We start from the raw sequence: 112726 nt of genomic DNA on the forward strand, positions 1-112726 counted from the left end.
ACGTTCCCGAGCTTCCCCGGCGTCCGTCGAGTCCTGTTTCCTGGCAGGCTTGTCCGACCGTGACCTATTGTTCTCACGGCGTCTTTCATCGGACCGTGACCCGTTGTGGTCACGGCGTCTTTCATCCGGGTTGTCCTCCCGGTGGCTCTTCTCTTCTGAGTGCTCGGCCTCGCTGGGGCCTACCCAGGTTTTGTGATAGTCTTCTACCTTGATTGCTTGGTCGGCCATCTTCCTGGCGGCATCCAAGCCCAGGCCTCCGCATTTGATGAGCTCATTTTTTAAGTCTCCCCTTGGGAGGCCCTTCATCAGCGCGAAGGCCGCCAGTTCGGGATTAATTTCTCGAATCTGCTGGACCTTTCCATCGAACCTCTTCACATAGCTCCGTAGAGACTCGCCCCCCTCCTGTTTGATAGTTAGGAGGTCTGATGTCTCCACGGCCCTTCTCTTGTTGCAAGAGTACTGGGTTAGAAAGGCGTCCCTTAGGTCGGCGTAATAGTATACCGAGCCGTCGGGAAGCCCCTTGTACCAACTTTGAGCCATCCCATGCAAAGTTGTTGGGAAAACTCGGCACCAGACCTCATCGGGCTGCTCCCATACCGACATGTAAGACTCGAAAGCCTCAGCGTGGTCGGCTGGATCACCTTCTCCTTTGTATGATATGGGTGGCAACTTGAGCTTAGTTGACACCTGGACCTCTAGGACGTAGGCGTTGAGGGGCTGTCTGACCACGTGCCGAACGACACGTGGCGATCAGCTCCTTACGTTCCTAATCCGGCTCCTCCCCTCGTAGCGGGAAGGACTCCTTCTTCGACTCGGACTTCTTCTCCAACTCTGCTGAGTCGGACTCCTCTGGCTCCTTTGGGGTAAGCCTCGTTCGTGCTGCGGCGACGCTGTCCTCCCACGAGTACGGGAAGGACTTAGGTCTACCACGCCCACTTTGGGCTCCCCCGGCGACTTGGCTGGGTCAGCTTCTCCTAGTGCTCCGTTCAAATTTCTCGGAGTCACATTTTGGGCCCTGGTTTCCTGGACGGTTTCTGCCGCTCTTGTCGGCGTGACAGTGTGAGCGGGCGTATTACTGATTAAGTCCAGGACCATTTTCAGTTTTGCTACGTCAACCACATGTCCCATGATGGTGACCTGGTTGGCTGGCAGCGGCGTGTCTGGTATTATTGGCATCCCGAACTCCGGTTGGATTACTCCGCCGGTGGAGGGCTGCACGACTCCAGAATTGTTGAAAGTATCATCGTGGTAGAATGCGGTTTCGTCGGTCACGACTGCGTCTTGTTGTTTCGACATTTTAGCTTTTTGGGTGGGTTTTTGTTGTTTTTTTTTTTGTTGTTTTGGGAATGAATTTGACTAGCTTCTAGTGTCTCTTCCCACAGACGGCGCCAATTGTTCCGGGCGTAGTTCCAGAGCAAGTATAGTTACCACCCGTGGCTAATTGAATGATGTCTTGAGTTGGATTCTTCTTTGGTCTTAATCGTTCCTCTCGGCCTCTCCTGCAACAGTGAACGAACTGAGGGCTTGGCTTTGTGCCAAGCGTACTCACTCCGACGCTCAAGTCAGTAAACTCAAAGGGTTAAGTTGTGTTACTTGGCTAAATGTATATTGTAGAGAGAGAGGGAAGATATTACCAGATGAATAGTGTATTTAGGTTTAGTTGTGGATTAGTTGGATCCTTTCCTCAATGAAGGTTGAGGAGTATTTATAGACCTTTCACCTTTTGTCACGTAGTGGCCAAGTGGCCAAGTGGCTAGCAGGTGGAAAGACTGATCTACCCCTCGGCTGAGGGACCTATGGCAGGCCGGCGGGCCCTGTTGACTCACCGCCGAGGGGTCTTGGATATGAGTACGCGGATATGTGCCCCGGCTGGCAGGTTGCCATGCCGAGACCCATGCTGATAGGCCGATGGGATGCATCGGCCAGGCTGCCTAAGTCGTTGACTTGCTGTGGATACCTTTGACCTTGCTCGGTGTGTTGACTTGGTCAGCGGTGCAGAATATGCCCCATCAATGACATATTGATGATGATAGATATTTTGGTTTTCTTTTTAATTATATTTATAAATTGTAGATATTAGTAGCTTTATAATCCAAATTATTAGATTTTTTATTTACTATATAAGACCTTTTAGCTACTATATTTATGGTTAAGGAGGAGTTAAATGAACAAATTAAATGATTTAAATGATGAGACTAAATTTTTAATTTATTTTTATAATTTAAATCATGATCTTATGGTTTCCACATAAAAAAAATATTACTAAACCTTATAATGAATTTTAATAAATTTATTAAAGTAGCCTTAATATTAACAATATAAATTAATAGAATTTAATTTTGATAATACTACATGGCAAAAAATTAAATGTATTAAGTTGCATTTTAACTATACAGTATAGATTATATAGATTTATAGATGTGGCATTCGTAATGCACGCGTGGCTTTTTTTTCGCCTATGTGGCTTTGTCTACGTGGCCTTTTAAGGTTACCCTTTTAATATAGTTTTATAGATGATATGAATGGGTGTGGACATGCGCCCCCAGCAGATACCGGATACCGGGTATCTACAATGGGTCGGGTTAGGTTTTGAGACGATTGAAGTGATTAAATTCTCACTTGTACTCCTCTGATATGAGCTAATCTCACTTGTACTCCTACTTTTTAGAAAACCCCATTTATACCATTAGTAGTGGCGTGTTTCAGGTCTAGAAATCTCGAGCCTACGTGGACACCATTTTGACAAATATTTTCAAAACCGACCCAAAACGACAAATATTTTATTTTTGACCATTATTTCAAAAATGGACTCGCCCTATGGTCATGAGTTAACAGTTAACAAACATCGCAAATGTTATTCAAACACGAGGCTATTGTAAGAAGACCCGTACTTGAGATTAAAATTGAAAAATGCCACAAATTTGTATTCATTTTGATCCAATTATTTTCTAAAAATAAGGGTATTTCAATAATATTAATGAAAAATCCACAGCCGATGAATGGCTCCACGCATCTGAGTACTGTATACGTAGAAATGTATAATTTACCAAGAAATAGGATGATGTTCAATATTTCAAACCCGAGCAACGATTACATACAGCTATCTGAAAGAAAGAGACTTAAGTTTTCAGAAAGCCACTCATAAGAGCAGCTTGCCCTTCTACTCCAAGCATTCAGAAACTAAAATAATTTGCAAAATCGAACGGGTTTTTTGTCAAAAACTACCTTATATTTAGGGGTATTTGTAAAAAAACTACCTTATATTATTTTTCTTGTTTTAGACTACCTTTGTTTTTTTCTCAATTTTTGGTCAAAAACTACCTACGCTGAAAATATGACGAGATTTGGTCAATTTAGTGACATTAACCTATCTCACATGACTTTCTTAACATCAAACAACAATGATCAACTGCGTCCAAACCAAAATTTAACTTCAGATAAGCAAAATTAATAAATTTCACATTTCAATAATAACTACAAACATCTACTAAAGTTTAGCGTAAGTACTTTATGACTTCCCAAAATCGAGCCTTAGTAAGATTAAAACATAAAAGAGTCATGTGAGATATGTTAAAGCCGGAAAATAGACCAAATATGTCTAGATTCTTAGCGTAAGTAGTTATTGACCAAAAATAAAGAAAACAAAGGTAGTTGAAAACAAAAAAAATAATATAAGGTAGTATTTTTACAAATACACCTAAATATAAGGTAGTTTTTGACAAAAAACCCAAATCGAACTGAAACAAAACATTGGAAGTCAATATAGCTAACAACAGAGACTTTATGGACGAACCGTTGTCTCACATGCTTATGGTGACTGAAGAAGATGAGATGAATGCAGTTTTACCCTTATGTTTGCGCTTTTTGTTGAAACACAAATGTTAAATGACCCATAATGAATACTACATCAAGATTTACATTGACCGATTACAATTACCACGTTACAATATCTGAAGCTCAACGAATGTAGTAAGTAGTCCAAAGAGCAGCATATCCTGAGAGCCAATGCTTCAAGAGACAAGAGGTTGCATACCCAAGTTGTTCATGAAGTAAAATTTTGGGAGTACTATTTATCAGACGTCTTGTTATCAAACTGGTTTTGATCAGCATCTCTGCAGATATACAAGACTGTATGATCATGCTTAAGTCGTAAAGTACACAACCATCTTCTAAAAGGGTTTAGAAAATTTCTTTGCCATCGACCTGGATGTAACTGAGATGTTCAACCTTGTGCCATTCAGGACCCCTGTCCTTGACATAGCTTTCCTTCAACAGTGGGCAGTTAGTAATCGTGAGGCAGCGTAGTCGGGTGAGACGCAGCATAGCCTCTTTTGAAGGAAAACGCCTCAAAGAGTGGCATATCAAGAAACTTAATGTTGCAAGAGAGGAGAGGTTGCATAGCCAATCTGGAATTTCTTCCAAGTCTTCAAATCCCGATATTCTCAGGGTTGTAATCCTAGTGAGTAGTCCAAGTTGTTCAGGAAGTGCCCTGATATTTGAACGACCATGCAATATTAGTTCTTTGAGGGATTGGAGACGGAGAAAAGGAGTCATATCGGAGAAGTACTCCTCTAGCTGCTGCTCGTCTTTGAACCCTTGAACTCCTATTACTTCGATATTTGGAAGTTGTTCAGTTGCCTCAAGCATGAACCTCAGAGACACTGCTGAATAACTGGGGATATTCAAAAACCAAAGCTCTCTGAACATGCTTAAATTTGCTGGTGGAACATTCTCTAACTCACATTCATAGATCCCTATCTTCTGCAAAAATGTAAGTTCCTTAAAACTTGATGGGAGTCTTCTCAAATTTTTACAACCAACAATGTAAAGAGTGTGCAGGGCAGAGAGCCCATGGAAAAAATCATCTGGAAGAGAAATCAGTGACTGACAGAAGATTCTCAAACTCTCAAGACATTCCATGGACTTCAGGCTGGGTAAATACATGAGCTGTTTTAAATCTCTTAATTCCAATTCTTGAAGGTTCCTACAATTTGCCAGCTCATCAGGCAGACGTGTCAGTAAAGACAATCTCCACATGTAGAGTAAGGTGAGTCTGGTGCAACCTTTAATGATATCCAAGGACTCGATGCTACTAAGTTCGTCAAGCTTCAGATGTGTCAATGATTCACAGTGTAAGGCTGGAATAGCTTTTAGCACAGGACAATCTTCAACTTCTAGGCATTCAAGGCAAGGAAACACGACCGTCACCTCTACGGTAGGCACCATCCATGTGGTTAGCCTTGGAAATCCAGAAATCACAAGTTTCCTCAGAGATCGAAATACTTGTCCTCCAGAATTTCCATAGAACTCACTTCCGATGAGTTCTACATCAAGCCCACTCATGATCAGAGTACTCAGGGAAGGCAAGTGGCCAAGTGTGGGAAGGGTCTGGCAATTTCTGCAGTTCAGTAACTTAAGTATTGTCAGATTGCTTAGTGGTCTGGGACGGCTTACGATATCTTCTGGAGTTACAACAGCCATATTCATTATCCATGAAGGGAACGCTTTGCCGTAGAAGTTCTCCAATTCAATGTAAGACATTGCGGGGTGAGGTTGAAAGCCGTCCAGAACATCTTCATCAGTATAACCTTCATTAGTTTCGTCTCTTTCTTTGGCCCAAGTCAAAGTCATTTTCAGGACCTTGTTGTTTCTATAAAGTGCAGCTTTGCCTGCCTCTTCCCCGTTTTTCACGTGCTCGAGTCCATGAATGCATATCGCACCCCTAAGTTGGTGTAAAGCTCCAAGCTCGTCACTTGTCCATCCTTGATCACTTTCCAAAACAAGATGAGGTAAGGTCTGCAGGTTCTTCAACTCTGCTAATCCCCTTGATGCATAGAGGGGAGTAGTTGTGAAGATGTGTCTTAAGTTGACAAGCCTATTTAATAACGAGGGTAGATTAATCAACCTTTTGCAGCCGCGAAGCCCGAGCGTTTGTAGGTGATAGAGTTTACAGATCGTGTTTGGCACCATTCTGATCGGATTATATGACAGGTCGAGAAATCTCAGGTGTTGCAGCAACCTAATGGCAGGTGGCACTTCCGTTAGCTCAACACTCCTGAGCACAAGTGTGCGCAGATACTGTGCATGAACCCACCAATTCTGTGAATAGACACCTTCAAATGAAATTGTTCGTAGCTTTCTTAGTGTGGTCTTTGGTTCAAAAAACTCCGATACCACCATTTCATCCTGTATAGATGTGAAAGCCAGATGCCTATAATCACCGTCTTTTTGTTGGTCCTCTGCCTCCCTCATCAACAGGAGATCCTTCGAAACATAGATTGCAAGATCGTGGACTAAATCATGCATTTTGTAGCTCAAAACCCCATCCTCGTTTGCCTCATCCTCCTGTAAGAACAAATTATTAAGCAGAATATTTAAAAATTCCCCACCAATGTCTTCCTCAGTCAACCTTCTTGTTTCAGATGATGGGATGTGAAGGAATCCTTGAGCCAACCAATGCGCGATTAATATGTCCTTCGCGATTGTCCTGCCTTTGGTAAAAATTGCATAGAACGCGAAGCACTGCTTTAAAGATGGAGACGGTAGATGGTTGAAACTCAACAATAGGGATGGGAGGATATCGTTTCTACCTTGCGGTAGTTCCCATAGCTCACTCGTTTCTATTGCTTCCCATTCGCCTTCGGAATTCTGTTTCGACATTAGTAAGCATCTGATAACATTTATGGCCAAGGGAACTCCCTTACACTTTTTAGCAATTCTTCTCCCAATTTCTTCTAGACAAGAATCATTATCTATAACAATATTAGGCTTAAGTAGTTCCCAACTATCGTCGTCAGATAATCCTTCAAGCACATGCTCGTAGGCAACTCTTGCAGCATTTGCAACTTTCTTGCTACGAGTTGTAATCAAGATCACACTTCCGGGAAGTCCCCCAATCTTCTTCAACGACTCTCGCAAAGAATCCCATAAAACTTGATCTTCCTTCCAAACATCATCTAGGACAAGTAAGAACTTTTTACCCGTTAGCTCTCCCTGAAGTTTTCGTATAAGTCCGTCTTCATTGGACAAGTCCAAATTGATTGATGTAAGTGCTTGAACCATTTCATTCAAAAGCCTTTTGGGGTCGAAATTCTGTGAGACGCATATCCGAATTTTATTATCTCCGAAAAGCGTATTGATATTCTGATGATCATATAAATGTCTTGCTAATGTTGTCTTCCCAAGACCTGTAGTGTGAAATATTAGAAATGCATGCAACTAACCTCAGACGGAAAATCTTCCTAGCAACTACTAAATGCAATATATTGGATAATGTTTTTAGAATATAGAGTACGGAATACAATTTAATTGTTATTAATACTCTCCCTTCGTATTAACAGATCCACAAATCTCATATTATGTGGTGCCTTATCATACTTTGTTTTATATTCCCTGTGATCCACAGATAACGCAGGGAAAAATGAAGTATTTAAGAAAAGGTGGAAAAAGTAAGGGTAAAGAGAAGAAAAAATAGGTGGGTTATGCAATTGTGGGTTTAATTGTAGGTAGGGTACGTAATGACATTTTATTTAAATATCAAATGGGTATAAGGAATGTTACCTTTGGTATGAATCGTCCGTTTACAGTAAGTGTTACCTTTGGTCTCGATCGGAAGGAGTAATATTTTGTAACTATCAACGGAAGATGGGTGAGATTTTATTGTATGTTTACGCAGTCTTATTGATTTACTTATTATTGTTACAATTGAATTTAAATGCGGGAGCGGGGATTCAATTAAGAACATAGTCTAATCATAAGTATACGCCTTTTCATGGGGAATGTTAGTTTGTATAATTGGGATGTATCTACGGTCTTAACACTTCTATGTGTCTACTTTACATGCGCGAGCGGGAATTACACATTTTTAGGAAGAATTACCGTTACTTGGAAGAGATCGTTAATATGCTAGAGGTGTAGTAATCTCACTTGAATAGCAATTAAGCAATCGTGTCATTATTATTAGCTTCTTTAGCGATGATATGAACTCTAGCCCTTTTATTATTATATTGATTTCGTCTTTTATAATTTTATAATTGTTTTAATAGTTTATTTAGTTTAGTTAGTTAATCACCACTTGATATTTGTTCCGCGTAGCTGACTCGTAATCTAAGACATACTGGTACTTAGTCGCTGAGCTCCCTGAGATCGACCCGTTAGTACTACAATTGACTTGTTCGCTTACGGTAATTTTTTACTGCACACACAAAAATCATGAATGAAATACTCCCTCCTATTCAACAAATGTTTTACGTTTTTATCTGATAAAATAGATTATAAATATAAGGATTTTTTGTGAAATACAACCTTTAAAAAAACCTTTTTGCGAAACACTACCTTTAAAAACAAAAATTGTAAAACACAACCTTTAAAAACCAAAAAGTTGCGAAACACTACTTTTTGGCCGGATTCCGTTAGCTTTATTCATTTCCGGTGTCATAATAGCTCGCACGTGCCATGTTTATTTGACTTTTTATGTTTTTTTTTTTCCCCAATTAATCCCCCTTTTTCTTAATTCCCCTCGTAAAAGCTCCCTCCCTTTTATCAGTGTCATCCACTTCACCCCTTTCCCTGCCTCAATTTTTCTAAATAGCCCCCTCTTTTTTTTTTCACAATGTTCAGTGACAGTTCAGAATCTTCGTCAACACCGCTTCTCAAATGTCGTTATGGCATCCCTGTCGCCTAAAAACTTTCACGACGGAAAAAAATCAAGGAAGAAGGTTTCTAACTTGTAAAAATTTGGGATTGTTTAAGGTGATTTCAGATTTAAAATTAAGTGAAATAAAATTGAACGAAGAGTTTGGACATCACACATTCACACGTGATAGAGTAATTAATTTTTTGGTGCACTTATAGCGTATTTAATGGCGAGTTATCACCGGATTTTTATTAATTTGGTCAAACTCCGGCCTAAAAGTAGTGTTTTGCAACTTTTTTGTTTTTAAAGGTTGTGTTTTACAATTTTTGGTTTTAAAGATAGTGTTTCGCAAAGAGTTTTTTTTAAAGGTTGTGTTTCACAAAAAATCCTAAATATAATGAACATGTCAAATAGGAGAGAGTCCAAATAAGTAGACACAAGAAGGTTGCTTAAATTATAGTCCCTCCAATTCGTTATAATGTTCCTTTTGTCTTTGGCACGATACTTAAGGAATACTATTAAAAATGAATAAAAGACATTGGTGGGGTTGATGTTAGGAGAGAGATGAATTATTAGGAGTTAAATAAGAAATTGCGGGGCCAAAACATTAAGAAAAGTAATAAAATAGGAGTAAAAGAGTTGATAGGGCATATTCTGCACCCGCTGACCGAGTCAACATATTGACCAAGGTCAAAGCCAAAAGACAACAAGTCAAAGGAAAAACAACCTAACAAGCGAAGCACAGCCGGCTGTCACTGGGTCTCGGCTCGGCAACTAGCCGACCGAGAGGCATATCCGTGTACTCACATCCAGTCCCCTCGGCATGGAGTCAACCAGGCCTGCCGGCCTGTCATGGGTCCCTCGGCCGAGGGTAAGACAGTCTTTCCACCTGCTACGCCACTTGGCCACTTGGCCACTACGTGACAAAAGGTGAAAGTCTATAAATACTCCACATCTCTCATTGAGAAATCCACTCTAACTTATCTGACAATCCAATAATCTGGTATAAACTCTCTTATCTCTCTACAATATACTTTGCCAAGTTAACATACAACTTATCTCTCTAAGTTTACTGACTTGAGCGTCGGAGTGAGTACGGTTGGCCCCAAGCCGAGTCCTCAGTTTGTTAATCTTTACAGAAAAGAGTGAAAGGAAGAGACGAGCAACGACATCATTCTACAAGCTCACGTGGTCACAATCCTGCTTCGTAATTACACCCGGAACAAGAGTTGTGTGGGATTTGGTGATAAGAGAGAGATGAATAAAATAGCATTAAAAGTTACCAAAAAAGGAAAGGGGAACATTACTTGAATAATCCGTTTCAAAAAAAAGAGAACATTATAGTGAATAAGAGGGAGTAATCATCCAAGTTTAAATTTCCCAGGCACTTTTGAGAGGTAACAATGTGATGTAGGAGTCTATATCTATTGCTATCAAAAGAAATTTTGCCACTTGGCACTTTTGAGTTTTATTACAAATTCTTATTTGTGACAGACATATCCGTCGTAAGTTTGTAACGACTCAAATAATATTCATATGAGTAGAAAAGACAAAAGAGTACTTATGGAGTAGCAGTTTGTTTTGTTTTATCTACCCATATAAATAGTATTTGACCCGTCGCAAGCTTGTGACGGATATACCCGTCACGAATAATACTTGCTAAGTTTGAGTTGTGATTTCTTAGCATTGCACCTTTCAATTCTTGAATTGTGGATGATTTTTCAAGAAATTATTTGCTCAAGATAAATAAAAGACTTTTTAATAACATAAGAGACTCCAATTTTTCAAAACTATCTAAAGATTTAAACTCGCGAAAGTAGTAAACGATCCCCTTAAAGTTAAATAATTAATATCTTTATACTAATTTATACCATAATTGTGGCATGTTATTTTAAGGAAAATCACCATATTATAGTGTTCTCTAAATTTATACTTCAACCAAAACTATATAATATTTACATTGAAGTCCCTTGGTCGGGTCCATCACACAGTACCATGATTAAAAACTATATAGTATAATTAATTTGTATAAATTTATTTAGTTACATTAAAGTCCATTGGTTTCTGGAATTAATATATAGTATTAATTCCTATTACGCCCCCTCATTCGAATGCCAGTTGGGCTTGAAAAGTGGTTAGTGCACAGGCTCAGCCAAATCACGTGCTCTGAAATTCCACTTCCTGAGTTATTGGGGTTAACAGGATTCGAACCCGTGACCTTACCCTGGCTCTGATACCATGATAGATGAACCATCTCAACCAAAACCTTAAGGTGATGGTTGAGGTCCAACTATTATAATCATTCCTACTAGGTTATGATTTCACATTTGAGCAAAGCTATGGAGATTGTTCAATCTAATGGAAACTTAAGGGAGTTAAACTCATATCAAAACAAACTCATGTCATGAAATGTATACTCTCCCCAAGAGCAAAATCTTGTGAAGCATTTTTGGCCTGGGTCAATGCCTAATACACTTCGAGTATGTCACCATCGGGTGACTTACCTGGTATACATGGTTTGCAGGTTATCACGTACACCTGAGGGTTTACCCAGTGCGCACCAAAGGTAGCGGCCGCGGGTTCCCTCGTCACCAAAAGAAAAAAAAAATGTATACTCATATAAAAACTATTTTATAAGGAATTTAATGGTGCAGTTTTATAATTTTTGGACTACTAAATTTTTGTAAAAATTGAAGTTAAAGGGACACTCCGAAAAACAAAAACGTCGTATTTACCAAAATGGAGGAAGTACAGATATAATAAAATGTATCGTTCTCAATTAATAATTATTTGATACGATGTGTACATCTTCAACAACAAATTTTAACAAAGAGTTTAGTATTTTAGAGTGTGTCAGGTAATATAGATAATATACATCTGTATATCTTATACAATAGTTTTAGAATTCCTCACCAATGTAAAAATTTACGGTAAAGGTTATTTTATGTATTGGAATTTCATTAGGCTCTGTTTGGTAAATGGCATATTGGCCAAATTTCAGCATATTGGAGAGATTTAGCATGTTTGACTAACGAATATGCTATTTAGAGCGTTTGTTTAATGGCATATTGAAATAGCATATTGAGGTCCAATATGCTATTTTGCAATATGCTGCTCCTACCAGCATATTGGGTTAGCAAATTAGAAAGAAAAAAAATTGTCTTATTTATCTCCTTAAAAAATACTAACCTTTCTTTTATATATTTAATAAATAATAATTCATATCCTTATTTGTCATTTTACAAAGGATCTAAACAATCTGCTAATCTAAAACTGTCAATTACCAAACACCTTTAAAACAATTCCGCTAAATAAATCTGCTAGTCAAACCCGCTAAAACATTATGCTAGTCAAATCTGCTTTCTAAATCTGCTTCTGTTAATATTAATCCGTTGTTTACCAAACAGTGCCTAAATAAAAGTGGTAAAACATACTCGTATTTAAATTAGGCTCCATTGCCAAGGCATTTCAGCTACCTGATTTGGTCAAAGTAGTTTATTTGACCAAAATTTCAGGTATCTTATTTTTTTTGTAAGCGTTTGGCAAGTAGCTCATTTAACCAAATAAGCTACTTGAAATGAAATGCTACCTAGAGTAGCATTTGAGATCTCAGGTACCTGATGTGGTTTGATTTTCTGTTTTTACTCTTTAAATCTATACTATTAAATAATTATCATATCCTTTTACGTCATTTCATCAAAATCAGTTATCTTTTCAGTTAGTTTGCCAAACATTTTTTTATATAATCAGCTACCTTATCAGTTCCTAATTTTCAGCTACGATGATAAATAATTTTAAAATCACTAAAATGATATTGTACGAAGTATTAAAATAAATTAATAATAATAATAATAATAATAATAATAGTACTAATAATAAACTAATAGTAGTATTCTCGACCCAAATTTAATAACGGGCTAATTTACCATTTTACGATGTCTATATGTCTTATTTGTGCAAGAAAGCCCAAATGAAACATTGTAATTTAAGCCAAGCTAATAACCTAATTAACTACTTATATTTGCATTACATTACCTAAAACCTATTTTTGGATCACCTTGCCGCTTCATATTCACCACCTCCCTCTACTAACAAACACCTATGTGGCCTCCCACCACAACCTCCTTCCATACAAAAATACACCACCACCTTTCTCATCACACTCAATAAAACACGACACCTTCATATTTTTCCGACTTATCAATATTCTTTAAATAAAAGCTTGCATGCCTCTTTTGATGGCTAAATAATGGTTAAAGTTTCAAGAAGAGCAGCTAAATGAAGAAAAGTTAATTGTTTTTCTCAAAGATCAATTTTTGTCCTTCAAGTATTGACAGTATGGTAGATCGTCTAGCATATATATTTTTGCATTTTTTATTTATTTTATAACAAACTTTTAAATTATTTACTTAATAAACTTCAATTTTTCTCATAATAAACTTTTAGTTTATTTTTTTATTGAAGTTGTGCTTTTTTTTTTTTGGGTGTTTTGCAATTCTGATTTTGTTTTAGTGTAGATTTCTTTTAGTTTTTGTATATGGAAAAAAGTAATATTTTATGATTATTTTTGCATAAATTATTGGAATATACTTATATTATTATGAGGATTTATACTTTTAAGATTTGAAAAAGAAAAAAGCTTTTTTGCTAAATTCTGCATTTTTCTTTAACATTATAAAATTATGAATTATAATTATATGATTCAGCTTTAATTCTAATTATGACTTGTATATTTTTTGTGTACATTATTTTGTTGTATAAGTATGATATTATAATGTTAAAAAATTACAATTTTATAATTTTTTGTATTAGAAACATTTGTTCATTTATTTATTCATTCAAACAAATGTATAAGGTTAACAAATTCAGATTTTGTAATTTTTTTACATTAGAAATATTTATTGCAACAAATGTATACATAATGTTTGGGAAATGTATAAGGTAAAACTGAAATCATACTTGATCATCTATTCATGTTTCATGTTCTATGAAATGCAAGTGCACAAGAAAGAAGAGTAATTAAATCATAGAACGTGGGGTCTCTAGACCCAAAAAAAAAAAAAATAACTCCTAAAAATAATGGACCAATTAAAAAGTTTTAAAAAACCTATCTTATCTTTTATACTAGGTAGATTAGAAGGCGTTTAAACAAAAGAGATGTATATATAGGTGATTACCTCCCATACCAACGATGGCGACAATGGGCAAAGAACTATCTTCCTTATAAGAGTCACATAGCTTTTTAAGCAACACTATTTCATCATTCTTCCTTCCAACAAACCTATTACATGACACGTGTTCTCGAGCTTGATTAAAGCTCTTCCCGCCGTTTTCTGCAAATACAATGCCAACCATTTTAATTAATAAATCTTTTGTTTCTTTTTTGGATATTCTTTGTATATTTGTATATCCTAAATAGTACCTTTTTTTTTAGCTAAATTTCTTTGCATAAATTCTTATTTGTGGCGGATATATCCGCCGTAAGCTTGTGCGGATATATCCGTCGTGAGCTTGCGACGGATCAAGTACTATTCATGTGGGTAGATAAGACAAAAGCAAAGTGCCTAGGGAGTAGCATTTTGTTTCGTCTTATCTACTCAAATGGGTAGTACTAGTACTTGACACGTTGCAAGCTTGTGATGGATATGCCCGTCACAAGAAAGAGTTGCTGAAATTTTTGACTGTCTATATTTCTTGGTTACAAAATCCCAAAACAACAAATCTTTTTTTCAAACTAAACATCTCGTAAAGACGATCAATTTGAAAAAAAAAAAAAACTCATAGCAATGAGAAAAATTCATAGCAATGAGATATAGTCACTTAAAATTTATTTGATTAAAATCGTTTTTTTCTAATCGAAAATCTCAAAAAGACGATAAATTTGAAAACAAAAGTCGTTGCGTTGCGAATTCATGACCATATTTATACACGGTCAAAGTTTCCCACATCATTTCGCCACAAGAAAGGCAAACCTCCCTATCTACCCATACAATCCACGGCCATACACTTGTACCTAGAGCTGGCAAAAGCTGACCCGACCCGAGGAACCCGACCCGACCCGCCCGAAACCCGACCCGATACAACCCGGAAATTGGGTGACCCGAAACCGAACCGACCCGACCCAACCCGACCCGATAACCGATAACATCCTTATTTTTTCCAACCCGAACCCGACCTGAACCGACCCGACCCGACCCGTGACCCGATATTGACTCAATCCGATAGATGACCCGATAATGAATTAGCTTAATAATGATGTAAATAATACCAAATTGACATTAATCTTAATTATTTTCACTTAAAATTACAATTAATATACCTACACGTTGTTTAAACATAAATTTACCCATCTAAAACTAAATACATAAGAGAAAATATATGCTTATAATCTGACCCGATACTGACCCGACCCGACTTGCCACCTGCTGATGACCCGACCCGAAGATGACCCGACATGAACCGTAACCGACCCGACCCGCCGCTAACCCGAACCCGATATGACCCGACCCGCTTTGACCCGACCCGTAACCGACCCGAGTGACCCGATTGCCACCTCTACTTGTACCCTTAAATATCTAGGTAAGAGCATGTTGTAAAACAGCACATTAATCTCAAGTATGTTATTACAATAGTTATTTACCCACTAAAATTAACTTATTTACTGGTCAAACAATGTTAAAAGTTCTGAATATACTAAAATTACCAACATATAATTTGCCAAATACCTCCTAACATTCCAAAAGAAGAAAGACATTATTAGTTACCATTGTAAATTCCATGTACGGCGTCTAGCGAGACCTGAACCTGACTCATCCAGTCACAAATCAAAGTCAGTGTATAATATAAATTGAAAATTACAGTCGGAATATGTGATGGAAGTATTGTTCTAAAAACAATTTTCTGTTGTCAACAAAAAAAACATTTTTCATACTCTAGTTCGTATTTTACACATAAAATATAAAGTGAACACAACTACACAAGTGATAAAATTAAGTGATTGTTTCGTTGCCCACTCAATTCATGAGAGTTTTAAAATCCCATGAATTGAGTTTTTTTAAACTTGTTTGATTGTCCTAAATATGGCAAAATGTAGGAATGTATAATTCCTGGGAGTTATAGTTATGGATGAGTTGACAAGGGATATTCAGGATGACATCCCTTGGTGTATGATATTTGTGGATGATATTGTTTTGATTGATGAGACGAAAGAGGTGGTTGAGAGAACGTTGGAATTGTGGAGGCATACTTTGGAGACTCGTGGGTTTAGGCTAAGTAGGAGCAAGACCGAGTATTTGAGGTGTCAGTTCGCGGGGTTGAGATCGACGGAGGTGGGGAGTATTATTTTCGATGGAAATGTTGTTGAGGGGTCAAATTCCTTTAGATATCTCGGATCTATTATTCAAAAAGATGGGGAGTTAGACGGAGATGTGGCTCACAGAATTAAAGCGAGATGGTTGAAATGGAAAAGTGTAACAGGGTTTTTGTGCGATAAAGATATGCCCCAAAGTTTAAAGAAAATTTTTTATCGCATGGCGATTAAGCATGCCTTACTTTACGGCTCCGAGTGTTAGAAGGTAAAAGTGGTGCCAATGGAGGACAAGATGATGGAAAACCGAATAAGATGGTTTGGTCATGTGAGAAGGAGACCTATGGACGCACTAGTTAAGAGGTTGGGGAAGAGAAAAGGTTGCTATGGGTAGAGGGAGACCAAAACAGACATGGATGAGGGTGATATGAGATTTCTCGGGCTTGGTGAGGGAATGGTGTCGGAGAGCGCACAATGGAGAGAAATGATGCATGTGGATTTTTAGTGTGTAATGTTATTTGAAATATTTAGTGTTTTTATTTAATTTATAAAAAAATTATTTTCTTTTCAGACTTATTACACCTTTAACAACTTTCTTATATACGGAGTATTATTAATATTACTTGGTTCACTTTTAAGGTATTCCGGACCCTTAGGTTTTACTTCGGTTTGCAAGTTCGTTTTAATCTTTATTCTCGATTTAAATTTTAAGTTTTTAGAAAAGAAATCCGAACTTCGATTATAAAACCTATACGTTTACCTTGACTTTTGTGTTATATATCACTCCTGACAGTTTCCAACTCCTACATGATGTAGGAGTTTAGTTACCTAGCCCCCTCTAGGTAATTGGAAACCCCTTCATCTTATCCAAATTTACCCATTTACCCTTAATAAAAATTAGATGTTAGTAATATTATTGAGGGAAATATTGGTATTTAGAAATTAAAATCGGGTGAATTACATAAATTAACCAAACAAACCACGGGAGTTTAATTCATGGGAAAAACAAACTCCTCCAAGGCAACCAAACACGTTTTTGCCATTTCATGTGAATTGCATATGGGAATTGGAATCCGGTGAGTTGTAAACTACCACAGGAGTTCAATTCCTATATGAGCCAAACGAGCACTTAAAAGGGAAAAGAGAGACTCATTCGGTTGGTGATATATTTACCTTTTTTTTTCACAATTAATGGATGCCATCAAATTTTTTATTATTTCCTAGACACTTTACTTTTTGTCTCAATAACCTATTTAACCCGTTTTTTATTTAAAACGGATATGGCCGCATTTAAATAATATTTTGTGTATAATTATTGTTTTTGGATAACAAGTTGACCAAAACAAAGGTAAATGTTCAAATTACACACCAAAAGTACTCCTAAAATAAAAAAAAGTAAATAAATGACTGAAATTTACAAAGTAAAATAGGTGAATAGACGATGTAGACTAATTGAGTACTAATGTACTATACTTACATTAAAAAGAGTAAAGTGGTATCCTAGTTTACCTAGAGTTGGCATAAAGGGCCGCGGGCCGGTGGGCGGCACGGCCAGGCACGGCCCACGGCACGACACGGTGAGAAAATCGAGGAAGCACGGGCACGACACGACTGGGCTTGAGACGGGCTCCGGCGCGATTTTCTTCAAAAATCCGTGCCCAGGCACGGCATGGCCCAGGCACGGTGGAGCCCGGCACGGACAAGGCACGACGGGCTTGGCACGGCCCGGCACGAAGAATGACCCGTTGAACATTATTTATTAAACAAAAAGTACATTAATATCTAATAAAATATATATTTAAACCATTAATTATCATTTATTAAACAAAAAGTACATTAATATTTAATAAAATATATATTTAAACCATTAATCATTATTTATTAAACAAAAAGTTTAAAAATATATCAATTATATAACGTTTTTTTTTAAATAAAAAAAATATTAAAGCACATGGGCCGGCCCACGGACAAGGCACGAAAAGCCCATGGGCCAGGCACGGCCCGAGCACGAAAATGGTCGTGCCTTGAGCGGGCCGCGGCGTAGGTTTGGATTAGTGGGCCTGGCACGGCACGGCCCGAGGAGCCCAATATCCGTGCCTGGGCCGGGCCAATTTTGGGGGAAGGCACGATGGGCCCGAGGAGCCCAATACTCGTATATTAGAATGGGCAGAAAGAAATATAATACCATAAGTTATAATTTCATAATTTCATGTATTTTGAATATACTCCCTCCTATTCACGGTTTTTTTTCCCTATTTCCTAAAACGGATTATTCACGTTTTCTTCCCTATTTCTGTTTTAGGAAATTTTTATTAATATTATATTTTCACCTCTTTCCAATCATCAAACCCCACCTATCTCCTTTATTAATATTTAATCTTAAATATTTCTACCTCTCTCCAATCACCAAACCTCACACATCTCCTTTATTAATATTTAATCCTAATTATTCTTAACTCTCTCCAATCACCAAACCCATTCATATCATTTATTAATATAATACTCTCACCCTTAATTCCCGTGCGCACATTAAAGGGGAAGAAAACCCCGAATAGGAGGGAGTATATTGTTTATAAATCCTACAATCGGTTGTCATTACATCGAAATTATATTTAGTTTATATATTTAGTTATGGTTTGGCCCGGTTAGGTGTTGGACCGGTGCAGAGCTTAGCTTATAGAAAAGGGAAGGAATGGGAGACATTGGAGGGAGGATATATTATTGAACGACAATTAATAACAGTAACAATGATTAAATTGGAAACAAAAAATGACGATTACAAAAGAAAAAGATTTTACCGACCATAACATTGTCTCCGATTTTGACGAATTTTTTAAATCGCTTATCTTGGTGAAACGAATGCAATTGCGAAAAAAATTTAGAAACCTGGGCCTTTCATATGGTTTACCAGAACTAGGCTGGGTTAGTTCATATGGAAAACAGGAACGAGCCAAGACCACATAAAATGGCCCACGTCATAGTCCACACGAATTGGCCAGTTCATGTGGAAAACACTAACTGACCTTGCCGGTTTCGTGTTTTCCCTAGGAATGGGCCCGGGTCAGTTCGTGTAAACCGCAAGAATGATCCAGGTCTTAAAAAAATCTCATATGAAGTTAACGTCTAAAACGAGAATTTGCGCATTTGAAAGAAACGACCAAATGCGGAGAATATAACGAAACAACTAAAAAAACTGAAATTATTTGTGTGGTAAATTTCATCGCTTGAGAGAGAGAGGGAACCTCGCTAAATCTCCGTCACTAACCTGATTAAGGCTAATAGTCTTAGCCTCGCCATCGAGCTCATCAAACAACGAAAGGATATGATTAACCTTGAGCGACATCCGAAACCGAAAGAACAAAGGGGTCTGCACAACTTTGTAACGAAACTTGGCAATACCGGAGCTCGAATACTTAAGCTTGAGTTTTCGGCTGATAATCACATAGGCATACTCGTCCATGAGATTATCCGTCAAATAAGCGACATCTTGGAAACGTTTGAGCCAAGTTTCCAGCAGTCTGCTCTGCTGGCCCCGGTAATTGGACCGGCTCAAGTCCTCCAAGAAAGCTTTGACGTACTTAAACCTACGTTCAAGCTTGTCTAGTTGGTCTGCGAAGCCCCAAGCCAGCTTTGCCTCCCCCGAGGCCCGGCTCATTATCAATTTGACGAGAGCCTTTGCCGCATCGACTGCCAGGCTTTTTCCTATATCTATTGCCACTGCTTCCACCATCGAAGGAGTCTGGCGTAAACCAAGAATACGACTTTGAGATTTAAGGAGAATTTATAATTTGTTGGTCTGGACTCAATCTTTTGCCAATTAGTACATGAGCTTCACGTCCTTATAGCTTAATCAAGAAGATAATTGACGGAGTTAACTTGTGTAGTTGTACAAAGACAAATTCAATAAAACAGAGACGACTTTCAGATTTAAGGAGAATTTATAATTTAGACTTAATCTTTTGCCGTTTGGACATGGGCTTCACGTCCTTATAGCTTGGACAAGTAGGAGTAGATAATTGACAAAATCAATAAATTAAAGATCGAGTGGTTATTTGGTTACCACTCTAAAAATGGGTAACTGGAACATCCCATGAATCGAGAAAATGGGAGCTTGTAAACTTTTTCATAATGGAGGAATTGGATTACCTAGCTCTAGACCTGGCAAACAGATCGGGTCGTGTCGGGTTCGTGTTCGTGTCACATGTAAACGGGTCACAAACTCTCCAACCCAAACCCGACCCAATTAAATCTCGTGTCGTGTTCGTGTCGACCCACTTACATAAATGGGTCGTCAAGCCTCAACCCTAACCCGTTAATTTCGTGTCGGGTTCGTGTCGTGTTTCCGTGTCATGTCTATATTTGGAAAGTTTAAGTATATTTATGTGATTGAGGATAAAAAAAAATTAAAATTAATCTAGTAAACAGGTCATTCGTGTCGGGTTCGTGTTTAGAGAGCTCAACCCAAACCCAACCCAATTAAATATCGTGTCGTGTTCGTGTCGACCCACTTACATAAATGGGTCAATAAACCTCAACCCAAACCCGTTAATTTCGTGTCGGGTTCGTGTCGTGTTTTCGTGTCGTGTCATTTATTGCCAGCTCTACCTAGCTCCCTAGCTAATTGGAAACTACAGCATGCATTTAATTCCCGTATGTCAACCAAACACATTTTAAGCAACTCACGAGTTTTTAAAATTCATGGGAGTTTAGCTCTCGAATGTCAACCAAACGATACAAAGAGCGTGGAAATGGTAAATATACCAAATCAACTTGACATTACGTGCTTTTACATATAAATATAGCAAATTGTCATGTAGGTTTCTCTTATTGGCTCACGAGTAAATCTCCTGAAAGAGACCTCGTAAATAAAGACTATTTAGTAAAATAAAAAAATGTAACTAAATGTGAATCGTATTTTTCGTTGAATATGTACTCCGTAAAGTATACTATTCTATAAAAGTTTTAGTAAATAAATCGTTATTTAAAGAGAAACGGTCAGTGTGATAAGACAAAAGAAATACAAGTAGCTGTGGTACTAGTGGGAGAAGAGGCAATGACAAACAATGTCATTGATATAGACGGAACAATTGGTCTCCCTTGTGACGGGTTACCATTTGTGACGGATATTTTGTGAGATAAAATGGTAACAAAATGGGTTAGTGGAGAAAGGGGACCACATGAATAGTGTTGCAGAGAGAGAAAAAGTGGGTACATTGTGAGATAAAATGGTATCCGTCTTCAGCTTGTGACGGATATGTCATGTCTTCAATGAGAATTTGTGTAGACGGAAAAGGTAAAGAGTGGTGGAATCACGTAGGAAAATGAATAAATAAAAGGGGTCGGAGATGGAATTATTGAAGTCGTAGGAAATGAGAAAGGACCAAAGCTCATCGTGTTTAGAGGTGGCAATCGGGTCAGTCGGGTCGGATTTGGGTCAGGTCAAGTCGGGTGTGGCCATATTGAGTTCGGGTCATATCCGGTTAATATATCCACTTGGGTCGGGGTCGGGTCGGTCAATCGGGTCATTACGGGTCAAATGATGTATAGAGTCGGGTTTGGGACTTTGGGCCGGATCACTATCGGGTCTAACAATTTTATCGTATCAAATCAATTTTCGACCATTATTTGGTTTAATTATTTCATTATTAAGTCAATGGTATCAAACTAGACACTAATCACTTTCAATTTGATCATTATTGAGTTTAATAATTGTCAGATCATTCATTAATCGGGTCAATAACGGGTCAGGTCAAGTCCGGGTTCGGGTAACTGATTATCAGATTGTGTCGGGTAACGAGCCGTCATCGGGTCGGAAAATTCCCGAATTCTATCCGATTCTAATCGTGCTTTGTTTCAAATCTAGGAACTTGTTTAACGCATATATTGCTTGGCGAGTTTATTAACTCGGGGTTTTGAGACATGTAGACTAAAAAAGAGAGAACCTTGAAAAAAGTGTTAGACGATAACGGAGGGGCTATTAAGACTAGGGATGGCAATTATATCCCGGACCAAATCGAAGGAAAAAATCCGATCCAAACTCAATATTTAAATACCCACACCCGATCCACTATTTGAATACCCATATCCATATCCACTATTGGAAAACCCGAATCCGATCCAATCAAATATTTTGAAAATTTAGGTTTTCTTAAACGTGAAATTTCAATTTATCATATAATATAGAATACTTTATATAGTCAAATCAAGTTTCAGGTGGGTTTTGGATTATATGGTGGATCAGATATGGATTTGGAAAAAGGTATATGGATCGGGTATGGATTTTAAAGTTTTGGATATGGATCGAGTTTGGATATGGATGGGGATCCAATAAGTAAGCGAATCGAGTTTGGATCTAGCAACCCGTCGATCCAACCCGATCCAATATCATCCCTAATTAAGACTCGCATAAGGCCGGGAATGGATAATAGAGATGGTGGAAAGGTTTGACTATTAGGCTAAAAGTTTTGGAGAAATCATGACGGAGGCGCTGTTAAAAACTCTTAGCTACAAGGTGCCTTGGTACTTTTGAATTGAATTACTGGGGTTGTATTTAATATGAAAGACCCACTTACCGAGCCGAGTGACAACACAACGTTGCGAAGGAGGAAGAGAAGAAGACGTTGGAGGAGTGTAGAGGCACTGTAGAGCTAGAAAGTCTAACCCGTCTCGAATCCGTAAATGGTGTTAACTGGATTCGACTTCCTGACTCGATGATGACCCGAAACCCAACAAAAACGATTTAGGTGGACCCGAAATCGAGCCCGATCCGGCTCAGAACCCGAGTCAACCCAATACAAGTTTTGACCTGCCTCGACCGCTCAAACCGAAATATGACCCAAAATTGACCGAAAGTTGACCTATTCGAAAGATAACCCGACATTGACTCGAAATATCGCTCCGACATTAACTAAAAGTCAAGGTTATAAAGACCAAAAAGGTAACATGCAGAAATTAACTTTATAACTCCGCTAGATAATGACGAGAACTAAACTTGGTAAATTATCGAAAAAAAAACTGACCCGATAATGAATTGATAAGCCAAACTACGCAAAATCTGACCCAAATCTGACCCTGACCCGTTGATGAACCTGATAATGTCCCGAACCGGCAATAGACTAAAACACGACAGAACGACTCGACCCGACAACGACTCCCCACCAGACCCGACCTGGCCCAGCTGAGAATTAACCCGACCTGTAAGCGACCGAACCAGACCAGACCAGACCTGATTGCCACCTTTACAGGAGAGTGAGGGTGGGCGAGGAGGGGCTATACAAGTGATACGAGGACTGTGCAAAGCAGAAGAGGCAGGGGGAGTGGGAGGCGGAGAGTGTGAAGAGGCCTTAAGGGAGATGAGAGGGATCCTGAGGGTGCACCAATTCGAGACGGAAGGAGATCAAAAGGTTGGGGGAAGGGATGTGCAATGGGAACTACAGGGAAATTCCGGCTCAATAAATTTGACATGACGGAAAGTGTAGGCCCTATTTGTTTGAGGATCTTAGCAATGATAAGCGCCTTGAGTTGATGAACAGCCAACACAAACGCAATGAGTAGGCACTAATTTATGAGGGCTGTAAGGAAGAAACCAAGAGTAAAATAAACATCGAAGACTCCGGCGTTTTTTGAAAGAGTTTGAAGTAGGGGAGTCCTTATGTAGAGTTCGTGTGGGCAATCGGTTAATTAAATAGGCAGCAGTTGTGAAGGCAAAAGGCAAAAAAAAAAATGGCGGAAGGTGACAGTGAGCTAAAAGGGCAGGTCCGTTTTCGATAATGTGGCGATGTCGCCTTTCGGCATAACCAAGACTAATAGAGTATGGAAAGATATCAACTTTCCCTAATACTGAACTAATACCCTATTTTAAAGCGTAGTGTCTGCCTTTATAGCAAAACAACCATGACTAGACAGTAACTATTGATTCCAAAATCAATTTTGAAGCAGATAATCCATACTTGATATTTACATGTGAATACTAGTGTGAAGGGACACAGAAACAGGAAAAAAGAAATCAACTTTACTGACCTGACTAACAGACCGGAGATCCAAACAGCCAACAACGTCCCCTCAATTAGCGCAAGCCAGTACACAATTATGTGCTCTTTCGTCGCAGGATCACTCTGTAATCAGTAATTTAACCCTTGTATTTTCCACCAAGTCCCCTAACTATATGAGTTTATTGACCATTTTGTCCAATTTATGAGAAGCCAGGAAACTTGCTTTTCTAAACTCTCATGCTGCCACATCAGCAGGAAGAGGGTTCTCTTTAATATATATAATGATGTGATACTAGTGTGAGGGGACACGGAAAAAGAAAAAAAGAAATCAACTTTACTGACCTGAACTAGTAGGATACAGGCAAGAGATGGAAGAATAGTTGAAAAGCTACCGGTCTTAAATCAACAGACCGGAGATCCAAACAGCCAACAGCGTCCCCTCAATTGGCGCAAGCTAGTACACAATCATGTGCTCTTTCGTCATGGGATCACCCCGAGCACATGAACATCCTGATACCTGCAGAGATCATTCTGTAATCAGTAATTATGATACAATATGTCTTTCAATAAAAAGTATTGAAAGAACGGGAGAAGCACATACAGAAGTAGGGTTTGTACATCCACCGGTTAAGTTAGAACCAATGATTTGAAGAAACAAAGACAGTCAGTCAGTCATAAATGTCAGAAATCCTTCACTCAATGCACTGTGATGGATGTCGACATTGAGCTGCGGTCATGGCTGATTTCAAGAAAAGTATGAATGAGGACTGAGGAGCCTAACTCCATAAATGACTCCAAGCACCTAAATATAGTATGCGTAGAAAAGTATGATCGGCCATGATACAAGATGACTTGCTTAATAAAATGTAATGCAGAGCAATGATAAACATACAACAATCTGAAAAGAATGAGAATCAAATTTTCAAAAAGCCACACAGAAAAGTAACTTGCCCTTCAACTCCAAACATTCAGACACTTAATTAAGGGGTAAAATAACGATAGCCAACAACACGAGACTTTAAGCATGAACCGTTGCCTCAAGATTAGACCCTTATGTTTGCACTTTGTGTTGAAACACAAAGATTAGACCTGCTTCGGGCGAATATTGTATCCAAGAATAACATTGACCAATTATAACTTCACAGCAGACGAAGCTCAAAGAATGCAGTAAGTAGACTACATATTTCAAGACAAAAAATACAAAACAATACAATTTTTTTTTTTAGTTTTTACCAAAAATTCAATTACTCAATCGAAAGGAAAATAAATCATAAGAAGGATACAAGACTTTATAATGTTAAAACACACTTTAAAAGGGAAATGATCGAGAACAGGGCCTTCAAGATCTACAGAGAAGCCCTGTATCCTTTAGAGATCATTCAATATTCAGTTGGTCTTATATGAGACGGTCTTACGTATAAAACCAACTCAAATACTAAGGTAATCCTCATTTAATTATATACTCCCTCTTAGTCACTCATTTCTTCCCTATTTCCCTTTTCATGATAGTCGGATTTTCTTCCCTCTTTTCTTTTTTGGAAAGGATTATGTGGTCCAAATTCATTTGTATGTGGGGTAGAGTGGTTTGTGTGGTCCAAAATCATATTCTTATTTCTTGTGCAAAATGGAAGGGGGAAGAAATGAGCGACTAGGAGGGAGTATGTGATTAGTTGATCACTCGAATCCTTCAGTGATCAACATTTATGCAATGAAATGGCTTCAACGGCAATAATTGGAATGGTAGAGGCACATACAAGTATACAACCACACCATTGAATCAAAAACTACTAGCTGTTTAAAGATAAACAAACGATCCTTCAACTAAAATTAATGTCGCAAAGAATTTAAAAAGTCAAAAAATGATCAACAAAAAGGAAGTACCATTGACATTACTTTATCTTATTATTGGATAACACACAAAAGAAAAGAGTAATATATTCTATTCTATTGGCCAAACTACCAAATTGGTAAAAAAAACTAATGGAATGTGACAAATTGGCCAAAAAAGTTTCACTTTAACAAATACTCCATCATTGCAATTAGATTTGACAAACTACCCTTATTGAATTAGTAAACTAAAAAAACATTATCCGAGACTCGTCATTAGCAACTATGACTCGAAACTTAAAATTAAAACACTTGACCCAAATTTGATCTAACGTTGTTAAACATGTTTTTTCTCTTGAATAATTCGACCAAAAAAATGATATAAATTTACAATGATTCATATCCATAAATATTTGGATAAAAATTACTCGTAAACATTAATTTTTAATATTTCACCTCATATAGATATATAAATTAATGAAATATTAAATAAGAAAAATAATCCAATTTTCATTTTCGAGCCAATGGTCTTCGGATCGCATGCGGATTTTCTTAGGATGATAAGACGCCCAAACCCTGAAAAAAGTCGAGTTTGTTCGGGTTTACCTTGTAAGTAGACCTGGAAAAATCGACCTGGCCCGATTAACTCGACTCGAAAAGGCCGGCCCGAGATCCAAAATTTACCAGAACTACAACTCCCAAATTTAACCCGAAACCCGACTGACCTGACACGACCCGAACTTTGTTGACTAGGATCTAACCCGACCCGACCCGAAATGACCAAATCCGAAACCCCGACCCGAAAATGACGCGAAAAATGTAACTCTAATTGAACAAATAAATGACTAATTTAAAAACATAATTAATATAATTTACGTTAAAATAAATAATTAATTATCAAAATTAAACTAAAAATAGGTAATAGTATTAAACGTACTTTTTTTTCTCTTAACCATTGACCCGAATATGAACCGGGCCCGAAATAACCCGACCAACATACCCGAAAAATATCCAAAACAACTCGACGACTCGACCCGAACTAACCCGGTAATATGACAACCCGAAATGACCCGACCCAAACCCGACTCAATTGATCCGTTTGTCAGGTCTAGTTGTAAACTTCATCTGGGTCATCTATTCTTATTTCTTTGGTTTTCGGGTTTTAAGAGTTGGGTGACTTGGGTAAAGGATATTTTAGTCAAATTTAGTTCTAGGAATAACAAATTAAATAAAGCAATTAGTTTTTTGGCCAATTTGTCACATTCCCTTAAGTTTTTTTACCAATTTGTCACAAGTGAATTTTTTTTTACCAATTTGGCAACTATCCTCCACTTTTTTTACCAATTTGGTTATTTGGCCCTATTCTATTCTATTGATTGATTGATTTGCTCCATAATGTGTGTTAAATTGGAAACATTATAATGATAAATTTTTATCATTGTAATTTGACAGAATTGAATTGAATTAAACTAAATAAAATAAAATTAAATCCAAAAGAATAGGACCTTATTACCATTGTAATTTCCGCGTATAGCATCCTGCACAATCCCGAACTAACCAAGTCAGCCAGAAATTGAAGTTAGTTTAAAACCATGAACCCGAGTCATAATTACCAACTCAGGAGACTTTACCAGATCGAACTAGTTGACATTTGCAGAATTATTGATATTATTAACGGTATTTTTCTTTGCATACATAACATCAAACCACTAACCTGGTTGAGACCAATAACCTTGGCCTCGGCATCTAGCTCATCGAACAGCAAAAGGATATGCTTAACCTTAAACGACATCCGAAGTCGAAAGAACAAAGGGGTCTTCATAAAACAGTACCTAAACTTGGCTGTACGCTCCAGTTTTCTGCGTATAACCTCATAGGCATACTCGTCCATGAGGTTATCAGACCGATACGCGACATCCTGAAAATGTTTGAGCCAAGTATTCAGCAAACTGATCTGTTGGGCCTGGTGATTGTGGCCTAAGTCCTCTAAAAAAGCTTCGACGTATTCAAACTTACGTCGAAGCTTTTCGAGGTTATCCTGGTAGCCCAATGCTAGCTGTAGTTCCTCCGTGGCTCGACCCATTAACAATTTAGCTAGTGCTTTTGTCCCCTCAATTGCTAGGCCTTTCCCTACCTCTATTATTAGTGTTTCAGCCATTAAAGGGTACAATTTTTGTGTGTTATGTCCTCAAGTTTGAAGTGTAAATTCAACATGTAAAGGGTGGTATTTATTTTTTTTGGTGCAAAAAAGGGTGGTATTTATGGAGTAAGGATCCAATGTATTTACACAGATAAATAAAATAATGTCCTTAACCCCTAAGACGACCTCGGACTATAGAAAATACTTTTCTCACATTTTGTATTTGTGAAAAGTAAGACTAGTTTTAACTTTTAAGCAGTGATTGTGGACTTGTGGGTATAGCTTTGATTAGTCAGTGTTTAGATAAGTGGCCTTGCTATGATAATACATACGCATGCATCATTTCTTACCTAACAGGACACGTAGCTTAATCGTCTCACTGTTTAGGCCTAAAAGGGTGTTCAAAAACGGTTCGGTGATTAAAATCGTTAATTAAAATCAGTTCGAACGCATTTTCGGTTTGGCCAAACTCCTAACCTAAAACGCATAAGCAGTTCGGTTAACTGTTAACCGATTTGGCCAAACTCCTATACTTTGTTTCTTTCAAATTTTCAATTTTAATTTATTTTTTTAAGGGATTTAATTAAATTTTTGTTATTTATAATACCTAACCGTAAAATTAAGTAGATATACTTTGGTATTTAACCAATTTAGGAGTTTTGAGTTTGAATGCATTAAGAAATGAAACGAAAGAACAATTTTTCTGTATGTTATTTTCTTTTTTTTTGCTTAGTTTCTAGTAAAAACTTCGGTTAACCGGTTTTCTAAAATTGGGAATCGGAACCGAACCGTTTCCATGTCAAATTTAAGGTTCGGTTTACCGAACGCTTTGTCAAAACGAACTTAAAAAAATGCACGTTTTTTCAGATTTCCGGTTCGGTTTATTTTGAACACCTCTAACATTTGTCCCTCATACAAATATCTTTTTGATATTGTACAGGCATCAAAAAGTGCACCGAGAGTTTATGTGGTCAACCACTCTACGGAATAGATATCAATTCACAGAGACGGAGGGAGTAACATTTACCTATACCTGTACTGGCTGTACATGCATCAAAAGGCGATTTTGGTGAAAGAAAATGTATCATTTTATCCAAGGCTTTGCGTCTGCCTTCTCTTTAGATTTCTGGAACAATAAACCAGAGATCCAAACAGACAACAACGTCCCCTCAATTGGCGCAAGCTACACAATTATGTGCTCTTTCGTTATGTGATCACCCCGTGTATATGCTCATCCTGTTACCTGCAAAGAATTCTCTAATCAATAATTACGATACATTATGTCTTAAATAGGAAGTATTCAGAGGACAGGAGAAGCGCATACAGAAGCAGAGTTCATGCATCCACCGGTAAAGCCGGAATCATTAATTTGAAGGGTGAGTTTGGAAAGGTTAGAAATCCATGTTTCCTCACGAAACTCTCCAGAATGGTTCTCATTAGTGACAGAGAAATAAAGAGTGTCATAAATGTTGAAAGTCCTTCAGTCAGTGCACTGTGACGGATGTCGACATTGAGCTTTGGTTTGTGGCTGATTTCAGGAGAAGCAGAATGAGGAGCCTAACCCCATAAATGGTTCCAAGCACCTGTAGAATGTATGCACGGAAAAGTATGATTTACCATGAAAGAATGAGACTCAAATTTTCAAAAAGCCACTCAGAAAAGCAGTTTGCCCTACAACTCCAATTCACCAAACATTCAGAAAGTTTAATAAGTGGAATAATCCGCTGAAATTATACATGGAATAAGCAACATGTCAGGAAGTAAGATAGCCAAAAACAAGAGACTTGAGCATGAACCACTGTATCCTTTAGAGATCATTCAATATTCAGTTAGTCTTTTTACTCTTATACGAGACGGTCTTATATATTAAACCAACTCAAACACTCAGGTTATTCTCAATTAATTATATACTCCGTAGGTAATTAGTTGATCTTTTTACTCTTAATGTCAAGGTTCCTCAGGGTTAGACAAATTTTCAAAACAGTGACAGATAGCAAAGTAACTCACAGAGTCACAGCATTTTTGCAAGAGAACAATGCTTCAGAGGCAAAGCAGCATTCTCAGAACAGCATTCACATCAAGTCTCCTCCCAGTTTATGCATCAGATATAGTGTAGATAAATTTGAAAACCTTTTTGTAAAATGTCATAAACTACCACCTGCAAATAATAAACATAATTAAGTATCCATAATCATTAAATTCAACAACTCAAAAGCACCAAACTTCACCATTAATGGCAAACAAACAGCCGCCACCCGCTAGAAATTGCAGTAGCCAAAACAGTAAGACGATCATAAGCAGTAAGTACTGCCTAGTGCCTACCACTAAGCACATGCATAATATGTTATCTTTCTGGTAGAAGTTTCACCTGAAACTACTGCATACAACACTAATTTGGAAAAATAACCCTCAAAAATATCACCTCATCAAAATCAAATAGCGTAACAAAGCCTAATTAATCAAAACAAACTCCAATCACCAAATTTCTAAGATTAGACAGCAACAAAGCAGGCAACAAATACAAAACCCAGTGCCTCAAAATTTCCAGATCCCGCCTATGGTGGGATAAGGGGATCAAATGTATGAGGCATAAATACATAATCCCAGTATGAAAATACACAGAGAATGTTTCCGGATTAGCCATAATGAAATTGGGTTTTGAGAACTTCATTAAAAAGCCTTTATTGAAATAAAGAGTGGTCTTTACCATAAAAAGGGTTTAGAAAAGTCCTCGCCATTGACCTCAATGTATTTAAGATGTTTACCCTTGTGCCATTCAGTACCCTAGTCCTTCACATAGCTCTTCTAAACCCTTTATCAGATGGCGAAAAACTTTTAAACCCATTTCTGGTAAATACCCTTTTAACTATTTCACTATTGCCAGGATAGATTAAGGAAGAGGAGAGAGATAATTAAGAAGAAAATTATATCAGATTTGTGAATGAATCCATGAGATTGCAAACACGACTTTTATAGAAGAGCAATAGCGGCAAGTGGAGGGATCGAATTTACCTCTCCTCCAAATCCCTTCACCTCCATTTTGTTAACCAAACAAGGGGAATGCTCTCCCTCTAAATCTGTTCCCTCCCGTTCCTTCAAATCTCTTAAATCCAAACAAAGGGTAAATTTCAAGCATGAACTACATCCTACGACTGAGCATATATGCATAGCATTTCATTTGCCTGGTAGGAAAAATTTTACCCTGAAACTCTAATTTGGAAAAATAACCCTCAAAATATCACCTCATCAAAATCAAATACGCCAAAAAACGCTGATTATGTACTCCCTCCGTCTCAATCATTTGTTTACTTTTGATTAAAATACTCTGCACAATGAATAAAAAGGTAAACAAATGACTGGGACAAAGATAGAAATAAACTCAAAGCACCAACTTTTAAGATTAGACAACAATAAACCCATCAAAACTTAGTGCCTCAAAGTCTCCTCAAGTCCGACTTATGGTGGGATAAGGGGATCAAATGTACACAGCAATATTGCTGACAATACACAAAAAGAAAGTTTTCAGGTTATCCATAATGAATTTGGGATTTGGGAACTGCATTTTAACAAGCCTTTATTTGAATTGATTAGTGAAATAAAGAGTGTGTGTTTACCATAAAACGGTTTAGAAAACTTCTCTGTCATCGATCTCAATGTAGTTGAGATGTTTAACCTTGAGCCATTCAGGGCTATTGTCCTTGAAGATGCATTCCTTCAACAACGGGCAATCTTTAATCACGAGCTTGCGTAGTCGGGTGAGACGCAGTAACGCCTCTTTTGAAGGTAAACACTTCAAGGACATGCATGACCTGAACTCCAATAATTCAAGAGACGAGAGGTTGCATAGCCACTCTGGAATCTCTTCCAAGTCTTCGAACAACACTATACGCAGGCCTGTAATCGTGGTGAGCAATCCAAGTTGTACAGGAAGTGACCTCATCTCTGGATAACCCATCAATAGTAGTTCTTTGAGGGATTTGAGACGGAGAAAGGGAGTCATGTCAGAGAAGTACTCTGCTAGCTGCTGCTCATCTTGAAACCCATGAATTCCTAGAAATTCCAAATTCGGAAGTTGTTCAAGTTCCTCAAGCATGGACCTCAGGAATTCTGCTGAATGATAGAAGATGCACAAATCAGTAAGCCCTCTAAACGCTCTAAATTTTGCTGGTAGAACATCTTCTAACTCACTCTTTAAGATGTATAAGGTCACCAAAGATGTGAGTTCTTCAAAGCTTGATGGGATTCTTATCAAACCTGTACAACCATAGATGTAAAGTTTGCGCAGGGCATAAAGCCCATGGAAAAAATCATCTGGCTGAGAAATCAGTGCCTGAGAACTGATTGTCAAAGACTGAAGACATCCCATGGATTTCAGGCTGGGAATCGTCACGAGTTGATCAGAAAACTTTATGTCCAATATCTGAAGGTTCCTACAGTTTGCCAGTTCCTCAGGCAGGTGTCTCAGTAAAGACATCCCATACATTTGGAGTGAGGTGAGTCCGGTGCAAACCTTGATGATATCCAGTGACTCAATGCTACTAAGTTTGTGAAGCTTCAAATGTGTCAATGATTCACAGTGTAGGGCCGGAATAGTTTTTAGCACAGGACAATCTTCAACTTGTAGATGTTCAAGTCTAGGAAACACGACTGTCACCTCTATGGCTGGCACCATCCATGTGGTCAGCCTAGGAAAGCTAGAAATCACAAGTTTCCTCAGAGATTGAAATACTTTCCCTGCCAAATTTCCATAGAACTCATTTCCGATGTATTCCACATCGAGCCCACTCAGAAACAGGGTCTTCAGGAAAGGTAAGTGCCCAAGTGTGGGAAGGTTCTGGCAATTGTTGCAGTTGAGTAATTTAAGCCTCGTCAGGTTGCTTAGTGGTCTCAGACGACCTCCGATAACTTCCTGAGTTACAACGGCCATATTCATTATCCATGAAGGGAGCGATTTCCCGTAGAAGTTATTAAATTCCAGCGAAGAAATTTCAGGGTAAGGTTGAAGGCCGTCCAGAACATCTTCATCACTATAACCTTCACTTGGTTCTTGTCTATCTCTGGCCCATGTCAAAGTCAATTTCGTGATCTTGTCGTTTTTGTTCAGCGCAGCTTTGACAGCCTGATCTCTGGTATCCACATGCTCGAGTCCATGAACACATATCTCACCTCTAAGATCGGGTAAAGCTCCAAGCTCATCAATTGTCCATCCTTGATCATTTTTCAAAGCAAGATGAGGTAAGGTCTGCAGGTGATTTAACGCTGCCAAGCCTTTTGATGCATCCAAGGGAATAGTTGTTAAGATGTGTCTTAAGTTGATAAGCCTGTTTAATAATGAGGGTAATTTAGTCAACCTCCTGCAATCAAGGAGCTCGAGCGTTTGTAGGTGGTAGAGTTTACAGATCATGTCTGGCAGTATTCTGATCGGATTATACGACAGGTCGAGAAATCTCAGGTGTTGCAGCAACCCAATAGCAGGTGGCACCTCCGATAGCTGAGTACTCCTGAGCACTAGTGTGCGCAAGTACCGTGCATGAACCCACCAACTCTGTGAATAGACAGATTGGACGCCTTCAAATGAAATCGTTCGTAGCTTTCTTAGTGTCTCCATTTTCGAGAACTCAGATACCATTTGATCCCTTTTTGATGTGAATACCAGATGCCTATAACCACTGGCTTGTTGTTGGTCTTCTGCTTCCCTGATCAACAGGAGATCCTTAGAAACATAGATTGCAAGATCATGGACTAGATCATGCATTCTGTACCTCAAAACCTCATCATTTTTTGTTTCATCTTCCTGTAAGAATAAATTATTTAGCAGAACACTACAAAATTCCCCGCCAATGTCTTCCTCGGTCAACCTTCTTATTTCAGATAACGGGGTGTGGAGGAATCCCTGAGCCAACCAAAGTGCAATCAATACATCCTTCTCTATCGCGCGGCCTTTGGGAAAAATTGCACAAAACGCAAAGCATTGCTTTAAAGATGGAGACGGTAGATGGTTGAAACTCAACAATAGGGAAGGGAGGATATCGTTTCTGCCTTGTGGTAGTTCCCATAGGTCACTCGTTTCTATTGCTTCCCAATCACGTCGGGAATTTTTTTTCGACATTAGTAAGCATCCGATAACATTTATGGCCAAGGGAACTCCCTTACACTTGTTAGCGATTCTTCTACCAATCTCTTCTAAACAAGAATCATCGTGTATACCAACATTTTGCTTAAGTAGACCCCAGCTATCATCTTCAGATAATCCTTCAAGCTCGTGCTTGTAAATAGCTCTTGCAGCGTCTGCAACTTTCTTCTTACGAGTTGTCATCAAAACCACACTCCCCGGAAGTCCTCCAATCCACTTCAGTGACTCTCGCAAAGAATCCCATAACACTTGATCTTCCTTCCAAACATCATCTAGAACAAGCAAGAACTTTTTGCCCTTCAACTTCTCTTCTAGTTTTCGTACAATTCCGTCTTTGTTGGACAAGTCCCCTTTGTTTGACGTGACTGCTTCAACCATTTCATTCAGGATCCTTATGATGCTGAAATTCTCAGAGACACATATCCAAACTTTATTATCCCCGAAATGTGTATTGACAGTTTGATGATCGTATGCACGTCTTGCTAATGTTGTCTTCCCAAGACCTGTAGTGGAAAGATTAGGAAAAGCAAGGAGCAAGCAACAGCATATACTCATACATATAGCATCACTAATTCTACATAATGCCATCCATATCGCACCCTCCGTCCCTGCAACTACGTCCCCAGCACTCCCCCTCCCTACCACCACCCTACTTGAACAAAAAAAAAATTTTAAAAAAAATCCCTAATTAGAAAAATAAAACACAATTAATTCAATCGAAAACACCAATTAATGTAACTTATTTACTAAGAGTATTATAAGACAGAACATTTACTTGTTTAATATTCAAATTCAGACCCATAATTGAATTTTTTTTTTTTACGCAATATGGTTAGCTTTTGAAATGGAGAGAATAGGAACAATTTTCTTTTTCTTTTTTATGGGCGAGGACAACAAATAGACAATGAAGTAAGCTTCATATGTGAAAAAACAATTTCGATGAAAGAATGTGACAGAGATGAGTATGCTACCGTGAATTTGTGGTTTCAAGTTACACTTATATAGGATAAGATGATAGAGAATCGGTAAATATAGGTGAAAGGTGAAAGGTGAAAAGTGAAAAGGTGAGTACCTCCCATCCCGACGATGCTGACAATGGGCAAAGAACTATCTTCGTTGAAAGAATCACACAGCATTTCAAGCAGCTTTCGTTCATCATCCTTCCTTCCTACAAACCCACCTGAGACGTGTTCCCGAGCTTGATTCCAGCTCCTACAATTTCCATACCGAACGTTTCCTGCAGATATAATGCCAAATCATCGTCATTTACCTCTCACGTGTTAATTTAAACTCCCTCTAAATCTCCAAATGCTTCCATCTTTTTTAATACATACGAGGAGTATTTTAATAAATGTGAAAGCTTTTAAATATAAATTGGTTACTTAAAGTTAGATTTGAAACAACAATAATAGATTATTCTTTAAAACTGAAATTACTTTACCTACACCGATGGGCAACATGAACAAAACTAAGCTGAACCCGGATTGAGTGAATAAAAAAAAAATCAATGTATACGACATTATTACCATTGTAAGTTTCTCGTACGGCATCTCGAGCAATCTCGACCTAACCGAGCCAGTAAGAAATCAAGGTTAGTGCACAATATCAAAACAACTCACAAGTAGTTAAAAATATGACTAACAATAAACCTCGTTAGCCCCCTTATTCTGCTACTGACCTGATTAAGACCAATACTCTTGGCCTCGGCATCTAGCTCATCAAACAACGAGAGGATATTCCTAACCTTCAATGACATCCGAAAACGGAAAAACACAGGGGTACACACAAAACAGTGACGGAACAAGTTAATATTACGCGAGCGGAAACAGACTTTTTGTCGGATAACCTGATATGCATACTCGTCCATGAGGTCATCCGTCAAATAAGCGACATCTTGGAAACGCTTGAGCCAAGTGTCCAGCAACTTAATCTGTTGAGCCTGGTGGTTGGACCGGCTTAAGTCCACCAAGAAAGCTTCAACGTACTCAAACTTACGCCGAAGCTTATCGAGTTGATCTCTGTAGCCCAATGCTAGCTGCACCTCCTCTGAGGCTCGACCCGTTATCAAATGAGCTAGCGCCTTCGCCCCATCGATTGCCAGGCCTTTTCCTACCTCTATTACCAGTGCTTCCGCCATTAAAAGGGATGATTAGTTAATTAGTAATGTCACTTAAATTTTGGAAAAACAGCTTCAAGATGTAAGGGCAGTAACTAGTTTATCAATTGGCGACAATTAGGCCTTGTTCTTTTGGACTGAAATTTATAGGATCCAATGTTGTTAGGATCGGGATTCTACTTTGGATCGATGAGGAGGGTAGGATCGAATCGGTAGAATCGGATCGTAGAATCGCAAGATTCTACAAACTCACTAAATATAATTTTTTATTTGGTAAAAACATATAATTGAAAATCAAAACACTTATTTATTAATATTTATTCATAAAATTTCCTAATTAATGATTTTAGTATCATTGTATGAACAACTTACACGAAATTTGAGTTTTACGGTGTCATTATATAAAAATATATATTAATTTTTTTATATTATGGAATCGGATCGTAAAATCGTAGGATCGTATTATGATCCCATCTCTAGAAATTTTCATATTAATAGGATCGTAAGATTCTACAACTATGATAGAATCGTAGGATCCAGGATCGGTCAAACATTTTTGGATCGTAAAATCGTAGAATCGTTGGATCGAATCGCGATTCTGACAACAATGATAGGATCTGAACTGAACTGAACTTATAAGATCTGAACTGAACTGAACTTTTAGGATCTGAACTTAACTGAACTTATAGGATCTGAACTTAACTTATAGGATCTGAACTGAACTGAACTTAACTTATAGGATCTGAACTGAACTTAAATTAAGTGACGTATAGGGATCTGAACTGAACTAAAATTATAGGATCTGAACTGAACTGAACTTATAAGATCTGAACTGAACTTATAGGATCTGAACTGAACTGAACTTATAGGATCTGAAGTTAACTTAAATTAAGTGACTTTAAGTCCAAAAGAACAGGGTCTTAGTTTCAAACGAGCGTCTAAACGATAAATAATTCCGTAAATCAAGATTCAAGATCATGCTCTTGTTTTTGCCAATTGGCACATGGGGGGTTCGTTTTTCTAGTAAGAATGGTCGGTCTTTTAGTACGGAAAGCTGATCAGTAACCACTACTTTGGACTTTTGGAGTATATGAATTCAAAATGCTTCCAAATTTTATTAGTTAAAATAATGTTCTTGAGCAATGAGCCGGGTTACATGTTTTCTTTACAATCTCGGGGTATTGACGGTAAACAAATAATTGAGACGGAAAGAGTATCAATGTTTCATAATCCCAAATCTCCCGATTTTTTGTTTATCTTTACTTTTAGCACAAAGACGGCCAAATAGGCGAAGGGATATCAAATTGCAGTGGAACATCAAATTACCAATCCAAAACACTCAAAATTAAAGTAAACAAATGAATGAACCACCGAAAAATAAAATAGATAGATAAACAAATAATCGGAACGGAGTGAGCATAATTATATAAAATTCCATAAATAATCCAAATTTGAATTAACTTATTCCGATTAAAACTGTGGACAACTACTAATGATCCTATTAATTAAGCAAAATTCTAATGCTTGACACTTTTATAAGATAAGATTCTTACCTCATTGATTTCACGATTAAATAGGGAATCTGGAGATGTTGAAGCTTCATTTGCATGTATGGAGGAATTGAATTGAGAAATGAATTTTAGGAGGAAAAATCAGATATATAATTCTTCACTTTAGGATTTAGATCTTGTGAATGGGTCAATCAGTCGGGTTTAGTCAATTCGGGTTTGTTCAGGTAAGAATTCAAGTCGGGTCGGGTTGAATAAGTTCGGGTTAATTTAGGTTTTTGTGCAGTCGGGTCAATTTTATCAGGTTTAGTTTAGATTAATGCGCCTAAGATTGACTGGGCTATGGACATATGAATATATGATGGTATGAATGGGCGTGGACATGCACCCCCAGCACATACCGGATACCGGGAATCTACAATGGGTCGGGTTAGGTTTTGAGACGATTGAAGTGATTTTTTTTTTGTCTAACAAAGCGGGCATTTAATCGCACTACGATACAAGGGAGGAGGGATTCAAACATGGAGCTATTGTCCACAATACCTCCGTTTTAATCACTAACTAAGACATCTTTGGTACGGTTGAAGGTTGAAGTGTTTGTGTAGTGTGGTCAGGTTTAAGTTGGGAGAATACGATCCATTTAAAGTTATCACCGGCAGTAACGGCTCAATCTGTTCGTAAGGCCTATGGTCATGAGTTTTTTTTTTTTTTTTTTTGGCAGCTGTAAATAAAAATCTTACCAACCATTTCAGCTCTAGCTAGGTTATGGGCTACCTTATTAAGACGACGCGGTAAAAAACTAAAACAAATACAATGAAACGACGTAAGATAGAACTCAATATCTTGCAATAAGCCCCTAGTCATATGGTGCGACGTCTCCACCCGAGCCAGCTGAAGAAGAAATTGAAGACAATCAGATGAGACATCAAAATGAAGGATATTACGATCCAAAGCCCATCTTATAAGCTTTCTTATTCCAAACGCTTCAGCTTGAATAGCGGGTTCAGCATTGAAACTTCTAGCAAGGTACAAACACACTCCCCTCCAGGCGAGTAAACTACCCACCCAACAACAGCATGAAAAGAGTCCACCCAACTAGCATCAACTTTAGCTCGAAAGGGTGTACATGTACCTTTTTCTCCCACCAAAAAGAACGGAAAATGGTTACGAATATCACTCCTTAAGGTGTCCATTGGATCATAAATTTTCAGCCCCATGATAGAAGCTTTAGAGGAAGCTAAAGATTCAGCCTTCATAACCACATTAGCTGAACTAGCTTGACATTAAAGAAGTAATCAACCGAGAACGACTTATCCAAAAGATCACTTCATTCCGAAGACGCCATAAGCTCCAAATAAAAGAAATGAAAAGGATAATGAAATTATTGAATCATCTTTTGAGTGAAAGTAGTTGATCCAATTAACAACCCAATCCCTAAGACGAACAGACGTAGAGTACTCCGTTGAAATACCAGCTGTGAACAAGCCCACAATCGCTTCACCAAAAAACAGTCACGGAAAAGATGTTCAAGAGTCTCAATAGATCCGGACTCACCACACCAAGGACACAAATGATCCAAACTAATATTGCGTTTTGCGAACTCAACACCTACCGAAAAATAATGTAATAATTCGTCAAATAAGGATTTTCCATACTTGAGGACCAGGAAGTTGCCATAACTTTCTTTTACAGAAAGTCTTGATAGTTTGAGTAATTCGACTTACATCTTTTAAGGAACTATGCTTACTAAGATGAGAAGAGAGGCACAAAGCATACCCACTTTGACCGAATAAATCCCTGAAGGCGTATGCTTCCAATAAATACAATCATTAGAAATGGTCGCACAGACAGGCATAGCACAATTTTTATTAGCCCACTCGAATTCAAACAGAACATTAATGAGGTCATGGTTCCAACGCAAAGAGGGAGTCAGGAAATCCTTAACCGTCATATTCATCATTGAACCAGGCGGAGGGAATCCTAGACTAGTAACTTTAGCCGGAGTGGAGCCACAAACCCAATTAGTATTCCAAATATTAAGACTCGAACAAGTACCAACTTTCCAACCTAAATCTCGGAAAATCAACTCCATACCAAAAGATAAACTTTTACAACCCCATGAGTTAACAGTTAACAAACATCACAAATGTTATTCAAACATGAGGCTATTGTAAGAAGACCCGTACTTGAGATTAAAACTGAAAAATGCCACAAATTTGTATTCATTTTGATCCATTTTTTCTAAAAATAAGGGTATTTAATATTAATGAAAATTTTGACTAGAATGTTAATGAAAGTTCTATTTCCGAATATCCATTCACTCGAAAATAGGAAAGTGAGATTTTCCGTGTATTACCCTGAGATATGTATGAGTCATATAATATTTGCGAGATCAGTCGCAGCACGCAGACGACAATTTCCGAGACAAGAATGCTGCAAGTATAAGCATAGCAGCACCTTCATGACAGCAGTACCATATATTCACTCAGTAAGTCAATACAGTATCAGACTATCAGTGCATCAAATATAGATAAGGTTTCAATTTCTACTTTAAAATCACAGATTCTCATTCAAGATGTGTACCATCTTAAACTTAAAACGGGTCAAGTCCTATGAATAAAACAAAACGGGTCAATTCTGTAAAGCTAAAATCATGATAGCCATTCACCTATCGGGAAGGTTATGATTTCCGCAGAGAGACACAGCGGAAAAACTGAGATAAAGCTGTAACAACCGATTCCAACCGACTCGCCAATGATTTGAAGGGTGAGTTTGGAAATGAATAAGAATCTGTAAATAAGAATAGAAGACAAACTCACAGCATTTTGCAAAAGAATAATGCTGTCACCAAATAATTATAATTCATAGATCATGCTTTCATTAGGTCACCTTCAATGGCAAGGTTCCTCAGGTTCGACAATTTTTCAAAATAGTAATAGTTGGCAAACTAACTCCCAACAATTTGAAAAAGAATAACACAAAATCTCTAGTTATAGATAAAGCAGCATTCTCAGAACAACATTAGCATAAGTCTCCCAGTACAAGTATATATAGACAATTTCCACTTTTTTTTTTTTAAAAAAAAAAATTAACATGGTAATCTATTCACATAATAACCATTCAATAGATTTTTTTTACCATTATTAATGACAACAAAGAATGAAAACCGGCTATAAATGGTACAAACTGCGGCAGCCAAAATAGAATGGCGATTATAAGTACTTCCCTGAGGAAGACTACCCCAATATGGCCAGTAAAAAGACCGGTTCACATTGATACTGGTAACATCAATAAGGCCTGTGATCGAAAATTCAAGCATGGACAGCATCCTACTGCACGCAAAAAGAATGTTCCAACATGCCCAAAGGATTGGTTGTGAAACAAAGAGCGAGTGTTCACCAAGAAAAGGGTTTAGAAAATTTCTTCTCCATCTATCTCAATGTAGTTGAGATGTGCAACCTTGTTCCATTCAGGGCCCTTGTTTCAAACGTAGCATAGCCTCTTTTGAAGGTAGCCCACCAATAGTAGTTCTAGGAGGGATTGGAGATGGAGAAACTGAGTCATGTCGGAGAAGTACTCTCCTAGCTGCTGCTCGTCTTGAAACCCCTCAATTCCTACAAGTTTGAGCTGTGTTTGGTCTATTTCTTTGTTTTTTTCTTTTTCTAAATCAATATTTTTATTTTATGTCTAATTTTTTTATTTAATAGATTACTATATAGTAGGACCCATTTAAGAACCAGAAAGAACGTTTATCATTGTTTAGATTTTTCTTAAAAGACGAGTTTGTTATTTAGTGAATTGGTGGTGAATATTTTTGGTTTGACGATTGTTGTTGCTCTAATGACAAGTTCCAAAATCGATACTCAAGCATATACTCCGTATTTAGTAGTTAATACCGTAGTCATAACTCATAAGTAAATACCTGGCAAAGCTGACCTGATCCGTACTGACCCGATCAAACTCGGAGCTGCAAGAAACATACAAAAGTTATATTCTAAACTCACAGAAAAGACTAGACCCGAAATAAATTGTTTCGAAATAACTTGAAACAACTAATTTGAAACAAAATCCTTTATAATTATGTGTCGTACTACTCAAAACGACCCGATTGAACCGTGGATTCAATTTCACGACACCTGTACATCTGTACATGCATCAAAACGAGATTTTTGGAAAGAAACGTATCATTCTATCTTACGTTTTGTGTCTGCCTTCCCTTCATTTTTCTGAAACAGCAGACCGGAGATCCAAAGCCAGCAGCTTGCCAATAGACAATTATGTGCTCTTTTGTTATGTGATCACCTCGAGCAATTGCCCACCCTGTTACCTGCAGAGAAAATTCTGTAATCAATAAGTACGATACATAGTGTCTTGAACAGGAAGTATTCAAAGGACAGGAAAAGCGCATACATAACCAGGGTTCATGCATCCACCAGATAAGTCAGAAGTCAGAACCAATGATTTGAGGGGTGAGTTTGGAAAGGCTAGAAATCCATGTCTTTGTCACGAAACTCTCCGGAATGGTTCTCGTTTGTGACAGAGATATAACAACAGTCATAAATGTTAAAAGTCCTTCAGTCAGTGCAGCGTGATGGATGCCGACATTGGGCTTAGGTCCCTGGCTGATTTCAGGGAAAGTATGAATGAGGAGCCTAACGGCATAAATTGCTCCAAACCCAAGTAATGATTAACATACAATGATCTGAAAGAATGAGAATCAAACATTCAGAAAAAAAAAAAAAAAACACACTCAGAAAAGAAAATTGCCATTCTAATCCGACAATCAGAAACTTAAATAAGTGGCAAAATCCGCAGAAACCATACATGAAATAAGCAACAGGACAGGAAGTGGCGATAGCCAACAACAAGAGACTTGTACATGGAACCATTGCCTTAAGAGTTAAGACCTCCTAGGATAGCGTAAGATGGTTGGATGGATGCTGAAACCCCTGTATCCTTTAGAGGGCCAGTCAATAATCAGTTAATCTTAGATGAGACGGTCTTACATATAAAACCAACTCAAACACCCAGGTAATCTAATTTAATCCTTATATAAGAAATTAGTTGATCTCATATAGACTGATGTGAAGTAATGATACCTATTCAGTGATCAACAATTATGAAATGAAATGGCTTCAATAAAAATAATCGGTATGGTACAGACACATACAAGTATACAACCACACCAATGATTGAAAAACTACTACTTTTGAAGTATAATAATACATAGAAAGGTACTTAAATTACAAGGAAACAGAAATTACATCACGTTTCACCAGTTCACCTTCAATGTCGAGGTTCCTCAGGGTTAGACAAATTTTCGAAACAGTGATAGATGGCAAAGAAACTCAAAGCATTTTGCAAGAGAATAATGCTTCAGTTACAGGCAAAGCAGCATTCTCAGAAAAGCATTTGCATCAAATCTCCCAGAATAAAATTTGCAACCTTTTTTTTTATAAACTATCATAACCTACCATCTGCAAATTTTAAACATGGTTTAAAGTATCCAGATAATAATCAATAAATTAAAAAACTCAAAAGCACCCAACTTTCACCAGTTATGGCAAACAAACATCGGCTAAAACCCGCTAGAAATTTTGAAGTAGCCAAAACAGTAGGACAATCATAAGTAATGCCATAAGCAAATCTACCCAAAATGGCTAATAAGAAGAGGTTTAAAAGAAAGAAACTTCGATTAACATTGTAACTTGTAATATCTTGGTCATGTGATCGACAATTCGATGTCAATTTTCAAGCATGAACAACACCCTACCTCTAAGCATATACAGTACAACAATAATTTGGTAAAAAATAGACTTCAAAATCATCAAATTCAAATCCAACAAACCCCAAATAATTAGAACAAACTCAAATAATCACTTTTCTAAGATTAGACAGCAACAAAGCACACAGAAAATACAAACCCCAGTGCCTCAAAATCTCTGGGAGAAGGGGGTCAAATGTAGGAGACGTTATGGCGGTTATGCTAGTATGAAAGAAACAGAAAGAGAATGTTTCCGGGTTACCCATAATGAAATTGGGTTTTGAGAATGCATTAAGAAGCCTCTATCCGAAAGGACTAGTAGTTTACCTTGAAAAGGGTTTAGAAAATTTCTTCGCCATCGACCTCAATGTAGTTGAGATGTTCAACCTTGTGCCATTCAGGGCCCTTGTCCTTGACATAGCTTTCCTCCAACAGTGGGCACTCAGAAATCAGGAGGCGGCGTAGTTGGGTAAGCCGCAACAAAGACTCTTTTGAAGGTAAACACCTCAAAGAATAGCAACTCCGGATCTCCAATGATTCAAGAGATGAGAGGTTGCATAGCCACTCTGAAATCTCTTCCAAGTCATCAAACAGCCATATACTCAGACTTGTAATCCTAGTGAGTAGTCCAAGTTGTTCAGGAAGTGCCCTGATATTTGAACAACCCACCAATACTAGTTCTTTGAGGGATTGGAGACGGAGAAAGGGAGTCATGTCGGACAAGTACTCTTCTAGCTGCTGCTCGTCTTTGAACCCGTCAATACCAAGAAGTTTGAGATGAGGAAGTTGTTCAACTGCATCAAGCATGGACTTCATGCAAGCTGCTGAATAATTTGAGATGACCAGATTGGAAAGCCTTCTAAATACGCTTAATTTTAATGCTAGAACATCCTCTAACTCACACCTAAAGATCAATATTTTCTCCAAAGAAGTGAGTTCTACCAGGCTTGTAGGGATATTTGTCAAATCTACACAACCGTAGATATTAAGATTGCGCAAGGCAGATAGCCCATGGAAAAAATCATCTGGAAGAGAAATCAGTGCCCGAGAATTAATTGCTAAAGACTTGAGACATTCCATAGATTTCAGGCTAGGTACAGACATGAGCTGTTCAAAATCCTCAATTTCCAATTTTTGAAGGTTCCTACAATTTGCCAGCTCATCAGGAAGACGTGTCAGTAAAGACATCCCACACATGTGGAGTGAGGTGAGTCCGGTGCAAACTTTGATGATATCCAATGACTCGATGCTACTAAGTTTGTGAAGCTTCAGATGTGTCAATGATTCACAGTGTAGGGCCGGAATAGTGCTCAGCTCAGGACAATCTTTAACTTGTAGACGTTCAAGGCAAGGAAACACAACTGTCACTTCCATGGTAGGCAACATCCATGTGGTCAGCTGAGGAAAGCTAGAAATCACAAGTTTCCTCAGAGATTGAAATACTTTCCCTGCAGAACTTCCGTAGAACTCGCTTCCGATGACTTCTACATCGAGCCCACTCATGAACAGAGTCCTTAGGAAAGGCAAGTGCCCAAGTGTAGGAAGGGTCTGGCAATTGCTGCAGTTCAGTAATTTCAGCATTGTCAGATTGCTTAGTAGTCTAAGACGATCTCCGATAACCTCTTGAGTTACAACAGCCATTTTCATTATCCATGAAGGGAATGATTTCCCGTAGAAGTTCTTTATTTCCAACGAAGATATTCCGGGGTGAGATTGAAGGCCATCCAAAACATCTTCGTCACTATAACCTTCAACGGTTTCTTCTCTGTATTTAGTCCAGGTCAAAGTCAATTTCGTGACCTTGTCATTTTTGTTCAAAGCAGCTTTGCCAGCCTGATCTCTGGTTTTCACGTGCTCGAGTCCATGAATGCATATCTCACCCCCAAGTTTGGATAAAGCTCCAAGCTCTTCAATTGTCCATCCTTGATCACTATTCAAAGCAAGGTGAGGTAAGGTCTGCAGGTTCTGTAATTCTGCTAATCCTTTTGACGCATACAAGGGAGTAGTCGTTAGGATGTGTCTTAAGTTGACAAGCCTATTTAACATCAAGGGCAGATTAGTCAACTTTTTGCAGTCGAGGAGCCCGAGCGTTTGTAGATGGTAGAGTTTGCAGATCATGTCTGGCAGCATTTTGATCGGATTATACGACAGGTCCAGAAATCTAAGGTGTTGCAGGGACCCAATGGCAGGTGGCAGCTCTGATAGCTCAGAATTCCTGAGTACTAATGTGCGCAGATACTGTGCATGAACCCACCAACTTCGTGAATGTGCACCTTCAAATGAAATTGTCCGTAGCTTTCTCAGTATCTTTGATTCAGAAAACTCAGATACCATTTCATCCTGTTTAGATGTGAATACAAGATGCCTATAATCACCGCCTTTTTGTTGGTCCTCTGCCTCCCTGATCAACAGGAGATCCTTAGACACATAGATTGCAAGATCATGGACTAAATCATGCATTTTGTACCTCAAAACCTCGTCCTTTTTTGCCTCGTCTTCCTGTAAGAATAAATTATTTAGCAGAACACTACAAAATTCCCCGCCAATGTCTTCCTCGGTCAACCTTCTTGTTTCAGATGACGAGGTGTGGAGGAATCCCTGAGCCAACCAAAGTGCAATCAATACATCCTTCTCTATCGTGCGGCCTTTGGGAAAAATTGCACAAAACGCAAAGCATTGCTTTAAAGATGGAGACGGTAGATGGTTGAAACTCAACAATAGAGATGGAAGAATATGGTTTCTGCCTTGCGGTAGTTCCCATAGGTCACTCGTTTCTATCGCTTCCCATTCGCGTAGGGAATTTTGCTTCGACATTAGTAAGCATCCGATAACAATTATGGCCAAGGGAACCCCCTGACACTTGTTAGCGATTCTTCTCCCAATCTCTTCTAGACAAGAATCGTCGTGTATAGCAAGATTTTGCTTAAGAAGATCCCAGCTATCGTCTTCAGATAATCCTTCAAGCGTGTGCATGTAAACAGCTCTTGCAGCGTCTATGACTTTCTTCTTACGAGTTGTGATCAAGATCACACTCCCCGGAAGTCCCCCAATCCCCTTCAGTGACTCTCGCAAAGAATCCCATAACACTTGATCGTCCTTCCAAACATCATCTAAGACAAGCAAGAACTTTTTGTCCTTCAACTTCTCCTCTAGTTTTCGTACAATTCCGTCTTTATTGGACAAGTCCCCTTTGTTTGACGTGACTGCTTCAACCATTTCATTCAGGATCCTTATGATGTTGAAATTCTCGGAGACGCATATCCAAATTTTACTATCCCCGAAATGTGTATTGATAATCTGATGATCATATACTCGTCTTGCTAATGTTGTCTTCCCAAGACCTGTAGTGTGAAGAGGATCAGGGAATGCAAAAGAGCAAGCAACAGCATATAGTGTCACAAAATATTTGTTCTTTCATACACAGGAATTTATCAGTATACTGTATACCATACACACAATTTTCGGATTTACCCCTTTCATTTTTTTTTCAGAGGACAACCTCCCTCCGTTGCCGGCCCCCACCTGCAATCCTCAATGCTCTATGCCCTACACCGTCACCTGCCTCCCCTGCACCATGACACCCTTCATGCCCTCTGGCCTCTGCCCTACACCATCGCGCCACCCCTGCCCTCAGGGGCCAGGCCACTATTAGGCTTTGGTGTAGCCGCCGCTACACCAAAGGCGAAAAATTCGGTTAGAATTTCGTGATTTGCTACACCAATTTTTACTGCTTTCACATTAATTATCTATACACTTTACCTTGAATATATATTTTGCTACACCGAAATCGAAATCCTAGCCTCACCTCTGCCTGCCCTCAACCCTTCATGACTTAGACTACCTCCCTGCAACCATCCATACCCTTCAACCGCTTCCCCCCACCACGCCCCCACCCTAACTGAACCAAAAAACCTAATTGATAAATAAAATCCCTAATTAGATAGAAAAACACAATTAATTCAATCAGAAACACAAATTAATCTAACTCAAAATAAATATTTTATAAAATTTAAATAGCGTGTCCCGGGACACGCTATTTAAATTAAACAGTTACTGTTTAATATTCAAATTAAGACCAATTTTTTTCTTTTTTTAGAGGAAAGACGGTAAAATGCGGACGATGAAGTAAACTTTCGCATATGAAAATAAAAACAATTTCGATGAAAGAATGTGACGGAGATGAGTATGCGACCGTGAATTTGTAATCTTATTTAAAAGAAGGCTTATATAAGATGAGATGATAGAGAATCGGTTAATACAGGTGAAAGATGAAAAGGAGAGTACCTCCCATTCCGACGATGCTGACAATGGGCAAAGAACTATCTTCGTTGAAAGAATCACACAGCATTTCAAGCAGCTTTCGTTCATCATCCTTCCTTCCTACAAACCCACCTGAGACGTGTTCCCGAGCTTGATTCCAGCTCCTACAATTTCCATACCGAACGTTTCCTGCAGATATAATGCCAAATCATCATCATTTACCTCTACGTGTTAATTTAAACTCCCTCTAAGGGGTGTTTGGTTCACGCGTAGGTATGGGTTTGGAATCGGGAATCATACCTGGGTGGTATCGGGTTGGAACTTGATACCTCATACCTTGTGTTTGGTTCAATTTTGGGGGTATGGGGTTAGAAATCAATCAAAGCTAAAAAAATCTTCAAAATACAATTTTTTAATAATAATTTTTATACTATTAAATCATGTAGATAAAATTTAATTAAATAAAAATATAAAAAGATTTTTTACAATTTTTTTATCACTTTTTAATATTTCTAGTTTGATACCATAGGTATCAATCTCATACCCACCCCCCTCCATGGGTATGAGAAACCCATACCTCATGGGTTTGAGGTATGGGTATGAAACCTTCATTTCCTTCAAACAAACACATGGTATGGGTTTGGTTCATTCCAAACCCATACCTCATACCTATATTGGGTGAACCAAACACCCCAATCTCCGAAAGCTTCCATCTTTTTTAATACATACGAGGAGTATTTTAATAAATGTGAAAGCTTTTAAACATGAATTGAACCCGGACTGAGTGAATCAAAAAAAAAAATCAATGTATACGACATTATTACCATTGTAAGTTTCTCGTACGGCATCTCGAGCAATCTCGACCTAACCCAGCCAGAAAGAAATCAAGGTTAGTGCACAATATCAAAACAACTCAAAAGTAGTGAAAATATTGCTGGTTTAGCCCTCTTAGTCTGCCACTAACCTGATTAAGACCAATACCCTTGGCCTCAGCATCTAGCTCCTCAAACAACGAGAGGATGTTCCTAACCTTCAAAGACATCCGAAAACGGAAAAACAAAGGGGTACACACAAAACAGTGACGGAACATGTTAGTATTACGCGAGCGGAAACAGACTTTTTGTCGGATAACCTCATATGCATACTCGTCCATGAGGTCATCCGTCAAATAAGCGACATCTTGGAAACGCTTGAGCCAAGTGTCCAGCAACCTGATCTGCTGGGCCTGGTGGTTTGACCGGCTTAAGTCCTCCAAGAAAGCTTCGACGTACTCAAACTTACGTCGAAGCTTATCGAGTTGATCTCGGTAGCCCAATGCTAGCTGCACCTCCTCCGAGGCTCGACCTGTTATCAAATGAACTAGCGCCTTTGCCCCATCGATTGCCAGGCCTTTTCCTACCTCTATTACCAGTGCTTCCGCCATTAAAAGGGATGATTATTTAGTGGTAATGTCACTCAGATTTTGGACAAACAGTTTCAAGATGTAAGGGTAGTAACTAGAAAGTAACCTTAAAAGCAACAAAAAAAGCCTTGTACCAATTGGCGACAATTAGTTTCAAACGAGCGTCAAAACGATAATCAAATCGAGATAATGCTCTTGTTTTGCCAATTGGCACATGGGGGGTTCATTTTTCTAGTAAAAATGGTCAGTGTTTTAGTATGGAAAGCATCAGTACACAGAGTATAAAATTGTTTCACTTACAAAGCTGATCAGTGACCACTACTTTGGACTTTGGAGTATATGAATTCAAAATGCTTCCCAAATTTTATCAGTTAAAATAATGTTCTAGTGCAATGAGCCGAGTCACATGTTCTTCCCATTCGCCTTTACGCGATCTCTGATACATTAATGTTTCGTAATCTTCTAAATAAATTTAATCTTTGTGCATCCATTTCACTTTTACTGTTCTGTTTTCCCTCTAAAACTTAAATTTTTTTTAAACCCCCAATATTTACCTCTACATAACTAACCACTATTATCTCCGGTCTTCACCGCCAATAACATTGCCTACCGTCTTCTTTAGTTAAAATGGGCGTAATTGGTAGTTTACAATTATTTCTTATATTATCATAAAATAGAAAGAGGACAATAAAAATGAAATGGACGGAATATAGAGAAAAAGGATTACGCATCTGAGGTAGTACCTCAGACCTTGTAGTTTTTGAGCATATACACATTTTTTCTGAGCATATTACCATTTATAAATATAGTTTTTGAGCAATATTATAGTTTTTTAGTGTAATGTTTTAGTAAATGTGCTCAAAAACTTTATACTAAAGCAGAACTCAAAAACATTAAAATAAAACTCAGAAAATAAACAATAAGAGGTACTACCTCAGATGTATAGTCTATGGACTGCGGAATATACTGTCTCAACTCTCATTCATTTGTTTACATTTTTTATTCTTTGTCATAGGTATTTTAATCAAAGCTAAACAGATGATTAAGACCCGTCAAACGGGAAGAACAAAACATCAAGGGGGAAGTATGATCTACAGTGTAATTTTAGTCTCAAATTCCGGTAAACAGGTGAGGGAATATCGAATTGCAGGTGCATGATCAAATCACCTATCAAAAAACACTCAAAATGAAAATGTAAACAAATGAATCAAACACCTAAAAATAGAATTTCACAAAATAATCCAAATTGAATAACTAATTCCAATGAATCAGTGGACAAAATATCATCGCACTATGTTTCAACAAAAAAGAAAAAAATCATGATCAACATTTGCAAGTAGTGAAAATAATTACTATTAATCATCCTACTAATTTTGCAAAATTCTAAATCTAAGATAAGATTAGATTCTTACTTCATTGATTTCACGGTTAAATAGGGAATGTGGAGATGTTGAAGCTTCATTTGAACGTATGCTGGAATTGAAACGAGAAACGAGAAACGAGAAACGAGATTATACAATGGCTCATACGGAGTATAAATTAGCACTGTCTTGCTTGTGACCGTCATATGCGTGTGACCTCTCATAATCCCTCTCAGTTGCTCCTTGTCACAAGCTTGTGACGAAACAAATGAGAATTTGTGATAAATTAGTAGATTTAGCAAATGGGTCATATAATGCCTCATGGCAAGGGCCACGTGTCGGCTCAACCTCGGCTCTTACCCGACTCGAGTAAGCCTTTTTCTTTTTCTTTTGTTTTTGGTGAGTCGGGCCTCATATTGGTGACTAGTCTCGTTTTTTAATTGAGACGGGTTGTATCGGGCTTTTGGGCGGACCTCTGAAATGTTGGCCGTTTGCACGAGCGGGTCAGGCCGGTTGGTCCATGATGTTGGTCAACTCTTATTGGGTCGAGCTTGGGCTAGGGCAGTTCGGGTTTGAGGTCAGATTGGGTCAATTTGCAGCAATAAACATTCAGGTCGGCTCATATTATTTCGAATCAATTCGGGTTACATGTCAAGCTCAAGTCGTCAGTTCGAGTGCGATCGGTACATGTCTGGGTTATTTAGGTCGGATCAATCAAACTTTATCCGCTTTACAAATTACTTAGGTTAACGGATTGATGGACTAAAAATGACTTGCTTAAAAATAATCGGTGTTAAACAAGACTGACTAGGCTATGGAACACGTGAATGGGAGATGAAGTGTTTTGTAGTTTTGTCTTGTTTAGGTTGAGAAAAAAAATGACCCATTTAAAAATAACACGGGCATAAACCCGACATGACCCGTCTTTTTTTAAGGTCTACGGCCATGAGTTAACACTTAACTAACATCTCTCATTTGGGGTCTAAACGTGACCAAGTTATTCAGACATAAGGCTATTATTATAAGAAGACTCATACTGCGGATTAAAATTGTAAAATGATGCAAAATTGTGTATTCTCGTGCATAATTTCTAACTACAAACTCATTTTTCTCATTTTTAACCACTGATGAATGACGAATTTACGGAGTAAACACAGTCGCAAACTTCAGACAACTACGACCAAGAACTAGGAATTCCTCTGAGTTATGTATGAGGCATGTAATATTTGCAAGTTCAATCACAGCACACAGACGACAATTTCCGAGACAAGAATGCTGTCAGTACAAACACAGCAGCACCTTCATGACAGCAACGCCATAAAATTCCCCCAGTATAGTATCAGTCTATCAAACATAGGTAAATTTTCAACCTTTACTGTAAAATATAATAACCTACCATCTGCAGAGCTAAAATCATGATAGACATCACCTATCAGGAAGGTTATGATTTCGCGCTGAGAGAGACAGTGGAAAACCGAGATAAAACTGTAATAACGGATTCAAATCGATTCTGAACTGGATACCCAGTACTTTGCACCATTGTCAGAAGAGATACTTGTGTCAGGGATACCGAAATTCAAAAGGAACATTAACTTCAAAGCGTCTCATTATAGACGGGAGATATCCGTCTATAGCTATAGACGGGCCAAATATCCACCCACTTTAAGCAAAATGGGCCAAATGTCACCACCTTAAAGCCAAATGTCATCAGTACCATTTCCATGTGATAAACTACCTGTTGTAGCTTAGAAAATGACACTGGTGACATTTGGCGTTAAGGTGGTGACATTTGACCCGTTTTGCTTAAAGTGGGTGGATATTTGGCCCGTCTATAGCTATAGACGGATATGCGCCGTCTATAATGAAAATTTGTGCATTAACTTTTACAGGTCTTGAATTAATAACACCACACTGCTTCTTACAGTGGAAGAAGATGCAACAGGGAGAATATTTCCCACCTAATAACTATCAATAACCTGAAGTATCCTATGCTGCTCCGACACTTCACATTGGTTGCGTATAGCGTGTCCGACACTTGAAGTATCCGACAAGACACGGTACTTAGACCAAAAAGTTGAAAACATTGTGGAAAATAACCATATCTGACACCGTATAATGTCCGATACTTAGGGTGTGTTTGGATTGATTGAATTGGAGGGAAAAGAAAGGGAGGGGGAATAGGGATTTAAAATCCCTTGTTTGGATAGCAAATAAGGGTGGAGGGAAATGGAAGGGGAGAGATTTGGAGGAATCCATTTTCCCTCCTCCAAGACAAATCAAAATCTCACCACAATAGGCAAGATTTGGAAGGAAATTGTATCCAAACACCCACTCCCCATTTGCCCTCCCCTTACTTCCCTTTCTCTTCCCTCCTTCCCCCTCCCCTCCCTTTCCCTCCACTTTCGCTAAATGGAGGGAGAGGGAAGGGGAAAGGAGAGAAGGGAAGGGGAGGGAGAATGGGGTGTACGTGTTTGGAGACAATTTCCCTCCAAATCTTGCCTATTGTGGAGAGATTTTGATTAGGCTTGGAGGAGGGAAATTGGATCCCTCCAAATCTCTCCCCCTCCATTTCCCTCCACCCTCATTTCCTATCCAAACAAGGGATTTTAAATCCCCTACTCTCCCTCCCTTTCTTTTCCCTCCAAATCTCTCAATCCAAACACACCCTTAGAGTCGAGTAACAGGAACATAGAGGGCTATGACACATACTAGAGATGATGAAAGAACGGTAAAAAAATTACATGTCTTGCATTAACAAGGACGAGAATAACCTCACAGCTTGTTACAGTGGAAGAAGATACAACAGGGAATTGTTTCCCTCCTAATAACTATCAATAACCATGGATGCAATTTCACATTTAGCTATACACCTGTGCAAGCATCAAAAGGCGATTTTCAGAAAGAAAATGTATCATTCTATCTTACTTTTCGTGTCTTCCTTCTCTTTCAGTTTCTGGAACAACAGACCAGAGATCCAAACAGCCAACAAAGTCCCCTCGATTGGAGCAAGCCAGTAGACAATTATGTGTTCCTTCGTTATGTGATTACCCCGAGCATGTGCCCATCCTGTTACCTGCAGAGATCATTCTAAATTTAATAATTACGATACATCATGTCTTCAGTAGGAAGTATGAAAATAACAGGAAATGGCGCATACAGAAGCAGGGTTCATGATTCCACCGGTTAAGTCAGAACCAATTATTTGAAGGGTGAGTTTGGAAAGACTAGAAATCCATGTCTTCCTCACAAAACTGTCGGGAATGGTTCTCGATAATGTCATGGAAATAAAGACAGTTATAAATGTTAAAAGTCCTTCAGTCAATGCACCGTGATGGATGTCTACATTAAGCTTTGGTCCATGGCCTATTGCAGGAAAAGTTTGAATGAGGAGACGGATTCCATAAATGGCTCCAAGCACCTGAAAACAGAATGCATAGAAGCATTGACAATAGCCAAAACAAAGACTTCGCGGATGAATCATTGACTCGAGACCTCCTAGGGTCACGTAACTGCATCAAGAATTGCACTGAATAATTAAAACTCACACTTTTGTTTAGGGTTTGTGTTGACACACAAAGTGTATATGATTAATAGTGAAAACCGCATCAAGAATTGCACTGACTAATTACAACATTACAATGTATGAAGCTCAAACGATGAATAAATTATGTATTTCAAACGTCAAACTACTAAGGCCGCGATTAAAGAACGTGGAAATCCCATGAGATATGACTACATGAGGACATGAGGTATGTAATATTTGAGCGTTCAATCGCAGCTCACAGACAGCAAATTACAATACAAGAATGCTGCCATTACAAGTATAGCAGCCTCCTCATGACAGCATTAGCATAAATTTGCTCAATACAGTATCAGATATAATTAGATTTTCGATCTTTTTTTTCCATAAAATCAAGAAATTGAACCAAACAAAACTCCAATTAATCAAAAACAAGCTCAAAAGCACCAAACTTTCTCAAATCAAACACCAGAAAAACCCATCAAATTATCAAACCCAATAATTATGCAATCAAATTGAACAACAAAATTCGAGAAATTAAACCAAACAAAACTCCAATTAATCAAAAAGAAACCCATTACATTATCAAACCCAATAATTATTCAATCAAATTAAACAAAAATAATCAAGAAATTGAACCAAAGCCCAAACAAAAGTCCAATTAATCAAAAACAAACAAAAAAAAACACCAAACTTTCTCAAATTTAACACCAGAAAACCATTTAAATCATCAAACCCAATAATAGTTCAACCAATTTAAACAAAAAGAACCAACAAATTTTACCTGAGCAGGAATTCTGGCACCAACAATGAACAAAAAATTGCTAAATCCCCCAGAAATTGCAGCAGCCAATATAGTTAAAGGATTGTAATTACCACCTTTGGAAAATCTAATTAATACAGCAAATAAAAATAGATTAATAAGAGAAAAACACAATTTGACAATTTCACCAGTAACATCATGATGAAATCCAAGAATGTGGAACACAAATATTTTCACCAAAACACCTGACCATACCCACATTAATGATAGGGTAAAATCTGAGATTAACAACCCAATTTCTCCCATTTTTAATTAAAATTTGTATCAAAATTTTCTGTTTTTACATTATCGATTTTTGTTATTTTTTTTTTTTGGTGATTTTATTGTTTTTTATTAATGAAACATAGAATAGAAGTTTCCATAGTTGTTCACTTGTTTGTTTGTGTATAAATTGTACGGAGTATGTCGTTATGTTTTAGCCGGATTCTATCAAGTATCCACGATCAAATGGTGTTATTTGGCTCCTTTTAATTTTAAAATTTATCAAGTATTCCGCGTAATAAATGCACGGCTTTTAAGGAGTTTTTATTTTTTTGGGATATTCTACGGTGTATTTTTGTGGTTTTCGGTTTTCTAGGTTGTACCCTTTTTTTTTATATATATTTAATGGTGTACCCTTAAACTCTATACATTAGTAGTCTATATCATGACCTTATTTATTGTATTTGCTAACTTAATTTCTTAAATGACCTATTAAATCGTCTATTTATCATTCAAATTACTCGTTAACGTACTCATTTACTTATTAGTTCGCCGAATTACTCATTAGCCCAAGAAATTGTATATGAAACTAACTAAAAATCTTCATTATCATGTCATGAATCATAACAGATGTTTTTAATAGTAGTCGATGCTTATTAAAAGTGATTTGTGATGTTTCTCATATAGAATGGTGATACAACATTAATAAGTCAGAATAAAGGTCAAAGTACAGTCGTTTGATAGTGATAAAGTTAATGAAGAGTTAAACGAGTTTATGATGGAGAAATAAGTAAGAAGTTTAGGGGTAAAATGTAGAATTAAAAAAAAAGGTATAACATAGAAAACCGAAAAACTCAGGGGTACACCGTAGAATATCCTTTTTTTAATACTTAATCATGCTAAATTAACACTTCATTATTTTTTCATATTTCACGCCATTATATTTTGATATGAGAAAAAAAAAAAATTGAATTGTTAAATTATTCAAGAAAACTGAGTAAAATTGAACTGTAAAATAATAGTGGTATGTCATTAATTATTCATTTTTCTCGTTATTGTATTTTGTTTTGAGCAAAAAAAAAATATTACTCCGTATAACTGAAAATTAATCCAAGAGAATTGAGTAATGCGCTGAAATGTATATTTTTTTAAAAAAATATTTTTTACACCACAAAGTTAATGATTCCTATTTATAAATTCTCTCAATTTTTTTTGGTTATGAAAGTAATCAAAACGACTGATTTATAGTTTTGTTTATACATAGTATCAGTCAAGTCATTCTCCAATAATAGCTAGGGGTGTTCATTGGTCCGGGACCGGACCGGACCAAACTCTTTGGACCGAAGACCAAATAAGGGTTAAAAGGTGGACCGAGGACCGGACCATATTAATATTGGTCCGGTCCGGTTTGGACCACCAAAACGCGTGGACCGGACCGGACCGGACCGAATGGACCAAAGTGGACCAAATATGATTGTCATGTACATGCCTAGTGTGACGATCCGCACACTTTAACCCTTAGATTTATTTATACTTATGTAATTTCATTTTCCTTGTACATTTGTAGTAAGTATTTTCTTAGTAGTTTTAGAATAGGTTTCCATAAATAGGTATATCGCTATTCTGAACTAAACTTGTAAATTCAATGTTTCCTGCTACCAGGACCAAACTATCAAATTTGCCTCTATGAGAGGTGCTAGTCAATGAAAAACCGCTTCTCATCCAAAAGCTTGTTGTTGTTTGTTGCTTGCTTTCAATAATCGTATTGCTTACTTTTATTGCTTTCGTGTGCCGGACTTGATAATCGTGACTAGGATTCCCGACACACACCGACCCGAGACCCGTGTATCGTGCTAGTGGGCGATCCCTCACTAGTACGAAGACCCTTGTCGCTTGCATCTTGCCTTGAGACGGGCAAGGGTGCGCGCCACGGTCCGGCAAAAGTAGCGGACCGTGACACCTAGCATATAAAATTAGAATCTGAAAAGTTCGTAACGATCAAAATAAGCTAACATTTTATTTTTACTAGATTTAAGTACATAATTACACATCTTATAATACATGTAAACAAAGTTGGAAAATAAAATCAATAAAATTCCAATTTTAAAGATTCTTTTCTTATATAAGTTCGGTCCATGGTCCGGTCCGCGGTCCATTCGGTTTGGTCCAGGACCGGACCGAAGACCAAAGTAGAGTAAATAAGTGGACCGTGGACCGGACCAAATAAAATTTGGTCCGGTCTGGTCCGGACCAAATGGTCCGGTCCGGTCTGGTCTTTGGTCCGGACCACTGAGTGAACAACCCTAATAATAGCATCAATAAAAGATTTAAAAGTTTATAGTTTTATACTATTTATACTTTAATTAAAATATTATAGTTTAGTGTTTAGTGAAAATTATATAATTTGATGAAAAGATTAATTTTAATGAAAAGAATTATATAATGAAATACATAATAATTATTAATTTCCTTATTAAGTGAATACAATTAAATTATCAATATATTCCTTATTTACAAAGATGCTTTTTGGAGAGAAAATTTTTGGGTTCACCTATTCTTTTAGGGTGAGATTATCAGTCAGACTCACCAAAGTCCTAAGACTCTGCCAAATCGGCTTTCCACTAACTTTTATTATTTTTATATTGCAGACTCATCTTAAACTCACCCCAGACTCTATACATTATCAGTCAGACTCACCTCAAACTCTACTTTTCCATTTCAGTTTTTCTTTTTACAAACTAAAAAAAAAATGACACATGAGATCCACTCATTGGATAATTTCCTTTGGAAATGGGGGTCAAGACTCACCCAAAGACTCACCCAAAGTCTTAAATTGCTTACGACTTTGTTAAGACTTAGGTAGATTATTGGTAGTCTTGAGTTAGTCTTGTCTTAAGACTTACCAAAGCCTTGTCTCAAGACTACCAATAATCTTACCCTTAGTAGATAGGGGATGCTACTTTACTTGAATTGATGAGACGTTCTTCTATTATTTTTTTTTATTTTTTTTGCTTTCTATTTTTCTTTTTTCTGTCATTTATCTTATTTGAGGATATGGTCGTTTAAAAAAAAATTATCTTACTTTGGTCAAACCTATGACTTTATAACTCACCATCATATTTTTTTTTGTCAAACTTCGGCCAAAATATCGTGTTTCACAAGAAGAAAAATTTAAAGGTTATATTTCACAAACTTTTAATTAAGGTGGTATCTCGTAAAGCATTTTTATTAAAGATTATATTTGACAAAAAATCCTCAAATTTAACTGGCAAATTGTGTTCACTTGAGTAGAATGTCAAATGGTGGTATACTTGGGAGTAGAGGAGACATACCTTTTACTAATCTTTAGACTTTCTATTTTTTTTTTTCCTCGGTTATTTTATTTGAGAAAGGGTCGTTTTAGAAAAAACAGTCCGTCTCATTGAAGACGGTCACTATCCGTCACAAGCTGAAGACGGATAGTGGCCCTCTCACAAAATGCAAGTGGGAGGGCAAGTGGGGTATCCATTTCACCCCTACTTGCACTATCTATTTGCATTTTGTGAGAGAGACATTATCCGTCTTCAGCTTGTGACGGATAGTTTTCGTCTTCAATTAGAACTTGTGTTGAAAAAAAATGATGTTACTTAGGTTTTACTTGAGACTCCAAAGAAAAGACACAAAGTCCTTTACTTTCAGCAACTTTCATATAGAACCGTCTTATCGTATAAGACTGGCTCAAAAAGAGAAAAGCCAAAGTTAACATATAATTACATTCATATTTCAGTTTTATTTTGATTACCCGACCGATATCTTATAATGAATACCGACATATTTAAATATGCAAGTTATTAAAATAAAATATTATGTTACCAAAATAAACAATTTTTTTACACATTTATCAACTTATTTAGTTGAAAATGAGTTGGCGTCACCGGGTGATACCTAATCTCGGTGTCACCCTCTCACATGAAATAAGTGGGGACCCCTTTAATAAAGGATGCATGTGAGAGGGTGACACCCAATCTCGGCGCTACCCGATGACGCCATATCATTATCCTTTGCTAAAAATGGGCCTATAGAACAATTTGTGAATTATATTTCTTACATAGTACATTTAACAGTAGTAAATTATTTTAATCTCTCCCTCGTCATAAGTTGCAATAAAAGGTGGCAATTGGGTTAGTCGGGTCGGGTGATATCGGGTTCGGATTTGTTCCGGGTGTGATTACGGAGCAGTGTTGTTACCACGTGAGCTTACTGAATGATGACTTTGCTTGACTCTTCCTTTCGGCCTCTCCTGAAACAATGAACAAACTGAGGGCTCGCCTTGGCACCGAGCGTACTCACTCCGACGCTCAAGTCAGTAAACTTAAAGGGATTAAGTTGTGTGTACTTGGCTAAATATGTTGTAGAGAGATAAGGGAGTTTATACTAGATTATGAGTGGTTTAGGTTCTATATTTCGATCCTTTCCTCAATGAGGGTTGAAGAGTATTTATAGACTTTCACCTTTTGTCACGTAGTGGCCAAGTGGTCAAGTGGCTAGCAGGTGGAAAGACCGTTCTACCCTCGGCCGATGGACCCATGGCAGGCCGGCCGAGGGGTCTTGGATATGAGTACGCGGATATGTATCCCGGCTGGCTAGTTGTCCTAGCGGGGACCCAAGTGACAGGCCGATAGGTTGCATCGGCTAGGCTGTCTGATGCGTTGACTTGCTGTCTTTTATCTTTGACCTTGCTCAAGATGTTGACTCGGTCAGCGGGTGCAGAATATGCCCCATCAATTTGCTCCCAGCGTAGTCTATGCCGTGGTATGGGCTCTGATATGTGTTGAGCGTATATTCTGCGCAAGAAAAATTTCTTCGCCGGCTTCTTCTTCCTCGGCTTGATCATGTTCAGGCCGTACCATATATATATCCCCCCTCCACATGGTTGTGTAATGGACATCCAATGTGGAAAAGAAAATAGGCGCTGGCCGAGACCAAGGTTGGGAGGGCCGGTTCTTCTGATTGCCCCCAGGCCGGTGCTGTCACGCTTGGTTGATCGGCTGGCTGCTGGCAAGTGGATACCAAGGGGCGTGCTGAAGACGATTGGTAACTGTTGCGTTGATTGACATTCAACTGTTGTGTCGATTGACATTCCGTGGCTGCATGTCTGACATGTGTCGTGGCGCTGATTGGCTGACGCTTCATGGGCTTTGCTCTGATTGGTCCTTCTTCGTGGGCTTTGCTCTATAAATAGAGCAGTATGCCCCTTAATTTTCCGCACAAATTTCATCTTCTCAAAAATTTTTCTTCTTTCTAGATTTCCAAGGGTTTCCTTCTCTTCTAATCTTCAGAATCGTTACTTCGGCGTAGCACTTTTCTTCAAGGTAAACAAACAAATTCTTCTCAATCTTTCATTCGTTAAGTAATTGTTGCTACCATGTCTTCTGCTGATGCCGGACCTAGTACTTCTGCGCCGGGGGGGTTCCCCGTCGCGTTTTGATGAAGAGGAGGCACTGGCCGCCATCCCGATAAGGTCCGGGGGACTTAGGTCTCCTTCTCCTGAGGTGGATGAGAAATATCTCGAGGATTTCTATGATGGGGACGATGACGAGGAGGAGAGGACTCATCCTGGTGAGGGGAGGCCGCGTGTCATGGATCACGGCGATGCCTGCTCGATCAGTCCTAATTGTGCTTGGATAAACAAGTTCGTCAATTGTTCCGGGGCTGATCTTTTTGAAGACCATTACTCCTTCGGCATGGAGTATAAAATTGTTATCCCTGGGGAAGGTCAGGCGGTCTGTTGTCCTCCGAAGGGTCATATTGGCGTATATATCAGACACCTGGAGTATGGGCTCCGGTTTCCTCTGAATACATACGTTGCCGCCATCATCGAGGCTATGAACGTCGCCGTGGCCCAACTGCATCCGTTGGCCATCCGGACGATTGTGAGCTTTGTATGGGTTTGTTTGTTTAAAAGGGAGGCCCCAACGGTTAACCTGTTCCGCCGGCTTCATCACCTTCGGCCGTCTCCCCAATGTGGCACGGGGTGGTACAGCGTGCAGACGGAGCCGGGTTATATCACCGCCTCCAAGCTTACTTCTTGCAAGGACTGGAAGGCGCGGTGGGTATACGTTGAGGTTCCTGAGGATTATCCGCTGCCCCGGTCCTTTCAGCACCGTGTCAACTTGCGGTGTGAGAATAAGGGAGAGCGTGAACAGTATGTCTCCCGGAGTAAGCTTAAGATGGACGCCAGCAGAGTCTATCTTAATGCGGATGAGGAGCGGACAATGCAGCTGTTTGATGCTGAGAAGGGGTGGATGCCCCCGACGCAGATTATTCTTCGGGACGAGCTGCTCTGCCGCGTCGACCTCATACCGGCCCTCAACCAGGGTGAGTAGGGTCGGTGTGAGGCCCATCTTTGCTTGTTATTTTACTTCTTTTGTTTTACTTCTTTTGTTTAACTCTTGTCTGGTTTCTTGCAGACCGGTTTGGCCAGGATCTGTCTGTGGAGATCCTGAAGAAGTTAGGGCTTGATAAGGACGGGAAGGTTGTTCAGCGGCATCCTAAGGCTGATTCGCGCGATCGTAGACCGGCCCCCAACGATTTAATGGAGGAGGCGTTGAAAAAACTGGACGTGACGGCGGCTCAAGCACGGGTAACTGGTAACGTGCCGGGCCGCAGAAGAAAGACAACGTCCACGACGGCGACAACGTCAACTCCGGCTCCATCTTCAATCCCTGTGGTCCAAAAGCAGCAGGTGGTCATCGATGTTGAGGATGAGGAGGTCATCGTTGCGAAGGGTCCTCCTCCTTCGAAGAAGAGAAAGGAACCAATGCCTGCTACCACCGTCACCGAGGCAGGGGAGAAGGACTCAGTCGACCCTTTATTTAAGAAGGTCCAGACTGGTACAGATCTAACCCATGGCTCGGATTTAGGTGGTTCTTTAGGCATTCCCGATGATAGGCTATCTGACATGTCAATGACTGTTGACATGGATGCTTTGTCTGAGTTTTTTGTAGATCAACCGTTGTCGACCGTCGCTCTTACTGAACAGCAAGTGGGGAAGAAGCCTGTGCAGGCTGGTGATCAAAATGTCATTGTTGACTCTTCATCCCAGAAGGCTTCCCCTGCCCAGCTTGTGGCGGAAGGCACAAGGTTGATCAAGAGGCTGGCGAAGTGGAATGAGCTGGCCGGTGCTCATATTATAGAGCAGGAGAAGGCCGTGGCTCAATCCGTTCCTGAGCTTGAACGGCTTAGGCTTGAGCTTACCGCCACTAAGAAGGTGGCCGGGAAGGCGAAGCTGGATTTCCTCGATGAGCGGAGGCTTATGGAGGATGCTGAGAAGGCGCTCTTGGCTGAGAGAGCTAAGGCCGAGTCCGATGCCGCTAAGCTGCTGGAGGAGAAAGCCAAACTTCAGGGTGCTTTCGACGCTGCGGTTCTTAAGAGGGAAGAATGGAAGTCTCTGCATTCAACTGAGGTAAAGGCGCACAAGGGCACAAAGGCTGTCCTCGCCCAGAGGGAGGAGGACATTGAGATGCTCCAAACCGAGGTCATCCCTAAAATGTGTGCCGAGTACCGGGACCAAGCTGAAGAGGCTACCAGGGAGGCAATCAAGAAGCTCGTTCCTGAAGGCTCCTTCCCGTGGCAAGAATTTGACCAGCTTCTGGATGAGATGGCCGATGCTGCGGAAAAAGCGGCTGCGGAGAAAGCGGAGGCGGCGAAGGCTGCTCAGGTAGCTGACGCCAAGGCGGCCTATGATGCAAAGGTGAAGGAGGCCAGAGAGGAGGCTGAAAGGGCAAGGACACGTGAAGCTGCCAAGCCTTCTCCCGAGCCGGCCACCAAAGATGATGCTGCTGCCGCTGATGGAGGGCAGCAACAAGCATAGGGAGACGGACGGTCGTCACCAGGTTCACCCGGCATCTCGGATAGCTTCAGCTGTTCGGGGGCCAATTATTAAGCCTATCCTCCCTGCCATCTTTTGGCACTTCATGTCTTATGTCTGTACCCTTTTGCTGTTCCTTCTTTGTTTTGTAAACTTTATGGTAGGTTGTCTTTAGGCTATCCCTTGTGGGGACGGCCGTCGTCTTCTTTCTTGTACTACTGTAAACATTTCAATAAGAGTTTGTTTATTTTGCCTCTGGCTTGGCCGAGGTCTTTTTCTCATCTTTGTCTGAGTTGTCTTCGTACGTTAATAGTTGAGCGCTCTTTTCTTTTCGCTTTTACCCTCGGCTCGGCCGAGGCGGCTAGAATGCGTATCTCAACTCTGCTTAACGTTTTTTTTTTTAAACATGTTGGCATGTTGGTCGCTTCCTCTTATGCGCACGGTCTTAGCCGAGGCGGTCAGATTTGCTATCCCAACCACCGTTGTGAACATGTTACGTATCAGCCGTTGTGTCCCCGCCATTCTTCGGGGTAACGGCTGAGGTGTTCGTATCTGTAGACTTATTGATCGCTTCCTCTTTCACTCTCGGTCTGGCCGAGGCGTCGGATTTGCGTTTCATCAGTGCTTATACGTTCCTAAGCAAGCTGGTCGTTGTGGCGAGTAACAACTTGCTGTTGGCAAGTCGTGTTTCCTAATAAGGATGGACTGCGCGGTTTTGTGCATGTTGGCATGTTGGTCGCTTCCTCTTACGCGCACGGTCTTAGCCGAGGCGGTCAGATTTGCTATCCCAACCACCGTTGTGAACATGTCTGTAGTGACTGCCCGGCTTAATTTGCGGCGTCTACTCTGGTATGACTATGGAGGGGACCAGTATTTTGATGAAAAACTTGGATCACTTTTTACAAGGCATTATCGTGCGTCGGGGTGTCCACAACGGTCTCGGACACCTCCGGCGCCATACGAAGTATTTCCTTTTCTTGTCTGTGTCCCAATGGCTCATCAGAGGGACACCCTCCATGCCGGTCAGCCGGTGCGTTTTCAGCATTCTTGATGTTTGAACCGGTGAGTCTTGAGAGGGCGTCGGCTCGGTTGTTCCTGGGGATGCATTGGATCTGGAAAGATTTCAATTTCGCGGTGTCAGCTTTTACCTTTTCCAGGTATCTTACCATCCCGTCGTCCCGAGCCTCATACTCTCCTCTGATTTGGTTAGTCACCAATAGTGAATATGTTTTCACCATGACATGCTCCGCCCCGGCAGCCCTAGCTAACTCGACTCCAGTTATCACCGCCTCGTATTCGGTTTCGTTGTTTGAGGCCGAGAAGGTAAACTTCAAGGCGTGTTCAAACACGTCCCCGTTTGGGCTGATGATAAGGATGCCGGCTCCTGAGCTGTTCGCCGTGGAGGATCCGTCAGTATACACTTCCCACACGCCGGGATGCGATTCTTCTTGATCGGTCGGGGTTCCTTCAACCATGCCGACGTTGGTATTCATCGGGTCGCCCTCCTGCTGTAAGGATGGGCTCTTCCCTTTCTCTGATTTCCTCGCCACTCTGAGGGACTGCATGTTGCACCCTCTGGCAGATACTTGGATGTTGACGATTGCATCTCTCTCGTCCTCTGGGACGAGCTTTTGTGCTTCCCCCTGGTCCGAGACGTACATCAGTGTCAGGGCGTTTCTTCGGGGTGGCCTCGCTGGTGCCGCGGCGACGCTGTCCTCCCGCGAGTGTGGGAAGGACTCAGGTCTGCCACTGGCACTCTGGGCTCCGTCGGCGTCTTTGCTTGCCCGGCGTCTTGTATTACTCCGGACAAGTTCTTCGGGGCCACTTTCTGGGCCCTGTTTACCTGTGGGCTTGCTGCTGTAACCGTCGTTACGACGGGGGTTAGCGGCGTACTACCCATCAGGTCTAGGAATAGCTTCAGCTTTGCTGCGTCGACCACATGTCCCATGGCATTGACTTGGTCGGCGGGCAGCGGCGTTTCTATCTCTTGCGGCATCCCGAACCTCGGTTCAGTGAACCGGCCGGTGGGGAATTGCCCCATCCCAAAATTAGGGATGGTGTCATCCTGGTAGAATGCGGTTTCGTCACTCACAATTACTTCTGGCTGTTTTGACATCTTGGTAGCTTTTTGGGTGGGTTTTGTTTTGTGTTTTTAAGGGATTTGACTAACTTTTAGTATCTTTCCCCACAGACGGCGCCAATTGTTCCGGGTGTGATTACGGAGCAGTGTTGTTACCACGTGAGCTTACTGAATGATGACTTTGCTTGACTCTTTCTTTCGGCCTCTCTTGAAACAATGAACAAACTGAGGGCTCGACTTGGCACCGAGCGTACTCACTCCGACGCTCAAGTCAGTAAACTTAAAGGGATTAAGTTGTGTGTACTTGGCTAAGTATGTTGTAGAGAGATAAGAGAGTTTATACTAGATTATGAGTGGTTTAGGTTCTATATTTCGATCATTTCCTCAATGAGGGTTGAGGAGTATTTATAGACTTTCACCTTTTGTCACGTAGTGGCCAAGTGGCCAAGTGGCTAGCAGGTGGAAAGACCGTTCTACCCTCGGCCGATGGACCCATGACAGGCCGACCGAGGGGTCTTGGATATGAGTACGCGGATATGTATCCCGGCTGGCTAGTTGTCCTAGCCGGGACCCAAGTGACAGGCCGATAGGTTGCATCGGCTAGGCTGTCTGATGCGTTGACTTGCTGTCTTTTATCTTTGACCTTGCTCAAGATGTTGACTCGGTCAGCGGGTGCAGAATATGCCCATCAGGATTATATATCGAGTTATTCTAACGTTTCGGGTCGAGTCAGGTTCAAGTCGGGTTGTTATCGGGTCTGGTCATTTCAGATCAAATGATGTATCTAGTCAGGTCTTATCAGATCCGATTACTTTATCGCAATAATTCAATAATTTTACCATTAAATGTACTCCCTCAGTCCCGGTCATTTGTTGTTCTTTTCCATTTTTGGGTGTCTTAGTCAATTGTTGTCCTTTCTATTTTAGGATTGCATTTGATGAACAATTTGGTCATTCATACTCAATTTCATCCACGTGTCATTTAATAATTGGCCCTCTCCTCTTTTCTTGGTCTTTGTGCCAAAACCAAAGGACAACAAATGTCCGGGATGGAGGGAGTATATTTTAAGGAAAATGAGATAGCGACACCGGGTGTTACTCAATTTGAGCGATACCCGGGGTATTATTGTAATTTACTTATATATTTTGCTTCATTCCCATCAAATTTTAAATTTCAAAGTAATTAGTGTGAAAGGGTAGTTTAGGAATTTAACAGTAATCAATTAATTGAATAATAATAATAATTTTTTTTAAAAAAAAAATGAAAGATTGTGTGCGATTGTGTGCTATATTTGTGGAACCATACCTTGATACCGGTACATTAGAGATCTTTCCTTTAACCATGATTCATCTTTTATAACTTAATAACTAATGATTCAAAGAGTAGCATATGATCACCTTGCTATTGTGGCATTTGAGCCTTACGCGAGGTAGTGGTTAGTCGGAGGTTCCAAACTTGTTGAGACACACATTTTGTTTACATTTTTTTTAATTATTTTAGTTAAAAGCTTGATATTAAACCTGGGTTTTTACGTTTTTAAGTAATGAAACAAATATTTCTTATTAAAGTGTCTCATTTGTTTACGTATTACTTTTTTTTTTTTTTTTTTTGGTGTTGACCAGGAGTATCCCCTACCGACAGCTGGGGCAATCTCCTTCGGGGTACTGAACGCAATTTAATGGGTTGACCCCTCCCAATTTTGGTTTTTTCATTCGCAAGAGTCAGGAATCGAACCTCTGACCACTTGTTTAAGAGATGAGAGCCCTTACCACTCACACCAGCCAACTTTGGTATTTGTTTACGTATTACTCCTTTCCATCTGTATTCACTTTCGAGCTCCAATTCTCCAACATCAATGGTTCCCCAGCTTTCCTCCCCAAACATTCATTTCTAGTAATGGTTATCATCATTATTAGCATTACCACTATCAACAAAAGTACGATGTTGGTATTAGGATTATACCTAAAAGTAACAACAACATTATTATTAATTAACACCAACATTTCGATTACCACTAGAGAATTAAATGGCTATTTATTCTTCCATGTGAATTAAAACACAGTAAATTTAATGAACAAATTATATTTCATCTTTCGTTCGTACAATTGAATGTATCTTAACAACTATCAATCCAGTGGAGGAAATCTCCGTAAGGCGTAAGGTATTTGTCATGATGATTTAACTTTAACAATAGAATTCTCTCTTTTTTTTTTTTTTGATGGTAAACATATGATTTCAGGAAGATCAATAATGTGTTTGTTATGATATGTATGATTGTATAACATTAGATATAGTTTAGTTTTAATTAGTGTCTTGTATATTTTATTTTATTAATATAATAGATTGTAAATTACAGTCTTATCCTTACGATGTTGGCGTAAAAAAGAAAAATACTTTTTAATTTTTTGATTTTTTTATATTTTTTTATTAGGGTGTTACCGAACTCGGTAACACCCGGTGTCGCCTTAGCACTTTCCATATTTTAACCATTATTTGGTTTAGTTACTTCATATTTAAGTCAAACTTATCAATTGAACACTAAATCACTTTCATTTTAATCAATATTAAGTTGTATAATTATCGGGTCATCAATTTAATCGGGTTAATATCGAATCATATCGGATCTAGTTCGGGTTCAGGTCACTAATCATCGAGCCATGTCGGTTTAGAAGTCGTCATCGAATTGAGTCTCGCCGGTTTCGAGTTGCAATACTTTTCGAGTCCTGTCGAGCTGGATTTCGTTTGGATCACTCGGATCGGATTAGACTTGCGAGCTCTATAAATTACTCCTAGAAAGAATAACAAAATAGACATGGACATCTCATATCTTAAATAATTTGTCCAAAACCATAGACGACCTTTAGTTATACAACAATTCATAAATAGGATAAATTCATTATCATACTGTTTTTTGGCATTTCTAGCTTGGTCTCCCTAACTTAATTTGCCAAATAACATAATAGAAAAAACAACCAAATTAAAGTAACATTTTATTTATTAAAAAACACGAGAAAAATTAAAAGAGCTTGCTACCATAGAAATCACGTCCCTAGCAAACTTGGACGTAAAGATATCGTCGTACAAGTGAGGAACGTGAAATTTGGTAGGTTTGCATGCATGCATGGATGCCATCCAGAGTTACGGAATACGGCGTAAAATGGGGGTTATTACGTTAACGACACTATTAAGAATGTTAACGACTTGGACCGGGCCTTGAAGGGTTCCGGTGGTGTTAGCGAAAATGGAACATCCGGCTATGGGAAGATTAATTCTGGCCCTTAGACCCAAAAGATCTGAAATGGTGGATAAGAGTGACCCATTATTGACAATCATTAAGGAGGTTCCACTCATGTCTGTGGTAGCGTTCGCAATCAGTATGTTGTCGAGCACAAGACCCACACTAACATTGGTCAATGGGGGCGCATTGCCAGAAATTAAACTCGCGGGGTTAATTTGGCAATGCAGCCCTGTGTTCACTACCATTGTGGTCACGTTCACGCCTGCAACCACGAGACCATGGGCTTGTGATGTGGCTAGGACGAGGAGGATTGCTAGGGTTAGCAATGTTTTTGGGGAGAAGGCCATTTTTGATATTTTTGAAGTATTTTTTGTGAATAATCAATGTTTTTTTTTTTGTTATGGAAGTGGTGATGGTAAAGGATGGAATGTGAAGGTATTTTATAGGGGTGGAAAATTGTTTTTATTTTTATTTTTGTTTTTATATTTTTAATCAAGTTGTTATTGTGTGTATATGCATTATGCAAATTGTTGAAATTAAAGTTAACTAGGGAGGTCCATGGTACTATGTTATTATGAGATATCCAACTTGCTCTTGAGTGGCTTCATAATGGATGCTGAGAATAAGTAGGGAGTGCATTATAAAAAGGAAAATGAAATGGCGTCACCCGGTGACACCCAATTTGGGTGCCACCCTCTCACATGGGGTGAGTGGGGACCCCTTTAATTAAAAATGGTTGTGAGAGGGTGGCACCCAATTTGGACGTCACCCGGTGGCGGCGCTCTATCACTATCTTATAAAAAATACTCCATCCGTGTCGGTTAATTATTATCTATATCTATTTTGGGTGGTTGGTAAATTTTACATAAGTGGGCGAAAAGCCTAACCTAATGAGGGGTCGGGGGTAGAAGTGGTAGGGGGAGAAAACAAGCTAGTTTGGGACGAGGTCCAACCGTAAGCTTGGTGGGTGGCGTGGTCAAGCTACAGGTGCGTGCTGGGGCAAATGGGGCATTCACTGTAGAGGCGTTCATTATGGTTCTCAAATTTTGATACTATGAAATAATTTATTGTCTGTAATTTGTCATAAACTTAAAAATGCTTCAAGTAGTATAGATGAGATAAAAGCTGATTTTATAGATAAAGTTGTGCATTGAGCCTTGTTGAGTGCCAACGGCCCAAACACGACACTAAATGAGGACCGGGCTTGGCCGGGCCAGTTTTGTCTAGCACGAGTCCGGCCAATGAGTAGCGGGCCGGTGTCGGTCCAGACTGGGCCTTCATATATTTTTTCAATTAGTGTTTGGACCGGGTCGGGCAAAGGAAATTGCAGCACTAGTCCGGCCCGAGGAGGACATTAGGCTAACACTCGGTTTAAATCTTAAGGTAAGATTATCAGTCAGACTCATCAAAGTCTTAAGACTCAGGCACATCAGCTTTTCACTAACTTTTATTATTTTTATATTGCTGGGACTCATCTCAGACTCACTTCAGATTTCATACATTATGAGTGAGACTCTACTTTTCTATTTCACATTTTTTTATTACAAACTTAAAAAAAAGAACAAAATAAAATGACATATGAGATCCACTCATTGGATAATTTCTTTTAAAAGTGTGGTCAAGACTCACCCAAATTTAAGTTGAGTCTTGAATTTCCAAGACTCAACTTTAAACTTTGTTAAAACTTTGGTAGATTATTGGTAGTCTTGTCTTAAGACTACTAATAATCTTACCTTAAGACGATATTATGGTCGTAGGTCAGATCAAATGAAGAGTGATAAATACCGAGTGTTAATAAAGTGTTTGCTTGGCTTCTATATTCTTCGCAGGTATCGAATGTCAGAACTCAGAAGGTCAATATATACGGATTATGTATGGGATGGTACTTTGTAGTATATACTGTATATGCAGAGGGTTACGTACTTAGGTTTTTACATGAAAATTAAATATACTCCAACTTGCTAAGGTACTCATTTTTTCCGTACAACACAATCTATAGCACGAACCCCCCTACTTGCTAAAGGCCGATTTGTGGGACTACAACGCCTTTTTTGGATGATGGAGAGACCTCGGAGAAAATGCAAAAGAAGAAAGGAATATTTTTAGGTTCTTATCCGGGTATTCAATACTAATATTTCATCCTTATATATTTAAATTTGAGAAAAAAAAATTATTATTTCAAAATTAGTTAAAAAAAGAATTGAATAGTGTTATAAAATTTATATTTTATTGAAAATATTTGTAAGACATTAAATAAAAGTGTATTGACATTAAATAATAAGTAATAACGTACTCATAAACTTTAACTTATATTTTTGAGACATTAAATAAAAGTGTATTGACATTATAATTTTCCTAAATATACTCCAATGGTTATTATAAATGGTTTGGTGACTACTAGTCCAATATCATCAATATAAAATTCTATCAATGGTATTCCCCTCTCAAATTCAATCAATATGAAACATAATTATTAGGTAACTGGAACATTTTTACAAATTATTGTTCAATCCCACCTTAAATAAAAATAAATTAACTCCGCGAAAATACAATACTTTGTATAATGTCTCTGTATTCAAAGAATACGAATGTAGATTTCTTTAAGTTCTGCAAGAAGCTCTAAAGTAATGCAGAGATTGAATAATTTCCGGAAATATGAGTTGCTTACAATTATTGAATAGTACAATGGTGTGATAGTGTCATCGAGCTCTAGCTAGTTGCCAAAGGTCGATTTATGGGACTACGCCTCTTATTGACGGAGAGACAAGGGCGAATATGGAGTAGTATATTATGCTTATATTTTAGTTTGAGAAAAAGAAATATAACTACAAAAATAATTAAAAAGAGAATGAATAATGTCATGAAATTTACATTTTATTAAAATTATTTTTTACCATGAAATTAATGATATAAGTTTATAAGTTTTTACTTGTAACATATTTTTTACCCACAAGTCCACAATATATAATTAAAAATTAATGAATTTTCGGTCATTAAAAGACTGAATGAAGACAAATTTTCTATACGACAAAGAAATCTTCGTATATTGTAAACATTTTAATTTTATAAATATTGCAATTTGAAATATAAGAGTCATTTGTAACCCAATATACCTAAAAATTAAATTACAAAAGTGAAGCTAGCTACCGGTGTGCCCTTTCCCCCACATGATTAGCTCAAAGTCAATGTTGATGTGGCCTTCTCCTCTTCTTCTTTCTTCGCTAGTGTGGTGTTTCTAGAAATAGTGTTGGGTTTCGGGTTAGGAGATGGTCCTTGCGATTGGTTGCCCCAGAGTCGTTCATTTGTGAGGTGCGTGCTTGACATTAGAGAAGGGTTACATTTTGCTAGTCAACTTATGAATATATCGTGATAGCTTCGAACTGTATTAATGTTGTGAATGCTATTTTAAGGAGGGAACAATTGGAGGACTTACCTCATTAAAAGATTTACAAAATCTACTCTATATAGTTGATAGGGAATTTTGCATAAAAATCAAAGAATGAGGAAGTCAATTATAGTTCTAGACAAGAAACGAATCAAGATTAACAAGTAAATGATCAATTTGTTTACAAATAAATTTCAGAGGAGCTAAATTTATGACATGCAAGATAATTATTCATTAGCATTGTTATGATGGCAAATACAATACAAAACTCTATACTATATAAAAATATGGGTATATTCCTCCTAATCGTTATTTTGTTCCCTATTTCCTTTTTCATACTAGTTGGATTTTTTTTCTTCTTTTATTATTTTGAAACCTTAATTCTTGTGACCAAAAGAAAAGGGAACAAAACAACAACTAGCAGGGAGTAGTAAAGCTTCTAACTAGACCTGCTAAACGGGTCATTTGGTTCAGTTTCGGATCGGGTTAATTCGCGGTTCAATTTATAAATTAGAGTTGAACTTAATTTCGATTTCAGCTCGATTTCGATCGGGTTCATTTTAGTTAGCAACTTTAATCGATTTGTGCTATTTTGAGCCCGGTATGATCCAGGCCGGGTTTATTTCAGTTCGGTTGAGTTTCGGGTCATAGTTTTCTTGAACTGAGAGTAAAAATATAGCTTAAATGGACCTTATACTTTTCAATTTGAATGTAATAATTTATAATATTATTAATAAATAATTAATCAATGAAAAAACACCTAAACTTGAGTGTATTTGTGAAAAAATAAATATTTTTCATTCAGGTCAATCGATTCAGTTCTTTCGGTTAAGATATATTCAAGCTCGGGTTTAATTTCATCGGTTTATTATAGAGTTCGATTCAGTTTCGGTTCGATTCGAATTGAGTAAGGTTTCGGGTATTATTTAATTTATTCATATCGGGGTCTTTGATCGGCTATCAATTCAGATGTTTTCGATCGATTTTTGGATTAGATTTTATTTTACCAAGTCTACTTCTAACCTAAATCTTAACTATATATACATTCGTGATATTGATATCAAATTATTAACAAGGGCAACAAGTTGGTTTACAGTGCATGGACAAGTCACACAACCATGCACAGGAAGTACGGAGTGTACGCTCGTGTAATTATTTATGGGATTGCGGAATAGTTTTCGTTCGAATAACTATATATACATCCTATTGTTAAAGGATTGAAGCACACAATAATTATGTCCCGAGGTGTGTGCTTAGACTTGCATGTTGAAAGGTTGAAGTTTATCTTCTTAATTGATCTTTTGAAAAAGTGTGTTTGCAGGGACACGATGAAAAGAATCAACCTATATGAACTTGAAGTTCAGCCGCTTCAAAGGAGATTGGGTTTGGCTCCTCAAATGTTCATGAATAGATAAGGGACACTAGGCTTGTAATTAAGTGTCGGTTTATGTAATTTTTAGAAATAAATTAGTTTATGTGTGAGTTATCTTCATGTATTCAAAATGGGTAGCAAGGGTTCAATGCTTAGTCACACCCCGATACTCGAATATTTGGAATGTGTAATTTCACTAAGTGAAAATTCAATCATCGTGACATTTTCATTTATGCATAAATTGGTATGTTTGTTAGCTAATTTAAAACCTTGAATTACGCTTAAATGGGGGAGGAATGTTGGTGATTTAAGAGTAATTACCGGTTCATTTGACGTAATTAAGGTCGGTTCATTGATGGGTAATTTCTAAATAATATAATGCGAGTTCGGGAAGTACGGAGTGTACGCTCGTGTAATTATTTATGAGATTGCATCTGAATTTCTGAAGAGTTGCAACCCTTCAAAAATACATCACCTGTTTCCCTTTTTCCCCAAATCCTTCCTATATATATAGTTGAAGGATGAGAAGAAAATTGATACAGAAAAATAATAATCTTCTACTGCATCAAAAGAACGTTTAACAATCTACACAAAATATTTCTAAATTACGTCTCTGTTTTTTGTGCCAAAAATCAGAGGGCACCGTCTTATCTCAGTAGAAAATTCGATTATACCCAGGCACTGTTAAGGGTCGAATTATTCTATTAGGAAAGCGGAGTCGATTCGGTGCAGTTTTATTGTCAATTCCTTTTTCGTGCATACTCAAATTCTAACAGAAAATTTACCACTATCACATTATAGAACAATGGTGTCATAGTGTCATCTAGCTCTACCTAGTTGCATGCTAAAGGTCGATTTATGGGACTACAACTAGGCCTGAGAAATAGCGAGGAGCTCGCAGAGGAACGGGTTGTTTTGAGTGGGACTGCGTTCCCCATTTTCTATTTGAACTTTGTAATTCTGATCTCCTTTTGGCTTTTACGCCGCTTTCCCCCGACCCGCCCCCGTGATGTACTGAACTTTGTCTTTCTATTTATTTAATGCTCTCCTTTTTCCAAAAAAAAAAAAAACTAGGCCTGAGAAATCAATATTCGGATCGGATAATCGTATCCCAAACCCTAAACGTTTGTCATAGATAATTGTCTTCCATTGTGTACCGAGATGGCGATATGTGTGCCGCAAAAGCGAAGAGCGGCAAATGTCAATCCCGAACGCCATAAACGTCTGAATATATTTCATGTTAATTTTGTTATTTAAGCAAATTATCCTTCCATTTTTACCCTTTTAAAAGAATCAGCAGGTTATGAAACAACAAAAGATAAAATTATTGTACGATTTTGCCGAAATATCCTGGTGGTAATCAGTGGCGGATTTAGGGGGCTAGCAGTCTAGCACTCTCGCCGCCGCTAGTCAAGGAAAAATTCAAAAAATATTACTCCCTCCATCCCGGTTAATTGCATTGTTGTCAGGATCGGGATTCTACTTTGGATCGATGGGGAGGGTAGGATCGAATCACTAGAATCGGATCGTAGAATCGCAAGATTCTACGAATTCACTAAATATAATTTTTTATTTGGTAAAAACATATAATTGAAAATCAAAACACTTATTTATTAGTATTTATTCATAAAATATTGGTAATTAATGATTTTAGTATCATTGTATGAACAACTTACACGAAATTTGGGTTTTACGGTGTCATTATATAAAAATATATATTAATTTTTTATTATGGAATCAGATCATAGGATCGTAAAATCGTAGGATCGTATTATGATCCCATCTCTAGAAATTTTCAAATTAATAGGATCGTAAGATTCTACAACTAGGATAGAATCGTAGGATCCAGGATCGGTCAAGCATTTTTGGATCGTAAAATCGTTGGATCGAATCGCGATTCTGACAACAATGGTTAATTGTCGTCCTTTGATTTGACACAAAGACCAAGGAAAGAGAAATGAGCCAATTACTAAATGACAAGTGGAACAAATTGAGGGTCAATGATCAAATTGTTCATCAAGTTCATTCTTAAAATAGAAAGGACATCAAATGACTGAGACACCAAATATGAAGAAGGACAACAAATGAGCGGGACAGAGGGAGTAGTTATAATTCTCGATTTTTTTTCAAGTTTACATTATGCCTATGCCATTATTTATTTGCCCCAGCTGATATATATTTTTTACCTTCTACTGTAAAGCCTAACTCCGCCACTGGTGGTACCGAATTGGGTACCACTAGGTGACGCTATCTCATTTTCCGTTTGTTTACCCCTCATTCTGACCAAAATAAAATAAAATAAAAACACATACGCAGTACTTGCTGGTACATTGAAGAATCCATGGATGATTTGGTTTTGTGCTTCAATTTTATTGAGATAGACAACAATTAAGGTATCATATCACACACTTTAGTCCGTAAATGACTCCACCAGAGTTAGGGTAGGAATGGTTCAGTAACATAATAAATTGATAATGTGATACTCGCTCCATTTCTAATTGCCTAAAATAATCTGATACTCCATATTTGTTTTTGGAGCTTTCAAAAAACTTAATTATGTTTTCTTGAGCTAGAGAAAATACTTCGTCTTCTTAATTTTCAAACTGCGTCGAGAGATTTTTTTTTTTTTTTTTTTTTTTACTTTTTAAATACAATAACTATTGTGTAAAACCGTCTTATACAATGTTATTCAATATAAAAACACATTATTTATAGTATTAAATGAGCGATAATTGACCAATAATATAAAAAGACTATGGCATACTATAATACTGTTTTATTCTATAATTTGTGTTTGAAATTGTATTTGGAAAAATTTATCGAGGCTAATTAAAGAAGTTAGTGAATGAATAATGGATGAACTGGTAGAAATAACAAAACATGGGCTACATGGCCATGCATGGACATTTCACATTAAAATTTCTCCAACCATAGAACTTCATTATACAATAATGTATAAATCTACAACTACCATTAGAAAAAAAAACAACCAAATTAAAGTGCCAAATAACATAATAGAAAAAACAACCAAATTAACATTTTGGGATATTCTACATGGTACCCCTCAATTTTTCGACTTTCTACATGGTACCCCTACACTTTTTAAAACATACATGGTACCCCTAATTGTTGTCATTATCCCTAAGTGTACCCCCTAAACTTTATTTTCCATCAATTAAACTCAGTTTTAGGCATTAGGTAATGACTTGAACGCGTAACCAAACTTGTCATTTATTATCCCATGGTATAAGGACTCTATTGGGCTCAATATCCATCTCGATCCTAATATTTATTGATATATATGGGGTAAAAAGTTTTTGACGGAAAATTTATTGATTCCTTGCCAAATGATCACGTCCAAAGATTGATATTTAGCTTAATAGAGTCCTTATGTCATGGGATGATAAATGCTAAGCTTGGTTACGCGTCCAACAGGGGCGGATGCAGGAATTTTGTGTAAGGGGGGCACCGTAAAAAAAAATTATTACATTATTTTTATCGTAAAAACATTTTAATACTTAGAAAAAAATTTCTCCTAATGTCGTAGAAATTAAACAAAAAAGGGTGAATTAGTTGGTTCGATTATGTTAATATTGATTTTTTTTCTCCAAAATGCTATAGATTTCATTAAATTTACATTGTATTAATTGACGATAACATCACTAATTATAGGATATATTATATTCTACTCCTTAAATAAACAAGAAGTACAAGTGGTTCAATGGTTAAGTTGTTGGTATATTTGCTAGAACTCTGGAGTTCAAATCCTCTTTCTAATAGTTTTTGGATGGATTAAATAGCTATGAAGAACATGGGCTAAGCCCAAATAACAAAAAATCACTAATTATAGGATATATTATATTCTACCCCTTAAATAAACAAGAAGTACAAGTGGTTCAATGGTCAAGTTGTAGCTATATTAGCTAGAGGTCTAGAGTTCAAATCCTCTTTCTAGATCGAGCTTGCTACCATAAAAATCACGTCCCTAGCAAACTTGGACGTATAGATGTCGTCGTACAAGTGAGGAACGTGAAATATGGTAGGTTTGCATGCACGCATGCATGCCATGCAGAGTTACGCAGCACCGATTGTTAAAGCAGGGACGTTTGCGTTATGGACGTTATTAACGACAGTGCCAATGATTTGGACTGCACCTTGGAGGATTCCGGTGGTGTTAGCAAAAAGGGGACATGCGGGAATGGGAAGATTAATTCTGACATTTAGATTAGAAAGAGTCGGAATGAGGGCTAAGAGTGACCCAGAATTGACCTTGAGAATAGCGTTTCCATTCACGTCCGTGGTAGCGCAACATTGTAACGGGACAAGGCCATTTTTGATGACAAGGCCATTTTTGAGAATAGCGTTTCCATTCACGTTTGCTAGGGTTAAGCAAGATTTTTGATGACAAGGCCATTTTTGATAATTTTGAGTATTTTTAAGGAACAAATGTTTTTTTTTTTTGTTATGGAAGTGATGATGGTAAAGGAGGGAAGGATAAAGGGTTTTTATAGGGGTGTAAAATTGATTTTTTTTTTTTTTTTTTTTTTTTTTTTTATATATTTAATCAAGTTGTTATTGTGTGTATATGCATTATGCAAATTGTTCAAATTAAAGTTAACTAGGGAGGTCCATGGTAGTATGTAAGTTATTATGAGATATCCAACTTGCTCTTGAAGTGGCTTCATAATGGATGCTAAAAAGAATAAGTACGAGGTATATTAATCAAGTATACTCCGTATTATTTTTGAGTCATAATACTTGTTATAATATTTTACTTATTAGAATGACATATAGAAAAAAAATGCTGAAGAGATCGAACTTTATAATTGGAAGTTACTTCATTTGTTCCGGTTACTTGTTTAGTTTTTCATTTTTTTTGAGTGTCTCAAATGTATATGTCTTACATTACGGTTTAAAATATCTAAAAATTATTTTTCCTTTCATCTCTACAGCTTTGGCATCGTAATTTGGGACATCCGTGGAAAAAGTAGCATTGTTTTTTTTCGGAGTGAAATGTATATACACATGTTAAATAAAATAATTGAGATTATTAAGATGTTCAGGTCGATATTCTTCTTCAAATGTAACAAGTTGTGAGGTTGTTCTCGACCTCGTTATTGCAAGACTTGTAATTTTTTAACTGTTCTTTCATCTTATTCTCTAGTTTGTATGCGACTGATTCAAGTCAGTAAAAGTCTTTTGTGACTGCTACTATTAAGTATGGAGTTTCTGATTCATAATCGATTCTGGAGTCAGTGTTACTATCTGGTAGACTGGTACCCTTTTTCTTGTTTTTCTGTAATGCCTATCAATGTGGCCAATACCGCTGTAAAATGTGATAATGGTAAACTTCGGATTCTTAATAAGTCGTCTCTCTATGGTACTGGACACACACGCGTTAAGTGTATCATGTCTATCAATTGTCTTGGAGCATCAATCAAGGGCTCTTTGGTTCAAGACTTCCAAGGCAAAGAACATTTTCAAACTGAAAATGTTTACATACGAAGAAAATTGTTCATACGAAGGTTGTGTACCTTACGACTTTACTTAAATTATTGGTAGCTATCTTGACTTCCAATTTATAGTTTCAGTCCGATTTTGCCAATTATTTTAGTTTCTGAATGTTTGGAGTAGAAGGGCAAGCTGCTCTTATGAGTGGCTTTCTGTAAAAACCTGAGTCTCTTTCTTTCTGATAGCTGTATGTAATCGTTGCTCGGGTTTGAAATATTGAACATCGTCCTAGTTCTTGGTAAAGTATACTTGTCTAAGCATACAGTATTCAGGTGCATGGAGCCATTGATCGGCTGTGGACCAAAGCTCAATGGTTGACATCCATCACCAGTGCACTGACTGAAGGGCTTCTGACATTTGTGACCGTCTTTATCACTTTGTCACTAAAGAAAACCATTCCCTAGAGTTTCTTGGGTAGACATGAATTTCTAGCTTTTCCAAACTCACCCTTCAAATTGTTGGTGAGTCGGTTGGAATCTGTTGCTACAGTTTTATCACAGTTTTTCCGCTGTCTCTCTGTGCGGAAATCATAACCTTCCAGATAGATGAATGGCTATCATGAATTTAACTTTATCTTCTATTTGATAGACTGATACTATACTGAGTGAATTTATGGTACTGCTGTCATGAAGCTGCTGCTATGCTTGTACTGGCTGCATTTTTGTCTCGGAAATTGTTGTCTGCGTGCTGCGATTGAACTCGCAAATATTACATGCCTCATACATACTCCATCTCACAGGAATTCCTAGTTCTTTAAATGTGGCTGTAGTTGTCTGACACTTGCAACTTTGTAACACAAAATTCATCATTCATCAGTGGTGAAAAAAGAGTTTATAGTTAGAAGTTAGAACTTGGAAATCCTGCATGACGAATAAACACCATTTTTCAATTTTAATTTTAAGTGAGTCTCCTTATAATAGCCTAACTTTGGTAAAGTTTAGACCCCAAATGAGCGATGTTTAGTTATGTTAACTAACGACCTAGACTTACAAACAAACGAGTCGTGTCGGGTTTATGCCCATGGTTTTTTTTTTAATGGGCCACTTAACCTAAATCCGACCAAACTACAAAACACTTCTTCGACCATCTCCCATTAATATGGTCGTGTCAGTTTTGTTTAACTCGATTATTTTGAAGCAAATCATTTTCAGCCCATCAACTCGCTAACCTACCTAATTTGTAAACCTGACAAAGTTGACCAACCTAAATAACCTTACCCGTACCGACCTCACACTTGAACTAAGGCTCTAAGCTTGATATGTAACCCGAATTGATTCGAAACAATATGACCTAACCTGAATATTTATTGTTGCAAACTGATCCAATCTAACTTGAATTCTTACAAACTTGAACTGACTCGAACCGAATTGACTTAACCCATACTCGACCAATTAGAACTCGCCAACATCATGGGCCAGTCCTAGTTGCTAGATGGGCCAGTCCCCAATATGAGGCCCGACCCGCCAAAAGCAAAAGAAAATGGAAGAAACCTACTTGGATTTGGATTAGGGCCAAGGCTAAGCCGACCCGTGCCATGAGACAGTTCGGTTCAAGGTATGTGTTTCTGAGCCCGACTCGCCTCAGGTTGGGACTTTGGAGGCATGTTGCTAGAGCTGACAAATCTGACCCGACTCGAACTCGAGCAAAACTGACCCGATAGGACCCGAAAATATTGCGACCCGAAACCGACTCGACTCCACCCGATGACGACCCGTAACCCGGCACGACCCGATTATCAGTGACCCGAACCCAACCCAGATCCGACCCGATATTGAGCCGACTCGATATTAACCCGATTAAATTGATGACCCGACAATTATTAAGCTTAATTTTGATCAAAATGAAAGTGATTTTGTGTATAGATTGATACGTCTGACTTAATAATGACAATTGGTCTCCCTTGTGACGGGTTACCATTTGTGGCGGATATTTTGTGAGTTAAAATGGTAACAAAATGGGTTAGTGGAGAAAGGGGACCACATGAATAGTGTTGCAGAGAGAGAAAAAGTGGGTACTTTGTGAGGTAAAATGGTATCCGTCACTCAAGAGTGACGGATATGTGCCGTCACAAATGAGATTTTGTGTAATAATGAAGTAATTAAACCAAATAATAGGTTAAAAACTAAATTTAATGGTCAAAATTATAGTAATGCGATTAAATAACCGGACCCGACCCAAACCCGATACATCATTGACCCGAAATAACCCGACCCGATAACGACCCGAACCCAACCCGACTCGACCCAAAAGGATAAGCTGACCTGATATGACCCGAACCCGTCATAACCTGACCCGACTTGACCCGACCCAAACCCGACCCAACTAACCCGATTGCCACCTCTAAGGCCCTGTTCTATACCCGATTGACCCGCCCCATTATATATCTGATTTTTCCCTCTAAAACCCGTTTCTCATTTCAATTCCTCCATACGTGCAAATGAAGCTTCAACATCTCCAGATTCCCTATTTAATCGTGAAATCAATAAGTAAGAATCTCTCTTATAATGCTTTACTAATCAGATGATTTTTAGTAATTATGAAATGTTGCTTATATGATTTGTCCATAGTTTAATCGGAATAAGTTATTCAATTTGGATTATTTTGGGTAATTTTATATAATTAATGCTCACTCCGTTCCGATTATTTGTTTATCTATCTATTCTATATTGAGTTGTTTCATTCATTTGTTTACGTTTTCATTTTAGTGTTTTTGATAGTTGATTTGATTATGCGCCTTCAATTGATAGTCCCTCCCCCATTTCCCGTCTTTGTGCTAAAAGTAAAGATAAACAAATTATATTATAACTTGTAAAGTCAATTGGCTAAAGGAATGCAAGGAGATTGTAAAGTCAAACGGGAAGAACATGTAACTCGGCTCCGTGTGTCTCGGTGAATAGTTTACGTTTACTTAATTTTGTGAGGAGAAACTAAAGCAAATGTAAACTATTGACTGGGACGGAGGGAGTACTCCAAAAGTAGTGGTCACTGATCAGCTCTGAAAGTGAAACAATTTTGTACTGATGCTTTCCGTACTAAAAACGACCACTCTTAGTAGAAAAACGAACCTTCATGTGCCATTTGGCAAAAGAAGTGCATTATTTCTGTGTACTGATGATTTCCCTTCACTGTGATTCATTGACACATTTGAAGCGTCACAAACTTAGTAGCTTCGAGTCACTGGATATCATTATGGTTTGCACCGGACTCACCTCATTTGAAATGTATGGGATGTCCTTTACTGACACGTCTGCCTGAGGAGCTGGCAAATTGTAGTCAGCTTCTAAAACTTGAAATTGAGGATTTCGAACAGCTCATGTCTTTACCTAGCCTGAAATCCATGGGATGTCTTTAGCAATTAATTCTTGGGCACTGATTTCTCTTCCAGATGATTTTTTTCCATGGGCTCTCTACGTTGCGCAATCTTAATATCTATGGTTGTGTAGATTTGGCAATTATCCCTACAAGCCTGGTAGAACTGACTTTTTTGGAGAAAATATGGATGGATTTTTAGGTGTGAGTTAGAGGATGTTCTAGCATTACAATAAGCGTGTTTAGAAGGCTTTTCCAATCTGGTCATTTCCAATTATTCAGCAGCTTGTATGAACTATGAAGTCCATGCTTGAGGCAGTTGAACAACTTCCTCATCTCAAACTTCTTGGTATTGACGGGTTCAAAGGCGAGCACCAGCTAGAAGAGTACTTCTTCGAGATGACTCCCTTTCTCCGTCTCCAATCCCTCAAAGAACTAGTATTGGTGGGTTGTCCAGAGATCAGGTCACTTCGTGAACAACTTGGACTACTCACTAGGATTACAAGTCTGAGTATATGGCTGTTTAACGACTTGGAAGAGATTTCAGAGTGGCTATGCAACCTTTCGTCTCTTGAATCATTGCAGTTCTGGTGTTGCTATTCTTTGAGTTGTTTACCTTCAAAAGAGTCTTTGCTGCGGCTTACCCAACTACGCCGCCTCCTGATTTCTGAGTGCCCATTGTTGGAGGAAAGCTATGTCAAGGTCTCAAGGACAAGGGCCCTGAATGGCACAAGGTTGAACATCTCAACTACATTGAAGTCGCTGGTGAAGAAATTTTCTAAACCCTTTTCAAGGTAATGCATTCTCAAAACCCAATTTCATTCTGGGTAACCCGGAAACATTCTCTTTCTGTTTTTTTCATACTAGGATAACGTCTCATGCATTTCACGCCCTTATCCCAGAGATTTCGAGGCACTGTGGTTTGTATTTTCTGTGTGCTTTGTTGCTGTCTAATCTTAGTACTTGATGATTTGAGTTTGTTCTAATTAATTGGGATTTGTTGGATTTGAATTTGATGAGGTGATATTTTGAAGACTATTTTTACCAAATTAGTGTTGTATATGCTTAGAGGTAGGATGTTGTTCATGCTTGAAAATTGATATTGTATGTTACAAGTAACAATGTTAATCTAGGTTTCTCTCTTTTAAACGTCTTCTTATTGGCCATTTTGGGTAGATTTGCCTATAGCATTACTTATGATTGTCTTACTGTTTTGGCTTCTGCAATTTCTTGTGGGTTTTAGCCGCTGTTTGTTTGCCATTACTGGTGAAAGTTGGGTGCTTTTGAGTTTTTGAATTTAGTGAGTATTATGTGGTTTACTTTAAACCATGTTTAATATTTACAGATGGTAGATTATGAGAATTTATAAAAAGGTTGCAAATTTATCTATATCTGATGCTTATACTGGGAGACTTGATGCGAATGCTGTTCTGAGAATGCTGCTTTGCCTGTAACTGAAGCATTATTCTCTTGCAAAATGGTGTGAGTTTCTTTGCCATCTATTACTGTTCGAAAAAATTTCTAGCCTGAGGAACCTTGACATCGAAAAGGCGAACTGGTGAAGCATGATGTCATTTCTAGCTTTCCTAGGCTGACCACATGGATGCTGCCATCCGTAGAGGTGGCAGTCGTGTTTCCTTGCCTTGGACATCTACAAGTTGAAGATTGTCCTGTGCTAAAAACTATTCCGGCCCTACACTGTGAATCATCAAGGTTTGCACCAGACTCACCTCACTCCAAATGTATGACATGTCTTTACTGAGACGCCTGCCTGATGAACTGGCAAACTGTAGTAAACTTCGGATATTGGAAATAAAGGATTCTGATCAGCTCGTGTCTGTACCCAGCCTGACATCCATGGGATGTCTTCAGTCTTTGACAATCAATTCTCAGGCACTGATTTCTCATCCAGATGATTTTTTCCATGGGCTCTAAACCCTGCGCATTCTTTACATCTATGGTTGTACAGGTTTGATAAGAATCCCATCAAGCTTTGAAGAACTCACATCTTTGGCAGCCTTATGTATCATTCAGTAGTATTCAGTGAGTTAGAAGATGTTTTGCCAGAAAAATTAAGAGCGTTTAGAGGGCTTTGCTGTTTGTGCATCTCCTATCATTCAGTAGTATTCTTGAGGTCCATGCTTGAGGAGCTTGAACAACTTCCGAATTTGGAATATCTAGAATTGACGGGTTTAAAGATGAGCAGCAGCTAGAAGAGTACTTCTCCGACATGACTCCCTTTCTCCGTCTCCAATCCCTCAAAGAACTACTGTTGGTGGGTTGTCCAGAGATAAGATCACTTCCTGAACAACTTGGATTACTCACTAGGATTACACGCCTGCGTATAGGGTTGTTTGAAGACTTGGAAGAGATTCCAGAGTGGCTATGCAACCTCTCATCTCTTGAATTATTGGACTTCAGGTCATGCATGTCTTTGAAGTGTTTACCTTCAAAAGAGTCGTTACTGCGTCTCACCCGACTACGCAAGCTTGTGATTTTTGATTGCCCACTGTTGAAGGAATGCATCTTAAAGGGCAATTGCCCTGAATGGCTCAAGGTTAAACATCTCCACTACATTGAGATCGATGACAGTGAAGTTTTCTAAACCGTTTTATGGTAAACACACACTCTTTATTTCATAATAATCATTTCAAATAAAGGCTTGTTAAAATGCAGTTCCCAAAACCCAATTTCATTACGGATAACCTGAAAACATTCTTTTTGTGTATTGTCAACAATAGGATAATGTTGCATACATTTGACCCCCTTATCCCACCACAAGTCGGACTTGAGGGGACTTTGAGGCACTAAGTTTTGATGGGTTTATTGTTGTCTAATCTAAAAAAAATTGGTGCTTTGAGTTTATTACATAATTAGGGTTTGTTGGGTTATTTGATTTTGATGAGGTGATATTTTAAGGGTTATTTTTCCAAGTTACAGATGAGGCGATGAGCTGCTATGCATATGCCCTGTCATAACTCGTAGGATGTTGTGCATGCTTGAAATTTACCATTTGTTTGGATTGAGGGATTTGGAGGGAAAGAAAGAGGAGGTATTTAGAGGGAGACAATTCCGCTTGTTTGGTTAGCAAAATGGAGATGGAGGGATTTGGAGAAAAGTAAAATTCGATTCCTCCATTTGCCTGTGTTACAGGATAGAAGAGAAGTTAGTTATAAGTTATAACAGAATAGGGGAAAGTTAGTTGTGGATAGTTTGTTGGGCCTTGTTTGGATAGGAAAAATGGTTGGAAAGGGAGGGGAGGGGGAAGGAGGGAAGGGAAGGGAAAGGAAGGGGAGGGGAGGGAGAATGGAGGGATCCATTTTCCCTCCCCTCCAAATCCTTCTACCTTCATTTTGCTAACCAAACAATGGATTTCTCATCCTTCCAATTCCCTCCCCTCCCTTTCCCTCCAAATCCCTCAATCCAAACACACCCATAGGCAAGATTTGTAGGGAAAATTACCTCATCCATTCTCTCCCCCCCTCCTTTTCTTTTCCCTCCTTCCCCTTTCCCTCCTTTTTTCTTATCCAAACTAGGCCTTAGAGTTCATTAGTCCGAGTACTCTTGTATAAAAGTCTTTGTTTGCAATCTCATGGATTCATTCACAAATCTGATAAAGTTTTCTTCTTGATTATCTCTCTCCTCTTCTTTACTCTATCCGGCCGATAGTGAAATAATTAAAAGGGTATTTACCAGAAATGGTTTAAAAGTTTTTCGCCATCTGATAAAGGGTTTAGAAGAGCTTTGTGAAGGACTAGGGTACTGAATGGCACAAGGCTAAACATCTCGAATACATTGAGGTCAATGGCAAAGAAATTTTCTAAAACTTTTTCTGGTAAAGACCGCTCTTTATTTCAATAAATGCTTTTTAATGAAGTTCTCAAACCCAATTTCATTATGGCTAATTCGGAAACACTCTCTTTGTATTTTTCATACTGAGATTATGTATTTATGCTTCATTCATTTGATCCCCTTATCCCACCATAGGCGGGATCTGGAAATTTGAGGCACTGGGTTTTGTATTTGTTGCGTGCTTTTGCTGCCTAATCTTAGAAATTTGGTGATTGGAGTTTGTTTAGATTAGTTAGGCTTTGTTACGCTATTTGATTTTGATGAGGTGATATTTTTTAGGGTTATATTTCCAAATTAGTGTTGTATGCAGTAGTTTCAGGTGAAACTTGTACTAGAAAGATAACATATTATGCATATGCTTAGTAGTAGGCAGTACTTACTACTTATGATCGCTTAATGTTTTGGCTACTGCAATTTCTAGCGGTTTTAGCCGCTTTTTCTTTGCCATTACTGGTGGAAGTTTGGTGCTTTTGAGTTGTTAAATTGGATACTTAATCATGTTTATTATTTGCAGATTGTAGTTTATGACATTTTACAAAAAGGTTGCAAATTTATCTATAATATATCTGATGCTTATACTGGGAGACTTGATGCGCTGTTCTGAGAATGCTGCTTTGCCTGTAACTGAAGCATTATTCTCTTGCAAAAATGCTGTGAGTTACTTTGCCATCTATAAGACTATAACTGTTTCGAAAAATTGTCTAACCCTGAGGAACCTTGACATTGAAGGTGAACTGGTGAAGCATGATGTAGTTTCTGTTCACTTGTAATTTAAATACCTTTCTATGAATTACAATTACTTTAGTATGTGCCTCTACCATTCTGATTATTGCTATTGAAACATTTCATTGCATAATTGTTGATCACTGAATAGGTATCATTACTTCATATCAGTCTATATGAGATCAACTAATTACCTTTTACCTACGGAGTATATAATTAATTTAGAATTACCCGAGTGTTTGAGTGGGTTTTGTAAATAAAACCGTCTCATATAAGATAACTGAATATTGAATGATCTCTAAAGGATAAAGGGGTTCATGCTATCCAACCCTCTAACAACATACTAGTTAGGAGCCTTTGAGGCAATGGTTCATGCACAAGTCTCTTGTTGTTGGCTATTGTTAGGAATCATAAAGCGGTGGATGCATGAACACAATAATAATAATATCTTCCTAACATTGGTAATAAAATAACGTATTCAATAATCCTATATTATTCTGATTATGTACGGTATATTACAATATACTGTAATCTTCTCTAACAGCTATCCTTACTTCCTGACATGTTGCTTATTCCATGTATAATTTCAGCGGATTTTGCCACTTATTTAATTTTTCTGAATGTTTGGATGTGAAGGGCAAGCTGCTTTTCTGAGTGGCCTTTTGCAAATTTGAGTCTCATTCTTTCAGATCGTTGTATGTCGTTCTCGGGTTTGATATATAGAACATCTTCCTATTTCATGGTCAATCATACTTTTTCATGTATACATTATTCAGGTGCTTGGAGCCATTTATGGAGTTAGGCTCCCCATTCATACTTTACTTGAAATTGGCCATGGACCAAAGCTCAATGTCAACATCCATCACGGTGCACTGACTGAAGGACTTCTAACATTATGATTCTCTTTATTACTCTGTCACTAACGAGAACCATTCCAGAGTCTCTTGAGGAAGACCTGAATTTCTAGCCTTTCCAAACTTACTCTTCAAATCATTGGCTCTGACTTAAGCGGTGGATGCATGAACCCTGCTTCTTTATGCACTTCTCCCGTCCTTTCAATACATAATTACTGATTACAGAAGGATCTCTGCAGGTAACAGGATGGTCATGTGCTCGGGGTGATCACATAATTGTGTACTGGCTTGCGCCAATTGAGGGGATGATGTTGGCTGTTTGGACCTCCGGTCTGTTGTTTCAGAAATCTAAAGGGAAGGCAGACACAAAAGGTAAGATAGAATGATAACGTTTCTTTCCAAAAATCGCCTTAGCTTTGCAACTGTCGAAACCAGACCTGCCCTATTAACTCACTGTCACCTCTCTACCATTCATTTGCCTTTTGCCTTCACAACTGCTACCTATTTACTTACCCGAACGCCCACACCAAACTCTACATAATGATTCCCCTTGCCTCAAACTGCAAAATTCCGAGGTTTTGAATGTTTTTTCTACCCTTGGCTTCGTCCTTACAGGGCCTTCGTAATTTCAGTTCAATTCAGCTGAAAGAGCAAGGCCTTGCACATTTAGACAATGAGAGGAACTTACCTAACAATTTGCTATATTTCGTGTCGGGTTTGTGTTTAGAGAGCTCAACCCAAACTCAACTCAATTAAATATCGTGTCGTGTTCGTGCTGACCCACTTACTTAAATGGGTTATTAAGCTTAACCCAAATCCGTTAATTTCGTATCGTGTCAATGTTTGCCGGCTCTAGGTGAATCCCTTTAACTTGGATCAATCGCCAAAGAAGAATCCAAAGACCAAAGTATTGTGACAAAATATCGCAAGTATTGAAAAATTTGTACCCAATTTACACAAATTAAACTATGGCCATTAGTCCATTACGCCTTAAATATCAGAAGTATTGAAAAATTTGTACCCAATTTACACAAATTAAACTATGGCCATTAGACCATTACGCATTAAAGGCCTCAAATCCTCAACCAATAATTGAGGTCCTTCGCAAAAATTTGGAAGAGAGAGTATCTTATTAAGTTGTCGAGAATCTCATTTTTCTCATCTCTTTTGTGTTTTTGTGATGGTAACTGAAAGTGACTATTCAACTTCATACTTGTGTATCTTTAACCGTGATTTCTACATGTTTTATTATCCGTGAGGAGTATCATTTTTACTACATTGTAAAATGGTCCCACGATAACTTTATCGTAAAACCGTCCCTCAGGAAAGGAATGGCGAAAGAGGAGACGAAATTTGTACTATCCATCTCAATCAATTATTGAGATTAATTATAAAAGTAATTAATAGATAGATTAAAACAAAAAGATAAAACAATAATATGTCGAAGTGAAGCAATATTATACTCCTTTCGTCCCGATCATTTGTTCGTTTACTTTTATTTAGTTTTAACACAAATATCAAACAGAATAAAGGGGACCATTTATACTTTTATATAGATACTATTAAGTCACAAATGGATAAAAAAAAGTCTTGAAGGATCAAATTAACCGTGAAAACAAATTTCCGAAATCCCCCATCCTCCATATACTAAATTCTAAAAGATTAACAAGTCTCTAATTTTCCCGCCTATGTTTTCCCGCCTAAGTGAACATACTAGTATACTACGGAGTACTATGCAATATCTTCCTCTTAATTTATTGATCATATACTATTTATATTTACATGTACTATATTTATTAATGAACAATATTTGCCTCCTAATTAAATTTATACCATAAATATTTATTGTAAGTATTGAGATACAATCTTTCCATAAATTATTGTTAGCCACATTTCAAAATAGAGTTAAAAACCAGGTTGATAGTCAAAGTCTCTAATATTTTTATTTAAAAAGAATGCGCTATAACGTGGATCTAAACTAGTGACCCCAGGTCAATAGATAAGTGGATAAGTGACCCCAGGTCTCCTCCACACATGTTTCCTAGAAAACACAAGAACATATCTCAAAAACACTAGATACTAAAAAAAATCAAGTAAAAGAGATAATCCCCGTAATTAATCTCAAGGCTAAGCTCTCTAATGGCGGAAGCACTGATAGTTGATGTAGGAAAAGGTCTAGCTATTGAAGGCGCGAAAGCTCTAGCTAAACTGATAATGTCACGTGCTTCAGAGGAAGCACGCTTAGCAATGGGCTTCCGAGACCAACTCGAGAAGCTTCGACGTAAGTTTGAGTACGTCGAAGCCTTCTTGGAGGACTTGGGTCGGTCTAACCGCCAGGTCCAACAGATAAGACTGCTGGACACGTGGCTTAAGCGTTTCCAAGATGTTTCTTATCTGACGGATAATCTCATGGACGAGTATGCCTACGAGATTATCCGTCGTAAACTTGAGCTTAAGTATCCTGAGTCTGGTGTTGCTAAGTTTCGTAACTGTTTTACGTGTACTCCTTTGTTTTTTCGGTTTCGGATGTCGTTTAAGGTTAGGAGCATCCTTAAGCTCTTTGAAGAGCTTGATGCTGAGGCTAAGGCTATCGGTCTTAATCAGGTTAGTGGCGGAATGTCTCAAATCTCAATCATTTGTTTACTTTCGATTAAAATACGTTTTATAAAGAATATAAAATGGTGATTACGTTATGATTTATGTCGGCAGACCTCAAATTATTTTGGGACTTAAGTAGGGCCGGGCAAATTTAGGTCCGCACCGGGAAAATGGTGAACGGACTAGACCTTTTGGTTTGTACCGAACCCAAACCAGATTTATTTAGGTCCGGTTCTCGATCCACACTTTTTAAAATTTCGGTCCGGTCTGGTCCAAGACCGATTATTTTCGGTCTGGACAAAATAAACCAAGATTTAAGTGTTTTGTGACTACTTTTCGCAAGTTTATGAAAACGATATTTATAAACTATTCCGAGTCTTACGACTAAGATTCTGCCAGATCAGCTTTCCATTTAACTTTTTTTATTTTTTTTATTTTTCAGACTCGCCTTAAGTCGTCCTTAGACTTATCTCATACTCTACTTTTCTACTTATTAACTTATTAGACTCACCTAAATTATTGGAAGTCTTGAGTGAATCTTTTTTTAACACTTGCAAAAATCTTGTCTGAAGACTAACAATAATCTTAATATAATATTGTGGTTATTTGTATTTTTGTACTAAAGATTTTTAATTAAAGTAGTTTATTTGATCTAATGATCACTTAAAAATCAAAAAAATTATAAATTTCATTCCAAGATAGGACGGGGTTGAATAATACGGGTTCAAATCGGTCCAAGAACAAGTTTTATAGGTTTGGTCTTTGTTTCACCTAATTATTTTTTCGTCATTGATTCGGTCCGGTTCATTTTGAACCGATACTCACCCTAGATTTAAAGCTGTCGTATATTTTGCATTAACTTGGATTTTTGGTTGGCCTGGTTAGGTCGACATTGCGCGAGATGCCGTACGAGAAACTTACAATGGTATAAGATCCTATTCTTATGGATTTAATATCAGTTCGTTTTAAATCAGTTTAGTTTAATTCTCTTTTTTTCTAACGGAAATAAAAATGACTTGGCATTATATTTGCAGGAAACATTTTATATGGAAATTGTAGGAGTTTGAATCAAACTCGGGAACACGTGTCGGGTGGGGGTGAATCTCATGGGTTTGTTGGAAGGAAGGAAGATGAAAGAAAGTTGCTTGAAAGGTTGTGTGATTCTTGTAATGAAGATAGTTCTTTGCCCACTGTTGCCATCGTTGGTATGGGAGGTAATTATCCAACCGATTCTCTATCATCTTATTAATATAAGTTTCACCCAAAAACAATTTCTCTAAACTCACATTTATTTTTCATAATTGCTCAATGCATAAGTTTTTTAAGAGATGATTTCTCAATAAATTTATCGTGAGGCTATCTTACAATTTTAAGAAAAACTAGTTTTGAAACCCGTGAAAAATCACGGGTCCTATACAAATTTCCAATTTTTGTTAATACTATTTTTATAAAATAAAATTTGATTTGAAAACATTGCAGACGATAAAATAAGATGGAAATTATGTGATTGAACATAATAACACAGTAATACAAACAATAATAATAATAATAATAATAATATGAGATTAGTGGGGAATAGCGACATTGTATTTGTCGTTAAAATATGGGTCTTTGTAAGAGATACAAAAAAAAAATCTAATCATGTACTTCTTCTCCTTTATTTACAACCTACCCTTTCAATAGGTAAAAGAAAAATAGCCTAACAAAGTGAATGCAGTGCGTCTTGCTTCAGACGGGGCCTTTTTGGTCTGAAATAATAAGACGAGATTTTGTAATCATTTTACAGTTAAATGTCACCACTATTGAAAAACCAGTTACCATAAGCTGTAACACTGTCTATACCATTGTGGTTACATTTAACTATAAAATAGTCACATACTCACATATGCCCGTCTGACAAATAAGACGAAAATTGTCCGTCTCAAACAAGAATTTGTGAAGTGAATGAAGTTATCATTGCCCGTCTGAAAAATTGTCCGTCTGAAAAATTGAATACGTGTCTCTTTATTTAAATTTAGTTATCATTTGATGTTTTTTTTTTTCTCTTGTAAGAATTATCCGTCAATATTGTGTCAATACTATCATTACAACTAAAAGGCCAAAAATAACTAATAGGCTAAAAACCTTAGCATCATTTGCTACTCAACTTCCCAACATATTATTCACCAACAGGTGGATTTTTGGGTTTCAATTTACAATCATGGCAAATCAAAATTCCAAGTAGCCTATAATTAACTAAGATCTCTTGAAATTTCGTCCATTCAGACGGTTTATCAACAAACCCAAACTTCACATAATCAACACTTAAAACAAATAACAATAACCTTGTTATTGAACGATTCATAAACACCTACATCCACTTAATTGAAGAAAAATACAGATTAAGAACCAATTATTTGTCATATACAATAAAATACACAAACAATAATTCAATTTGCTTTTATTTCAATAAACAACCCCAAATTAATTAGGTAACATAGAACTAAAGAAAAAAAAAACATACTCATCCGTGATGAAGAAGACGAGTCCAATGATGGCTAGGAGCCTAGGAGTCCTATGCCAATATCGTAAGGCAAATAATCCTTATTAAGAGTAATGGTGAAAGATAATCAAGGAATAGAAAAAAATAAAATAAAATAGAGGGGAATGATAGATGAGAATAATCAGGCTGTGGACTTGTGTTTAGATTGTTCTATTTTGTTTGTTTCTTTTTTTTTTCTTTTTTATTATTATTATTAGGGTTTTTTTGTGAAAAACTACCTTATATTTAGGGGTATTTGTAAAAATACTACCTTATGTTATTTTTCTTGCTTTAGACTACCACTGTTTTCTCTTTTTTTGGTCTAAAACTACCTGTGCTGAAACTGTGACGAGACTTGATCGATTTAGCGACATTAACCTATCCCACATGATTTCGATAACATCAAACAACAATGACCAACTGAGCCCAACCCACAATTTAACTTTACATAAGCAAAATTTATGTTTTCACATTTCAGTAATAACTACGAACATCTACTGAAGTTAACCGTAAGTACATCACGACTTCCCAAAATCGTACCTAAGCAAGATAAAACATAAAAGAGTTAAGGGAGATAGGTTTAAGCCGGAAAACTGACCAAATTTGTCTAGATTCTTAGCGTATGTAGTTATTGACCAAGAATAAAGAAAACAAAGGTAGTAGAAAACAAAAAAAATAATGTAAGGTAGTCTTTTTACAAATACCCCTAAATATAAGGTAGTTTTTGACAAAAAATCATCATTATTATTATTATTATTATTATTATTATTTTAATCATCATTTTTTTTAATTAACACAAAACTACGGGTTATTACACATACAGCATACTCACTACCATAATAATATAATATCATAGTATCATACCAATAAATATACCTCAACCGTGCATTCTTGCACGCCATAAAACTAGTGGAGCAATGAAAGAACTTGACTATTTCGTCAAAAAGTTGCTTTTTGATCCAACTGTCTCCTTGCTGATAGTGATCTTCCATATTTGTAAGGAAAATGATACCTTAAGATCCATATATAGTTCATAGCTATTGTTACTCCATTTACAGTTCATAGATGACCCGACCCAAACTGACACGATCCGAGTAAACCGTTTGTTAGGTCTAAGCCAGACTGACCCTCTCCTCATCAGTTGCATGTGACAATTCTCTGCCAGTGAAAGACCATTAGACCAATATCCATGAGGTTTGCGTTGCTCTGGCTCTACTGCTAAGTGTCGGGTGCTACTCTATAGTACTCCGTTGCTTGCATTTCCTAATATTTTACAATTCACACTACAGGTCTTGGGAAGACAACATTAGCAAGACGCATTTATGATCATCAGAATATCAACACACTTTTCGGGGATACTAAAATTTGGATCTGCGTCTCTCAAAACTTCAACATCATAAGGCTTTTGAATGAAATGGTTGAAGCTGTCACATCAAACAAAGCGGACATGTCCAACAAAGACGGAATCATACGAAAACTTGAGGAGAAGTTGAAGGGCAAAAGGTTCTTGCTTGTCTTAGATGATGTTTGGAAGGAAGATCAAGTTTTATGGGATTCTTTGCGAGAATCCCTGAAGAGGATTGGGGGACTTCCGGGAAGTGTGATCTTGATCACAACTCGTAGCAAGAATGTTGCAGACGCTGCAAGAGCTGTATACAGGCACGAACTTAAAGAATTATCTAAAGACGATAGCTGGGAACTACTTAAGCAAAATGTTGATATAGATGACGGTTCTTGTCTTGAAGAGATTGGGAGAAGAATAGTTAACAAGTGTAAGGGTGTTCCCTTGGCCATAAATGTTATCGGATGCCTACTAGAGTCAAAGAAGAATTCCCTACGTGATTGGGAAGTAATAGAAACAAGTGAGCTGTGGGAACTACCACAAGGTAAAAACGATATCCTCCCATCCCTATTGTTGAGTTTCAACCATCTACCGTCTCCATCTTTAAAGCAGTGCTTCGCGTGTTGTGCAATTTTTCCCAAAGGCCGGGCAATGGCCAAGGATGTATTAATCACACATTGGTTGGCTCAGGGATTCCTTCACATCCCGTCATCTGAAGCAAGAAGGTTGACTGAGGAAGACATTGGTGCGGATTTTTGTGGTGTTCTGCTTAATAATTTATTCTTACAGGAAGCCGAGGCAAGAGAGGATGGGATGTTGTTGTACAAAATGCATGATTTAGTTCATGATCTTGCAGTCTATATTTCAAAGGATATCCACGTGGTCAGGGAGACAGATGACCAACCAAAAGACGGTAATTATAGGCATCTGCTATTCACATCCATACAGGATCAAATGGTGGTTGAGTTTTCTGAACCAGAGACACAAAAAAAGCTGCGAACGATTTCATTTGAGGGTATCTATTGTCAGAATTGTTGGGTTCATGCACGGTATCTGCACACACTAATGCTCAACAATGCTGATCTTTCGGAGCTGCCACCTGCCATCGGGTTGCTCAAACACCTGAGATTTCTCGACCTTTCGTATAATCCGATCAGAATGCTGCCGGAGACGATCTGTAAACTCTACCACCTACAAACGCTCACGCTTCGCGGCTGCAAAAGGTTGACTAAGCTACCCTCATTATTAAATAGGCTTGTCAACTTAAGACACATCTTCACAACTACTCCCTTGTATGCATCGAGAGGATTAGCAGAGTTGAAGAACCTGCAGAACTTACCTCATCTTGCTTTGAAAAGTGATCAAGGATGGACAGTTGACGAGCTTGGAGCTTTACCCCAACTTACGGGTGAGATATGCATTCATGGACTCGAGCACGTGAAAAACGGGGAACAGGCAGGCAAAGCTGCACTTTATAGACACGGCAAGGTCATGAAAATGACTCTGACTTGGGCCAAAGATAGAGATGAAACCAGTGAAGGTTATACTGATGAAGATGTTCTGGACAACTTTCACCCTCACCCTGCAATGTCTTCCATTGAATTGAAGAACTTCTACGGGAAAGCGTTCCCTTCATGGATAATGAAAATGGCTGTTGTAACTCAGGAAGATATCGCAGGCCGTCTCAGACCACTAAGCAATCTGATAATACTTAAATTACTGAACTGCCGCAATTGCCAAACCCTTCCCATACTTGGCCACTTGCCATCCCTGAGTACTCTGATCATGAGTGGGCTTGATGTAGAATTCATCGGAAGTGAGTTCTATGGAAACTGTGGAGGGCAATTATTTGGATCTCTGAGGAAACTTGTGATTTCTAGCTTTCCAAGGCTAACCACATGGATGGTGCCTACCGTAGAGGCTACGGTTGTTTTTCCTCGCCTCGAAAGTCTACAAGTTGAAGATTGTCCCATGCTAAAAGCTATTCCGGCCCTGCACTGTGAATTACTGACACATCTGAAGCTTGACGAACTTAGTAGCATTGAGTCGTTGGATATCATTAAAGGTTGCACTGGACTCACCTCACTGGAAATGTGCGGAATGTCTTCACTGACACGTTTGCCTGATGAGCTGGCAAATTGTAGGAACCTTCAAGAACTGGAAATTCAGAATTTCGTACAGCTCACGTCTTTACCCAGCCTGAAATCCATGGAATGTCTTAAGAGTTTGAGAATCTTCTGTCAGTCACTGATTTCTCTTCCAGATGATTTTTTCCATGGGCTTTCTGCCCTGCACACTCTTTTCATTTTTGGCTGTATAAATTTGAGAAGACTCCCATCAAGTTTTAAGGAACTTACGTCTTTGCAGAAGATAGGGATCTATGAATGTGAGTTAGAGAATGTTGGACTAGCAAATTTAAGCGTGCTCAGAGAGCTTTGGTATTTGGATATCCCCAGTTATTCAGCAGTGTCTCTGAGGTCCATGCTTGAGGCAACTGAACAACTTCCGAATATCAAAGTAATAGGAGTTCAAGGGTTCAAAGACGAGCAGCAGCTAGAGGAGTACTTCTCCGATATGACTCCTTTTCTCCGTCTCCAATCCGTCAAAGCACTAATATTGTCGGGTTGTTCAAATATCAGGTCACTTCCTGAACAACTTGGACTACTCACTAGGATTACAACCCTGGATATAACGGGATTTGATGACTTAGAAGAAATTCCAGATTGGCTATGCAACCTCTCCTCTCTTGAAACATTAAAGTTCATGGTATGCCACTCTTTGAGGTGTTTGCCTTCAAAAGAGGCTATGCTACGTCTCACCCGACTACGCTGCCTTGAGATTACTAACTGCCCATTGTTGACGGAAAGCTATGTCAATAACAGGGGACCTGAATGGCACAAAATTGAACATCTCAGTTACATTGAGGTTGATGAAGAAGAAATTTTCTAAACCCTTTTATGGTAAACAGTCCCTCTTTATTTCACTACCAATCTCTGGGGGTTCGTGTTACACATAGCATGTTGGAGTTCTCGATCTGTTTGTCCTACAATCACTGGGTGCGATCTCTAAGGTGTAGGAGATTTATCTCCGTCGAAGGCAAACTTCGTCCTGCTTTTCATCTTTTCTTTCTACGCTCTTTTCGCAAGAGCGTAAGTACATCTTGCTATTGTCACTCTTTCGTTTGTATGATTCGACGGCATTTGGAGGTCCTCCGTGTTAATGAAGATGATATCAACGTTCGTGGCCAAGCCGTCTTCTTTTGCCATTTCACCATAGTTAATCTTGCTTATCATGTTGTAACTTTACTTTTAAATAAAGGTTATGTAATCTCTTTGTATGGCTTTGTAGTGCTAGATCTAGTTGTCGAGTGTCGAGTGTCTGGTGCTACCTAGTCGAGTAGCTTATTTTGTAATGGTTACAATTCTACGTATATGGTTAGATGGACATAACTAGGCCTACCTTGGTACACGTATTCGAAAATCAAATTGAAAGCAACAACGCCTTGTCAACGCATATCGAATGTCAGAATGTCAATATATTTGTGTATGGGATTGCAGTGTATAGAAGCTTACGTTATACATGCATGATCATTTCCATTACCATCTTAACCTTAACACGAATATTGTTGTCTTAAATAAGAGTTTGTGTATCATCCAATTTATTACTTAAAATAAGGGAAATGATAAATATCACTACACTTTTTTGTTAATGTTACAATAATACAAGCCTAACTCTAAGGCATGTTATTATATATTCACCGCCTTACAAACACGAGTGATATTAGTAATTTCGGAGTGGGATACTCTGTATTAATAACACCTTGGAATTTTTGTGGTCTTCAAAGCTTTCTAATAAAATTATTTACTCCTTATCATTTTATAGTTCATTTTACAATATTATTCTAAAATGGGTTCATGTAAGCTCGTTTTTTTTTTTTCATGTTCGGAGATAGAGTCTTTACTTGCCATAAATCGAGTGAGGGAAGTCATAAGAAGAAGAAAGCCGAGTCAGGGAAGGAGGGCATTTAAGTATGGAGGATTAGAGGTCACTTACCTGTTTGTTACTTGGGGGAGGAATGACAAAGTGACCATGTTGAATTGAACAAAGGTTTTGAGAGATCGAGTGAGATAAAAAGCTAAGGGCCGTAACTCGTAAGGGGTGTGAGAGAAAAGCGGTAAAGTGGTGACATATTTGATCGGTCTATATCTTTAAACGGATATACCCATCTGAGACTAATTATTTTCATACTTCGCTAAGAGGGCCTTCGGGAGTTGGTGATTCTGATGTTGTGGTGACTGATTTCGCTTATATATAAACGGTCGTTTTAAATATCGTCGACACTTTTACTAATTATCGTCCACTATTAACATATCGTTTCAATATTGTCCCTCATTAACACACAACCACCCCCCACCCCCAAAATCTTTCTAAAACAAAAAAAAACGGTTTTCCGAAAAAAATCGTAATTTAATTTACGAAATTTTCGATTAAACGGTTTTAATCATATCGACTAATGACGGTAACTAGGGATGTCAGTGGGGCGGGTTTTGGCGGGTCTCGCCCCACATCCGCCCCACTTAGGGCGGGTGCGGGTAATGATTTGATGGGTCGTGGGGCGGGGATGGGTTTCAAAAGTGTCATTCGTCGCGGGTCGTGGGGCGGGCGTGGGTATCACGTGAGACCCGTCCCATACCCACCCCGCCCCACACCGCCCCGCCCACCCCGCCTCGCATGTCCCCGGTCCGCTTATACCCGCCTTACTCATAAACCTAGACAAATTTGTACTATATAAAAATAAAATTTATAACTTAGATAAAAAGTTTAAACCATTTTTTTTCATAAAACTAGACAAATTCAATCTACTTTTTAGTTCTTACCTACCCAAATACCGAACAACCTAAACCCCAAAAAAAAAGAAACGTTAATCCTCAAACTATTTCGTGGTTTAAAAAACTTGTGTACTAGTTAATTAAATGTTAGACCATTTTGCGAAAACTTATTTGTATAATATGTACAAGAGTACGAGACTAGTATATTTTAGATTCAAGATTTATATTTTTAAAAATTGTTTTGTGAGGAGATAGGTAATTTGGCGGGTCTACGGGTCCCCGCGGGGCGGGGACGAGTTTGAAAAGTTCAACCCGCTACGGGTCGTGGGGCGGGCGTGGGTACGCATTATAGTTCGCGGATGCGGGCGTGGGTTACCCCTCCTCCGCACCCACCCCGCCCCATTGACATCCCTAACGGTAACAACGATCAAGTTAGTAACGATGTTCAAGTGATATGTTTACGTTTTAATTAGATTTCAAGTTTATGATTTGACAAACGGATTAGCGATTATTGATCCCCGCGCCCAAAACTAATCTAAGACGGAAATTATTAATTTTTTTAAAAAAAATATGTCGAAAGAGGGCCGGGAGAAAAAAAAATCCAGGACGAATTTTTTTTTCGTTTGGACGAAAAAAAATTTCGTCCGAAAAAACACTTTTAAAAAAAAAAAAAATCATGTTTCGACTTAGATTAATTTTGAGCGCGGTAATCGATAATCGCTAATCCGTTCTAACAATAACGATTATATTCTAAATCTAATTTTTAAAAAATTAAAGTAGTTTTGATTATTTGCGTCGTCGATTCCTTGAATTTGGTGGCGGAATTGAAGCGGTGGTAACGAAAATGTCGTACTTGAAGAAAAGAGGTTAATATATGGGGGGTTTAGAGTGAGGGGTAGATTAGGAAAGTTATTACAAATTGTCGACGATATTTAGTAATTTGTCGACACGTTTAGCAGGTTGGTATATAAACAGTGTAAAGGTAAGGGGTAGGAATGTATGCAGTTTGCATCTGGAGACGTCTTAGTTATCGTGTTGTTAAGGCTATGTGTATGATAGGCCTTACCTGGAGACGTCTTAGTTATTGTAAACACACATCGAGGAGAATTCCAAGGCAGGAGCGCGAGCTCAGAAGCACCAAATTACGGGAGACGTGAAATTATGAAGATAAAAAGACGAGTCAGCCCAGAAAGGGAAGGTATTTCATTGAATTTGCCCTTTAATTTGTGCGATTATAAATTTATCAATGCTGAACAAGTATCAATTTCGGGTTCAGTAAACAAGAAGATGTTGAACAAAGAATCGTTACACCTCTAGTTGCCGGGAGAAGAAAAGATGATTTTTCTTTTCTGCATTTTGGACTATCCATGGATGCTCCATAAGCTTGTGCAAAGGAAGATGTTGTGCCGAGTCTTTAACGAGCATCTGATAAGGTCGTTTGCAGCTGAAGAGACCAAGGGTTTCGGGGGAAACTTTAAATCTACTTGCACAGTTGCAGAAATTAGGAATCCTTATCTGCAAGCAGCTGAGTAACGTGCTTGAGGTTTTCCTCGTCCTTGGGCAACAGAAAGGATGGAAGAAAAAAAGGCACGAGACAGCCCACCACAATGCATGCTACACCGAAGGCCACTACCAGCCAAGCTTCACGGGGAATGCCCATTACAAGTTCATCACACACTGTCATTTGCAAAACCAAAGGATGAATCACGCGTGCACATACATTCTTGGTATTAAATCTGGAACACTATATTATATCACAACCTATTTGTCAAGGGTTAAGAAACGCGAGCAAATTTTGAGGCGGTATCAACTATCAACGCGTTTATGTTATATAGAATGAAAACTTTACTTTGAATAAGGAATAACGATTTTAGCATACCAATATTGAACAAAATATTTTCTGTGTCTCGAACACCACGTAGTGCTACAACGCCATCAGGTTCCACAGTTATCAAAATGTACGATCCACCCTGCACAATTCCCACAACGCCCCAATCAAAAGCTTATACACAATGAGACACAACTTCAATAATGAGCAACAGAGCAAAGCACAAACCTGATGGCTGATCTCGTCAAGATTTTCTGCCTTGAAAATTAATTTCTCAGTATTGAGTAATTTCCGTAGTCTTCTCACCCCAACTACCGAAATGTCTTTCTTCAACTCTAGCGAAAAAACAGCAGGTATCTGTCATCCAACAAAACATTCTATGAACAATTATTCATCAACATACCAGGAATGAAGGCAAAATGCGAAAATAATGTAAAGTAACATACAGAAGCTGGGTAAGATATCTTCACTTCATACCAAGTGCTATATTTTAGTCCTTGAAGCTGATAATACCGGGATCCCATGCGCAATGGCAGAGTTTCCTCAAACAGCTCGTCCCCAACGTTCAAGACCTTGACATCAACACTGCATAATTTTTATTATGAATGAGATGTTCAACAGATCACTTAAATGAACCAAACATACATTAGAGCTGTACATTTTCATTTATCATGGATACGATCCACCACGCCAAAGCTAAATAACTAAGAGATTGCAGCAAAGAAAAGGTCGACAAAATTAAAGAAGGGACGCGAATCAAAAGGATTTAGGAAAAGAAAACTAACCAATATCCGTAACTGAAATTTACCCAAAACAGTATGAGCCAAAAAACTTTGACTGTCATTTGATTAATTCCTATCTAATTTGTAAATTCCGCTAATGTAAAACCCTGCCAAAACAATGTTCAAGTAATGTCACTAACATTGTTTTGTTGCGTGCGATTCCATCATATTTGCTTCTTACAGTAAATCACTTAATCAACTACTCCGCAAATTAATACTCACTCTGCCCAGGTCATTTGTTGTCTTATTCCATTTTAGGGTGTCTCAGTCAATTGTTGTCATTTCTATTTTAAGAATGAACTTGATAAGCAATTTGATCATTCACACTCAATTTGATCCACTTGTCATTTAGTAATTGGCCCCCTCCTCTTTCCTTGGTCTTTGTGCCAAAACCAAAGCACAACAATTGACTGAGACGAAAGGAGTATCGTACCACCCTCTTAACTTTACCGGCTAAGCTAGCTAACATCAACAAATTAATGCACATTAAAGATGGAAAGATACACCTAAAATGTCATCAAAGATTGAAGAATTAACACTGCCCATTGATTATTAGATCGTTGATATATAATCCCTCCGTCCCAATCATTTATTTACTACGGAGTATAATTATCAAATTCACTATAATTGTAACACTATAATCTGAATTTTATAGAAAATTCAGATTTCAGTTCATTTATCTTATAATTTACTGATGTTGATGCATCTATCTTTTATTAATTGAAAGTTGAGACAAAATTAATTTCGAAGAAAATAAGGAGATTGGTAATTAAAAAAAAAAGAGAGGGATTTAACCTATGTGAAGCCGTCGTCGTCCTCGCTGAGTCGCAGGTCACCGTCGCCCTCGGTGTTGGTCTTTGCCGTCGCCGTCGTACACTCGTACAAATAAAAAGAGCCGGATCGTGTCTGTGTCTTCTTAGTTTAAGTTTTAAGTTTTTTTTTTTAAATTATACGGGTCTATGGCTCGGGTCCCATCAATCAGGCCCGGACCTGGACTCGAAATATTTTATTAAGACTCATATCTGACCCATATTCATTCGGGTCTCAAAAATTCAGACCCGTATTAGGGTTTGACCCGAAGGGTCTGGGGCGGGTACCTGACCCATTGTCATCCTTAGTCATGCGGTTTATGATCGGGGGAATTTTAAGCTCTGGTCTACATCCTAAAGTTATATCAATCTGATCGACTTCAGGAAGTCTTAGATTTTAGAGGTTAGAGTCCGAACCAGATTTGCCAGCTCTTTGAATCGCCAATATCACAAATTTTTTCACCTGAAAATTGTGTTAGATGCAAAATTTGACCTAAGCAAATAATATGGGTATAATTTAAAAAGAAAATTGACATGCGAGTAAGTGAAAAAAGTGGAATGTTGGCGGGAGTAATCGGTAATTAACTCTATCTAATGTATTGACTTTAGATAACACAATGTTTATACTCCCTCGCATCCAAATGAAAGGTAACACTTGCTTTTTGGCACTATTTATGGTCGTAGAGAATCTTTGATATTATTCTTAATCTATAAGACAAAATATAGTCATATGAGAACTTGTTTGCAAAACGTGCCTCGGCAAGTATGATAAAGCAATCGTTACCTTCGGTTTGGATGAGAGAGAGTATTTGTTTAAGCATAGTTTTACCACATCATCTCACTACTCAAAGAATGAGCATATATAAATCTATTTAACGCTTATATACGTTTAACAATGTGATCAATACTAGGTATATATGGTAAAAGACGGATATTGAATAAACCAGTAGCTGGCACCAAACTACAAGGGCAAATTCACACGAGAAAAAGTATATGAGAATACATATGAATCTGCACTTGGTTTAATTTTAAATTAACACTTATGTAAAACAGTCTTATATAAAAATTATTGGAGTTTGGGTAGAGATTGTGGGTTAAAGACTATAAAATGGGCTTTGACCGTGTCTACCACCTTACCTACTCTTGGGTTTCTGCCCAACCTTCCCCATCCCCTTTAGCCCCCCTCCCCCCCTCCCCCAATTCCTGCTTAAAAATTAACGTTGATGCGTCCTTTTGCTCTACCTCTCTCTCTTGTGGTATAGGGGGGGTGGTTAGAGATAAGAATGGGAGTTGGATTTTTGGGTGGGCGCGTCGTTGTCTTGCTCCTAACCCCTTAGCGTGTGAACTCTATGCTATTAGAGAGGGAATTAAGTACGCAAGTATGTCCGAGGGTACTTTTATCATCAGTTCGGATTGTAAAATTGTTGTAACACTTATTGACTCCATTATATATAACCCCTTTGTGTCCTCTTGCTAACATCATCATGGAGTGCAGGGAACGCTTAAGAGCCTCTCCGTATTTGAAGATCCTTTTTGAAGGAAGATTAACCAATTTGGTTGCTGATTCTCTTGCCCGTTTTTCTCAAGATGACCGATCCCCTTGTGATGGAACCTTTTGCTGGCAGCATGCTCCGAGCTTTGTTGACAACTTTTGTAAAATTGATTCGGATATTGTAACTATATCCCCCAACCCGCCCCCTTGATGTACTCTTCGATTACTCTATTTTTTAATTAAGTTCCGTCTTTCCGCCAAAAAAAAAAAGACTATAAAATGGTAATTATATCAAATAATATAATTTTTGTTTTTTTGCTATAAAAAAGTAATCCATTCTACTTTAGTGCATGCAAAGGATTAAAGTGTACTGTGTTTTTTTTAGCAATAGAAAGTAATACACCTACCGTTCTACGGAGTATTTGTTAAATCACTTAGTCTCATTACTAGTTTAGATCCCGCGCAATAAATGCGCGGTATTTATAGAATTTTTATTTTGTATTACTTATTCATACTATTTTTCATATTTCACGTCATTATATTTTGATATGAGAAAAAAAAAATTGAATTGTAAAATAATAGTGGTATCTCATTAACGTAATTGTTCATTTTTCTCGTTATTGTAGTTTGTTTCGAGGAAAAAAAACTGAAAACTAATCCAAGAGAATTGAGTAATGTGCTTAAATGTATTTTTTTATATCACAAAACTAATGATTCCAATTTAAAAATTCTCTGAATTTTTTTTCATGAAAGTAATCAAAACGATTTATAATTTTGTTTATACATAATATGAGTCAAGTCATTCTCAAATAAAGGATCAATAAAAGATTTAATATTTTATAGTTTAGTATTTAGTGAAAATTATATAATTTGATGAAAAATTTAACTTTAATGAAAAGAATTATATAATAAAATATATTATAATTACTAATTTCCTTATTTAGTGAATACAATTAAATTATCAATACCTTCCTTATTTAAAAAGAATTTACGTAGCGATGAATTTTCTAGTTTTATAGAACCTCACATAGTTACAAAAAGATATCTCCGAAGATTACGGTACTAACTCATCTATGCACTATTTATGGTTATTATTATGGTTATTATTTTATGGGTATTTCTAACGTGCGCCCTAAGGGCACACATTAATAACTCATATATGACAAGATTATCAACATATTCAAATGAGATACTCAAGTATATTCTCATATTTACCATATTTAATGAGAATATGTTGATAATCTTGCCATATATGGATTATTAATGTGTCCCCTAAGGGCACACGTTAGAAAAACCCTTATTTTATTAGTCATAAATAAATGGTGCAAACTTGATTATTTAGGCTAAAAACTTTAGCCCAGTTAAGGTGTAGAATTATGACAAAAGTAAGGCCCATTTAGAGATAAATCAACTTAGGCGGGAAATTTTTGTAGGATTCTTATTCTTTTAGTTATAGGGGGATTGATGAGTATATCCGTCTAAAATGTAGATAGGTCAAATATATTACCATTTTCATAATAAAACAACCCTTACCATGCCACTTGTTGTTTTGTCTTATTGTGAAAATTGTGACATATTTATCCACTTTCCTTATTTGGCATATTCTATAAATCTATTTTTGTGGGTAATATGTCATTATTGGGTGAGACCTACCTTCCTCTCACGACCATGGAGTACTTTATTTGTAATACATTCCAAATCAAAGAAGAATAGGAGGGATACTTCGCCTATGTGTTATTCCATGTCATAATACTCCCTGGTCATTTGTTTACATAATTTATTTTAGGATATTCTATTCATTTATTTACCTTTTGTATTTAATACGGAGTAGTTTTTTATGGGTATTTTGATATCATCCATTATCTACACCGACAAATAATAATCTTCTCGTTTATTCTTGTTGTTTGTGCTAAAAGCAAAAATAAATAAATGATCAAGACGGAGTATGTGGAAACATTGTAAACACTAATGCATCTACAACTACCAGGCCCGGTTCTGAGGGTAGTTTGGAGGGGCGGTGGCCTAGGGCCCAGAGTAGAAAGGGGCCCATTCGTCTAGGACTTATAATAATATTAGTATAATTAGAAATAAGGAAAGGGAAAAAATCATATTAAAAAAAATAAAGAAAAATAAATATATTTTAAATGCGTATACTTGAAGTAAACCCGAGTGCGTTATATATGCCATGTGTTTGTCAAAATTTGAATCTTGCTCTTAGGTATATGACACATTCTTGCACTAGAGCTATTTCATTTTTTGGAATTGTTCAACGCTTGTATACATTGTTTTTTTGTTATACAAAAAGAAGGAAAATTTTACTTGCTAATGTTCCTGAACTTATTTTGAAATGTTTATCTAATCCTTGTTGGGAGAGTCGAATTAAAAGTGTTAAATCTATTAGATTTCAAGCTCCTCAGATAAGAATGACTTTGTCAGTTTTATACGATTCTTGTGGTAGTGATGCAAAGTCGAAAAGTGAAGCGTTTTGAGTTTTTGCTTGATATTGTTATCTGGTATGAAATTTTGTTTGTTATATATATGGTAAGCAAGAAATTAAAATCTAAGTCCATGTGAATTTATACACCATAGAACAAGTTCAAAGCATGTTGTCATATTTTAAAATATTTAGAGATGAAGGTTTCACATCTAGTATGAACATTGCTAAAAGTATTGCACTTGATATGGATGTAGAACATACCCTTCCGACAAAGCGTCGTGTTATTGGAAATAGACATTTTGATGAAAATAATCAAGACGATGAACAAAACCAGTGAGTCACCTGAAGATTTATTTAGGCATGAGTATTTTTTGGTTGTTGTTAATATGGCAATTTCTTCTTTAAAAAGCAGATTTGAGCAACTAAAGACTTCTGAAAGTATTTTGGATTTTTATTTGATTCAAGTAAGTTAAAGTCATTGGATGAAAATAAATTGAGAGAATGTTATGTTACTTTTCACTCTACTTATATACGTATCCGCTGTTGACTTAAATGATCTTTATTCTGAATTGAAAGTGCTACAATCTACCTTGCCAAATAAATTAATGTCAGCGACTCAAATTCTTTAGTTTGTTATAAGTGGAGATTGTTATCTGAATGCTTCTATTGCTTATTGAATTTTTTAACAGTTGCTTCTAATGCTTATAAAGGTTTTTTAACAGTGACAGTGACAGTGCCTTCAACTGAAAGTTTTTCGAAGTTAAAGTTGATCAAAACCTACTTGAGGTCATCAATGTCACAATAACGATTGAATGGTGTTGCAATTTATCAATCGAGAAAGAACTTTTGAAAGACATTGAAGTTAATGTTATCATCAATGATTTTGCATCTCAAAATGCTCGTAGAACCCGTTTTTTAGGATTACAATCTACCACGAGTTAACAATGGATTTTAATAAAATTGACGTGGTATGTTTTTTTTTAATTTTTTTTTATTATGCAGTAATAATTTTTTTTAAAGGGGCCCCGATCTACGATTTTGTCTAGGGCCCCAGAATATTCAGGAACGGGCCTGACAACTACCATAATGGAAAAACAACCAAATAAAGTACAATTACACAAACATAGTTTTCACTTACATAATTCCTCAACATACCAATGATACGAAGAAGGAGACACAAGTAACATTTTATTTAAAACATGAAAACATTAACGATTTCTACTATAAAAATCACGTTCCTACAAACAAGAGGAACGTGAAATTTGGTAATTTTGCATGCATGCCATGCCATGCAGAGTTAATTAGCAACAACGCGCATAACGGTGACGATAAGGTTAAGCACGGTACCCTCAATGTTAACGATTTGGACCGGGCCTCTGTATACGTCGCCATCGGTGTTAGCCAAATAATAGCGGTTTCCGGTAACCGCAACACTAAAAGCATAGACAAACAAACCCTCGTTAACAATGTCCCTAGCCGTAATGGAGGCCATGACTAACGGAGAATTGACCGTGAGTAAAGCGTTTCCATTGACGTCCGTGTTAGCGGACGCAATTGCTTGATTGTTGAGCATAAGACTCACGGGAGTATCGGTCAATGGGGCTGCATTACCAATGACTGGCCCTGCAGGGTTAGCCTGGTTATGCAGCCCCACGTTTACTACCATCGAGGTTATCCCCACGCCCCCGATTGTGAGTCCGTGGGCTTGTGAGGTGGCTAGGACGAGGAGGGTTGCTAGTGTTAGCAAGGTTTTTGAGTAGAAGGCCATAATAATAATAATAATAATAAGTTTTTTGTGAATAAATGTGTTTTTTTGTGCTTGTGGTGGAGGAGGGGAATGTGAGGGGTTTTTATACTAGTGGAAAGTTGAATTTTTTTTATTTTTTTTAAAAATTTTTAAGCAAAGTTGTTGGTAGTGGACTAGTGTGCATTAACGTATATGCAAATTGACTTTAAATTACTTCCTCAGTTCCGGTCAATTGTTGTCCTTTGATTTTGACACAAATATTAAGAAAAGAGAAAGGGACAAATTACTACTCCCTCCATCCCGGTCATTTGTTGTCCTTTATTTTTGGGATCAAGACCAAGAAAAGGGGATGGAGCCAATTACTAAATGACAAGTGGAATAAATTGGGTATGAATGATCAAATTACTCATCAAATTCATTTTTAAAATAGAAAGGACAATAAATGACTGAGACACCCCAAAATGGAAAAGGACAACAAATGACCGAAACGGAGGGAGTAAATGACAAGTGGACCAAATTGAATGTGAATGATCAAATTGTTCATCAAGTTTATTCTTAAAATACAAAGGACAACAATTAACTAAGATATCCTAAAATAAAATAGGACAATAAATAATCGGAACAGAGAGTAACTTTTTAGGTCAATAGTATGGGGTTGCCTATAGTTAGATCGGTTATGGGGTTGCCAACTTGTTCTTGGAGATAAGTATTCATCCACTACTGTTGTTGCTCCATAATTTAGTGTCAATGCTTCTTTAAAATTAGGATTGATTAATACTCCCTCTCTTTTTCGTCTCAATCATTTATTTGATTTAATTAAAATACCCTTCAAATAGATAATAAAAAAACCAAATAAATAATGAAGTAGGTTTTTTTGTCTAAGACGTTTATTTGTTTGTCGTGTGTGTGAAGTTTCATTTAATTTATTTGTCAATTCTAATATTCCACAATAATTTAATTAAGTAGGTTTTTATGTTTTCTTAGTGAAAAGGCGGACTATTAAAGTTTAAAATAGGTAATTTTAAGCTTTGAGATGGATTTCTGTTTTGATTTATTAGGTTTTGGTACGAGAATTCTATCGTAGGAGCAGGAGTACAAGAATTTCTGTGGAGAAATTTTTCGTAAGTTAATTTTATAGTTTAATATTGATTGTCGTGTTGTGCTGACAACTGCAGAATGATACTATGTAGCGTATATTACCAGTATAATATATTGCATCCATTAATTCATTTCATTTTCATATGTTTGCTGAAAATGTGTCTCACATATTGTGAAGAAGCATATGGAAATTAAATGAAAGGAGTAGAAGAAACATATAAAAATGAAATGAATAGAATGAATACGGAGTATTATGTAGTAATCTTATGACCTAAATTTAACCCTCGAACTCTTAATTAAGAACAAAAACATTACCATATATCAATATCATATCACGCACGCACTTTAGTGCGTAAATGAGTTTCCGCGAGAGTTAGGGCAGGGACGTGCTTTTAATGATAATGTATCGATTAATAGACTATATACAACTGGAAGTATAGATTTGGAGATTTATAGAAAAGGATTCGAGCTTAGAGGGTAAAGTTTATTAGCTTTATTGCAAATTTTATGAGCTCCTTATATAAATATTGATCTTATAAGTTATAAGCTCATTTACAACATTATAGCTTTGACACAAATACTACTATACAATCTATTGTACAAGAGCATTGTACAACCATAACCAATCTAACCGAGTTTACAGTGTATTTTTTTCGAGCTTTTATAATTTTTGATTTATATTTAAATTTTTTGATGACAAAATAAAAATCTAATTGAGGTTATATATATATATATATATATATATATATATATATATATATATATATATATATATATATATATATATATATATATATATATATATATATATATATATATATATATACTATTCTTGAGTTTCATTATTGTTCCTGTGTAATTTCCGGAGCGATTATTAGTTACCACCCGTGGCTTGTAGAATAATGTCTTGAGTTGAACCCTTCTTGCTTCTATCGTCCCTCTCGGCCTCTCCTGCAACAATGAACGAACTGAGGGCTTGACTGTGTGCCAAGCGTACTCACTCCGACGCTCAAGTCAGTAAACTTAAAGGATTAAGCTGTGTTACTTGGCTAGATACGTATTGTAAAGAGATAAGGGAGATATTACCAGATGAATAGTCTATTTAGGTTTTAGTTGTGGGATCCTTTCCTCAATGAAGGTTGAGGAGTATTTATAGGCTTTCACCTTTTGTCACGTAGTGGCCAAGTGGCCAAGTGGCTAGCAGGTGGAAAGACTGATCTACCCCTCGGCCGAGATGCCTATGGCAGGCCGGCGGGCCGTGTTGACTCGCCGCCGAGGGGTCTTGGATATGAGTACGCGGGTATGTGTCCCGGCTGGCAGGCTGTCATGCCGAGACCCAGGTGGCAGGCCGATGGGATGCATCGGCTAGTCTGTCTAAGTCGTTGACTTGCTGTGGATATCTTTGACCTTGCTCAATGTGTTGACTTGGTCAGCGGTGCAGAATATGCCCCATCAATTTGCCCCCAGCGTAGTCTATGCCGTGGCATGGGCTCCGATGTACGTTGAGCATGTATTCTGCATAAGTATTTTCAGAAAATTTTTCTGTATCGGCTTCTTCTTCTACATTGGCGCGGCTCTTGTTAGGCCGTACCGTATACCATATCCCCCCTCCACATGGGTGCGTAAAGGGCATCCGATGTGGAAAAGAACATGACGCTGGCCGAGACCAATGCTGAGAGTGCCGGTTGATTTTGATTGCCCCCGGCCGGTGCTTCCTGGCTTGGTTGATCAGGTGGCCGGCGGTGACCAGATACCTAGGAATTTGTTTGAGGAAGATGAATAGTCGAAGAGATGTGAATGGGCGTGTTGAAGACGCTTGGTCACTGTTGCATTGATTGACGTTTAACTGTTGCGACGATTGACATTCCGTGGTTGCATGCTCGACACGTGTCTGCTCGCTGATTGGCTGTCGCTCCATGGGCTGTGCTCTGATTGACCCTTCTTATGGGCTTTTTTCCTATAAATAGGGCAGTTTTTCCGTGATTTTGGTCACTAATTTCATTTTCTCAAATTTTCCTAAAATCTTCATCTTTCTTAAACTTTCAAGGGCTTCCTTTTCTTCCAATCCTCAGAGTCTTTGATCCGGCGAGCACTTTTTCCTTTTAAGGTAAACAAACGAATTTTTCTTTTATCTTGCTAGTAATTTGCTGTGAACATGTCTTCTGCGATCTTTGGACCTAGTGGGCCCGTGTCGGAGGGTCATAGGTCTCCTTCTCTCAAGTTGATCCTCAAATTCTGGAGGAATGGGAGGATGAAGATTCTTGTGGTGATTTTGGTGATGATTTCGGTGAGGAGGAGGAAATATCTCGTCCTAGTGAGGGGAGACAGTACGTCATGGATCACGGCTATGTCTGTAAGATCGGTCTTGACCGTGCTTGGTCCCATAAGTTTGCCAGTTGTTCCGGCGAGAAACTTTTCGAGGGCCATTTTTTCTTTGGTAGGGGATACGAAATTGTTATCCCTGGGGAGGGTCAGTCCGTCTGTTGCCCTCCACCGGGCCACACCGGCGTGTACATGCGGCATTTGGAGTACGGGCTCCGGTTTCCGTTGAACGGGTATGTTATGGCCATAATTAGGGCTATGAACGTTGCCGTTGTCCAACTGCACCCGTTGGCCATGAGAACCATAATCGGTTTCGTCTGGCTTTGTCTCTTTAAGGGAGAGGCTCCGACGGTGAATTTATTCCGCCGACTTCATCATCTTAAACCATCGATCTCTGGCCGCGTCGGATGGTATAGTGTGCAAACGGAGCAGGGTTATGTCTCTGTCGACAAACTCTCTTCTTGCAAGGACTGGCAGGGTCGGTGGGTGTACGTTAAGGTGCTTGGACGACTATCCGCCGCTCGCTCCTTCCAAAGACCAGGTTAATTTGCGGTGTGAGACCAGGGCGGAGCATGACAGATGGGTCACCCGGAAACATCTGAAAATGGACGCCAGCAGGGTCCATCTGAAGGAGGACGAGAGGCTGGCGATGAGGCTCTTCGAGGTGGACAAGAGTGGGATGCCGAAAAGATGGATCCCCCCGACGCAGATCATTCTTCAGAATGAGCCGCTTTGCTACGTTGGCCTCATACCGGCCCTAGCGCAGGGTGAGTGGGGTCGGTGTGAGGCCCATCGCCGCTCTCAATGTTCCTGTTTTCTCGGACCTCGATTTATTTCCTCTACTTGACTCTTGCTTCGTTTCTTTTGCAGACCACTTTGGACCGGACCTATCTGAGGACCTTCTTCGGAGAATGGGGCTGCACAAAGATAAGACCGTTGCTAACTTGCATCCCAAGGCTCTAGCCCATGATCGTAGGACGTCGCCGAATGACCTTATGGAACAGCGGCTGAAGGCCTTGAGCAAGGAGGAGGCGCAGGCGAGGGTTGTTAGCGGCGTAGTGCGTCGGACGCGGAAAACGGCGTCGACAAATGGTTCCGCTCCCATCCCCTCCCCTAAGAAGGTGGAGATTGTTGACATTCCCGATGAGGGGGATTCGACGCGAGGGATCTCCCCTTATCCGTAAGAGGAGAGGGACAGTTTCTACCGGCCGGCAAGGAAGTGCCTCCTCCGGCCAAGAAGGCCAAACACGGTACCTATCTAGCTTGTTGGGCTTAAATTTAGCCGTGCCATTAGGTGTTTCGGTAAGTCAATGTTGATACTGATGTTTTAATTGAATTTCTGAGACCAATCGCAGTCGGCTGTTGCTCACGTCGGGCAGCTGGCGGTGGGGTCCTCTGCGCAGGTTGGTGACCAAGGCGCCGCCAAACCCTCGATCCCAGAAGGCTTTCGTCTCCCAGCCGCGGGCTAGTGGTCAAATTGTGACCACCGTCCCTTCATCCCGAGAAGGCTTCCGTCTCCGAGCTTATAGAGGAGGGCACGGGCGATTAGGGAGCCGGCGAGGTGGAACGTGGCTACCGGTGCTCGTCTCATGGAGCAAGAGAAGGCCGTGGCTCGGGTTTCATGAGCGTAACGCCACTAAGCGGTGGTGCGTCGGCGAAGCTCGAGCTCCTCAATGAGCGAGGCTTAGGGGAGAAGCCGAGAAGGCGCTCCCGGGCCGAGAGAAAACTTAGGGAGGACGCTGAAAAGGAGGTCCTTGGCCG

At 38.3% G+C, this 112726-nt stretch overlaps 7 protein-coding genes across 30 annotated transcripts; 2 read left to right on the forward strand and 5 right to left on the reverse strand.

Moving 5' to 3' along the window:
- Window positions 1-3769: 3769 nt before the first annotated feature.
- Window positions 3770-24309, reverse strand: LOC141642062 (putative disease resistance protein RGA3). Its single transcript, XM_074450741.1, has 4 exons — window positions 24275-24309; window positions 15400-15439; window positions 13813-13968; window positions 3770-7187 (listed from the first exon to the last, which is right to left on the reverse strand). Exons 3-4 carry the CDS (start codon window positions 13817-13819, stop codon window positions 4180-4182), a joined length of 3015 nt encoding a protein of 1004 aa, XP_074306842.1. The 5' UTR covers window positions 13820-13968; window positions 15400-15439; window positions 24275-24309; the 3' UTR covers window positions 3770-4179.
- Window positions 24310-24606: 297 nt separating this feature from the next.
- Window positions 24607-37939, reverse strand: LOC141642059 (putative disease resistance protein RGA3). Of its 9 annotated transcripts, none has more exons than XR_012543164.1 (10): window positions 35711-36283; window positions 35559-35598; window positions 35105-35269; window positions 31514-34535; window positions 29907-30057; window positions 29224-29482; window positions 28927-29142; window positions 27474-27677; window positions 27273-27312; window positions 24607-24734 (listed from the first exon to the last, which is right to left on the reverse strand). XR_012543164.1 is itself a non-coding variant. In XM_074450725.1 (5 exons), exons 1-4 carry the CDS (start codon window positions 36167-36169, stop codon window positions 31525-31527), a joined length of 3675 nt encoding a protein of 1224 aa, XP_074306826.1. In that variant the 5' UTR covers window positions 36170-36258; the 3' UTR covers window positions 30910-31002; window positions 31514-31524. The 9 variants fall into 9 exon arrangements, 1 of the variants encoding a protein (XP_074306826.1); XR_012543165.1 differs by having other exon boundaries at window positions 29915-30057; window positions 35711-36258; XR_012543170.1 differs by lacking the exons at window positions 29907-30057; window positions 35711-36283 and adding an exon at window positions 37702-37921.
- A 2818-nt stretch (window positions 37940-40757) lies between these two features.
- Window positions 40758-50591, reverse strand: LOC141642061 (putative disease resistance protein RGA3). Of its 14 annotated transcripts, XM_074450737.1 has the most exons (10): window positions 50495-50577; window positions 48645-49093; window positions 48505-48544; window positions 47705-47869; window positions 43748-46761; window positions 42921-43133; window positions 42067-42358; window positions 41855-41983; window positions 41579-41623; window positions 40758-41270 (listed from the first exon to the last, which is right to left on the reverse strand). In XM_074450737.1, the coding sequence occupies exons 2-5, from the start codon at window positions 48831-48833 to the stop codon at window positions 43760-43762; spliced, it is 3396 nt and encodes a 1131-aa protein (XP_074306838.1). In that variant the 5' UTR covers window positions 48834-49093; window positions 50495-50577; the 3' UTR covers window positions 40758-41270; window positions 41579-41623; window positions 41855-41983; window positions 42067-42358; window positions 42921-43133; window positions 43748-43759. The 14 variants fall into 14 exon arrangements, with proteins under 14 accessions (XP_074306838.1, XP_074306837.1, XP_074306840.1 ...); XM_074450736.1 differs by lacking the exon at window positions 42921-43133 and having other exon boundaries at window positions 50495-50591; XM_074450739.1 differs by lacking the exon at window positions 42921-43133 and having other exon boundaries at window positions 41593-41623.
- Window positions 50592-53161: 2570 nt separating this feature from the next.
- On the reverse strand, window positions 53162-55213 carry LOC141642054 (putative aquaporin SIP2-1). Its single transcript, XM_074450718.1, has 3 exons — window positions 54748-55213; window positions 53601-53861; window positions 53162-53516 (listed from the first exon to the last, which is right to left on the reverse strand). The coding sequence occupies exons 1-3, from the start codon at window positions 55030-55032 to the stop codon at window positions 53355-53357; spliced, it is 708 nt and encodes a 235-aa protein (XP_074306819.1). The 5' UTR covers window positions 55033-55213; the 3' UTR covers window positions 53162-53354.
- A 25617-nt stretch (window positions 55214-80830) lies between these two features.
- On the forward strand, window positions 80831-97131 carry LOC141642063 (putative disease resistance protein RGA3). Of its 3 annotated transcripts, XM_074450743.1 has the most exons (9): window positions 80831-80908; window positions 81808-81933; window positions 82014-82525; window positions 83077-84347; window positions 87083-87317; window positions 87400-87532; window positions 90644-90683; window positions 90793-90972; window positions 93569-97131. In XM_074450743.1, the coding sequence occupies exons 8-9, from the start codon at window positions 90966-90968 to the stop codon at window positions 96568-96570; spliced, it is 3009 nt and encodes a 1002-aa protein (XP_074306844.1). In that variant the 5' UTR covers window positions 80831-80908; window positions 81808-81933; window positions 82014-82525; window positions 83077-84347; window positions 87083-87317; window positions 87400-87532; window positions 90644-90683; window positions 90793-90965; the 3' UTR covers window positions 96571-97131. The 3 variants fall into 3 exon arrangements, with proteins under 3 accessions (XP_074306844.1, XP_074306843.1, XP_074306845.1); XM_074450742.1 differs by lacking the exons at window positions 80831-80908; window positions 81808-81933; window positions 82014-82525; ... (1 more) ...; window positions 87083-87317; window positions 87400-87532 and adding an exon at window positions 88928-89764; XM_074450744.1 differs by lacking the exons at window positions 80831-80908; window positions 81808-81933; window positions 82014-82525; ... (1 more) ...; window positions 87083-87317; window positions 87400-87532 and adding an exon at window positions 89299-89861 and having other exon boundaries at window positions 90401-90683.
- On the forward strand, window positions 82029-84336 carry LOC141627657 (uncharacterized). Its single transcript, XM_074440890.1, has 5 exons — window positions 82029-82525; window positions 82975-83008; window positions 83105-83181; window positions 83313-83444; window positions 83913-84336. Exons 1-5 carry the CDS (start codon window positions 82029-82031, stop codon window positions 84334-84336), a joined length of 1164 nt encoding a protein of 387 aa, XP_074296991.1.
- A 2673-nt stretch (window positions 97132-99804) lies between the features above and the next one.
- On the reverse strand, window positions 99805-101983 carry LOC141642064 (uncharacterized). Its single transcript, XM_074450745.1, has 6 exons — window positions 101856-101983; window positions 101064-101167; window positions 100725-100863; window positions 100507-100635; window positions 100330-100420; window positions 99805-100127 (listed from the first exon to the last, which is right to left on the reverse strand). The coding sequence occupies exons 2-6, from the start codon at window positions 101120-101122 to the stop codon at window positions 99952-99954; spliced, it is 594 nt and encodes a 197-aa protein (XP_074306846.1). The 5' UTR covers window positions 101123-101167; window positions 101856-101983; the 3' UTR covers window positions 99805-99951.
- Window positions 101984-112726: the final 10743 nt, after the last annotated feature.

The sequence above is a fragment of the Silene latifolia genome, chromosome 2, assembly GCF_048544455.1.
Source record: "Silene latifolia isolate original U9 population chromosome 2, ASM4854445v1, whole genome shotgun sequence".
Lineage (NCBI taxonomy): Eukaryota > Viridiplantae > Streptophyta > Magnoliopsida > Caryophyllales > Caryophyllaceae > Silene > Silene latifolia.

Excerpts from the sequence above, each read along its gene's own strand:
- LOC141627657 (XM_074440890.1), top strand. The coding sequence starts at position 82,029 with ATGAAGTCCATGCTTGAGGCAGTTGAACAACTTCCTCATCTCAAACTT. Across the intron at positions 83,182-83,312 it reads CTGAGAATGCTGCTTTGCCT|CTTTCCTAGGCTGACCACAT; the intron begins GTAACTGAAGCA and ends TGTCATTTCTAG. Across the intron at positions 83,445-83,912 it reads CTACACTGTGAATCATCAAG|AATTGACGGGTTTAAAGATG; the intron begins GTTTGCACCAGA and ends TGGAATATCTAG.
- LOC141642061 (XM_074450733.1), bottom strand. The coding sequence starts at position 49,103 with ATGGCGGAAGCACTGGTAATAGAGGTAGGAAAAGGCCTGGCAATCGAT. Across the intron at positions 48,545-48,644 it reads AGGGTATTGGTCTTAATCAG|GTCGAGATTGCTCGAGATGC; the intron begins GTTAGTGGCAGA and ends TGGCTGGGTTAG. Across the intron at positions 47,870-48,504 it reads CGTACGAGAAACTTACAATG|GAAACGTTCGGTATGGAAAT; the intron begins GTAATAATGTCG and ends TTATATCTGCAG.
- LOC141642064 (XM_074450745.1), bottom strand. The coding sequence starts at position 101,122 with ATGACAGTCAAAGTTTTTTGGCTCATACTGTTTTGGGTAAATTTCAGT. Across the intron at positions 100,421-100,506 it reads TTGACGAGATCAGCCATCAG|GGTGGATCGTACATTTTGAT; the intron begins GTTTGTGCTTTG and ends GGAATTGTGCAG. Across the intron at positions 100,128-100,329 it reads AAATATTTTGTTCAATATTG|TGTGTGATGAACTTGTAATG; the intron begins GTATGCTAAAAT and ends TGCAAATGACAG.
- LOC141642054 (XM_074450718.1), bottom strand. The coding sequence starts at position 55,032 with ATGGGAGAAATTGGGTTGTTAATCTCAGATTTTACCCTATCATTAATG. Across the intron at positions 53,862-54,747 it reads GTGCCAGAATTCCTGCTCAG|GTGCTTGGAGCCATTTATGG; the intron begins GTAAAATTTGTT and ends TTCTGTTTTCAG. Across the intron at positions 53,517-53,600 it reads GAATCATGAACCCTGCTTCT|GTAACAGGATGGGCACATGC; the intron begins GTATGCGCCATT and ends TGATCTCTGCAG.
- LOC141642059 (XM_074450725.1), bottom strand. The coding sequence starts at position 36,169 with ATGGCGGAAGCACTGGTAATAGAGGTAGGAAAAGGCCTGGCAATCGAT. Across the intron at positions 35,599-35,710 it reads AGAGTATTGGTCTTAATCAG|GTCGAGATTGCTCGAGATGC; the intron begins GTCAGTAGCAGA and ends TGGCTCGGTTAG. Across the intron at positions 34,536-35,104 it reads CAGCATCGTCGGGATGGGAG|GTCTTGGGAAGACAACATTA; the intron begins GTACTCACCTTT and ends TTTCCACTACAG.
- LOC141642063 (XM_074450742.1), top strand. The coding sequence starts at position 89,300 with ATGGCGGAAGCACTGATAGTTGATGTAGGAAAAGGTCTAGCTATTGAA. Across the intron at positions 89,765-90,643 it reads AGGCTATCGGTCTTAATCAG|GTCGACATTGCGCGAGATGC; the intron begins GTTAGTGGCGGA and ends TGGCCTGGTTAG. Across the intron at positions 90,973-93,568 it reads TGCCATCGTTGGTATGGGAG|GTCTTGGGAAGACAACATTA; the intron begins GTAATTATCCAA and ends TTCACACTACAG.